General features: G+C 35.2%; 3 protein-coding genes and 1 long non-coding RNA gene across 4 annotated transcripts in view; 2 read left to right on the top strand and 2 right to left on the bottom strand.

The window, feature by feature from the left end:
• LOC123557455 (large neutral amino acids transporter small subunit 1-like) overlaps positions 1-5,987 on the top strand; it is a 13,234-nt gene extending 7,247 nt beyond the window's left edge. Inside the window, exons 5-10 of the mRNA XM_045348914.2 lie at positions 329-452; positions 2,586-2,689; positions 3,012-3,108; positions 3,833-3,982; positions 4,425-4,602; positions 4,977-5,987. Coding sequence (XP_045204849.2) covers positions 329-452; positions 2,586-2,689; positions 3,012-3,108; positions 3,833-3,982; positions 4,425-4,602; positions 4,977-5,047 — 724 coding nt within the window. The 3' untranslated portion in view covers positions 5,048-5,987. The remainder of the gene's footprint in view (positions 1-328; positions 453-2,585; positions 2,690-3,011; positions 3,109-3,832; positions 3,983-4,424; positions 4,603-4,976) is intronic.
• An 8,380-nt stretch (positions 5,988-14,367) lies between these two features.
• On the bottom strand, positions 14,368-36,495 carry LOC123559084 (uncharacterized). The gene is made up of 15 exons (XM_053544652.1): positions 36,478-36,495; positions 35,635-36,316; positions 34,801-34,884; positions 34,565-34,611; positions 33,814-33,917; positions 31,396-31,575; positions 30,615-30,652; positions 30,185-30,204; positions 29,335-29,447; positions 28,846-28,986; positions 25,800-25,846; positions 17,424-17,626; positions 16,170-16,299; positions 15,331-15,586; positions 14,368-15,137 (listed from the first exon to the last, which is right to left on the bottom strand). The coding sequence occupies exons 1-15, from the start codon at positions 36,493-36,495 to the stop codon at positions 14,939-14,941; spliced, it is 2,262 nt and encodes a 753-aa protein (XP_053400627.1). The 3' UTR covers positions 14,368-14,938.
• Positions 36,496-46,879: 10,384 nt separating this feature from the next.
• LOC123558473 (uncharacterized) lies at positions 46,880-141,562 on the bottom strand. The gene is made up of 46 exons (XM_053544651.1): positions 141,460-141,562; positions 136,479-136,635; positions 136,065-136,234; positions 135,144-135,288; positions 134,558-134,706; positions 132,143-132,293; positions 128,900-129,063; positions 127,444-127,603; positions 126,746-126,918; positions 125,816-125,866; positions 123,000-123,002; positions 122,598-122,648; positions 121,881-121,931; positions 121,517-121,567; positions 120,978-121,128; positions 106,866-107,032; positions 106,351-106,410; positions 104,804-104,957; positions 103,377-103,546; positions 102,827-102,943; positions 95,880-96,602; positions 94,473-94,604; positions 90,363-90,565; positions 89,073-89,196; positions 87,553-87,808; positions 87,259-87,360; positions 76,403-76,427; positions 74,975-75,107; positions 73,790-73,831; positions 73,273-73,404; positions 71,356-71,618; positions 71,040-71,124; positions 68,170-68,268; positions 64,924-65,077; positions 64,321-64,487; positions 60,151-60,213; positions 56,829-56,982; positions 56,294-56,460; positions 55,896-55,958; positions 54,419-54,569; positions 53,106-53,272; positions 51,924-52,064; positions 51,244-51,446; positions 49,214-49,349; positions 47,992-48,253; positions 46,880-47,548 (listed from the first exon to the last, which is right to left on the bottom strand). Exons 1-46 carry the CDS (start codon positions 141,521-141,523, stop codon positions 47,317-47,319), a joined length of 6,738 nt encoding a protein of 2,245 aa, XP_053400626.1. The 5' UTR covers positions 141,524-141,562; the 3' UTR covers positions 46,880-47,316.
• LOC128557103 (uncharacterized) lies at positions 98,292-99,904 on the top strand. The gene is made up of 3 exons (XR_008371034.1): positions 98,292-98,544; positions 98,856-99,029; positions 99,483-99,904. It is a non-coding gene; the product is annotated as an uncharacterized LOC128557103 (long non-coding RNA).
• Positions 141,563-144,179: the final 2,617 nt, after the last annotated feature.

Below are 144,179 nucleotides of genomic sequence, written 5' to 3'. Positions count from 1 at the left end.
ATATATATATATATATATAGACATGTTTTTATTTTTATTTTTTTTTGGTGTTCTACTTACTAAATGTCAGTTGTGTTGATGTTATAAATTGAATAAAAACCTGAATTCGAGTGATGAAGTAATGTTTATGCACCTCATACAATTGAAGTGCTAAAGTGTTTTATTCTAACGTGTAAAATGACAATGACTAGGAACGACCATGCGAGATTGAATTCTGTTTGTGTTTATAGAGAATTCAAGAGAAAAGTCCTCAACTTAACAAATTTGTAATTTGCATAATATATAAATTTCCTTTTATTAAAAAAATTTGTTTTTGTTTTTTTTTCAGAAATCTCCCGCGAGCTATTGTGATATCAATCACCATAGTAACGGTGGTATATCTCATAGCAAATATCGCATACTTCGCCGTCCTTACACCATCAGAGATGCTAGCTTCTTCTGCAGTAGCTGTGGTAAGTTGGCGTGTCCATTACTTACTTTTAAAGTATAAAGAAAGAAAAAGTGCTTATGATAAAAAAGAGGTCATTTATTTTTTGTTTACTGATTTAATTGTCAAGATAGCTGTAACAGACAAACTTCTTATCGATGTTATTTTGGAATGATGTATAGCATAGAAGCCTAAGGTCCAAAAGTAAATATCCTCGTGTAAATTATTAAATTATTTTAAAATAAAATATGTAATTGTAGAGAGAAACCACATACACATTTATCAAGCATAATCATATTTCGAGGACCTTCAACAGCCCCTTTAATCAGTTAACTTACTTCTTCTTTCTTGATTACGTCAAACCATAAGATTGTCTTTTGTTTTATTTATTTGTCAGATAATTTCTTTTGTAATATTTTGTCTATGAGGAAGGTATTTATTAAGATACCCTTTATGTTCGTCTTTGTATTGATCTGTTTTGTTAAATCAAATCCGGCTTCGTTCCCAGAAATATTGCAAATTATTTTGAACACATGGTTCAGTTTCATTTCACTGCTTAAATATAATTGTTGAAAAATGTTGCTGATATATGTATCATCTTCCTATTGAAAAGGGATTTTGTTTTTGCGCGTGGGGGTGGGGGGGGGGGGGGGGGGAGGATAACATCATACTTTATTAACCATGAAAGAAAGTGCTTTAATTTTGCATGAGAAATAAAACATTATACCTACTAAGAAATGGCTTCAAAACGTATCACGGTTAACAAGTCGGCAACACATTTGTGTCATACTTCAGACCATGCCAACGACGTTACAAAGTCCACCGGATATTTGAAGTCCTCTCGTTAGATATGCGCTATCACATGTGATGTAACCCTTACCAAGAAACTGGGATGCCTGCAACTGTACAGTAGTTGAATTTGCTGATTCTGTTCAGGTCAAAACTCCAGCAGCTGAAATTTGTTGATTGTGTTCTACTTCAGGTGTTACCTGGGTCAAAGACTTCCTTGGCTCTGAATAAAAATAAGCATATATTTATAAATATCCAATACTGTTGGCATGGTTAGATTTGTTTTTCAACAAAAGGCACATTAAAGGTCTATATTGCCCATTTATGATACTTTGTAAGTGATTCTACAGAAGACAAACATTCTCACAAGGTTTCATAAAGATCTGAAAAAAATGTTGTATTTGGAGTTTGTGACTCCAGATGCTCATGAAGACATTTTATATGCACTTGCCATTTCGAATAAATATATTGTTTCATGAACATTTATAGATCTGATATATAAAAAAAGATAAAAGCTTTTGAATGTAAGAAAATATAACTTTCTCTTTTTGTCTAGTGCAAAACTTTTAAGATGTTTGCTATTACTAGACTAAGTATTAAAGCATCAAATAGCAGCAGACAGTTGGGTTGTAACAGTCTTGAAACAGAGCATAGCAGGCATTTCTATTTGAATGACATGCTAATTATAATTTTCATGTTCTCTGTCATAAAATCATTTTATAACAATCTGCACTTGAATACAGACTGAGTAAATTTTAATTTATTTTTCAAAGCATGTGATCATTTTATTTGAGTATATTTAAGGAGGGAGACGAGTATCTATAATGCTAATGATTTAAGTGATAGCTATCTCGATAAGCATCAATTTATAATGTTGAGGAGAGTTTAAGAAAGCAAAATTTACGTTTATTGTTGTTTACAGTTTGAATCAAGTAGATTGTACAAGTAAGCACAACGCCAGTTGGCCTATACAGAAAAGTCTTATGAGAAAGATATGCCATCTAACAGGCAGTTAATTATACACATAAATTAAACTGCACAGTAAAAGGCCACGTGATATGATCACTTCAGTAGCCATATAAACAGTGATTTTAATTTGCATATAAAATCGTTAGCAAAAACTAGACAGTCACATGTTTGAAACTAACTCGAAGTCGCGGATTGAATGTTCAGCATTGTACTTACTCTCAACACATACCGACATCAAAAAAATTTCTCAACTTTTTGTAAGTCGGCATTGAAATCGATTTCTCCACGGCGGGGTGCAATTTATTTTGCAATATTTCAAGGGCATATCATTAATCGAACCAAGTTGTATGTATATGTAAAGTGCAAATATTAAACTTTGTGATAATGAAACATTTTTCAGACATTCTCTCAGCTAACAATACCCGCGGCATCCTGGATCACACCGATTCTTATCGCAATTTCTGTGATGGGAAGTATCAACGGAAACTCTCTATCCATGTCAAGGTTAGTACAATTTCTCTCACGAAATTGCATCATATTCCTCTATTTACTCCTATCATTGTTCATTTTGTGGGGTTAAGCGAAATATAGCAGTCCGGTTCTGAATTTATATTTGCTCCCACTTCTACCTTTTTTCAATGGAAATTCTAGCAACTTCTCGGCAAAGAAACTGAGACAGGACGAAACACACAGTTTGTCCTGGTATCAAACTCACTGCATATCATGCTTTACCTGGCTAGTTAACCAGACTAACTATTTGGTTGGAACTTACACGTTGATAACTGTATTCGTGTGAAACAGCAAACACCTTTCATATCTATTTCAGACTGTTTATGACAGGAGCCGAATACAAACATTTACCGAGTTTTATTTCAATGATCAACATTAAATATCTCACACCAGCTCCCTCACTACTGGTCATTGTAAGTGTAACTGGTTTTATCACTTTAAATAGAAAGGATTTTCACGTCTCGTACTTAAATGTCAGCAATATTAATCTTAACTGATAGTTTACTGTGCCAGTATCAGTGCTGTAGTGCTGTGTGATAAACAGCCGAAGAAGCTGGTAGAAAAAAGATGATGTGCGAAAAGTCTGTGTCTCTATCTTAATGCCCGATAAAGTTTGAAATGATTCGCAAAAGGCACAATTGATGTTTCACTATTTTAAAGATCGCCATTAAATCAAGTAGCTGTTCAAGAAATAATTATTATATCTCACTGAGTGATTTGTCGCTGAATAAATCATTGTTTGGAGTTAAAATGCGAAGGAATTATATCACGAGGGCGCAGCCCGAGTGATATAATAATACGCATCTGAATGACAAACAATGATTTTATTCAAGAGCAAATCACTAAATGAAATATATTATTTCGATTCTAACACGTTACCAGCGACTTTAAAGTACATCCTTGACGGCATTCAGTAAATATTTGCCTGTTTTCAATCGGTTTCTTTTCCAGTGCGCGGCTATGCCTTTTGACGCCATGCCATAATGATTGTGACGTCAGAACAGTAAATTGTTGTATAATAATTCACTGTTTTCAGCCTTCTTTGTTTAATAGGAAAATGAATCGGATCGTGTTAGAATAAGCATTTTTTTTTAAATGATGTTTGGAAAACCCATGTTCAGATTTACTTATTTGCAGATGGTGCTGACAGTAATAATGCAGAGTTTTGAGGAGATATTCTATCTCATAGAGTTAATGGGGTTCGGATTCTCAATGGTTCTCTGCTGTGTTTTCGCTGGTCAAATCTATCTCAGATACAAGGAACCAGACCTGCACAGACCCATTAAGGTACACTTTTCACTTGTTTGATAAAGTAGTTTATATCATTGATACGTATTTAATCATAGAGGCGTAGCACACTTTAAATGAACCATCAATGCAATATTTTAAGATAGGTTTAGATAAAGTGGGACAAATAGTGTATGAATTTAGGACAGAAACATGTAACAGCATAAACTGGACTATAATTAAACAACTGTAACAAATATGGGCCGTAGGTAGTTAAGTACACAAGTACAACTTTCACGGTAACATCCGAACGTGTTTTGCTTAAATTCAGCGCTTGCTAAAAGTACAAAAAAAGAAAGAAAAGAAAATGATGGTTATTGTCTTGCATTGACTTAAATTCAGGGGATATATCTAACCAATAGAGTATGCCCTCTTGCCGACACATTTTCGTTTGCATTATATTCTGATCTTATTTCGTACATTGAATGTTGTTTTTCTTCAGCTGCCAATAGGACTGCCTATCTTTCTGTTACTGGTCAGTGTAGTGATACTGGTGCTCACAGTGTACCAGAAGCCGAGCGAGAGTGGACTGGGGTTGTTGTTGATTGCCTTTGGTGCACCGTTATATTTCGTGTTTATCTGCTGGGGAAATAAACCAAAGCCAGTACAAAACTTGATTTGTAAGTAGGGCATGTCATATTATTTCTTGAAACACACGAGTGCATTTTTAACGACTGTTGACTACAGGGTTATAATTTGTTAAAAAAATTCTCATAAACGAATCGCATTTGGCTTAAAGTATTAATTACCTTAAACGTAGATCGGTAAGATTTCGATAATTGATACCATTAAATGTAAATGTGAAATTGTGTGAAAAAAAAAGAAATTAACAACAGGTAAACAAGAACAATGATATGAGAGAAGAACACGCGAATGTTTAGCTAGAATAAAATGCTGTTGAGTGTGAAAGTTTTTAGGCGATTCATGGTTATACTATCACCGAATGTATAAGATATACGATGTAAGACTAACATATCTGATTATTTGATTTCAGTGAGGTGTACATACCTGATACAAAAGGTGATGTATGCGTGTCCTTCTGAAGGAGACAAGAGAGCATTCTAACATGGCAGCTTGACGAAACGACAACTTTATTTTCCAATTCTGAGATTGCGTTGCATTTAAGTTATCAGCCCCTGGACAAGATATAGCTTGTTACATTGCAAACTATATGTATGTGAAATAGTACAAAGATATTTAAATAGTAAAAGCGTCTGTCACATTTGTGTTTAAATGGTTATTTTCTCTTCTACTGGCTTAAATGGCAGGTTTAACAGAGGGGCACAAAAGTACTAGTATTTTATCAGCACTTGTAGCGTCCATAACTCACAGTCAACATATTTTGTAAGATAACGGTGGCTTAGAAATGACGACATGGATCCTTGTATGTGTTTTATTCAGCGGCTCCAAATTGATTTCGAGTACATGTTATAGTGTTTAGAGGTCCATTGTGTCAAAGTCAGTGGACATATCAAGTAGATTCAGGGCCTTAAGACAGTTTTCGTCAGTAGACTGGAGGATATCATTCTGGACTTCCATTTGAAAAGAAAATCTATAATGTAGATTACAGACTTTTCCCGGTTCCATAAGGTGCCACACCAAACGGACATTAACGACCTTCTGCGAGACATTTGAAATAAATAGGGATTTGGACACGGGCCTGCAATATTTTGAGAGTTGTAGGATCTAAACCAGATTTTTAGTCTTATTTGAACTTTCTCGGCTAAGAGTATTTGGTACAGTTTTCTAGTTTACTCTGGCATTATTGATTTATTAAGATGTTTGTGGCACTCCAGATGTTTCTAAAGTCAGTCGATATCAGATAAAGTTCATTGCATTTGTTCGCTAGGTCTAACGTCTTCATTCGCTGCAAAACGCATTCGTCAAGAATCCGCAAGACAATTTGTTATTTTTCGGATAATATACTAGCAGCGATAAAATCTGCATGCAACAATAAATGCATATCTGTTAACCTGAACTAATACCAATAAACTCTTCAAAATTGTCTTGTTGATGATGTACATAGAAACATTTACCATTTTAGCATGATTTGATAAAGCGACTTCGTAAACGCTTATAAACGTTTTAAAATCTAATGAAAACAAAGAAAAATATCAAACAGGGAGTGCCACGCACCAAAAGCGCAGCCTCATCAAAACGAACCCCCCAGCACGCAAACGCGTGCACCACACACACACTCAATGCTTACACATCAGGACAAAACGAACAACACACACACACACACACACACACACACACACACACACACACAAAGCCAACACATAAGGACAAGACGAACAATAAGCATACACACACGCGCGCACACAAAGTCAACACACAAGGACAAAACGAACAAACAAAGGAACACAGTGGGGCACCGCCTTGGAACAATGTCTCACCTAAAACTTAATTCTTACTATTTATAATGGTAAAATTCCTAAAATATTGTCTTCGGTATAGCAAAACAAACGGCGTATGTTTGCTCAGGTGATAGTGGATATTGTCCACCATCTAGGTTAGCTACTTTCCCTAGGCTGACACCATCGTTTGCCTATTTGGTACATTTCTTCATGGTAAATGAGAAGTTGAGTCAATACTAATAGTAGGAGAAGCGTGGCACATAAATGAGCCGTGCCATGGGAAAACCAACATAGTGGCTTTCGACCAGCAAGGATCCAGACCAGCCTGCGCATTCGCGCAGTCTGGTCAGGATCCATGCTGTTCACTTTCAAAGCCTATTTCAATCAGAGAAACCGTAAGTGAACAGCATGGATCCTGACCAGACTGCGCGGATGCGCAGGCTGGTCTGGATCCATGCTGGTCACAAAGCCACTATGTTGGTTTTCTCATGGCACGGCTCAAATATAAGGGTATAACTGCTTAACTGTGGAAATATTCGGCTGGAGAATAACTTATTTTGTCGGTCACTTATCGCCAAAACAGTAACCCGAGTGCAGGATGTTCCCACCTTCAATTACAACCAGTGGTAGCATACCGTGTAACATATATTGTTTAATAAATACCTACGGTGGCATAGAGGTGACATCCGCAACACTTTATTTATATTGTGGCCACGAGTTATTAAATTTTGGCCACGAGTTATTAAATTGTTGCCACAACTTTGTAAATAGTGGCCACGAGATATTATATTGTGGTCACAACTCAGTATCTTGTGGCCACAACTTATTAAATTGTGACCACGAGTTATTATATTGTGGCCACAATTTATTAAGTTGCGGCCACAATATAATAACTCGTGGCCATGACTTAGATTAGCCAACCAAAACGACCGTTTTATCTTTGCCGCTGTATAGAAAGGGTAGGGACAGAGTGCGAAATTATGGTAGCTGATTTCTGTCATTTTGGCCCGCGACCCCGCCAAGCGAAAACACGAGAATTGACAAGTTTTAGTTTCAGTTTCAGTTTATTGGCAAATCGGCAAATACATTTGCCTTTGGCCATGTAACAAATATCAAAGTGAATATGGCCAAGACATACATAACATATATAACACAATCATAAATCATTAATGCGGCAACTCAAAATATATACAAATGCATATTAAGAAACAGTCAAATCTCTTAGGGTATCAGAACGCTTAACAAAAGCTTCTTTCAAATATTTAGAAACTCTCAACAAAACCTTCCTTATGTGTAGACACTAAATTAACAAACTTTTGCATATTTGGCCAGGACACTGGCCCAAGATACATACGACGCAAGTCAGAATACAATGTACAGCACATGAGAAAATGATACTCTGATTCGATATTATTTTGATTGCAACATTTACATAATCGATTTTCTCTACTGGTATTATTATATCTACCAGATTCAATTTCAAGTGTATGAGAACTTCACCTAAAGCATGTAAAGTGATTACGTAATGTATCATTTTTTAAAACATCTAGATAAGTTTCGTAACAAAATTCAGTTTTGTATTTCACATAATAGTCAAGTTTTGGCTTACTACTTATAGATACATGCCAGTTTCATATGTACTGATCTCGTAGACGTCTTTTTAGACTATTTGAAGTAATTAATATTTTCATCAAAATCAGTTAAAAGGTATGAATATCCTTAATTTTCTAACAAAGAGTTCATACAATATCCCCAACTTTTTCTATCCGTGTTGTTACATTGTTCAGTGTACATATTCTTGCCTACCTAGCGGGGAACGTATAGTTGTCCGAGCACGCGCCGGGGATAGATATTCCTGTCTTTCCCTAGGGAAAAACCTTGTCTAAAATAGCGTGCACTAAGGTGACGTCACATAGTACTGCCACTGTTGTGACGTCATAAACTTTATAAATAATGTCAGGAAATACCCAAATCTATTTGTCTCCACGATCTATTTTGAACGTGATAGGCAAGAAAAATGATCTAACATGTCTACCTGTGTAAGACTATAAGGATCTTACATGCCTGCCTGTGTAAGACGGGGTTTTCCCTACCCGAGGGACAGTGTGGAATGGAAAACCGAGCGTTAGCGAGGTTTTTTATCCATGCTGTCCCGAGGGTAGGGAAAACAGCTGTCTTAAACAGGCAGACATGTTAGATAATTTTTCTTGACTGTCATGTTCAAAATAGATCGTGGAGACAAATAGATTTGGGTATTTCCTGACATTATTTATAAAGTTTATGACGTCACAATGGTACCAGTACTATGTGACGTCACCTTAGTGCACGCTATTTTAGACAAGGTTTTTTCCCTAGGGAAGACAGGAATATCTATCCCCGGCGCGTGCTCGGATAAATGTATACTTTCCCCGCTAAGTAGGCAAGAAAGCTGTTTTCCCAACTCTCGGGACAGCATGAATAAAAAACCTCGTTAACGTTCGGTTTTCCATTCCACACTGTCCCTCGGGTAGGGAAAACCCCGTCTTACACAGGCAGGCATGTAAGATCCTTATAGTATTAATAGTTGTACCAGCATTCTTTTTTACTTTTAACCAGAATTTAATTGCTCTTTCCTAAGCTAAAACCGACAGTGGATATCTACCAAGTTCACCGTAAACTGCTTCGTTTGGTGTTTGTTTTCGTACTCCTAATATTTGCTTACAGAATCTAATATGTAATTTATTAGTCCAACTCATGGCGTAATTATCACTTTCATTTCATTTCAGTCTGATATTACGTCCAACTCAGCCGTGTCCGAACACAGGCGTAATCATTAGTGATTAAAATATGAACATGAATTATAAGCTTCATAGTATGAAAAACAAACGAAATATTTTAATTTGCTGTAGGTAATACATTTATCTCTTGAACAGAAATGTTATTTTACATATTCTGCATAAAAAGTATAGAAAACCAGCTATCAAATATACATGCATGAACGTACAGCATTTAGCACAGTGTGAAGTCGTACTCGATTTGTTCACCAAAGTTTATTCCGGGTGTTCGTGAAGGAACAAGCACATGAGAATATATGTGAACAGTTTTCTCCCAATATTTGTTTTGTCTTCGAATTTTGTAATTCATCTTTAGACCGAGGTAAATATACAAATAATATTGCCGCTAATACATTTAGAATTAGCCTAAGACGTTGAGCTAATCCGGTACCGGTACCTGACTATGCCGAGTGAAATGCGCCAATAGTGACGTAATAAAGCTGTGACGTCACCAATGGCGAAAAACAAATAAGTGGGTGACTTTCTTCAGGAACTACGAAGTGCTCAGGACATGACATATGGTGTATTTTACAAGACAAACACAAGAATAAATTTGCTATTTGAAATATTTTTCTTTTCGCCATTAAATCATCATTATGCTTGTAATCATGTCTGAAAGACTGAAGTACCTAAATTACGCCAAGTTTTAATATTGACTGCTTGTGACTCTGTGAACGGACCGTCAGGGGAGGTAACTAGAGTCACGGATTGGGACTAGTAATTTATCTACTTCCTTATAATTGTATGCCCCCCAAACTTCTGCTCCGTATGATATAATTGGTACAACCATACAGTCAAATAGGTACAATTTTGTTTAAATATCTAAAGGAACTCTATCGAACAACGCCAAAAGATTATGATACGCTTTTAAAGCTTGGTCTGACAATGCTGTTACGGTACTAGCCATGATACCAGTAGATCTATATGTAAATTTTACTCCTAAATATGTAATTTACATCTTTCTTGAAAATAGAGCTGAAAAAGATATGAAGTTTGATAAGAAATATTTCTTATAGGAATAAGGTCAGTAATTCGGTCGAGAATGTGATTCCGTGGTGTATCTTTTAGGAATAAGGTTAGAAATTCGGTCGAAAATGTGATTCCGTGGTGTAGTCGAAAGAAGTCCAAGTAAATAGATCCTAATTTTTGCGCAAATTCCTGCAGAGCGAGTGCTTTAATCACACATTTTCACTGCTAGAATACATTCTGGATGAAATGAGACGGTTTTCATGTTAATACACCTCATATGACAAGTTTGGAGATCGAAACCGAAAGTATGGGTTTATTGTGCGGACAAGAGCAAATATGCGCCATTTTTAGGGTAGCAGACCACAACTGACTGGCATTTTACTATTTTCTTTTCATTTTTTCGTTAATTTATGATAGAACTTTCATGAAAAATAGGTGTAGGAAAATGTGATGTTCTATAAAGGTACGTAAAGACGACCTAAATTTGTCGTTTTTATATGAAACAAAGAAGGATTTAAATTATTGACCCTCAACCTCAACCAACCGTGTGAGTGTTGCGCATGGAACTCTGAATTCCCCAAGCGTGGATGTAGGTCATTCGTTGTCATGATCTCGCTGAGGTATCGGAGACTAAAATTGTGCAAGTACTTACACTGAACAACATGTCACTGTTGACGGACGCATTGCTACATATATGCAAAAATCTATTCAGTGCTACAATTATTTAAGTTCGGGCACAACAAGCCCATATGCAAAGGATAGTGTATTTGTCTAAAATGCAACCAAAATGGCAACTAACAGGATTAAGACACCTACAGTCGTCCATTGTATTGTGTAAATTGAAGTAAGACGTCGAGAATCGAAAAGGAAGTTGGCCATGTCAAATTCACATAGGGCTTCCGATTCCCAGAAGCCATACATACCACCACCACTCCAGTCAACTTATTCGTCAATTACGAATTCTAACACAAGCAAACCAACACAGTATATTGATGCGTTTACTCAAACTGTTTCAAAGACTGCCCCCAACAAGCAAAATGAAGTCTAAGGTGTTAGCTAAACCAGCTGTACCAAAGTTGCTAATTGTAGTTACTGTTCAAAAAGCACCAGTATATCAAAGTCAGCGTCAATATCAGCATTATGTAGTTTACGTGGGATGAGTCAAACATTCAAACAAACAAAAATTGATTTGTAGACAGATGGGTTTGGAAAGGGGTCGGATGAAAAAGCTTTGATACACTTTGAAAATGGTAACATGAATGACATTGACGACTTGAATTTTATAGGTCGTCTTTCAATATTCATATTTTAGAATACGTGTTGGATCTACCTTTTCTGACCTTTTGTTGCAGTGAAATGTTTGTCACCAGAGATAGATTTTTCATTATAAGTCGATGACGTTTTGATATGTAACCATTCGCAAAATATGCGTACCATTGAACGTCATTTACAGCAAAGCTTAGCTCAAACTTGGGCCACGAGAAATGGTTTTAAAGTTCCTAAATAAAAGTTAGTATGTACACTTGTCATTTACGGAAAAATATTGCGACCATGAACATTTTCTAAACGGTACAAATTACATGTTGTTTACGGAGCAAGTCAAAAGTTTCTTGGAATTATATTTGATAAAAAAAACTTTCTTTCATAACACTCATAAAATATATATAACAGTCCTAAAATGCTGGAAATCTTTATATCTTTTACAGGTAATTTCAAGCGCCGATTCGGGAGCCGACCGTAAAGTTTAATTGAAATTCTACAGAGCTATGATTAGATACAAGCCCGGCCAAGAAAATCTTATTTACAAATAATATTACACACTTATTTCTTTTTGGTGCATTTAGAGCATTGCCTTCTGAAATTTTTGTATGTAGAGGCAAATGAAGCCTTCCTTTACATACGCAGAGAAGAGCCCACATTGCTATATGCATTGAGGATGTCAACGAATATTTCTAACCCTGTTCTATCCTAAATACTTCGGTGCTTATACGGGGGAAAAGAACGACACATCTCGAACCGTTTGGTTTCCGCATAAAACTTTGTAGCTAATTTCAAATTCGAAAACATAAAAGAAACTTCAATTCCAGATGTCGTACGCACGAGATAATTTAATCTTAAAGAAAATAGATGCATGTCTAAAACACACGACCGTATAAAAGAAAATTAAGTAAAACCATTTAAATTGTTAATTTTTCTTTCTTTCCATACAAATATCTATTATGACTCGCTATGTTTAATAGAAATATTAGTTTTTGTTTCTTGATAGTTTTAAGTTCAAAGGTTCCTCACCTCCATAGAATTTTGTGTGAATATGGGTTCACATTTGTTTGTTTGGTGTTCACTTTTGAGGGCGAACTTTTACAATGGTGTGTAGTCTTGAAGGTATAAATTCTCAAGTCTGCCTGTCTTTTAGAGTTCCCAATATTCATTCTCTGGCCTTTACCTACAGTTGTTCTTAACGATTCGAAAGAAATACATAAAAGAAGCTTCAAAGCATTTTATGTAAAAGTTGTCTACAATTTAATATTGCTCTTTTGTGTGTTAGAAACTGACTGATAGTTATAAAGGGAATGTTTTGTGATAAAAAGATGTTTCTTTAAAATTGAAGTTTGATCGTATTTCGAACATTAGAATATGAGTTTTAGTTTCTTAGATATCTTAAAAAAACGAAAAGTCAAGAAAACCGTCATGTCCTTGTCGGGAATCGAACCCAGGCCGCATTAGCAATAAAAGCTTTCATACCGTCTTAACCAATACACCACAGAGGAATTTGTACTTTACGAGCGTTACAAATTAACCTTTATAAATAAAGCAGTTTACTTCCGTTACCACGTTATAAACGCTTTTGAATGGAAAATTTGGTAAAACAATTAATTCTCATGTGTTTCCGTAACATAATCTGTCAGTAACTAAGTCAAAGACTTTTCAAGAAATATAGCAATAATTTCCCAATATCTAAAAATCTCTTTTTTGTTGTCAATCTGGAGGTCAGTGCCTTTAAGCATAAGATATATCGACATTCTCTGTCGATGTAAGACTTAAGAAGTATTTTCTCCAAATGATTTGCTTTCAGTGACGTGTACAAACATGATGCAAAAGGCGATATAAACGTGTCCTTCTGAAGGAGATAAAATAGCTTTCTAACAGGGCTGCTGGACGGAAAGACCACTACATTTGCAAACTTCGAGCATGCGTTGCATAAACTTATCAACCCCGAGATAATATACAATTTGTTAAGGTGCAAACTAAATGTGTATGAAACATTACAAAGCTGTTATAGTAAAAGTATTTGAGATCTCATTGTCATCTCATTTGTCTCTTATCTAGATTATTATATTTTGTTTTGCAGAAAAGTGATCACTATATTGCATAATATGTGATGGTTTTATAGCAATATACATTTTTTATCTCATATAAAGTGTACTGATGTAGACAAGAAATATATTCATAAAATACTATCGCATTAATTGGAAAGACCTAGGTAGTTTTTCAGGTACACTGTTTTACATTATCAAGGAAGGATACCATTAATTTTATTTGTTATTAAATAACATATTTATCGCCCCAATTTGAAAAACCTAGGTGCTTTTTAAGATATATACCGTTTTATAATACTAGGGATACCATATTTTTGTTATTGAATAAGTTATTTTGGGCAAGCCGAATTTTAAAGTAAACACTCATGTTTCATTAAATAAAGCAAAATAACTGCAGTGTAACCTCTCTTAAGTATTCTGCTTGGTTGCATTCTATGCATGGATCTTCTTTATGAGTTTTATTGTTATTGACCCTCTACACGTGTTGTGCCATGGGACCAGGATGATAACTGGAGAAGCTCTCGGCCAGTATCTTTCTCCCCAGTTATATATACCTCATATCGACCTCATTAGATGCAAAAGTTATATTATATCAAACAAAATGCATACAAAAAATATTCACTACTTTCTTTATAAACTTGCATGTTATTGAATTTTATCTGTTCATATAAATATTCTCTTTGAATTATATACATCCTATTTTTCTTCCGTAAAGCGCACAGCGGCAATGTTGTTATTGAGAAGTCTTTTACACTTTTCATTTTGTAAAGTTTCTATAGTACTTGCGAAAGTAATTTCGTTAATGTCTTTTATATCTACCTTTTAAGGTAAATTAAATGTACGAAGTTTTCTTTGTTTGATATACAAAAGAGAAAAGACTAAAACCATGTGAATCGAAAGGTCATTTAATAATAAATGACGGAACATATAAACATGATATCATACAACAATGTATAACAAAATATCAAAATTTGTATTAAACATACAACAAGAAATAAAATTGACAGTATATAAACTATATACTGTCTTAGTCATACTGTTGTAATATCAAGGTTGGGTCCTTAACAACTGGCCATAATTATGAAGGAATACATAAACATGACATCATACAACAATGTATAACTAAATTTCACAATTAATTGATATTAACAACACAAATGGTATTATTTTGTATACAAGTCTAAATACTAAATGACTAGCAGTATATTTGAAAATAACTTTACTGCAGAAATATGACATCAATAAGCTTAAGGGATGGGAGGATGGGCAATGAATTTTTTCCTTTGTGTTTTAGTCCAACAAGATGGCTGACGATTTATGCATAAATTATGATAATACTAATCGGACCTTATTGTGCTTACTTATACTTGTATGTAACATGATTCGCTCTCAGAATGGTTCGATCTATCATTCGCGTTATTATAATAAGGTTAATAAGTAAGGTTAAACGTATCCATAAATACATCTATTTGATAATAAATTAATTTTTATAGCCTCCTAATCATTATTCCGTCTTCGAACTGGATTGCATGTTTGAAGACACTGCGCCGCCATGTCTGATGTCCTACAAAATATGGCATCACAAAACACATACAGGCCTTTATTATGTCTGTCCATGTATTCAAAATAGACGAACACAAATCTTGTTTCGTGTGTCGTCTGAGCAATTATATGAGTTGAGGCATCCATTTCACATCTGCAAATATAAGGTTTACAATTTGTATTGAAAAATATTTACATCTTTCATAAATATCTCTAATAAAGGAGCAGTTATAAAACAACTTCATGATGCTTAAAAATGATAATGTATTTGTGTAGGTATATTTAGATTATATAAAAAATTAAGCAGCACCTTATTTGCTGGCAAAATTCTCATAAGCTTATTTTACCCATTCTTGATGAAATAGTACTTCAAATGGTCGGGCGCATCAACTTCCGGCTTGGTGTAACATGTGTTGACCTTCATAGTCGTGCTCCAGTCGGGTGTTGTAGAAAATACCTTTACATAGACACGAGACCCGATGGCAGCATATATTGGGCTATCTGGTATATCTTTCATAAAATTAGAGTCCGAGTATGTAGATATATTTACTGGGTACTGTTCACTGGGAAAGAACACATTGCTGCTATTGTCTGACATGGTATCTAGAAGCGAAAATGTAAAAAGTCCAATTTTTTATTATTATTATTATTATTATTGTTATTATTGTTCCACATTTATAAAAATGATGTTTTAGTTTACATTTTGTAGCTCTTGGGATCTGAAGCATGCTAGAAAGGTTTAGTTTACATCTTGTAACTCTTGGGGATTTAAATCAACACAGGCTTTGATAACTCTCCACTAATGGACACTGTTCGATAGCGGTAAGTTAGATATAACGACATTTATGCTTGTGCTTTGTAACTATGGTATAATGTTTAAAGCTGATGAAAATCTGTAAGTCTGTCGAAAATTACATAAAGACCATGTTACACTGGTCTGTACCTTTATCAAAGCCGACATAGCTGAGTGAAACCTTTTATATGCAGACTGCATTCTCTCATGAAGTATCAGTGTTCCAGCTAGTATTTGAAAAGGGCAGGGTGGTGGTAAAAAGGCACTTTCAGCCGCAATGCGGCGAGCAGGGGAGGGTGTGCGGGGGGGGGGGGGGGGGGGGGGTGTTTTTCCTGTCCTACTTAATGATATATAAAATCATCACTGAAACTTTGTACACACAATAAAACCTACTGATGATATTTTTACTGAAGCCACATTCAACAGGAAATGTCAAGCTGATGTTCCTTATGATGAAAGTATATACTGGATCATGCTCAGCGTAGATCAGTTCATTGATGTACTCATTATTTCCGTCTATTTGCTTTAAATATAAATTAGACGTTAATATAATGATAATGCTGGTAGTACCTGAAATCAGAAAACTGGCGGTGCGAAGAAATTGTGCTTTTTATGGTTTGACAACAACATAAAATCTATTTAATTATCCAGTTCATGCATTTTATGAATAAGTCTGGAGGACAGAACGCAAAAAATGTTCTTAAGAAGTTACGATGGTTTGTGTTCTACCTTCGAACTGTAGTATTGAATCAGCAGGTAGATATTTGACCAACGCTATATTGATTTAGGAACAAAATACTGTAGTTTTCTCTTAGTGCTGTACCGATTTTTTTCTATCACCGTAAACATGCGATTCAATGGGGGGGAGCCGAACTGTTAATTTCTAAAATGTTTTGTTATTGCTCACAAATTAACTTTAGCACACAAAGGCAGTATATCTATTTTTAAGTTCTATCAAAAATGCTATAGATAGTACTAAGTAGGTATACAAAAAGAAGTGTCTGGAGAAGGAGGTAGAACTACTTTTTGGTACTATGGAACAGCTTACTTATGAAATTTGGTGAACAAAGGCGAATACTCGACCCCAAAATGAAAAACGTTGTTTATTTCTATTACTAGTAATACATGCATTCAAATACAAATACAATACAAATGTATTAAACATGCGGTCCAAATTTCTATATATTTCTATATTCATTAATTCATGTTACATTTGACAGTTTATAATCCAACAAACACACAAACATATTGCAAACTTTGGTAGTCTTATTTTTTAACCATATTATACAAATATGCTGTATAAGACTTAATTTTGGCGGCATTTTATTATGGCTCTATTGGTTTTATAAAAACAACGTTTCAGCAGGGTTTTATGATAAGATAACAACTCTATGAGCAATAATGGAATCAGAAAACGGCAAAGATATGCGTAGCTGCACTTGATTACAATCACTGAATGTGTGAAATTAAAAATGGTTTGACGTTCAAAACTGCATCAATTTAAAATAGTGCAAATAAATTCATTTGGAAAAAACCCCGCCAACTTGCAATACCGCCAAAATTAAGTGTAATATATAGCATTCGTTTTCAATAGTTTTCAGATAATGAAACATAGCATTTAACAGCATTGATGTCAGAAAGACTTACCATATCGTGTGTTAAACACTCGTGTAAACCATATTTAAAGAGAAGATGCCTTTTTGTCTCTATACCAGTACATCTATTTTCTCCAAGGTAAATATTAGAAGTGATCAGGCCCGGATAGATTTGACGTAGGATATTCAGGTCAATCACAATATCCCAGGAATACTGGCTACAGCTTACTTTTATAGAATCATTAAGACTTTGACCTGAAATAAATGTACAATGTGGACTTCATGTGAAATATATTTTCATTATATATACTTAAAAAAATGCAAACTAGTTCCGTCCAGTGAATGACGTTACCATGGTAATGACTCAACGTAAACTCATTCCACCTGAAATTAGCTGATAAGTGTATTTATTCTATACCTATTTTATCTATCCAATCGCGGACGTTCATTTGCAACACGTGACCGTACAATATATTACGGTATTTGGATGCACGTGCGTACAAAAATCCTGTATTTTCTGTATTTGGACGCACGCGCGTACAAAAAATCCTGTATTTTCTGTATTTGGACGGTTCAACAGTCCCATGTTAAACATACGATAAAGCCCGAAACGCGTGAAAATGTTCCGAATGTAAATCGGATGAAATAGGCGCTCTATATGTACAGAGTTTGATTATGCGTCTTGAAATAAGGATTTAATTTGAGTTTTTTTTGTTTACAAAACACAAAAACGATTCAAGGGATAGCAGTTCTATCTGATTTAGATATTAAAACGCTCGTTAATAATTAAAAACTTTAAAAATACAGTAAAAAGGATAATCAGATGTTGGAATATTTGAAAAGTCGCTAAAAGAAACCGTTCCGGACGAAACCTAGAAATTGGTATCAGCCCTGACTGTCTGAATAGCTACCTCAGCAGTTTTTATTTAACGGTTAAGAAACAAAATGGAGAAGATTATGAATGACAGCGGACGGGCGGTCAGCACCCAAACTTGTCTGCTCTATAATTCAGTTTTCGTCGGATCCATGCCGTGAATTCCCAGTCCAATATTACCACTTTGTATTTTCGCAGTAGCGGACTGTGGCAAGTCTATATCTGCATGCAGTTCTCGTGTGGCTATCGGTGTGTAACATTATCGTGTTTGCATTAACCGTTAATTGTAGGCTATAGCATTTATTTTTATCCATCGGTATTCAAGAAATTAAAAGTGTTAAAGACCCACCAATACCTATTCCTCCACTTTTTCCTGTCACATGAACTTGGTGTAAATAATCGTGCATACTACTATATTAATTGAATAATATATTTAGACATTAAATACATTGTGTTAGCCCTATATCTGTAACTGTCGAATTGTAACTAGATACTTGTTATTTCTCATTTCTTCATATAAAAAATGTATAATTACCATCATGGAAATACAAAAGATTACAGTTATTTTGTGGTGTGTCTTAATGGTAACTTAACAATAGCCACTACTGACCTTGACATTTTATAGGGAAAATACAAGTATATACAACTCTCAAAATGTACTGGCTAAGTATTTAAAATTAAAGCTCAAATAAGAGCTGGCACTATTAGTGTAACGCCCCCGAAGTCACGAAGTGTGACCAAAAATGCTACAGTTGTCTGTGCAAAATATGCCAGCATAGTTTAGGTATGACTAATTTTCGACCAGATTAAACAAGTTCTCCGAAAGCAATCTTGACCTTGGAGCTAGGGTCTGGGTTTTGAGCATGACACACCAGCTCATCATAGGGAAGAATTGTGACAAGTAATTTCTGATGAATGGCAGAGTTATTGACCGCACAAGAAAGATACAATGTTAAGTCTAAGTGTGGCTTTGACCTTGAAGCTATGGGTCTTGGGCTTGTGTCTGACACGTCATTTTAATATAGGGAACGTTTATGCCATGTAATTTTAAAATCTATTAATCGATGTAAGAGTTATGGAACGGACAAGAAACACACCGTGTAAACTGTCAACCTCTAAATGTGACCTTGACCTTAGAGCTAGTGTTCTGTTTGTTATGCATGACACATTTTCTCGTTATGGGGAATATTTGTGCCAATTCTTTGATGAATGACATAGTAACGAACCTGACATGAAACAAACCCTATTAAACTTTGACTTGACTTCTAAGTGTAAACTTGATCTTGGAGCTAGTGGTCTGGTTCTTGAGCGTAACACATTGCCTCATTATGGTAAACATTTATGCCAAGTTGGTTCAAAATCCCTTCATTGATAACAGAGTTATATACCGGACACGAAAAAGATCCTATTAACCTATGACTTCTAAGTATGACCTTGAACTTAAAGCATGGGATCTGGGTCTTGCGCATGACACATTGTCTGATTATGGTTACCATTTATGCTATGGTATTTCAAAATCCCTTCATCGATGGCAGAAATATGGACCGGACACAAAAAAAGATCCTGTTAACATTTGAACTGTAAGTCTGACCTTGACCTTAGAGCTAGGGGTCTGAGTCTTGCCCATGACACATCATCTCATAAAGATAAACATTTATGCTAAGTAATTTCAAAACCTCTTGATAAATGACAAAGTTACAAACCGGACACGAAACAGACCCTATTAACATTTGACTTCTAAGTGTGACATTGACCTTGAAACTATGGGTCTGAGTATTACACACGAAACGTTGTCTCATTAGGTTAATGTTTATGCCAAACTATTTCAAAATTCCTTCATGGATGGCAGAGTTACAGCCCGAACAAGAATTTACAAAATTACAATCGGACGGACGGACAGACAAGGCGAATTTAATATGCCCACCTTCGAGGAATAAAAAAGAACATACTGTAGTGTAGATAAGAAGTTATTTGCTGAAACATCGTTAAAAGATGTAAGGATGTTTTTGATAAATAAAACTTAAAATTATCAACTGCTTTTGTAAAATTCTTGAAACAGATATATACTTATTAACTTAATAATAACGTAATATATTAACAAAATCTGAAAAGTGGATCCCTCGGAAGCACTAATGACAAGGCTAATTGTGAATATTGCAGACTCAATTTGACTGAGATCGCACTGTAGTTGGTTTATTTTGCACACTAGTCAGCAGTGTGTACATGTATCTAGATAATTTTCAATCATGCTTTGCACGGAATGTCACGGATCAGAGGGATAGAATCACTACAACCCGGCAAACTGTATGAAATCTAAAGTGGTAATATATTCATGGCATGTTCACCAAACTTGCTGACAATGTTTGTGGGCATTACATCTCAGCCAGTTTCGATAACCAGCCAAATTGTACCAGGCACTCTTTGATTATAGTCCTTGAATTACTCGAAAAACGGGGAATTTAGCCTTGTCCGCTCTTTTAAGTCGAACAGTTTTCATCCGATCTTCACCAAACTTGCTGACGATGTTTGTGGGCATAATATCTCAGCCAAGTATTATTACCACCCAAATCGCCAAATGGCTGTTGTAGGGAGGTTGCACCATATACTTTTTTTAATGATGATACGCAGAAAAAAGAACATTCAAAGAATTACGTATATTACGTATGAAGTGAAATAAATATAGAATAAAAAGGTTATTTAAGGTCTAACATTGTTTTGTATAATATATATTTGCACTCATACCAAGCTGGGAAAAACTAGAAAAGGCAGGAATACAATATTCAGTGAAACATTTTTGATTTAAACTATTATTATAGTAAGATAAAATAGATATAGAATAAAAAGGTTATTTAACATTGTACTGTACAATACGAGATATATTTGGACTCGTACCCAGCTGAGAAAACCATATTGAACTCGCCTAGCGGCTCGTCCAATATGGTTTTCTCAGCTGGGTACTCGTCCAAATATATCTCCGTATTGTACAGAACAATGTTAAATAACCTAATAGTCATTATCAGTAGCATAACCATAGTAATAATAATAATAATAATAACATTTTTTTCTGAAGCTGACATACTAAGTGTACAAATACAGATATTTGACAACTTATTTCCAGTATGGCCTTCAACTGATATACATTCACACATACACACAATCATACGGTCAATTTATAATTTAACATTTATACAAAAATACACATATCAGAATTACTTAAATTTTTTCGATAAACACGTCTCAAATTAAAGAAGTCTTAAATAAACGTAATATAACAATAACTATGTTTTAAAAGAATTACCATGCGTCACAAAGATTATACATGACAATTAAGATACATACAGAAAAGAAAGTCTGCCCTATAAGATAATAAATAGTACCAGATTTGAATAATAAGATAATATGAATATTATTATTATTGGAAACGAATACAGTAACATCAATTCAACAAAATTCTTGTAATTACAAGTAATTAATTGCTAAAAACTATTGTAACAAGAGAAAATTCTTTAATTCATGCTAGAAAGCAGTTATATTATTATTATTATTATTATGAAGTTTAATGTAAGAAGGAAGTGAATTCCATATGTGTGCAGCTTTGTAGCTAAATGTTTGTTTCAGGTAGTTCGTTTTAGGTTTAACAATAGAAAGATCCATGTTTTCGATTGAGCGCAGACTGTAATGATCATTATGAACAAAATGTAGTAAATCTGAAATGTATATAGGACATTCTCCTGTTTTACTTTTGTACACTAATAATGAAATATGTTATTTGCACCTGTTCTCAAAAGATAGAAGTTTTGAATTTCTTAATACTTCATCAAAGTTGCTACACTTTGATTTTGTAATTATTTTTATAGCGCGTCTCTGCAAAGATGTAATTTTATCAGTGTCCGATTTGTGACAAAGTCCCCAGACGCGTACGTACATGCTAGCAAACGGATGAGTGCAATATCTTTACCTATTCTTCGCTTTGTTGAACTAAAACCAATTTCTTTGATATAGTTCTTTTAATCCAGTTTTTTGTCTTAAAAAGGAGCTAGACCAAATGATACTGGTTTTTCGTACAAAATATTGACTTCAGTGTGATTTTTAGATCGTAGGGATGCTCTATATTAGTTGTAAAGGAGATGTCAGCTATAAATGAAACTAAAATCTGAATATAATCATTTTCTTATTTTGAAAATTACAAAACGTTTGGTTTAATAAAGCAATTTATTCCGCCATTATTATGTTAGGTCTAGTTAGAAGTTTTTCACAGCTACAGTTCTCAGAATCAGTATTCTCCTTATATACCTTGTCTTGTGTCCAAGTTAAGACCGACAGCTTGGTTCAAAATAAATATACTAGATGGCATGTGTAACAAGAGCTGTCCCAGGAAACAACGCGTTCGGCTATTCCGATGTTGGATAGTGAGAAAAAAACCAGAGCTATTTATGGAATGACATATGTCCGCACAATACTGCTTTATTTGAGGAGGCGCCATATAACCTATACTGTGTTGGTGCGCCGTAAAACCCAAAATTGTTTGAGGAATGGCTCGTGTTTCTAAATTGACTTTATTAAAAGAAAATTATATAAACGATAGGTTTGTGTGTGTGTTTGTGTCTGGTGTGTTTTAAACAAATTAAAATGAAATATAAAAATATTTTAAGACGGAGGATTTTGCCAAAGTTATGAACCTTGTGTCATGAAATGTGTGTAATTATTTCTACCAGGGTAGATTTCTAGGAAGCACAGAGCACTACAAAACATTTTTCCAGATGGTTATATATATACTGGCCATCTCCAGCATGTTTTCATTATTTGTCTCTTCAGAGAATTGATAGTACAAGAAATATGAATTTGAACATGCCCCATGCACAACTACTGTTGTTACTGATCACTTGTGTGAAGTTTCATTAAATTGTGTCAAGGGGATGAGGAGAAATGGTGCGCACAAGATTGTGTCTATGTATATAGTATAGTAACAAAAAACAAAGTCCCATAACTCTGCATTTTTTCTGAAAGAACCTAACATGCCCATGCACAACTACTGTTGTTATTGATCACTTGTGTGAAGTTTCATTAAATTGTGTCGATGAGGAGAGATGGTGCGCACAAGATTGTGCCTATGTATATAGTATAGTAACAAAAAACAAAGTCCCATAACTCTGCAATTTTGTTTTCTGAAAGAACCTAACATGCCCCATGCAAAAATACTGTTGTTACTGATCACTTGTGTGAAGTTTCATTAAATTGTGTCAAGGGGATGAGGAGAGACGGTGCGCACAAGATTGTGTCTACGGACAGACATACGGACAGACAGACAGACGAACGGACGGACAGACAGACAGACAGACAACCTGAAACCAGTATACCCCCCATTACAACTTTGTTGTAGGGGGTACAATTACATACATTATTAAAGGAGAGCAATTCCATTCTCAACACGAAACAAACTGTATTTATTTTGTTTCTTTGTTTGTTTGTTCGTTTCTGGTTCAACTCCATTTTTCAACAGTATTTAAGATTTTGTTATTTTATGTTACATGTGTGAAAAAGATGTGAATTCAAAGATTTTTTAAATGCGGACAGTGAGCTTGAATCTCAGGTTTGCTGGGAGGGCATTCCAAAGATTTTTAGCTGCATGCTTGAAACTTCTGCCACCATACTTTACTGTTCGACTCCTTAGAACAACCAGACACTGGGCCATTTGCCAACCTTAAGTCTCTACGAGGCTTGTACACGTCCAGCATATCGACAATGCACTTGGGAGATTCTTAGTGCATGGCTTTGTATATAAGTGTCAAGATTTTGAACTCATTTCGGTGCTGAACGGGAAGCCCATGCAACTCCTTCAAGATTGGTGTGATGTGATTGTATCGCGGAGTCTTGGATATGATGTGGACCGCTGTATTTTGTACACACAGAAGTTTTGCAATGAGACTTTGGAAATTCCATACAGCAGCGGGTTACAGTAGTCTACTTTCGATGTAACCAGAGAGTTCACAAGAGACTCGGTAGCATCAGCTGTGATGTACTGCCTAATGTGGCCTATTTGCCGAAGTTGTGCATAACTAGCTCAACAGAGAGAGTTAAAATGCTGAGTCATGACCATGTCTAAATCAATTCTAGCACCGAGATTCTTCACACAAATTGATGGTTTAATCCGAGAGTGCCCTACTTTCACGCAGATATCTTCGGGTATTTTTATATGATTGACTTCAGATTTGTCAGTATTGAGCTTCAGCATGTTCTGATGCATCCAAAAGACTATGTTTTTGAGACAGATCTCAATTCGAGATAGGGCTTCATGTTGGTAGGAAACATTTTTTGACTCACACGACAAATACAGTTGTTAGCCGTCAGCATAAAGGTGATGATTCAGTCCGTGGCTACTGAAGATTAAACCGACGGATTTTGTGTACATGATATAGTGCTTCGGTCCAAGGACAGATCCTTGTGGTACACTGTATTTCATGTTGACTGGAGTAGACAGTTCGCCATTTACTGATATTGTTTGGTAGCGCTCATTTAAATAAGAAGTCATCCACTCTAAAAAGACTTCTGGTTTTCCAATGATCCCGAAGTCCTTGTCTTTTAGCAACCTTTCATGATCGATAATATCAAACGCAGCTGATAAGTCAAGCATTATCAAAATTGTGATTTCGTTTTGATCCAGGGATTGAAGAATGTCTTTTTGAAATTTGAAGAAGGTTTACAACTATAAAAGTTCTATGTATTATTGCTACGCCACCGCCACGGCTGCCATTACAGCGGGGGACATGCCTGTTTGTAACCATCCGGAACAAGTTCACTTAAGGAGTATATAATGTGAAGACATACGCAGTTGCCCGTAGCCATATACGAAGCCCCGAAAGCCGCAAGGAAAATCGTCTAATTTATCACACGGCGCCTGGGTTATGCGAATTAGGTATTAACAATGTTATACTCCGCTGGACATTTACTTGAGACAAAATATCTTAGTTTAAAAGAGATTTTAGATGACTAAGATAATCAAACAGTAAAGACAAAAGTGTGAAGTGTGAAAAGCTGACAGTTCTTTTTATTGTATTTACATCACAGTATATCTACTCTTACCTTTCTTAGCATCACAATCATCTAATATAAACAAAAGTATCATCATGTGCATTAAAATATAAATATTTTATTGAACAAAGATATCAACTACACCCTTAACTGAATTCATAGTTCGGTTGAATTGCCTTTTCCAATTAAAAGAAAACAATACTTGAAGATACTTTACATGGAAATGATAAGATGTTTAATACAATGCTCATATTACGCCCATGTATAAACAGCTTCTAATATCATTGATACGCAAAAATGTTACTCAAGCCTTGTTACTACCATAGTTTACTGACCATTGAAGGCTGCAAAGAGACCGATTTAAATTCAGTTATTTAGCATACAGATAGCAAGTCTGAGTTTTACTTGAAACGTGAAGCTAATTATAACGTTACCATTTTACTTTTTCTTTTGCTATTATTGTTTTATTCAATTAAGTTTTAATTAGGATTAAAAGCAAGATCAAGAAGAAAAAAATATCTCTACCTTGGACATCCACGACCATACAGTGTTGCTGTGTAGACGACGTTGAACTGTAATCAAACAATACTAAAGTAAGTGTCTTGGTGGCGACTCGTAATTTAAAAATACAGTTGATTATTATGAATATTCAGAATAATAAATTGCCCGCCCTCTTAGCCAAATAAAGACAGCGCAGATCTATGGATCATGCAGTCGTGATTTCGATCCCAGCGCGAGGCGTGCGTTCTTCGTTACGGCATTGTGAAACATTCGAAATCCATATCTGACTCATGTGAGAAAACTGGCTGTAACATGCAGAGAACAGAATCCAGAAACACTGGTTAGGTTAACTGCCAGTCGTTACATAACTGAAATACTGTTGAACAACAGCGTTTAACCCAAAACAAACAAATAAACTAACAAACAAACAAACAATGAAAAACTCATTGAAAGCAGGAGTACATTGAAGGCAGTCAGAGCTAAACATCGCAAAACATACTACAAACAGAAAATTAAGAGGGAAAAATGCTGCAGACAAAATGGTCCAACTTAAAACATTTTATGTTTTAGTAACAGTTAGTATTAATCACAGATACACGTCAACATAAGACATTTAAAGATACAAATGAAGACCAAAGAAAACGGCCAGATGTATTTGCGGTGTACTTTAGAGGCAGAACAAAAGTGTTGTGCATTACAGTAACGTTACTTTATTGTATTTAAATGAATTTACCATACACATGCAAACTCAATATTCCGCGATGATATCACAAATAATACGCACGTCAGTTACAGGCGGAGAACAGGTTAGTATTGGAACGAATCTAGGAAAAGGGTTACTTAATGCGCAAGGAGTTGAACGCTTTATATAAAGTTTTGAAAAAGAAACTGATCCAAGAAGATTTTTATCATGTTTATATATTGATAAAATATGCATACTAAATGAGAGTTTAAAGTGGTTCTGTATACACGAAGCATGACTGCTGCTCACGAAGTTCAAACTCGTAAATACAGAGACTTGGTTGTCGGAAAAGAATATCGGCGAATATCCGTGTATAACTAAGTCGTTACACCATCAAAAGATAAGTTAAACGTAAATTGACGAATATTTGCAATGATAACGGTTTAACTTAATGCTTAGTACCAAAGTAGGTAAAGTGATAAAATAAAAATCACTAGATCGCATTTTCCCCAGAATAATAACTTCATTGACTCTGCCATAACAGAATAACTCGATATTGTCCAACTTTAAGGCAAAAATACTGCTATGATATACGTCTCGTATGGGGGAATAAAAATCATTTACATGTACAAAGCTTATTTAAAACCCAAAAGACTAGCCATCTTTAAAAGTTAGTCATGAGAATTTTACCCAGAGAAAATAACTGTTTGCCGAAATTCTCGAAAACTCCTATTTTATTTGCTGAACTGCTAAGTTAGCAGTCTATGACATTTTTATGGTTAATCTTTTAGCACTTATACTGGTATAGAATGGGAATGGTAGTAGGAGCCTTTTTAAATTGATTGATAATTCATAGCCAATAGTTTTTTTCCTAGTAGACGTCTTACTGATTAATTACTATGAGTATTGTGTACTGGAAGAAACCCGAACAACACCGATTCCAAAACAGTACCACGAATTTTCAACTCGATAGTAATTCTATACACAGTTTTATTCATTTTCTTTTTCACACGTTTAACCGTAATGCGACGCTGTCGGCGCCGCTTCGCGGCGACGGTAGCTCTGCTATTAAAAGCTTTTGTGTGCCTCTGGAACTGGAAGACAAATTTCTAATTTGTATCGGTGCCTGCGCCACATTTCAAGAGAAGTTAGTTCAGCCGGTAGAGATTTAGCTCCACAAGCCATGGACTGGTTGCAATTTTATTTTTCTCACTCTTTGATATAATTGATAGGTTGTTTGATTGCCGTTGCATAGTTATAATGTTGAAAAATACATAAATACCCAACACAGAAGAAATCGTGAATAAATGATTTTGTCTATTTTCTTAGACAATGTATAACTAATATTGACCCATATGTAATTGTTTACCATTTTCCTTTATAATACCTGTTATGTATTTAATATATTTGTATCGGGTGTAATACGAGAGTTGTCCCAGAAAATCGTAGACTTTTTTATTATTTCGAAAATAAGCGACGCATAAAACAATTTTTTAACTGATGATATTTTATTGTATAAAATCGAATATCTGTCATATTATTTGAGAACTTTTTTAAATAATGGACGGCAGACAGTGCCAGATGGCGCACGCTCAATTTTCCCACTTCATTTTAAATTAAACTAACTTACTCGTTATACACCTCACAAGATTAAAATTTATATTATCGTTAAGAGCAACGTGTTGTGTAATTATTTGCGTTTCAAGACTTTGACATCACTTATGTTGAAATTATGACGTAAATTTTAAAGTAATGGTCGCATGCCATTTCAGAAATGGTGACGTCAGATAAGTTTGCGGCGCAAAAAGTATTAAAGTTTTATGTTGCCCTCTCTTTGAATCACTCGCCTAACCTTCCTTAAAACGATTTTGTCACGTAAGAAAAGTGTCCTGCCAAACTTCCCGAATTTTCAAATCCTCGTTTTACTAGCGGAGGGGTCATACTGCGATCTACATATTTTTTTTTTTATAAATTTGCTGCGCCGCGAAATTATCTGACGTCGCAATTTCTGAAATGGTGTGCAATCATTACTTTCAAAATTACGTCACTGTTTTAATGTAAGTGATGTCAAAGACTTGAAATGCAAGATAATTACGCGCCACAAATTGCTGTTAACAACGGTGCAAATTTTAATCCTGTGAGACATATATCGGGTAAGTTACACGAATTTAAAAGGAAACCACTTCTTTTTGTAGTGGGAAAATTGAGCGTGCGCCGATTAGGCCTGATTAAAACTCAAATAATATGACAGAAATTTAACTTTAAATTCTATAGTCCTGTAGAGTATAAAATGAAATAACATCAGTTATAAAATAATTATTTTATGCGTCGCTTATTTTCGAAATAATAAAAAAGGCTACGATTTTCTGGGACAACCCTCGTACTTACGAGAAACACAGGTTCTGTTTTCCCGTTGAGTTCTTTGACGGTATATATACAACCTCATAATTGCAAAAAGATGAACTGGTTGAACTTGACTGCAACACCACAACGGGAGAACTAGTTGGTTCCACGCTCAAATTCGGATCACTGAAAATTAAAGCAACATATAGTTTCCATTGTTTCAGGTAACATAAACATTCTAAGTTGTTTAGCTTGAATGGTCATATCTAACATTTTATCTTTATTCCTGATGAAATTCAAAATGGAATTTCAAGGATGTGATAACGAACATTCCGTTTCAGTATCAATTCTCTAGGCGTTTGTCGGAATTTTGCATTTGGTATGACACGCACTTCTTTGATCTTTTGTGGGGTATAATTACAAGTTCATTCTTAGCTGGATGAATAAATAACTTGCTGAAAACATTTAAAATTCGGGATCTAAAACCACCAATGTTAAACATGTACGTGAAATTTCGTTTTTGTGAATTCTTACCAGGGTCCGGGCCGAGTTTTCTTGAGTTCAAGTTGGTAATGACATATCTGTTTATATGAACAATTCATTGTGGAATTTTCTGGCAAAGTTGGTGGGTAGTTGAAAATTCCGGGCTACAAAATTATAAATTAATTTATATATACAGAGCTGTCTTTGAATAATACAATGAGAGAATTTCAACATATATAACTTTACACTTTATAGCTATTACTATAGGTAAAATATCATGCTTATCTTTCATGATTAACACTGAAGTTGAAAGCAAACTGGCAGTCCTTATTTTTTAAGTATCTTCAGGAGAGTAAGACAATTTTGATCTTGCATGCATAAGGATCAAATTTCCATTCTATATTTTGTCTTTTGATTTGATTTAAGTAAATATTGCACCCAATTTACCCGCGCTTACAATAATAATTCAATGTGATGTTCATCGTTTTGCTCAATAACATTTTGTTTTGGATTTAACGTCGCACCGACACATGGCAGGTCATATGGCGATTTTCCAGCTTTAATGGTGGAGGAAGACCCCAGGTACCCCTCCGTGCATTTTTCTAATCACGAGCGGGCACCTGGGTAGACCCACCGACCTTCTGTAAGCCAACTGGATGGCTTCCTCACATGAAGAATTCAATTTCTCGAGTGAGGCTCGAACCCACATCGACGAGGGGCAAGTGATCTGAAGTCAGCGACCATAACCACTCGGCCACGGAGGCAACATGTAAATAATCTATATATTTGCATAAACTAGCATTTGTTTGCAACTCTTACAAAGTCTATGATGCTAATATGCCCCCATCAAATGAAAATATTTGTTAAATTTCTATAAACAGACGTAGTGTCAGTTACTTACTGGGGTTGTCTCATCCTGGACTGCAAAAACAATAGTATGATATTAAATTTAACTATTATACATGTATAATGTGAGTTGCTGAAAGGTACACAAATTAACCCTTAAAGTTATAACCCTGTTCAAAATTACCGTTAAAAGAAAGCAAATAACTTTGTAGATTTGTAGAAAACAGTCTAATGAACAAATGTATCCGGCTAATGTCTTCGTGAATGGACGTTTCTTGCGTTGCTGTAGAAAAATGACCTTCCTATTACATTTGATACGTAATCTTATCTGGCCACTATTATAACTTTAAGTGACACCATACTATATCTAATCACAATGCCATTTTGTATATAAATATGTAACGAAGTTCACATGTTTAACAAAATACTAAATAACACATAATCACGAATAAAAATATATATTAAGTTCAAGTACACCTAGCTACCTCCTTGAATTTTATAACACAACTCATCTGCATTGAGACTGAAATATAAAAATAAAGGAAATATCAAATAAAGTCCCATTTCGTTGCATTAAAGTTAACAGAAGTATACAAGCAGGTTACAAAATATGTGTATGCTATATAAAACGTCATAGTTCTTCTGCTCGAAATTATCGTGTATTTATGCAACGTAACCGCGTACTTAGCAAAGGCATTATTTTTGTTTTGTTTTTAACATCTAATATCATTTTTAACATGGACCTTCTTTGTGTTTCAGAACTGACTACTGAATACTTTTTAATAAGCAATTTTATAAAGTTATACTAACTATATTAGAAGTACATTGTGTTTAAAAGAAGTCTATCGACAAGACACGCTACTTTTTGTTGCTAAATGCGTATATAATCCCTAAACAGCAGATAAAGCTAATATATTTCTCTGATTCTTCACCATTGTGATTTTCGGTTACTGTCAGAACTATAACTGGATTTAAGCTGACACTTTGTTGATTTTTTTAAATATTCAAAACAATGCGATGTACGTGATACTTAGTTTATACTAATTTGCTTTAGCTCGACTGAGATGAAAGCTTCAAGCTTTTTGGAACCACTCTCGAGTCCGCTTCCTGGACAAACCAGGATGGTTACAAGACTTTTTTCTATGTGCATTTGATGAGTCATCCCCGAGGTTTGCAAGGTACAAATACTTTACAAAAGATAATATGCTGTTGCATGAAAGAATATTTTGAATGAATTTTATCAATAAATAATCCTTTAAAATATACCGTTGGTAGTCCTTTGTTTGTACACAGTATTCATACAACTTTATCTGAGGGGGTGACACTGTTATCCATGCTTCGTATGGACATCTTGTCCTGTTAGTACATGTTGAATCTTTAATCTTAACCTGGATGGGTGTAGTCACTCTCAGTTCGTGATCATAATCTCCATGTTCTACCATAGGACTGAAAAGGTAGAAGCATAGTGTTTTATATAATCGCGTGGGCAGATTTGTTTTGTTTAAAGTGCCATTAGTTTGCTCACTTTTACGGGTCTTTTACGGAATGAATCTACAGATCAAACGTTCATTTGCCCACTTCTGCGGTATAGTAAAAATATCGGTACATATTGATTTATTTAAAACTTTCTTGATTTTAGGTCTAAGCATCCTTAAGTTATCATTCGGAAACCGTTTTACTGTTCCGGGTCAGTGTGACCTTGACCTTTGACTTTCTGATCTCAAAATCAAAAAGGATCATTTGATGGTTATGACCTATTTTCCTATTAACTTTCATAAGGATAAAGCATTCTTTAGTTATTAACCGGAAACCCTTTAACTGTTTCTGGTCACTGTGACCTTGACCATAGACCTACTGGCCTCTAAATCAATAGGAATTATCTGCTGGTTATAATCAACCTTCCTTTAAACTTTCTTGATCCTAGACCTAAACGTTCTTGAGTTATTGTCCAGAAATTGTTTAACTGTTCCGGAACAGTGACCTTGACCTTTTACCTACTGACCTCAAAATCAGTAGGAGTCATCTGGTTATCATGATCAACCTCTCTATCAAGTTTCGTGATCCTAGGCCCAAGCGTTCTCCAGTTATCGTCCCGAAACGATTTAAATTTTCAGAGTTACAGAGACTTTGACCTTTGACCTACTGACCTCATAATCAATAAGGGTCATCTGATGGCCATGATTAACGTTATTAATAACTTTCTTGATCCAAGGCCCAAGCATCTTGATTTATCATCCGGAAACCGTATAAATGTTTCTGGTCACTGAGACCTTGACCTTTGACCTACTGGCCTCAAAATCAATAAGAGTCATTTGCTTTTTATGACCAATTTCCCTATCAACTTTCATAATTCTAGGACCAATCATTCTTGGGTTATCTTCCGAAAGCCGTTTAACTGTTACTGGTCACTGTGACATTGACCGTTGATTTACTGGCCTTAAAATAAACAGAAATGATATGCCAGTCATTATCAACCTCCTTTAAGCTTCTTGATCCTAGACCTAAACGTTTCGGATACCCTTTAACTGTTCTGTGCCACTGTGACCTTGACCCTTGACCTACTGACCTCATAATCAATAAGGGTCATCTGATGGTCATGATTAACATCACTAATTACTTTCATGATCCTAAGCCCAAGCATTCTTGAGTTATCATCCGGAAACCGTTTAAATGTTTCTGGTTACCGAGACCTTGGCCTTTAACCTACTGGTCTAAAAATCAAGGAGTCATTTGCTGGTTATGACCAATTTTCCTATCAACTTTCATGATTCTAGGACCATGCATTCTTGAGTTATCATCCGGAAACCGTTTCACTGTTCTTTGTCACTGTGACCTTGACCTTTGACCTACTGGTCTTAAAATTTACAGAAATTATCTGCTGGTCATTATCAACCTTCCTTTAAACTTTCTTGATCCTAGACCTAAGCGTTCTTGAGTTATCATCCGGAAACCGTTTCACTGTTCTGGGTCACTGTGACCTTGACCTTTGCTCTACAGATACCTCTCCTTCTTCGAAGGGGTCATAATAATTTATGATGACGAGGAACTTCTTACGTTCAAGTAATATCGTTATGAATAAAGTTCTGTTCTGTTCTTAATATTGTGGCGGTTTGGAAATAATTACTTTAGTTCTAATTAGCTTGGACAGTGTCCTCGGGATCAATGCATACTTTTTGTTATGCAGAGACAAATCAAGTCTGAAATTATTCTATTCCCTTGTGTTCGATGTGTGCAGATGTTTGGGTTTTTCATTTATTGCAACTAATTTTGATCAAAATATAAGATTATCCTTAAGCAAGTAAAAATATGAAAAATGAAACAATTAAACCGTAAAGCTTCAATGCCCTAAGAAGAAATTACTACATATCTATTTGGACACAAAGGGTGTCACAATAGTCGTGTTAAACGTTAAAGGATCTGTCCTTCAAATGAATTATTAAAAACACTAGTAACAATATACATGTAACGTATTTCTGTAGTTAAAATGGTAGACTACCGACTGATTATCTGCATTTTATACAGTGATAAAATACAGTGATCATAATAGCACTTTTGTATCATAGAAAGAAATAGAATAAGAATTGTTTTCATTACAATGTTGCCGAATAAGATGAACAGGTATTTTAAAGATAGGTGGTAATGGTCCTACTGTTCGGTAAAACAAGTTCAGCGAAAATATATTACCCTTGGTCGGGTTTTCCATCCACTGGAAGGATGATAGTACAAGATTTGTTGATCTTGCATCGAATTATCTGTGGGATGATGAACTCTGTAAACGCAGGTGGGGACTGAAATCGCGAAATAAATATCTAAGTTAACGTTATATAAGTGTACTAACCACGATATCGTTCTACTCACTTAAACGTTACAATTTAATCAGTGACAGGATTGTTAAAGGCACTGACATAAAACGCTGAAGAATGAAATAGACTAATGCTCTTACTACGGTGCCCCTAAAGTGACATGTTACACACTTTTTTTCCAATTAGGTAATGTGAGACTTTTTTTATTTCGTTTAAACGAAATAAGTTATTTCGTTTAAACGAAATGATTTCGTCCAAACGAAATAATGATTTCGTTTAAACGAAATAACTTATTTCGTTTAAACGAAATCATTTCGTTTAAACGAAATAAGTTATTTCGTTTAAACGAAATCATTTTGTTTAAACGAAATCATTTCGTTTAAACGAAATCATTTCGTTTAAACGAAATAAGTTATTTCGTTTAAACGAAATAAGTTATTTCGTTTAAACGAAATGATTATTTCGTTTAAACGAAATGATTTCGTTTAAACGAAATAAGTTATTTCGTTTAAACGAAATGATTATTTCGTTTTAACGAAATGATTTCGTTTAAACGAAATAAAAAAAGTCTCATATTACCTAATTGGAAAAAAATGTGTGTAACATGTCACTTTAGGGGCACCGTATCTTACCTGCTCAGTCGCTGTTTTAATTCCAGTATGCGTCCTCGATCCACCTCCTTAAAATGAAAGGAATGTGTTTACTGTTTCATGTTCATATAATTAATATGTTACATGCAACGTTTACAGTAATCATTAAGACGTGAAGTTTTACCTTTATACATAGTAAATAACTTTTTAACAATATGATAAGTGAAGAAGTTGTTTTTACTGTGATAATAAACGTTTGTGTTAGAACAATACTCAACTATTATCGCATTTCTTTCCCGACCAACCTTCAGAGCATATGCAAAGATTTGAGTGACATTTCCCATGATCACAATGGCATGACGCTGAAAAAAAATCAAATACAGTAATAAGACAGATAAATTAAAATAATCAGAAGGTTCTAAGTGGTTTATGCTGTTCATATTGAAAACTCTACTCCTAAGAAGCAGTTCTATTTTTCTAAGAAAACATGTTTTTATGAAAGAAAGAATTTCTACTCGTCAAAGTTGTTGATGGTGAGTGTCGTAGATTTAGCTGTCGTTGACTTTGTTGTTGGTGCTGTAGGTTATCTAGGAAAGCAACCGAAAAACTGTTGACTAACAGTCTATACAATTTGCTCATATTCTTTAATCACTCGATTTTCGGAGAATGCATGAATGCCAAGTCTTGAACAAAATTTTAATTCCATCTCTCAATATCAACCACTTTATAGTTCGATATGAAACTAACTCTTTGTCAAAAAATACTTAAATGTGACGTATAACTCTTTATGATTTTTTTTCGCATCTTTTTGCATTCAGATTTGTAAACCTATACATTTTGTGAGTAAAACTTTTGGGTACAGGAGACTTCATTCTGGCTGCAATCCTTGTTGTAAATGATAAATGAAATGACATTTTATTTCTTTTAGTGACTTTTATCGTTTTGTAATCTGTTACATCTTTTGAGATTTCAAGGACCAGTCCAAAATTCAATGCTTCTATACTTCATAAATATAATGAAAAAGATACAATCCTAAAAAGATTTTAGTGAATAAAATTTCACTAAACATTATGTACACCTTAAGCTCGTCTTCAGTAAATCGTAAAACTTACAAACACATAATCTGTTGTCCGTTCCTTGGTAACCTGGATTACACCGACATTCACCGGCGGCAATGTCCCAAGTTCCATCACTCATACATCTGTATACTGGTCTCTCAAATATTGATGAGTTTGGAACACACTGTCCTTCTACTTCTACACTGGACGAAATATCTTTTCCAGCAGGGGTTGCAGGATATAGTGCATAATGATGCGTTATTTCGGGGCATATTTTGTAATACACCTTTACTGAAACGAGTGACACACAAGATCCAAGGTCTTGAAATGCAAAATAAATTCCCTGTAGTCCTCGTTTTAGGGATATAAAACGTGTTTCCGTATTAAGAAGAACGTCTGAAGCACTCTCGCCTAAGCAGGTAGCAGCTACTTTATCTACTAAATTGTACGAGATATCGTCCCATGACGGCATGTCTTTACTTGCTATATCCCTATCCGTTTGGTATGAATATAAATTAAACGATTCTCGACAATGACTGGATTTACCTGGGGCTGAGACACGTGCACATTTTCTCATTGTGAATTTAGTTTCTATATAAAGACTTTTTGAACCCTGCACATTTATAAATGGTGTTCTGAGCCAGTTGTTTACGTTGTCACTTCTTATATAACACGATGTGTACACTTCCAAAGGCGAATTTGAAACTTCAATGACATATGTAGATACTTCGTTCCACTGTTCAAAAAGAAAAATACGTTTTAGAATAAACAAATTGATATTTGAATCATGAGTGCCTAGCACGTGTTATTAAATTATTTTTATTTTGGGTTTAAACCAATTCCAACATTTTCCGTCATTTAACATTTTGAAGGTATTATTACTAACACTTAACAAACACCTTCGTCATTTAACATTTTGAAGGTATTATTACTAACACAGTAATCATTAAGACGTGAAGTTTTAACAAACACCTTAGATGAGAAAAAAATTTGGTCTAGTACACGTGTATTGACAGTATATATTTCTGTCTTTCTATATTCGGTTAGGGTGGTTTAAGATTATTTGAGGTACTGAGGCTGGCTGAATCCAAGAGGCTTCTGTACATTCCTACGTAATTTTTTACTATATTACACGTATTTTTTATCTGAAGAACTGTGAGCGGCTTTCAAGTTTAAAAATGATATCAGTTAGATAAAACCATAAAACGCAAAATCAAAAATGGCATAAGTTAAACAAAATGATAAAAAAGAATAAATGCTATAAAGTCTTTCTTGTGTTCTGGCTTGCACTGAGACACACCGGCTGCGTTTGGTGTGGTACATATTTCTAGAGTGTCGTATTATAACGTCACGTGAAAGTGTTATTAATTGTAATCTCCCAATGCTACTGCACGTGAAGATTATCTTCTCCTCAGGAGCGGTACCCGAAACGCGATTACGCATAAAGCGCACTAGTTGAAAGTGGATCCTCTGATCTGTTATATAGTCCCTCAACAACTTGGTGTAGCAAATGAAATACATTTCTCAAAGGCAACTAGATATAGATTTGATCCAAACCTAATTTAGTTAATCGTAACTGAAACAGATAGCGTGTCGTCCAAGTGTAAAGGAGTTGAACACTAAACATGTGTATCTCAAAAGTAAGAAAAATATTAACATGGAATTCAAAAGAAAAAACTGTATATTGCAGATGGATGGGGTATTTTTAGTATAATTAATATTTGCTCGAAATTCATATACAGTCAGGGTAATTCTTTATAAACTTTGATAGTTCTTGAACTGAATTATAATGTAATACATACACATGGTTATAGTGGTTATAGAAATGGCACTAATATTTCGTTTTAGATAAATCTGCAATTCTTTGTAAAATCAAAATCTGAAGGAAGTCACCTTATTTTCAGGGTTTAGCTTGGATTTCTTTTGAGTACCTTTTCCCTGTAAGGTATTATCTAGAGTATAAAACAGTGAAAAAACTTATGATGGTATTAGTTTGAGGTTTTGACATTATTTCTAGCGGTATACATGGAAATGAACAAATGTAAGATTGTTTTCATGACATGTTATAGCTTTTTTCTAAAGTAACAACGAAATTTCATCTTTCTTTACTTATTACAGACAAAGTCTATTCGACCAACGTATTCTATACTTACAATGACGTAAACGTCACATAAGGTCGTGATCTGGACAAAACATTGGTACCATTTTAATGGTAAATTCTCTTTATTTTTTTAAAGATACATACGTGTTCCTCTGAAAATCACAGGGATAGAGCTGAAATGGGCACGGCTAAAGATCTTAAATTGAGAGGTTTCCTGATGGATTTCGAAATGGCGGCGAATTATTTGAAAGACATATACTCTACCTACAGCTTCTTATTACCTAAAGAAATATTGTAAAGGTTTTTATCACTTCGAGGTATGGAAAATATATAATTTCAAACAACACAATAATTTAACTTAATATGTATATACATAGATGTTGACATTTTATTTGAATATCACTAAAGACTATTTTCTATTGTTTCGAAGTGAAACAGCAAGTGTATGACCGGCGTGGGGAAATCGTTGTAAAAGTCAATGACCAGTATCATAACATTATTCAAGAGAGGCGAAAGAGGCCAATATCTGAGCTCATCAAAGCTAGAGAAGATGTGCAGGAAGCTGTACCTCGATATGATAAATTTTATATTGACGGTAAACGGTTCCACTTTGCAGCAGGACATAAAAGCGACCATGAGAAGGGACAGCGAGACTTTATCTCAGTTCATATTATTAGTACTTACCTTCTGAAAATCTTTTTTCAGATCTGTTGAATGCTTCCTGACTTACTCAACCGACTAGTTTATAGTAACAGCTGAGCATTCCTTCATTATGACACGCTGTGTTTATTAAGGTCGTCGTCTGTCCAGACAAGACTTTGCCTAGTTAATTAAGGTGACTTACCCCCGAGTTTGCGTATGTCTTGTTTATCACTGTTGTTGTCCAATTTAATTTTTCAACGATTCTTGTTGTGTCTAATAACATTACCTCTGTCAAATCAAAATAATATTTACTATTTTATGAAATGTTTGGTTTCAAATGTGCATTCGTTTGTTTGGTGATTTTATGCAAATGGAAGCGGTTATAATACACCTACCAAAATTTGAGCATTTTGGTGGGGTTCTGATCTAACTACATGTACGGGTGAAAGTGTCAACAGTTTTGCGAAGCTGATTTATTAGTAAAAAAACACAATGTAACTAAGCGTCATAGAACTATATACGCTATCAAAATCTTTGAAAATCTGATATACTAAAACATGTCAAAGTTATCAAGTTAATGGATTGTACAAGAAATAAAGACCAGCCTGATAAAGTGGTGTTCAAAAAAATACTCTGGTATGATTTTGCGTGTGCAAGTTAGTGTTAACGTGAACTGTGACAATAAATATATTTTTACGTCAAATAATTTGTATTTCAATCATGTTTCATTTTCAAGTGTATATGTACTGTTTAAATATATGCTATCACTCAAGTACACATTATCAGCAAGACAAACTCTTTTTTTTTCATGTTACACGTATGTGAAAAATCAAAATACATACTACATATGTCGTTCATAAGAGATGTTCGTAGCAAATCGTTAACTTACCCTTTCCACATGAAGGAAGGATAAACATGTGTAAGATTCCAACAATAACGCAGATCAAACAGAATTGTCGCATTTTTAAAGATTTCTATATTCATGTATCTATGACTTTTGTCAGTGATGTGTATTCAACTTTATTTTGCTTAATCAAATTCAGTTACTATCTTATCTTTATGATCTCGATCAGTTCAACTGTACAAACATAATTTATCATGTAACTTCGTATTAATCAGGACCGTTTAGTACATATTACCTTTTATCATAAATATGTAATAGTTATTGTTCGAGGAAAAGGTCTGCATTGTGTTTATAGACCTGTGAGGGATTTGTGAACCGAGCGAGCGTAGCGACTTACCTACATGCTTCTTTGTTTAACATAATCCAGATTGGTTTCGGATTTGAAGAACGTTTATAACATGTATGTATGATTAAAAACAAATAGTAAGAAGAAGGAACAAGACAATATGTGCTACAATTTATCGGATACTATTAATATAACAAAAGGCCCAACTTTCTACGCACATGTTAATATATTTGTCAACAACTAGGACATGACATTTTGTTTTTTCATGAAAAATCCGTGCTCATTTTAAATGATTATAGTCTCTTTCTGAGATCATCAAAGAGTGTCTAGTCAATTAAGGGGACGCATACTTTTAAATTAGAAAAAAGTGGGTGGGGTATGATAAAATTTACCTGCAAAAAAGTACAAGGTTTTGGTACATGAAATGGATACTGTTTCAACTGTTATAAGTACACAAAGGATTGCTCACTAAAATAAAAATGAGAAAACTGAAACAAGAAAGTTATTGTTGAATTACATAAGACTTCTTGTGTACATTCAAAGTCAACAATTAAGACTTTTTGGTGCGAAAATAATAGTGCTTCACCTTGTCCAAACATTTATCAATGTCCTACAGATTCTAATTTAAAGAAAGAATGTGAAATATGGTCACTGTCTTGCTTTTCATTTCGCATATGTAAGCTAAAACACATTATTTAGTTTGTTTACAAAGTAGTGCATAAGAAAAGATACGGTGGTCAAGGAATGCCACATTCCAAAACTAAAAGAGTACATTCCCCTTAATACATTAAACATTTATCGTTACAGAAGTCTAGTGGCTTACAATAAGGGCCTAGAAATGTTGCCATTATTAATTTTTAACTTGGTATTCATGAACTACAATGCACTTAAATATCAAAACACATTCAACAAACTTTTGAAAATGTATTGTCTTAAAAATCCCTAAAATAAGGTATGAAATTTGGTTGAGAGGTCCAATCAATGTGTATGAATACAGGCTGATTCGGACCATGGCTGATGCGGCCCGGCTGATTCGGCCCATATTTCTTTGGCTTATTCGGCCCAAATTGTTTAAGTTTTCCTTACAATGATATTATGTGTAAATAAACCTTTTTCTTTTCTTCGCTTAACAATCTAGTGAGTTGTGATCCAAGATAAAAAAAAATCGAAATATGCTCATTATCTACTCTTATTTTTAAAATACGTGGTCCGAATCAGCCAAAATATATGCACAATTATGTACTATTATTTCAAAGTATGTGGTCCGAATCAGCCAGATTATTTGGTCCGAATCAGCCAAATATTTGGTCCGAATCAGCCTGGTCCGAATCAGCCATGGTCCGAATCAGCCTGTTTCCATGTGTATATGTGCAAAAGTAACATTCTAATCTTGTTCACAAAAGTTACTAATACATAGCAGGCATGTCAATGATCAAACCTGGACGAATATACAGTTATCCTCACTTTAATGTCATTTATAATTTGTCCTTGAATTCTCCACCATACTTTTCATAATTCTGTTTGCACGAGTTGCACGAGAATGCTGTCATTCACGTAAAAAAATGGGGTCAAATAAGTTGTAAATGCAATATCATCTAAACGTAATTAATGGATTATGCAGTTCAAGATAAACTTTATCTCATAACGCAACGAACATGTATAATGTTGTAACAACAACTTTACTTACACTGATTTAAGTAGCAGTCGGTTTATAAGTGACTATTGATTCATTTTATGTTTTGTTATTGTTGTCAAAAAGTATAACGGAAGTGCCTCACAACTGAAGCGGAAACCAGTTTGATGCGCAAAGTAGTCCAATGTAAGTAATATTTTTTGACAAATGTCCACAGAAATTAATAATTTTCTAATATTAAAGACGAATATCTGAATAGGATTCATTATTTGATAAGAAATTATAATCATCGACATGTTTTTTTTAAAAATCGTACACGTGCTGACACCTAAGTTGTCTCCCGTTGTTTATTAGAGTTACCTTTCGTCCGGCGCAGTAATACATTTGCAGTGAATCGCCGAGAAGTCGTGGGAAAAATTAAAAACCATGTAAATAAACTAAAATTAACCACCTTTTCAAGATGAATTTCAAGTGATCGCCATTATGCATTTAACCCGCCTGACCTGTGTAGCATCTTAGATATCTGTTCTAAGGTATTCATTGTGTAGAATGTCATGTTATGCCCTTGCAATGCTAATCCCACTCTGACTTTTTTTGTTTACATTTTTATCAATGAGAAATATGGCGTCCATCCCGAGCTGAAATGACATGGCGTTAAATTGTTACATGTTTAAGCAAACCTGGTGTGTTAGAAAGAAAATCTCATCCCTTCAACATTATTTGGAACACTGTTATTGTAAAAAACCTGTTTTTTCCTTTAGGTATACAAAAGCTTAATATTTTGTGTTGAATGTACTTTCACAAAGACCTCTGTTTTCCTATTACATTCATAGTACCACATCCTTACCCACAAAATACTGAATATTACAGGTGTCCATCAGTATTATATCAGTTTAGGAATATGTTTTTTATTTTCCCACCATCGATTTCTTGAATATGCACCCCTTCCGCATTTCTGTATGAACTGTGAATGTAGCAATATGCGTCCCCTTAATCAAAATTTGATGCAAATGGTATTTTATACGTTTTATAATGCCCCTAAGATGGGCATTTTAAAATCGCACTGCTCATCCGTCTGTGCGTGCGTGCGTTCGTCCGTGCATGTGTGCGTCCGGTAAATTCTTGTCCGGGATGCAAGACTTCCATCCATAAAGGGATTTTGAAATAACTTGGCATAAATGTTTACCATGAGACGACGTGTCATGCGCAAGACTCATACCCCTAGCTCCAAGGTCAAGGTCACACTTGGTGGTCAAAGGTTAACATGGTCTATTTCGTGTCCAGTGCATAACTCCGCCATCCATGAAGGGATTTTGAACCAACTTAGCATAAATGTTTACCATTATGAGACAATGTGTCATGGTCAAGACCCAGATCTCTAGCTCCCAAGGTCAAAATCACACTTATGTCAATGTTTAACAGGGTATGTTTCGTGTCCGGTTCATAATGGCTATTCCTCATATTGAGACGACGTGTCATGAGCAAGACCAAGACCCTTAGCTCCAAGGTCAAGGTCACACTTATAGGTCAAAGGTTAACATGATTTGTTTCTTGTCCGGTCCATAACTTTGCCATTGATGGAGGGTTTTTGAATTTACTCGGCATAAATTTTTACTATAATGAGACGAGGTGTCATACGCGAGACCCAGACCCCTAGCTCCAAGGTCAAATCACACTTAGAAGTCCAAGGTATTTCTTGTCTGGTCCATAACTCTGCCATTTATTAAGAGATTTGAAAATAATTTGACACAAATCTTAACCATATTGAGAAGATGTGTCACGTTTATCACCGAGGCCTGATAGTCAAGGTCAAGGTCAAGGTCACAAAATGATATGTATTTTTTTTTGCGCATACAACTGTGGCATTCTTGGGCCTATTTCGGGGCATTTGTCACCAGTAGTGACAGCTCTTGTTTTTCATAATTATTATAAGAAACTTTATTTTGTTTTTTAATTTGCTACTTAAAAATACATTGCCATATAAAAAGTATGGATATAGATTTATCATTACATTATCACAAGAAATGCTATCATAATATACCGTGATCAGGCACACGCCAAAAAGACACAACGAAATGTGCTAAAAAAAAACTGCGTTCACACCATCGAGGAGGTATTGAAACCTTCAGTCTTCTTGACAATGAAAGTAATGAGTACAGCTAAATAAGTGGTTTGTAGTTCGAGGCCTCTGTTTTAATTGACATGGCAACGATTTGAATAAACATTATGCAGTTTAAAGTCGTTAAAGTCGAAGAAGTTGTCAGATACTTGTGGATGTAAATACAAGTATAGAATCCAGGAAACGGATAGTTTTATACGAATGAAAGAATTTCAGGTCGACAAAACTTTGTACAGTGCAAAATATCTTATAATATTTAAAGGCATAAAATGTCAAATGTTAATTTGATGTGAATAAACGACATTCAGCAAAAAATTCAGAAAACAAGAAATGTACTTTGACCAGTTTCACTTCAATTACCAATATCTAAAACTGCCTTTAAATATGTTTAAACTGCCAATCTTATTTCAGACACGGAATGTATCACGACCATTTAACTGGGATATTTTCTAAATTTATTGTCCATGTTAATTGTACAGAAAACCGTCAAAATTTTCAGTAGTTTCATGAAGCATTCTCCTCCTAGGCGGAAGAGTATGCCCGTATTAACTTTCAGACAAATATCAAGACTTGTTTAGAATTGAATGTTAAAACTTTACAGTAAAGCCTACAGGCGCGGAGTATTTGTGATGACATTTTTTTTGTGAGTGCAGTGCAGTGTATGTCGTAAATGACGATTTTTTCCTTTCCATTTGTAAAATTCAAATTTCTACTTTTTATTATTAGTGTCTGGCCCTAATACTGCATCAGATTGAGCAACAAGAACGAGGAAATAAGTTTCACAAGAAAACAGAATCAGGAAAGAAATCAAAGAGCAGAAAAGAAAGCACTTTGTGTCGGACATCACAAGTTTGAAACTCGCACTGTAATTCCTTAAAGGTAAAGGCTCTGTCATGTTAATGTAGGCATGGCTATGCCCATTCCTCTTTCGGTAATCAACACCAAACTTATTACACGGTATGTACGTTTGGAATAAACAGTGTCTTATATTTTTAGTTTTATTCTTTGATTTTTTTAAAGTTAAGTATTTATGTGTTTAATGGTTGATCTGCATACTTATTGTCAAACTGTTTACAAATGCCACCTAACAGTAAGGATCAAACTGGCCTTTGAAGAAATATATACAAATATTATACGAAATGCCGTCATATCTATTAAGATGCATGCCACAATCGAATCTGTATATTAAACAATACAGTTCAAGGGTTTACATTCTGTTACGAAGAACAAATTCGATTGTATATTACTCATACGAAATACAAGCTGCCCACGAAAAATCCCCTTCCTAATTTTAACTCGGACCGGACGAAACGTGTATAACATATTGAAATGCACAGAATATTCCTTAACATACTGAAAAACGGAACCAAAGCAAGCAAGCTAAAATATAAAACATTACTTTATGACTATCGTTTTTCTCTAACTATTTCGTATGACTGACATGCCTAACTTTGCAAAATATGGGAGCGATAAGACATGTATTTTATTTTTACACTTTATATACCAAAGTGTTTGTGTTTAATCCGAACTAACACTGCTCATCATAAACAAATGCATAGTATACGGTAGGTAAGGTGCGGGGTACAGTGACGTACAGGTAATACTGGTACGCTCTACACCTGTCACTGACCATTTGATATAACTAAGGTCCCGAAGATAGGTCTGCACTGTGCACTGTGAACTGTATTTTCATTTCCTAAGTAGTTCATATCTTCAGTTATTTCAAAGAATCTCTGTTATCTTTTGATTGTTTGTATTCAACATTTTATACTTCTAAAGAATCCTTATGGATTTTTTTACACAACAACATTATCGATTAGTCACATCATAGTCATATGTGTTGTTTTTACATAAAAGACGTATTAGAATCGATAATATGTAGCAGAAGAATGTTTTGTATATTTAAACTCCTCAGTTTGGAATGCCACGTAGAACAGTCCATATGACCATAAAGGAAGGAAGGGACTTTTGCCTTGAGTATTTTTACTGCAGTTATAGTCCTTTGAAAGCTTTGCTATACAGAGAGAGAAATCTTGTGTGTCAAACTCCCCAAACACTAGTGATGGGCAAATCGGTTAGATTTGCCAACCGATTAATCGGTATAATCGGACAAGCCAACCGATTCGATTAATCGGATATAATCGGATAATCGGTTACTCTAGTTGCATATCTATAAGTTCACCTCACAGTGTATGTTTTTATGTCATTTCTTAAGAAATGAACTTCACAGACATCAAATATCCTATTTCTGTTGTATCCCTTCATAAACACAAGTAAGTTAACAGCATAAAAGTAAAATATTTGTGAAGATAGTAAACTTCAAATAAGGTACTCGTCTTAATTTCATCAGGGACTTATCCAGTGATATTGTGTTATTAAATTATTTGGAGCAAAAAAAAAAGTATGAATGGTTTATTAATTCTTAGCTAACAACTGGAAGGATTTTAGTCCTACAAAATAAAAAATTGAAAATACCATTGCTAATATGCTTGCCTAAGTCTTACGGCATGCTATGCATACTGCCATTACTAACTGCCATACTAATGTCAAGAGTTTAGGTTGAAGGTTTTCCCAGCTTAATTTTGTGTAAGCCATATATCTTCCAAAATCTGGGTGATCACAGAAGACCTCAGTTTCTGTCGAGATTTTGGAGGAAGCCATTTTTATGTAGAGTAGTTTCCCTTGGCGTAATTACCCCAAAGAACCGTAAATACCAGAAAGAAAAAGGTCAGAAAGAACTAAATTATCCGTTTAGGATGCCAAGTAATTAATCGGTCAGGGAAAAGTAAAGTCGGCGATCGCGCTCATGAATGCAACGCCGACGATTATTCGATTGTCGCCGATTGTCGGCCCATCACTACCAAACACTATTGAAAGAATATGATTGAAAGTTAAACGGATGAATGACCTTGGTGTGAAGATGGCCATATATAACGGACTTTTTTTCTTTCGCTGTATTTTTTAGAATAATTGCCCTTTCTTAATATCACAAAATAGGCCAAATTGAAGAAATTTGGTGTGTTTAACTTACACTCTACACTTTTGAAGGAATGGATTTAGAGTTGCTCAGATGCACAACCTTATCTGTACACATTTAGTTGAACAGCATTCATGTGAAGACGGTCTGTACTAAAACCGTTGCTATTTAGAGAATGGCGTAGTATATGGGGGCATCCGTGTCGTATGGACTCAATTCTAGTGTGTTCTTGAACTCCGTGTTGTAATATGTTCTGGTCCCTTATGACGATGCACAACATAATAGAATTCCGCTTAAGCCTGTACTAGTGGTCATGAGGGGCATTGCACATTTCATTACCTCTCACGAACAAACTTTTGAACATTACATTACTTGTCAATCAAACCGAGTCTACTATTGTATTATTTGGTTGCGTTGTATGCTACCAAAGGATCTTTTTCTAGTTTTAAATATATATGATCTTGTTTGCCTCTTGTTATCAAACACTATTATGAGTTTAACAAAGTTCCTGTAAGCTTTGACTCAATCTTAATCCAGTACACAGCTGGAAAGCGGCCAGAATGGAAGAATTCAATTGCTGTGAAAAATTCGGTCTATAAAGCACATCTATTAAAATAAAACATTACTAAACAAGACGTTTCAAGATATTAAGATTTTATTTACGTGTAAATCAAGACTGAAATAAATGATATTAATGACTGGAGTACTTCAGTTCTGTTTTGAAACTGTACAGGCTAATTATGTGCCTTCAGGGGTTTATCAAAATATAAAGGTGAACATCCTTTACTGATAATTGATAATTTCAACTTTGTCATTTAGCAGTATATAAAATTTTTATGTTAAACGAAGAAGACTACAAATTATAAATAATCTGAAATTCTTTTTAAAATCTAGTGACGTTCATGGTTTCTTACTACACAAACCTTATATAAATGTAATAAAAAGAAAATCACTCAAGAAAATATTACGTCAGCTAAACTTATTACGTTCCTACACTGAATTAAAAATAATCATATTAATAAGTGTATATTCCTAAAAAACTAAATAAAATCACATCATCAAATCAGTTATTCTTCATTCAGATTGTTTTTCGTCTGTCTGGATTTTCTCTACAGCAACTTTCCGCCTTATCACCGGGTTACACGTTTGACGACACTGTGATGACCAGTCGTTAGAATGACAGAAGATTGTGTCACAGAATACGTAGATACCCTCGTGGTTACTGGTGTACTCAAAGTCGTCGAACATAAACCTTGTCTCATGAGTAGACTGAGATATTATATGTGTATTTGTGTCCACCTCGCATCTACAGACGTAAAATTTAGAATATGTACAGTTCATTTTAATAACGTGTATATAAATCTACAATATAAATGAAACAGAGACATTCGTAAGGGTACATAACGAATAAGTACTAATCGAAGTACCGTTTAATATTTTTTTTCAATTATCTTTCCAGAAAAGACAATATAAGTTAAGTTTAAAACCATTTCCCAATAAAAGAATGGAAAACATATAATAAATGAGGTCCACAAAAGGTGTGTAGATTGAATTATGACAACAAGAACTATAGCATAGCGTTATATCTAGTCAGCGAAGTTTTAAAATATGTGTAACATTTGAATGTCATTTTCTATTTTATATAAAATCTTTATTCTATAGTATTAATTGTGGGAAATACCAACTCTTCATTTGAAAACCAAGTCCCATGCCCTATAATTTATTATTTGAAAGTCATGTTTTCCTTACCCATTCTTTATGAGATAGTACTTCATATGATCTGGTGCATTGAATGTTGGTTTTGTGTAGCACGTGTGTACCCGCATTCTGGAGTTCCAATCTGACGTAGTGGTAAACACTTTGACATATACATGCGAGCCTACATCAACATGTAATGGATTTGCTGGCACTTCTTTCATGAAGTTTGGATCTAGATAATAGGAGATGTTGACCGGGTACTGTAGGCTTGAGACACTTGGAGAAGGAGTACTGGGATTGTTGTTAATGCCACCTGAAAGAAAAGACTTTTTATCAAAAGATTGAACAGAACGACTATGTCTGAAATATACTGATGATGTATCAATGCTTTAAGACTGATCTTGTACCATTTAGCGATTGCTCGTCTGTTTGACTTTGAGAGTCACCAGAGAGAGAGAGAGAGAGAGAGAGAGAGAGAGAGAAAATCAAGGTGTGCATGAATATGTCACCATATCCGATGGTAAAACTTTAAACGCATCAGAAAGCCAGACTTCTCTTGAACACACAAGACTGCGTCGTCTTCGTTTGTTCTAATACGAAATTTCTTTTCCGTTCATACTGGTCTACGGTCCCAATACGCCTCACCTATTAACTTGGACGGGGCGAAGGTTGCTTTCGTGTCATTTAACTATTCTTGCAAGTAAAAACAATGCGCTAATTTTGAAACTTCGCTTAATTTAAATGTACTAGTACCCAGCCAATCACAGTTAACGTCTTCATACAGTCAAGCTGTAATGTCGGATCTTGAATTGGATAATACCTTTAAAAGTATAATAATGCTTTTAGAATCATCAAAATTAATAAGTATTCATTGATTTTAGGATGTCAGAAGTGGATATCAGAATGTGGTGGATCCAGAATTTTGGTTGGGATCGCATTTTCTGTATGGGGAATAAGTGTACCTCAAATAATACAATCTGACCTATATTCAGACACAAATATTGAACACAATGTCTCTTGTAAATTTAAAGAAGAAAAAACAATTTTTGTTTTATAGTACGACAGTGTTTGCCTGATGGCTCCGCTTAAGCAGTTAATATGCTACAAAAATAATGTCGGCTAAGGAAAAAAACAGAATAATTCAGGTCTCAATTTGGGTTAATCCTTAATGTATGCCAACAGAAATTTAGGTTGGTGTGGGGTGGGGTGGATGGGGGTGCATGTGCGATTTTGTTCACTTTAGGATCCGCGTTTGATTGGTTGATATACGTACCATAACCCGATCCGTCACTGTTGACGTCACATTCCACTCCAACTGTCCAGTTGTAATGTCGGATTATAAAGGTATACACGGGATCGTGTTCTGCGTATATCAACTCATTGTTGTACACGTGGGCACCGTGCTGAACCTATTTGCAATACAAATGCGCATGTATGATTATATCGATCCGGTAAAAAGAAGATGTACCGACAAAAAGAGTACTATAACTGGCATGGTCCGAATTGAAGTTAATAAATATCTTTTATTATCACTAGTGCCCTTTACACAAAACTTACCTAAACATGCACTGTCAGTTAGTTGTTGCTTCATTTTATGTTGAAAAATCAAAGATGAAATTTCGAAGAAAAAAAAAAAACAAAAACAAACAACATAGTCTGCGTTCATTCTACTGTTCGGAAATAAAATTGCATTATCTGGGCAAAATATGGTATCTTCTTATCAATACTGCATTATTTTACAAAAGTGGCCTGTCTTCCCTTTGATTAAATTTGAAATTTTAACGAACAGGTAAGCTGTCTGGGATCCTGTGGTAGATTTAACATAGTGTCAGTTCATCAGTATTGAATATCGATGCAGCAACTTATACTCTCTAATGTAACTAGAAATAATTACGAAGTGTAAATTCAAGCAGTGCTAATGGATTTAGACTTGTACAAGACAGCATTTAACAGTAAGGTTATACTAGAAGGTGGTTGACAGATGTCACTTTCGTATAAAACAGACAATTTAACCAGTGATTTGAAAGACACGATTGATAAGTACAACTATTTTAAATGATGCAGCGATAACTTTACATACAGAATCATATTTCGAATGAGCTAACAAATTGTTTTTATTCAGAAGCTCAACGTATTTTAAAACATTTCAATTCTAAAAATTATATGATGACAAATCTTTCTGTCTAGCATTCTTAAATGAAATTTTACACTGAACTGAATTGTGAAGTACATCCCCGAAAAGATTTTGAGAACAGTGCTGGCAAGTCCGCAAACTCCTGTACCTATTTCAAAATGTATCATGTTCTATATAAAGATAGTGATTTGTACATAAATACTTGCAAAGGAATAAATAAAACCTTGAGGAAAAATAGTTAAATATATGTTAAAACTGAAATTACTATAAACGGGCATATACCCTGGTTTAAACCGAATTAGGCTGGAACTGATCTTTTAATTCCAAATCTTCATTATTAAGATACACTTGCTGTTCCAATTTTTATGCAACCAATATTCAGAGAGACCTTTAACATTTAACGGCTTTTGTACATTGCCAACCTGCGTGTAATCTGTGAAAATTACAATAATAGGTAACATATATACATGCAGTATGTTCTTCCTTTTCGAATCTATAACTTTACATGTGTAGTATACTGTTCTACTGAATATGTAATAACCCTGTGTCATATCAAGCTCTACATACAACATACAATTTCAAATACTTTGCTTTCAGTCAGCATAACAGCTGAAACTTTCTAACAATAATTGTATTCACTTTCCACCAAACTTCAGATAACCGGAAACCCATGATCTGAACATCATTAATTGGGAGAAGTTCTTAATTAAAGAGAGCACTGTCTTCCTGAAGGGTCAGCCAGTTTTTGCTAATAGTAATAAAACTTCCATTATAAGATAACTGCACCCCAATATCACAACCTGAAGATCTTTATTCTTATAAAATGAAAAAATGTCGTTTTGATATCTGGGAAAATACAACTTTGTTTTTTGGCAGCATTTACTTGCAATACCTTAATATTGTAACATTGTACACAAAGCCAGTTATAACGCTTTTAGTTTCTGCTAAAATTCTAGCAATGTAGTCAATATAACTACAACACTCACTCATTGTGCTGTTTAACAATATAATTCTTTACTACACAAAGAAATTTGTATTCGCCTCATGTCAACATGCCTGTTGTATAACTCACGCGCGTTCGCGCACAGACTGACACACACACACGTATAAAAATGAAATTAAAAACAAATATTATATATCGTATATGTATATGATTTAGCTCAGCTTACTGTGTCGCTTGTAAGACACTCGTCGAGTCCTTGTTGAAATGTGAGATGTCCATGTTTCTCTAAGCCAGTACATTTGTTTTCTCCAAGGTAAATATCGGATGCCTTAGCATTAGGATAGATCTGTCGCAGTCGGTTCATGTCAACCACAATGTTCCATGTATACTCGTTGCAGTTAACAACAATCGCATTTTGGAGACTGTACCCTGAAATAATTTTACATGAAGCACATGTTCATTATTTGGCAATGTTTGGTAAGTAGTTTATGCGTGTTGCTGACACAACTTAAAAGCGAGACATTGGAAACATAGCTGTTGCAGACCTTAACATTGCTAAAAACATTTCATATCGTTACGGTAACAAAGCAATATAATAATTGGTTTTTGTTTCGATTATATGAAAAAAATATTTACTGTATACTTTAAAAAAATAACAATGAGTTAAATCTTTAGAAGGTAGCCAATCCTTTCATGACAACTACCTATGATTGCACAAATGCAAAAGTCCTGTAAGCAGATGGTCATTTCAGCCAATGAACACGCAGAAAAAGGAAACATAAAGGTTACTTGAAAGGCGGGAAATTCATTCAACAATACTCTGCTGAATGCGAGTTGGTAAATATCGGTAATTATATACATGTCATGTGATTAATGATACGATTCTCAGAAAACAAGAAAACAGACCATAAGTAGTATAATGTGTCCACCAAGGGTTGTAAGTTGACGTTCTCCACCAGGGAAAAGATGTACTGTAAGTTGTGTAATATCTTGTTGTCAACCACCAGGGGTAGGTAGTGTATGACGTTGTTTCTTCGTAATTGTATGCTGTAAATGTCATTGAAATATAAATTATATGAACAAAAGAAAACCAAACTAGTCCAAAGTTCTAATAAATTTTTGTTACAGGGGTTTCTGTGGGTCAGTTTAGCTTCTTTTACGGCATATAAACCGTTGATTTACTGTCGCAGAGCTTAATGACGTCATAACAATCGTAGTACATAAAGCTTCAAGTTTGTAAAGGCAGTTTAACCTGTTAAAGTTAGAATAGACATGTGAAACTAACATATAAACCACCAATATTGTTGTCCCCTGTAACACACATAGAAGATATCAAATTTACGTGTTTCACTGAGTGTAAGATCGAAAAATAAAATCACCAAGTGCACGCAAAACAAACAGACTATCAACTGGAAAAAAGCAATATTTAATATTATCAGAAGTATCAACCGAAATTTGTACACATGTACTTGATTTTTGTTCAGCCATTGTGTTATCAACAGATATAATTCACTATAGCGTTTATTCTAACACAATATGATTCATTTCCTGTTTAACAAAGTGGAATGAAACTATGTTATCGTGCAACGTATTCACTGCATAGTCATAACGACCATATGGAAAAGAAATCCAAAGCATTCAGGCAAATATTTGGAGTATAACTTAAAGGATACAGATAATAATCCTTGATAACGTGTTAGAATCGAAATAATATATCTCAAACAGTGATTTGCTCTTGAATAAAATCATTGTCGTTCAGATTCGTCATCGTGATCCATCCATCCATCCATCCACCGACCGTCCGTCCGTCCGTCCGTCCGTCATTTATCTATCTATCTATCTATCCGTCCGTCCGTCCGTCTATCTATCTATCTATCTATCTATCTATCTTCTGCCTGGTGTGTTCAGCCACAATCAGACTTAAGGTATTAAGAGGTCTGGTTATTGAGTGAGGCCTTCACAGGCCCGAATATGTTTAATATATTTCATTGAAATAGCATATCAAAAGACAATCCACCCAACATAGCCAAGTCAAATAGGGAAGCATGTATATGTACACAAATTGTTAATAGTAATTCATTAGATTACCAGAGCAATCTACGCCAGCATCCTCACTATGTCCGCAATCATGATGGTACCAAGTCTGCGAGGGACATTGCTTAATTTCTGTTTCATACCCATAGCACTGAAGATCATCCACAATAATAGAACCACTCCCGCTGCCAAAATGCGCGCTCGAGTACGCAACACCATAGCTGTTAAAATATCAATCAGATACAGAATAAAATGATTATCAAAGCAGCTTAACCAGACTTTGGATGTACTTTTTTCCATCAATAATAAAATAAGTAAGCGAAGTGGATGTGCATTGTTACGGCCAAAAGGTATTAAACGTTTACTTCACTAATCAATTAAAACTATATAGAATTAATTACAAGCATTTCTAGTATTTCACTTCCTGCAATACTACCTTTATATGTAATACATGTATAACTGGGCTTGTTTCTGTTCATTCATATTATTCAAGTTTTTTTCGAATCCCTCATAGTATAAGAGAAGTAGTCTTGACAAACGATAAACAAAAATGACGTTTTAAAGGGCCGTTACTCCACAGAAATAATTCGAGTGGGACGTGCTAACGATATGCACAACTAAAGATTAATACCATTGGCAATAACTCCCGTAAAGTTTAATGAAAATCTCGATAAGATTTTTTGAGATCAACTGTAGACAAGAATCTCTACATAAACATTATGAATAATAATCGACTGAGGGCAATAATTCCGTAAAAATAAACCAGGTAGGACGTGCCTAACAAATGCATAACAAAGCCTTATAGAAACCACTCAACATAGATAGCACAGTATATTGAAAGACACTGTATTCGATTGAACAGCATGGTATTCCTAGCGGATAACTTCTATGTTACATTACTTTTACTGGTTTTACAAAACTTAGCAAAAAGGGAAATTATATATTTCATACCTGTAGTGACACATGCCACTATACATGTTTACTGAAATGGTGGACTCGAGTACTGTTTAAAGGCATTCAAATTTTCAGACATTATTTCCCATGATGACAAACAATATATATATTTTTAAGTTTACGGCAGAAGTGTTATAAATTCAACTGGGATTGTATTTTTATCTGCCTTATTAGCAGAACTACCAATTGTTTTACAAATTTAACTACAAAATGTAAATATGGAAAGTGAATGAGAAATAGATCAATGGCTGTGAGGTACTCACTATTCTTGAATTTGTTTCAGTTTGGGCATCTATCAAATTTTCGCGAGTCTGAAATATGACAAATCTTACATAGATTTCATGTACTATGTTTTCCCTTACTAATACAACAGTTGCCACTCATTTAAGTTTCAAATAATGTACCGGCCTTACTCTTCTCCGTAGTAGTATCCCAACATCCTACAAATAACCTTGACATCATTGTGGTCAAAGTTGTCATCACATATTGTTCCCCACTGTCCTCTGCTAAAAACCTCAACCCGACCGGAACTAGCTGTACCACCAACTAGTCGTATTCTGCCTTCTATTTTTGAAAAGAAAGATAACAAGTATTTCAAAGTCAAATGTAGTCTATTTTAAAGTTCCGAACCTAGTATTGAAATGTTCTCTTCTGCATGTATGGTAACGGGTAATGTAATATTTATATTTTGCTCGTAATTCATAACCAAAGGATCTGGGACTTGTATTTTTGAGGATAGGGGTTAATGACTTGACTTTAACAATAAACAGTCTACTCATCAAGCTCAGTTGAAAGAAGTATTCGAAAAATTCTGTCATCTATCCGGTAATGCCTTGGTCACAAAACCGTACAATGTCCGTACGGTTTTAAAAAATCGTACGAGTCCACCAATTTTAGAATCCTTACGGACTCTGTACAATCATAGCATCTGGTCACAGTACCTACGGGTTCCGTACGATCTTAAAAGGATGGAATTGTAGGACATCCGTACGGACATCGCCTACTAGTCGTGCGAAGCTCGCAGGGAGTCCGGCCGTACCTCGTAGAGTGCTCGCGAGTTTGTACGGTGCTCGCACGGCACAGTGTCCGTTGTCCTTGCGGCAGGAATAAATCAGTACGGACATCGCAGACAAGTCGTACGGAACTCGCAAGGAGCCCGGCCGTAACTCGTGTGGTGTCCGTACGATGTCTGTACGGTGTACCTACGACAAGAAAAAACTAGTTTTGCGACGTCTGAGTAAAATGTCCTTTTGTAGCCACTCAGCTGATCGTAACGCACTGCAAGCCTTGTGCGAACATCGCACGTTCTCCGTACGGTGTCCTTAATATCGTACGGACATCGTAAATTGATCGTGCGAGTCCCTACGATACTCGTGCGAGCATCAGCAAGTCCCTCAGTTTTTCATACCCGTGCGATAACCGTACGGGTTTCCGGGACCGTGCGACTCCCGTATGGGGCTCTTGCGAGCTGCTCCCTACTTCGAAAACCTCTACGAGCTAGTAAAGAACTCGGGAGCACGGTGAAACAAACTCGGCGTACGATTGAACGATGTCCGTGCGGACGCCGTACGAGTTTGCCAAAATAGACTTAAAACCTACTCGTACGGAACTCTTAGCGTTCTTGTGACCAGGGTATAACACTGCTTCTGTGGGTTGTACATCAATGTATCTTTCATGTATCTTTCATCACTTTAAAGATAATACGATATTAAAGAATTCTGTATCACAACTATATAATATTTTTTATTAAGTTGAAAACTATTCCTAACATGGAGGAAAAATAGTAAATACTGTATGATTACAATTATAAATGTTTAAGAGAACGATGAATATTATCAAAAGTATTTATTGTACTTGAGCAATTGGCAGAAATTAAGTAAATCAGATTACCTTCGGATGGAGATGTTTGATGAAACCACCAAGGAATATCTGTTGTCAATTCATAAGCTGTTGCTAAAGTAATGGAATTTCATTAATACACACATAAAGGTAAAAGCTTCTTTTACTCTGACTACATAATTATTTGTTTTCGAAAAACAGGGATCTTATAATAACTGCGCTATGCGGTTAAAGCTACAAATGCTTAGATACTTCAGTTATACATTAATTTTATCAATTAACTATATAACAGTCATATGAATCTTAAACATGAAGAGTTATAACACAGTTCTAGTGGAAAAGCCGATACCTGCCGTGTCAAATTTAATTTTTCACGATCATGAACGGCATTTTGAATTATAATGTCTAGTGAGACCTAATACAATGTTTTCAATAACAGACTTGCATACCGTAGCAGTCGATACCAGCGTCCTCTGAGTGTCCGCAGTCATTATTTCCCCAACCATTTGACCTGCAGTAATTGATGTCACTTTCGTAGCCATAGCACTGCAAATCATCCAGAAAGATAGGACCTGATCCGGACCCAAAATAAGCACTATGGTACGCACGACCGTAGCTGAAATATAAGGCATGAAATAGTTTACACTAATCAATATAACGCTAATAACCGGGAAACACTGCTTTTTCCTAGGACCAAAGATAGTTTCAATGACAGAGAGTCATTTAAAAACATTTTAGCCTACGATATCAATCATGAAAGTATATATATTTATGTAGAAACGAATAACATGCTTTCAGATTTCAAACACACCATAAAGTACGTTAAGATATGAGTATTTAAAGGCTAATTGATCTTTTAAGGTCATGACCTTCTAGAGCAGTTTCACTTAAATTGATACATAATTGGTATACTCATTAAGAGATTGGATAAGGACCGCAAGAACAAAAGAGAGCAGTAGCTAATATACTGATAATTGTACTTACCTTTCACCCTTGAAAAGACCAAGCATTTTGCAAATGACTTTGACATCATTGTGGTCAAAAGAGTCATCACAAACTGTTCCCCACACCCCGTTACGCTGTACCTCGATACGCCCGGAATGGTAGTTCGGACCATTTACCAAACGTACAGATATACCTAGCCATTATAAATTACATTTAAAGTTTAAGAGAGACGGCTATTAACTTGATACATTGTCAACAGAACGAATTTACAATAAGATCCTTTTGAAACACAAAACGCATCCAAATGAATATACCTGATTTGTAATTTAAAAATCGTTTTTGTTATCACGTAAACTTTGCTGGCAGGAACAGGTAAAAAGTATCATGAAAAATGCCAATTTCCCAACTCGTGTGCCTACTTTCTGGAAATGTGACGCTTCTAATGATCGAACGCGTGTAATAAGCCACGAATATTACATAAACTTGAATAAATGTTGGTTTTGGGGAAAGAATTGGAAAAAAATATTGGAACTGCTCCCCCGGAGTAGATTATAAGGTCAAATAGTTCATTTTCAATCGCAAATAGTTTAACAATGTCATTTTCTATTTCTTTAACTTGATTAATTTATTGATTTACACATTTATTTATTTACTCACGCTTGCGATACGTAGATCTGCACTCTCCATAATAATGCTGTTACGTACACGCGCGTCCTTAGAATAAACAGTTCAGCATATTATTGCTGTTGCGTACAGGCACGACATAACAATCTGACAATTTATCAAATCTTAATCCTTGCATCAACAAATACTCCGACAGAAAAGTGTCTAGAAATGTAGAGAAACACTTCACGGGCAGCACTCCGTAAACGTGAACTATTAGATTTGTGTAAATGCAGTCGTCTACGTCTAGCCAGTGTTAGTCCAGAATTGCAAACGTTGCCCGTTTATTTGTCTGCTTATTATGCACCCCCCCAACCCTCGCCCCCCTTCGAAAAAGGAGGGGTATATTATTTTGCAGATGTCGGTCGGCCGGTCAGTCTGTATATAGACCAATCCGTTTCCAGATGATAACTCAAGAACGCTTAGGCCTATAGGATCATGAACGTTGATAGGATGTTTGGTAATATCCAGCAGGTGGCCCCTTTTGATTTTGTTTGTTTTGTTTGTTTTGGGTTTAACGCCGTTTTTCAACAGTATTTCAGTCATGTAACTTCAGGCAGTAAACCTAACCAGTATTCCTGGATTCTGTACCAATACAAACCTGTCCTCCGCATGTAACTGCCAACTTCCACACATGAATTATCAGAGGTGGAAGACGAATGATTTCAAACACAATGTCTTTTATCGAATCGTCATGGAGAACATACGCCCCGCCCGGGGATCGAACTCGCGATCCCGCGATCCGTAGACCAACGCTCTCCCTACTGAGCTTAACGGGCGGGCTCCTATTGATTTTGAAATCAGTAGGTCGAAGGTCAGTTAAGCAGACATTTAGCTGGAACAGTTAAACAGTTTCCGGATGATAACTCAAGAACGTTTGGGTCAAGGATCATGAAAGTGATAGGGAGGTTGTTGGTGATGACCAGCAAATGACTCCTATTGATTTTGAGGGCAGTGGGTTAAAGGTCAATGTCACAATTACCTGGAAAAGTTAAACAGTTTCCGGATGATACAAATGTAACTCGAGAATGCTTAGGCCTAGGACCATGAAAGTTGATAAGAAGGTTGGTCATGACCTGCAGATGACCCCTATTGATTTTAAGGTCATTATAACAAAGGTCAAGGTCACAGTTACCTGGAACAGTTAAACGGTTTCCGGATGATAACTCAAGAACGCTTGAGCCTAGGACCATGAAAGTTCATAAGGAGGTTGGTCATGACCAGCAGTCGATCTCTATTGATTTTGAGGTGAGTAGATCAAAAGTCAGGGTTACAGTGACCAGGAACAGTTAAACGGTTTCCGGATGAGATTTCAAAAACGCTTGGGTAGGGGATCATGAAAGTTGATAGAGAGGTTGATCATGATCAGCAGATGACCGCTATTGGTTTTGAGTCAGTAGGGCAAAGGTAAAGGTCACATTGACCTTACATCGATAAACAGTTTCTGGAAGATGACTTGAAAATGCTTTGGCCTAGGCTCTAGAAACTTGTAAGAAGGGTTGGTCATGACCAGCTGATGACCCTTATTGATTCTGAGGTAAGTAGGCCAAAGGCCAATGTCGTATTGACTTGGAACAGTTAAACCGTTTCCTGACAATAACTTGAACCCTTTGGCCGAAGATCACGAAACTTAATAGGAAGATCATGACCAGCAGATGACCCCTATTGATTTTGAGGTCAGTAGGTCAAAGGTCAAGGTTATATTGACCTAGAACAGTAGAATTTTTGTGTACAATGACCAAATAATTTATGTTCCTTGCGAAATTTCTGAATGCGTCAAAGGGGGGCATTTCGTGTTCTACGAGCTCTTTTCTCATAATCACGCAAGTAATATACAAAATGGTCCGGTTTAAATGGGCAATATATTTTACTTTTGCGTATTTTGTTGGAAAATAAAACATTTTTTTTAGTTCAGACGCTTAGTAATCGAAGGCACGCAAATTTGTGATATAAAAGACGGACACAAGAAACTACGGCCGCCCTAGAAAGCATGAATATATAATAAATGTTTGCAAGGAAATGACGTAAGCATCATCAGATAATATTGACGTTCCTGCGCATTACATGAACATTCAATAACAATGTTTAAGATAAAGGTGTTTTGATTTTGCTTTCTTTCTAACGTTGGAATCGAACATTTGCAACAGAAATGCTATTCGACGCATATATGCATTGGCCGTTTTAGTGGTAGATCTAGTAACGTTGCCTTAGAAACGGTGAATACACAATGTTCATGATTTCCCTTGTAATGTAAGTATTCGCTTTCAATATTGTTTGTTTATCATACTGTTAAATTTAAGCAAAGTGGGACCAGAAATAGAGATATAAGAACACCTTTCCGTGTATTTTTGAATACCCCTCGATTGCTGCTTGACGATGTTTTCGCAGCCGTTCAGTAAATAATTAAAACAATACCTGAAAAAAGCGAAATTCGACAATGCTTCAACATTCACTGTGGGAGTATTTTGGTAATTCTCACAAGTTTTGAAAAAATACTTGCAACTCTTTAGAGACATGTATTTAAAAACTTTAATTATGAAAAAAGAAGAAAAGGAATCAACAGTAAACATGAATTTACAAAATGCAATAAACCCTTTTCGGATAAAATCTTTCGGGAAAATCATTATACCAAATGTTTACAGTATTAAGCGCAAGACTCAATATATAAACATTCAGAAGTGCTTCTCCAAGTACTCACTTGATTCTGTACTTTGATGTATCCACCAGGGATAGGCAGTCGTCTGCTCCAATCCGTAGTACCCTTTAACAAGAATACGGTATTAAATATTCTTATTGTAAAATTCCTTTGCCTAATTTACCTCTCGCACAAGAAACAGTATTAGAAGTAACTAATAATCTGTCAATAAATATATGGTCAATACTTGAAAAGTTTTCATACAGAAGATTTTAATAATTTCTGCCGGATTTTTTTAACAATTATTTTTGTCTTGATGAAATACAAAGAGATCACAGCACAGCTGCATAATTGATTAAATACATTTCTTTGAAAAGATATTTATTACTGACTGTTAATTATACATCATGTAAAACACCTAACGCAATGTTCCTATCTCCTCTCAAAATGTACTAATTTTAATGTCTCTCACGCCGATCCGCGTTTTCGAATAATCCCCGGGTAATGATTTAAATAACACCTGCGCAGAGTTGTCTTTTGCGCGTCGCACACAATGGATGGTATTTCAAAAACATTCAGAGGATTGCATATAGACTTTTCATCATCAGCGTTGTTAGACGCTTATAAAATTCGTTGATATGCAAGCAGTCGTTTGTTGCAGAATAAACTTTCCAAGCGACACTCGGTAGTTAAAGCATTGCAAAAGTTCCTTCTAGGGCACATCTATATAAATATATAATGATCATCTTGTAAAATTTCGGTTGCAATGTCTGTTTTAAATATTAGTCATCAATGTGTGGAACCCCAGGATTGGACGCAAGGACAGACCAAATTTAATACCGAGTGGTTGGGGCACAAAAAGTAAAGTCCAGGATATGCAGGACACAAAGTATGAAGACATTTTAATGACTGCAATAGGTATGTCTGTAAGGCAAAATAAGTTTTGCTCTGATTTCAAGGTACTGTAGATAACAAGATGGCCATGTGAAGTAGAGGTATAATACGGCACTTCTACTCCTTTGCCTATTAGCTAGTTTTTATGGAGACGTGGTAGAGAGTCGTTTAGAGGACTCAAGGTCTCGAGCTCAAATTTAGGTCGGGCAAAAGAGATTTTTGGAATTTGTTTCTTATCATGCGAAAAGAGTACAAGTGGTCTATTGCTGTAGCTTCAAAAAACGAATGTAGAGCAGAAGGTTATTGTCAGAATAATTTGTATATTTAATGTATTGATAACGTAACACATAAGCACAGATAGTGTTTGACTCCCTTTTCAGGTTGTCATTGCTATAATGTTTGTTGAATTGCTGTAATTAAAAGAATTTGGGTTATTTGTGGCTGATTTGGGTTCATTATATGGATAGCTGGGTCCCAGCTTCGCACATTATGTCATATACAAAAGTTAAAGGGAACCAGATATTTGATAGAGCAAGTACTCGTTGTAAAACGTTATGTTTAAATTTGGACCAATCAGAAACAAGTTCTAAAAATAGCACGTCTGCTGGGGTATAAATAGGTATATGGATGACAGAGAGCTCATTCGGTATCCAGCGGTTGAAGAAGGCACATCGAGGATTCAACTAATAATTTATCCAAGTACCTTGATAAGGAAGTTATTGCAACTACACTGTCAGGGCGGATAAATTATTAAAAGGAAAAAAATAGAAGTACGTAGACTAAAGAAGAGTAGCAGAATTTCGATAAGGTTCCGAGCTATAGGGCCAGCGCATAGGAGTTTAACCTTAAGGGTAGTTGAATGCTATAGACGATAGCATATATAGGCTGAGCATCGGGAAGCTGAGACAGAGACCCTGAGTTTGGTAATCTACTGAGATAGTAGGAGAGTTCCAGCTTATATACGGTTCAGCATTATTGGCGAAGTACAGCCAAGGCATCGGGGATAATACCTATATGGTAGTTGAATACTACATATGATAGCAAATAGGCGCTGAGCATCCAGGAGTCAGGGCAATCATATAGAGTTAAGAGGACAGAGGCCGAGCATCTATGCGATAGGACTCGTATGTTGTTGATTCAAAGACATTGTCTGACGGGAACTTCAACAAAAAGACCAGTCAAGTATAGAGTCTCTAGCGTCTAGCTTATAATAAGAAATCATTTACGAATCATGGGTACACGAATCATTTAGGCAAGGTAGCCAGAGGAAAATTCTATATATGAGATATTTGGTCTCACCAGCTATACGTTTTTAACAAAGGACAATCTATTTCGTTTGTCAGCTAGTCTAAGACATAGTCACCTTAGGGATAGGACCCATTTCATTGTTCAAGATACTAAAGGCGTAGGCACTTCCCTGGGTCTTATAACCAGTATCCTGACAGTTATGGTAAAGGTCAGTGAATATCAGACTCACTTAAAGAACCGTCCTACTAAGTTTGAGAGTCGTAGACCCAAGCTATGCAGAGTTATAAGGTTTTCGGTACTAAAGGTCAAGGTGACCTTGGCCTTTGCCCGCAGGGTGATCTACTGGTCAGGAGCAGCCTCTCTATTAAGTTTAAGGTCTTAGCCCCAAGCATTGCTGAGTTACCAAATATTTTGGTACTAAAGGTCATGGTGATCTTGACCATGACCTTTGCCCACAGGGTCATCTACTGGTCTACTGGTCAGGACCAACATCCCTATTAAGTTTGAGGGTACTAGTCATAAGCATTGCAGAGTTATAAAGGTTGTTTTGGTACTAAAGGTTACAGTGACTTTGACCTTTGATTTCAAGGTTATCTACACTTCAGGTGCAACCTCCCTATTAGTTGGAGAGACCCCAGCATTGAGTTATAAGGGCTACTTGCTCCAAGTGACCCCCGGGCGGTGCCTCTTTTCATCCCAGAGGCATAATTTGACCATGAGGCAATGCTACATACCAAATATCAAAGGCCTAGGACTTGCGGTTTCAGGCAAGAAGCTTTTGAAAGTTTATTACCTCAAATATTTTGACGTCACAGCAACAAGGTGACGTCGTACACAGCGTTTATGTAAGACCAAAACCCAGGAAAAAAGGCATATCGTTGCAAATGTTTAGACCTTTGAGTAATGAAATAATTGCTGCCTTTAAAGTTTAGTCTATAACAGGAAATAAATATATTATTAGTTCAGAAATATATGTTGGGATTAACATTTTCTGATTTATACTGCGTACTTAGCATTGGTAAATACTACACCATGACTTTGTAGAATGGTATAAGACATGCAACCAGGAAAATTAATGTTGTTCTAATGTTTCTTCTGTCTTTTACGTCTTCTCAAATAGTAAGGCAGTGGAAGAATATAAACTTGGAAAGTTATAAACATTTTTTTTTCTTAAACTAAATTGAACTCTAGAAATTAATGTATTTAAAAGGAAAGTAGATAAGTAAATAACCCCGCACGTCATAAACACTAAAATGGCTATTTTCTTAAGTTTTAAACTACTAATATTTTTTTTCAATATTAGTTTGACTTTAAGAACTCTTTCAGCATTATAAATGATTTGATGATGGATTTAATGTTTTATTTACGATTATCCAGTTTAATACATTAACCTTTAGCCTGCTGGCGGTAAGTGACCAATTCAGACCAAGATCAGCCAGCATGGTCTGCACTGTTTGCTACTAGTATTAAATTAGTAAATTTTAACTGAACACCACTTTAAATAGTAAGTGGTACGGCCCAAATTGATGGACCAGTCCATTTTAGAAATTTAGCAGACTAAAGGTTAAACAGATGCAAAGTGTGAATTTTCTTGAGTATAATGTTAACAATTCTTTTTGTATGTTTGTCCAATTTGTCAGAAACAAATCTTATCACGTTTGTTCAGAACAGTAACTCTTTCATTTCTGTTTTTAAAATGTAAACGATGTGTTTCAGGACAGCAATATTATTCCGTATCTTATACATGTGTATTCTATTTGTACATTCGACATTACAAATAACTTTCTCGATTTCACTTCCATATTTAATTTCTGAGTTTTATAACAGACTAATTTTATTTTCCGTAATGTAACGTTATATATACCTGGTATATGGAAACTTCCCCTTGTTGGAATCTTAGAAAGATCATGAATCATCAACAAAAGAATGTTCCAACAAACCAGCTCATTCAAGGAATAAATATATATAGAAGATGTAAAGAAGTTGTCATTCTATTACTTCGTTAGTGTGTGCAAACGGAAGGACAAGAAATGTTCAGGTCCACTTATCACTTAATAAAAATAGATCGAATAAATCCAATTAACTGCTTACCTCTGCAATCAACTCCGACATCTTCGCTATGACCACAGTTGTTGTTGTACCAACCATTAGATATACATGAGCTGATATCTGTTTCATAGCCGTTACAATTGAGATTGTCCAGTAATATCGGACCGCTGCCCGCTCCGTAATAAGCATTAGAATGTACTATACCATATCTTCCAGAAATTGAAAATGAATGAAAAATTGATTGATAACCAATAAATAATACCACGTTATTGATAATATGGATTTAGTGTATGTATAAACGTATGCAATGACAATGCATGGTGTTTTTGGTCAACTGTCATTTCAACCTTGTACTTATTACTTTAAAATAAAGATGAAGACAAAAAAAATCCATCATGCATGAGCTACTATAGAAGTTTTCGTTCTAAATAGGGGCTGTTATAAAAGTTAAATAATCGTGGTGTTAATTTTATACAGGTATACATTACACCTTTAAAACTTATTAGATATCATAATAATATTTTTTTCGTGGCAATACATATACCGTGAAATAGTGATAAAAAATTTTCTAATCTATTTTAGGTGATGCATGTGATTAATCAATATAATAGAAGGCCTACGTGCTTTAATTATTTACACGTGTACCTGCTGCCCTGGTAGAGACCCAGCATTCTACACACCACCATAGCGTCATTATGGTCGAATTCATCATCACAAATTGTACCCCATTTTCCATTGTGATAAACCTCAACACGACCAGAGTAATAATTATGCCCATTCGCAAGACGAACACGCGAACCTAGAAATATATAGAAATATAAACCACATAGTTGAATTACACAAAGGGTATCAGGAAAATAAGAGAACTGTTGCTTCAAGACTGTCCTTGTTTGAAAACATGCTTGTCTAGTCAGGTAATGTAATAATAAAATTCACTAACTGTGTTTTACATAAAAATCTCATGTTTTCAAGTTTTTTTTGTTGTTTTTTTTTCCGGCCGGTATTGAATTTACATTGACTTCCAGTAAATATCTGGGATGAAGGTCATTTAACAGCTGATTAAAACAGTATGTTTTTATTGATGGATGACAAATTCTACAGGGTTTCGAATGGAATAGATGATATTTTCTTGATGGGTTGTGCAGGTGTTCTGAGCTGTATTGTTAGACAGTATAATCTGTTGTAAGACTCCTGTGGAAATCGCTTACGTAATAAACCTGAATCCTCTCGGTTGTGCAACTGCGGCAGAGTTCGACTACAAACCTTCTGATTCGGAGTGATCACCCCCCAGTCAACTCGTCTCCATTTTGGTCATTTGGTATTCCTTGACGATTTCAAATTGGTCATTTCGTCCCACATTTTTTGGCCCCTCCTTTTTAGACTTATTCTTTGTCAAAGTTTCGTACATTATGATTAAAATAATTATATGTGTTCTGTAAAATATGTTCTATATAAAAACATCAAATTTTTATTTTAAGAACTACATTTTGTTTAGCTTTATAAAGTGCATGGACGTTTCGTAGCTTAAAGTGTGCATTGGCTAATGCGGCCGTGTACCTTTTTTAAAGATACTGTTAACGTTTAAGTGCATGTTGAACACAATTCAGTTGTAACTAAGACACACGGTCATAGAGGACAACTCTTATTTAAATTTAAAACAGTGAAAGAATTCACAATTGAAATAAAATATTACTATTTATTCAACTTGTCGTTTTCGGTTAGAGCTAAGCATATGAAAGCCATACTGTACTATTTATTCATTATACATTATTGAATCACTGTTGTTCAGCTTAATGTAATATACTTGCATGGCGGTACAAAACGTTTACACAAAGGAAAAAAAATCAAAGATGATTACATTCTTGGTTACCAAGTCGACTTTTGCAGTGAATGTATATAAACGCGTATGTATTGTATTTCCGTTCTCAGAAACTGGTTCGTATTTCCAACGTTTCCGTGCACGTGTTGGAACGGTTCCTTTTTATACGTTAAAATGTTTTATTTTTGCTTTGGCAGACCAAACTTTCATAGTTTCAATTTGACGTATTCTCACTCTTTATAGAAAAAGGCTTTAAATGTTATGATTTGCACAGATATGCATGCAACAAACGAATTATTAATAGCTCTGTTGTGTTCAATCTTCATGTATGTAATTTTTGTCTGCTTACTATAATTATCATGCAGTCGTTTGTGTTGATAAGCTCAGCCGCTGTGTACGTGTACATATTTACGTGTTCCTTTATTTTTTAGCTCACCTGTCACAAAGTGACAAGGTGAGCTTTTGTGATCGCGCAGCGTCCGTCGTCCGTTCGTCCGTCCGTGCGTCAGTCCGTCCGTCCGTCCTATAAACTTTTGCTTGTGACCACTCTAGAGGTCACATTTTTCATTGGGTCTTTATGAAAATTAGTCAGAATGTTCATCTTGATGATATCTAGGTCAAGCTCGAAACTGGATCACGTGCGATCAAAAACTAGATCAATAGGTCTAAAAATAGAAAAACCTTGTGACCTCTCTAGAGGCCACATTTTTCATAAGATCTTCATGAAAATTAGTCAGAATGTTCATCTTGATGATATCTAGGTCAAATTCAAAACTGGGTCACGTGCCTTCAAAAACTAGGTCAGTAGGTCAAATAATAGAAAAACCTTGTGACCTCTCTGGAGGCCACATTTTTCATAAGATCTTCATGAAAATTGGTCAGAATGTTCATCTTGATGATATCTAGGTCAAATTTAAAACTGGGTCACGTGCCTTTAAAAACTAGGTCAGTAGGTCTAAAAATAGAAAAACCTTGTGACCTCTCTAGAGGCCATACTTTTGAATGGATTTTCATGAAAATTGGTCAGAATGTTCACCTTGATGATATCTAGGTCAGATTTGAAACTGGATCACGTGCCATCAATAACTAGGTCAGTAGGTCAAATAATAAAAAACCTTGTGACCTCTCTAGAGGCCATATTTTTCAATGGATCTTCATAAAAATTGGTCAGAATTTTTATCTTGATGATATCTAGGTCAGGTTCAAAACTGGGTCACATGAGCTCAAAAACTAGGTCACTATGTCAAATAATAGAAAAAACAACGTCATACTCACTTCGAAACTGGGTCATGTGGGAACAGGTGAGCGATTCAGGACCATCATGGTCCTCTTGTTTTATTAAATTATGATGTTTAGTAAATTTGATTAGGTATATCGTAAGGCAGGCCATTGTTACGTGATTTAAGCTTAAAACAGTCCATGCCGACAAAAACTAAAATTTAAAATTACCGACTGGATCAGAAGAGACCGGTCAACAGAAGTTAACGGTCCTAGTTTTGTTACATGATTTTAAAGCTTTATTTATTACAGTAACATTTTTATTATTACATATAATATTACAGTAATTTACACGCGGCATTTTCAAAGGATTATGATTTGACTAGGGAACCGTGTTGCAATTTTTTTATTTGAAACAGCGGCTTCATAATTAGCATTCAGGTAGGACCCTAAAGGGATTTGTTAATTTAAAGTTAGGTATCTTTTAAATTAAAAAATATATCAAAGAAACTTGGCACGGTTCCATTGAAGATAAATCGTCAAAATAATTCAAAATATAAAAAATGAGACGTTTTTAAATGCAATTTTGAAATTTACCTCTCTTTTTAAATAATTGACGATTTTGTAAAATTTTAAACCTGATAACTTTAGATAAGATAAATTTTCAGATGTCATGAAACTGTGTATATTTTCGAATGTGACGAAATGTGGATGCAGGCTCGTCTCCAAAGTTGCAAACAGTACAGTTATAAAGATATCGGGAAATGGTATAACATAGAACCGTTCGCCCAATGTAGATATGTAGTAGTAATGTTACTTGTTGCTTATAATTTCTCTTAACCAAACTTTGTTACCATGCATGTAATCGGTTGTATGATGGTTCCATGGATCATAGGTCGTTTGTTCTCTAGACCAAGGATCAGATGTGTAATATTCTGGAATATCCCATTGTCCTAGAGATACAGAAATAAATAATGTAAAACTGTTATTTTTTCACAACACAAGCAAGCCATGTAGCTGAAAAAAATCTGTTAGAATGTACAAAAGTACATGAGTAAATACCTACAGACTTGCGAACAACTGAATACAGCTTCTGCGGACACTATTTCCCCTTCTAAATTTGATCATGTTCTTCGTTTTATCAAACATTATATTACTTCGAATTATAAATATGGATAACTATAAAATATATTTATTTGAAATCAAGGCCTTTATTAAACAAAATCAGAGGTAACTGATACATATCTGGGAGTACAGGGAGCGTAGGTTTTCCTATATGTGTAAGCAACTAATACTAAGACTATAAATGTACCTACAAGACATTGATGCACTTGTTTGGGTGTTTAGTTGTCCAGGGCGCGAGGATTGTCCTATATTCGTAAGCAACTTATACTAAAACCAGAAATGTGTCTACAAGACACGTATGCCCTCGTCTAGGTGTTTGGATGTACAGGGTGCGTGGATTGTCCTATATTCGTAAGCAACTAATACTTAAACCAGAAATATGTCTACAAGACACGGATGCCCTCGTCTTGGTGTTTGTGTGTCCAGGGCGCGTGGACTGTCCTATATTCGTAGGCAACTAATTCTAAAACCAGAAATGTGTCTACAAGACACGGATGCCCTCGTCTTGGTGTTTGGGTGTCCAGGGTGCGTGGATTATCCTATATTCGTAAGCAACTAATACTAAAACCAGAAGTGTGTCTACAAGACACGGATGCCCTCGTCTAGGTGTTTGGATTACAGGGTGCGTGGATTGTCCTATATTCGTAAGCAACTAATACTAAAACTAGAAATGTGTCTACAAGACATGGATGCCCTCGTCTGGGTGTTCAGTTGTCGAGAGTGCGGGGATTATCCTATATTCGTAAGCAACTAATACTAAAACTAGAAATGTGTCTACAAGACATGGATGCCCTCGTCTGGGTTTTCAGTTGTCCAGAGTGCGGGGATTATCCTATATTCGTAAGCAACTAATACTAAAACTAGAAATGTGTCTACAAGACACGGATGCCCTCGTCTGTGTGTCTGGGTGTCCAGGGTGCGGGGATTGTCATATATTCGTAAGCAGCTAATACTAAAACCAAAAATGTGTCTACAAGACACGGATGCCCTCGTATTGGTGTTCGGGTGTCCAGCGTGCGTGGATTGTCCTATATTCGTAAGCAACTAATACAAAAACTAGAAATTTGTCTACAAGACATGGATGCCCTCGTCTGGGTGTTCAGTTGTCCAGAGTGCGTGGATTGTCCTATATTCATAAGCAACTAATACTAAAACCAGAAGTGTGTCTACAAGACACGGCTGCCCTCGTCTTGGTGTTTGTGTGTCCGGGGTGCGAGGATTGTCCTATATTCGTAAGCAACTAATACTAAAACTAGAAATGTGTCTACAAGACACGAATGCCCTCGTTTTGTGATATTTAGGACACAGAAGTGTGAGTTCTATGAGTAATTTCACTTTGGCAATCGAACATGTAGACTTTACCTATGTGATGGCTTTAAAAGGAAAACATGATCGTCAGTATCTATTTCATCTTTAAAGTGGTTAATTGTTACCTAGTTTTGTTTAAGTTTGTACCAAGCTATATTAACATTTAAAAAAAAAAGAAACAAATATTACAGATTGGACAGGAAAAATAAAATAAACTATATGACCTGTAAGTGTAACCTTGACCTTTGAGTGAGGAATCTAGGTTTTATACGTGATGCATCTGGTAGTGGTGAATGTTTATGCCAACTAATATGAATATTCATCAAATCACACAAAAGTTATAAAAGTAAAGCAATTGAACTCTAACGGTGATCTTGGCATTTTGGCTAGAGGTCAAAATCTTGCACATAACAAGTCATATTATGGTTGGGTTTAACGTCGCACCGACACATTTTAGGTCATATGGCGACTTTCCAGCTTTGATGGTGGAGGAAGACCCCAGGTGCCCCTCCGTGCATTATTTCATCACGAGCGGGCACCCGGGTAGAACCACCGACCTTCCGTAAGCCAGCTGGATGGCTTCCTCACATGAAGAATTCAATGCCCCGAGTGAGGCTCGAACCCACATCGATGAGGGGCAAGTGATTTGAAGTCAGCGACCTTAACCACTCGGCCACGGAGGTCCCTTAACTGAACCTTGACTTGAAAGGTAGGGGTATGGGTCTTGAAGGCGACATCAATTTGAATACCCATACATGCCAAGTTATAGGGCGGATAAGAATGACCTTAAATCTTTGACCTCTAAGTGTGACCTTGACCTGTGAGTTAGAGGTCTGAATTTTGCAGGCGGTACGTCGTCTTGTTATGATGGATATTTGTGCCAAGGCATTTCAAAATCCGAAAGAAACAACAATGTTATCGGCCGGACATGATTTTGTAAACACACAAACATACACACGCACGGAGACACACACGCACGTATTAAAAGTGTAATTCTACCGATATATGTAAAATCATATCCGGTTTAAAACAGCCGGAATGAGAACTAGTACTAAATTTGACTATAATTATGTTCAATTTTGTTAATATAGACAAGTGTGTATTACAAAATTTAATATATCACACTTGATCTATGATAGTAAAGATAGTTAAGCGAAAAAAATTACGAATATAGATGGTAATGGTGAAGAAGTGACTATACAGTAACGCCAGACAAGAGAGTATAATTTTGGTCATGGAGGGTAAAGATTGCAAGCACATTGCATTTTAGTTATTGTCAAAATAATCCGACCTGTACATTCGCCATCTGTTAATTCCGTGTCATCAATCGCTATATCTCCATGGAAATCTTGTCCCACAACTCCTTCAATGATCAGCTGGTATCATGAAAGAAAAACATCGCATAGTTTAAATATAATTACAAAACTGTATGCGTTCAAGCAACCTGCTTCTCGTCACGTAACACTTGATAGCTACAATTTTCAATGCATACTGTTTAGTGTCATGCTTTAATTTATTGACCAAATGTATTAAAATATGATATTTTAAGATATTACTGCGTTTTTATCAGACAGCAACAAATAAAATAAACAATCTTAAAATTGTACCTGAATTTGACCACTTCCAGTAATATTTACTAAAGCGTGGTGCCATGCAGGTCCCCGATTACCATCAAGTGTCCATACAGTGGTACGTTGACTGTTGTGCATTTTGTAAACATTAAGACGTCCTATGGTGCTACCGTACATGTTATACCAAAAGGAAAAACATTTGGTTTCCCAGTAGTTGATATGCAAGTACGGTCCCACAAGATCGGCGTAGTCTGATGAATGTCTGGGATTGGAGGTTTCTATGTATGCATACCGGCCATCTGTAATATTCAATGTTAATATCAAGCAATTTCAGTTTTGCATTGTTATTTGATATTTTTTAAAACATGTTTGATTTGTAACAGTTTGAGACATATGCTCAGTGTGTTTTATAAGACTAAAAATATTGGCTGTTATTTGGCAGGGGCGGAGAGGGGAAGGGGACTTGACCTCCAAGAGTTTGTGCGCTACAGGCAACGTGACACAAATTTGTACTCATTTTATTCTTATCCCAAATTGTTTGCAATTTACAACTGACATTCGTGCGCACCCACTTCCCAGCATATGAATCGCTTTTATTATTGCACAGATAATCCACACTATCTAAATGTCTGTTTAAGATAATCAAAATGTCTGTTTAAGATAAATCCCATCCTTTCAATTAATCTCAGTTTCGCATATTTTCTCAAACTATTTCTTGAAAATTGTCAGAACAGCTGATAGGAACTTGTTTGTACTCAATCATTAACAAATAAGCCAAAAGTATCGTTATAATTTACAAAGACGCGTACATCGACATCGTACGTACGTACGTTCAGTCTTACTTGGTTATTACGTGAACATGTTGAATAATATTTCTGTCTAAGATGTGAAAACTATTGAAATGTATGATTTGTTTTTGTAACACAAAATGGCGTCATTTAACAATCTAACAGAAGTGACTTTTCCGTATTGGCCCTCTCATTTAAACCAATCAAAATGCTTGAATTCTGTATTGGCCCTGGTTTTCTCATATTGACTCATTTATGCTTTGTATTAGCTCTACCTGTGTCATATGATGTGCGCAATCGATCTAATACAGTGTGAAATATTGTAAAGTTGAATAATAATAAATGGACAAATGCATTTTGATGAAACAGTATCACTATATGGTACAAACGTTTTCTTCTTATTTCAAAGCAATATTTGTAGGGAATAGGAAATATTTTACTAAAATAAATTTGCTTTAGACATTTCACTACTTGTCACGAGCAGTTTAATATATCGATTAGATTCTTTTATTAAGTATCTTTTTCCAAATATATCCCGTTGCAGTTTGTTTTAGCTCAAATAAATGCAATAAAGTTCATAAAATCATTATCTGTGACAATAATTCATCCATTTAGACAGTTGTATGACTGGCAGTAAAGGTTGCCGACGTCAGCATGATAAACAATAAATATTTAAAAAAAGGATTCATTATATAAATTTCCGGTCAATAGTTTTAGCTTTATGACCGGTTTATATCTAACACATGTTTACTGGGCTAAAAATAAAATAATTGAAAATAAATCTAAGAAAAATAATTTTCTAATATCATATAATATTAAAAGCACTTATATAATAATTATTGACTGGTTTACCGGCTAATAGTCAAAACTCTTGCCCGATGTCTAAAGTGTTTTATTTCATAAAATTACAATGAAGTTTGATTATAAAATTCCTCCAACTTGCATTTTAGTCCAGTAAAATTTAGTATTGAATATAAACCGGTTATACAGCACAAACTATAGACCGACAATTTATATAACGAACGAGTCAGGAACATTTCGAGTATTTAGCCATTCAGTAAATGTATAGTATATTATATTTAATGTTAAAAAAGACCAAAAGCTAATGTCAAATATTTTGTCAGCAAATACAAAACGTTTGAATGCTATAATGTTAAATTCTTACAGTATGTTGTATGGTCACCAGATGGTCCTGTTTCAAGTGATTGTGTGCTCCCAGATAGGACTGTCCAGTCAAATACATCATTATATCCCTGTTGCCACTCGCAGAGACCGTGGGTAAATGTACAGTTATAGCCTGTTAAATTTCAGAAATTACACCTGTTTATGACGTTTTGAAAGAAGTTTTAAAACACTTGTGTTACTCTAGATCTGCTAGATATTTATTTGTTTTTTTTTTCTCCCAAAAATATTGCCCTCTGTATTAAATATATATGAATGTACTCCTTTGAAAATTCGTGTTCTCTGTAACACGCCAGTTTTAGTAAAATGTGGATCTCATTAAGAAACCAAACCAGCATCCCTATAGACTTCTAACGTAGACCTAAATAAAAAAACCCAACAATTTATGATGATTACTATGAATGTATCAAGTTCAAATAACTTCGTTCCGTGGGCGACTAGGTTAAGTGTGGCCGACAAGTGGACGTATTTGGTTTGAAATTACCAATATCTAGTTTTACCTGATGGAAACGACGACGTAAAGGTACCGTAGGACTCCGTTGCTGAAAAAAAACAAACTTATTTTACAAAATCTTGATAGAAATCAAGTGATATTACGGTCAATGTAATGAATACTATGGTAACAAGAAAACATTAATTCATTAGATAACATTACTTACTGCTTCACCAATATGAACATACTAGCCTTGAAGTTAATAATATCCTTCAGGTACTTGCGCTTCCAGTGCCTTTTCCTAGACTACATTGTCGTATATCCGACATAATAATGTGATTAGAAGAAGACATGCTAAAACTGATAGACCAAATAATAGTAACTGTAAATGTCGACAGAAGTCAAATTCGGCCTAATTCTTCATGGATCGTTTTATTTGTTTTGTTGATTTGTATATAACTGTGCTTTATCCTTTTTCCCTAAAAAACATTTTCTAGGATTAAAACATCCCTTTCTTACGGCGTTTTCTAACTACATAAATCCATGCTCTATTTTATTCCAGCAAGTATCAACAAAATCTATCAAATTTTAAAAGCCAGAGTTAGGTTAAATGTATACGTATATTTACACAAATTTACTTGCGATAAGCTTCCAGCAGCAGTAATAAAGCCAAAAACATATAATCGATTTTAGAAATTTGTTAACTTATCTTAATCTTAAGATTAGATAGAAACTACATTTAAAGAAAAAAGCCTGTCCTGAACATTTCAAGTGGTACTTGTTCAGGTTTGGTGACCTTTTCTGTTGAAAAACTAATGATACTAGTGATTGAATTTGCTTAAAATGCACAGAAGACTAAACAATTCATTGTAAGTTTATAAATTTGCTTACTTGCTTCAAACTTAAAATTAAAAAGAAACATCATTTAAAGAAATTGTCTGTCCTCAACATATTGAATAATCAAACACGTTTTAAATTGCAAATAACATTCGCTTACTTTGTTTGGTTTACATGTAAGATCAAGCATCTTTCACACGTTAGAACCAGATCATACATACTCACTAGGCCCAAGTCGTGAAAATATTGCAACTGGTGGTAACGCATATAAAGATATTTCGATCTTACACTGAAACAAACAAATAGTCTCTGTATATGTACCACCTTCTGGAATGATATACATACAAACCAAAGAAAGCTGTGACTCGATGGTAAATCATCATTAAATTGATGAATAACATGTAAAAACACTTACTATATCTCGATTCTGCGCAGCCAAGCCAACTTCCTATAACGAGTAGATATAACACCCGACCTGACATTGTGATTGTAAGACGATAAATGATTGTCAACAACAAATCTTCAGCCAGATAAAACACTATATCTAACATTCACAATCATCAGATTATACATATATACATACATATCTATATGACGTACGTCGCTTTGGTGACGATGTTGCATATCTATAGCTCGTGTGAAAAATACACTGAAAATTTTAAAAAAGGGGACAACAAACACAGCCCGAGCCACACATTTCAAAGTTGGCCTACAGAAACTGTAGTGAAAAGAGATATGGTAGTCTGGATCCATCAACAAGAATATTTTAATTATATGAAATATATTTAAAATGAGGATGGGGTAAAAAGGGAGAATGGTAAGTAAAAAGGGAAGAAGCATAAAAAGTTGGGGGCAGATAAAACGGAGATGGTGTGAAGGGACGTAACACCACAAACATACAAGACAATATGCATAACACATAAAACAAAACGGACCAATGCAAGTTGTTAATAGGGTCACAACCATGGAACAGTCGGTAACCTATTTATTTATTTAAAGAAAACTGGGGGTTTAAACGTGTTTAGGTCATGTCAACCTTACCATTGTCCTATTTTCAACTAGTAAGACAAAAAACAAGAAAAACAATAACAACGATAACAATACAACAACACTAAAATTTATTTAGCAAAAATCGGCAATAATTTGCCTTTGGCTAATGAACAGAAACAAATTTTATGTCTTATTTACAATGTACACACGTATGAAGATATTTAACAATATATTTAGATAATACATGTACATGTACTATCAAATATTGTGTAAATATAATAAATCCCCGCTGAGATAAGCTCAAACATTTGCGACGAAATACAAGACTGTCAAGTTAAACATATAAATAGGGTCAATCTGAGGTATCAGCAAACCGGAGTATTCTATAAGTTGTCTGAAGTCAGAGCATTAAAAACCTAAATTTTTGAGGTACAAATAGGCAATTTGCAGGACACTCCCTCCGTCCGTTTTTTTAGGGTTTTTAGGGTTTGAACATTTTCATGCATATTCAAGGCCTTCTAAAACAACCATGTCCTGGGCATGTTGTAGTTAGTCCTATATCATATTCAAGATACGCATTACAATAGTATAATCTTGGGGTAACTTGGGTCAGTTTGAAGTCTTGATGGTGAGTTCTTGACATGTAAAACAGTGTACAAGCTATAAGAAGAGCGTACATCTATGGATCGCGGGATCGTTGGATCCCCAGGCAAGTCGGATTTCTCCGTGGCGATTTTATAAAAGGCATTTTATTTGAAAACTTTGATTGATTCATGATTCAATGCTGGGAACAGGTAATTTTTGACACCGAATCCAGGAACACTGGTTAGGTTAACTTCCCGTCGTTATATACCTGAAATACTGTTGAACCGCTCAACCTAAAACCAAAAAAAACAAAATAACTAAGAGTGAAACGTGGTTGCCTCGCCGAGGTCGTATCTCGTATCTTGGATGGCGTGCGTCATGCTAAAGCTGAATGCAGAATGATGTTTACATCAAAATATAACTTTAAGACATATTGCTGAAGGTCATTTTTCTGGATTAAAGCATTGTACTCTCTTGCGTGTTATAACTTAAGGACGCATACACAATAGTAACTACTTCAGGTGTGTTGTGAAGAACAACTTCATGTATAAGATTGATATGATAAAGTAAAAATCATTTTATCAGTTTTAAAAATAGGTACTTAGTCAGAATACATGTGAATTTATTTTAACTTTAAGATATAGAGATATGACGGATTCAGTCACTGATACGATATAAACGGTATCTTCGTATCACATAATATCGATGACCTATGTATATTTACAAAATGAAACATTATTATATGCATGCCTGCCGCCTCCAATGAAAGTCATATGTACTTCATGATACCACACCTAGCTTAATAAATGTTTATATTTAATGATTAAACACTTTTTGAAGAAGCATGTAACGAATAAAAAAAAAAACAAACAAACAAACGATTTTTAAAATCAGCCTGAGTTCTTTGACATTACTTCATGTGGTTAATACAAAATACAATGTATATGCAGTTGCAGTCTTATGACTTTTGGCTCCAAAAACAAAGCGTCTGTATTCTAACATTTTCATATTATAGTACACTAAAATAAAACATTGGTAAACCTAACTTATATCTTCTGCGAACATCGTTTTGCTGTTATATCCATCATCTATAAGGTTATATTGTTTCATAGAACTCTTTTGAAAACCAAAACCCGTCGTGAATTTAATAAATTGGAGAAGATTAGACACTTTTGAACAAAATCCTGGTCGTTAAATTTATATTGCCATTTTATAAACACATTTTTGTGTAGATACACACGGTGTATTTCGTATGATATGAAAGAAAGCACGAGCCCAATGTCACCGTCTATCGCCGGCATCATGTATTGTCCATTATACATGGATATAATCGCATTATGGAGCCTCACGTCATCGTCTATCACTGGTATCATATCTCGTCCTAACCACGTGTATGGAGCCTCACGTCAACGTCTATCGCTGGTATCGTATCTCGTCCTCATCACGTGTATAACCCTCACGTCAACGTCTATCGCCGGTATCGTATCTCGTCCTCATCACGTGTATAACCCTCACGTCAACGTCTATCGCTGGTATCGTATCTCGTCCTCACCACATATATAGAGCTTCACGTCAACGTCTATCGCCGGTATCGTATCTCATCCTCATCACGTGTATGGAGCCTCACGTCAACTTCTATCGCCGGTATCGTATCTCGTCCTCACCACGTGTATGGAGCCTCACGTCAACGTCTATCACCGATATCACTTTACTACCTGGATTTAATCGCAGTATCGGGCCTCACGTCACCGTCTATCGCGGGCATCATATCTTGTCCTGACTACATGGGTATACCGTCTATCGCCTGCATCTTATCTTGTGCTTACTATACTGGTATTATTGCAATAAGGAGCCTCACGTCTCCGTCTGTCGCCGGCATCATTTCATGTTCTGATAACATGGATAAAATCGCTATGTGGAGCCTAACATCACCGTCTATCACTGTCTATACTACATGGATATAATCGCAAAATAGATCATCACGTCACCGTCCTTCGACGGCATCACATATTGTTATTACTACATGGATATGATCAGAGTATTGAGCCTCACGTCACCGTCTATCGCTGGCATGATATCTTGTCCTGACTACACGGATAGATATTGGCAGTATGGAGCCTCACGTCACCGTCTATCGCTGTAGTCAAGAAGAAGGAGACCGTCTATCGCTGGCATCTTGTCTGTCCTTTCTACATGGATTTAATCGCAGTATCGGGCCTCACGTCACTGTCTATCGCAGGCATCTTATCTTGTTCTTACTACATGGAGTCTCACTTTACTATTTTTCGCTTGCATCATAGCTTGTTCTTACGACAGGATATAATCGTGGTACAGAAACTATCGTTACCATCTATCGACGTCATCATATCTAGTCCTTACCTCGAAGATGGATAAAATCATTGTACATAAATCATGACTTGGTCTGTATGGAGCCTCACGTCACCATCTATAGACGGTGACGTGAAACTCCATATCAAGATCACATTCTTTTAGTAAGGACAAGATATGATGCCACGATTACATCAAGACATGATGCCAACAATAGAAGGTAACGTGAGGCTTCATACTGCAATTGTATGCTTGTAGTAAGAACTAGATAAGATGCCGGCAATAGACGGTGACGTGAGGCTCCATACTGCAATTATATTCATTTAGTAAGGACAAGATAAAATGCCCTGCGAAAGACGGTGACGTGAGGCTCCAAACTGCGAGCATATCCATGTAGTTAGGACAAAATATGATGCTGGCGATAGCCGATTTCATCTTGTCTTTACTACATGGATGTAATCGTGGTATGGAGTCTAACGTTACCGTCTGTAACTGCATTATATCTTGTTTTTATTAAATTGAATATATTCGTTGTATGGACCTTTACGTCACCATCTATAGTCGTTATCATATCTTATCCTAACTACATGGATATAATCACGGTATGGACTCTCATGTCACCGTCTATCGCCGGCCCCTGTTTTCTCCTTACTAGACGGATGGTATCATGACATGGAGCCTCTTATACTTATTTCGAGATATCTTGTAGGAGGCTTTTGTTGATGAAGTATCATCGTTTATCAAAATGTTAAGAGTATATTTCATGTAACATATTTTCACCACTGAATCATTATGTACAATATATGATGCGACATCCGTTATCTTATCTCCCAGTACTTGGTCGTTTATCAGTAAGTGTGCCTGGGAGTGACACAACAGGTGAAATAGTGGACCCGGTGAACCTAATGTCAGTGGCATAAATGTGGTTCAGTTTTTTGGCGACAATATACTACAAGTATTATAACAATTAAAACTTGTGCAAGTTACTAAAATTAGAAACACTATCCTGTTTTCAGCTAAATATTGAAATACGAGGGACGAGACATATGATTTTAGAACAAATCTATAAATAGTATGCTAAATTATTGAATACATGCCGACGTCATTATTTTATAATGTGGTCGGAAGGACACCGATAAGAACTTGTTAGATTTTTACAGATACAGCATTATATCATCATGTATAATTAATATTATATAATGCACTAGGTCATTATGTTTTGGATATGTTAGTGACACTAGATTTCCAAAGGATTAATCATTCTCCTTACAATACGGACCTCCTTCCTACAGACATTGCTAAATTTTCAGGACTGAACCTCAGCCTTACTGTCCGAACAATAAGGCTGAGGTGTGACACGGAATAATATTATGATATAGAGGATATATGTGGACAAGCATTTAGTCACACTGAGAATATTTTGCAAAAATTGTAACTCGCTATTTTGACATTTGAAATGCCTATTGCGTGTCTCATTGATATGCTATGTAACGCAATTATATCATATTTTTAATTAATCACCATAAATTGTATTATTACCCGTGGCTCCCGGAAAATAATGCATGTATGTGAAATATGTATCGACCTTACACTGACATGAATCCATTTTTTCTTTAGTTTTACATAAATTGCAGCTAAACAACACAACAAATGAAACAGTCTAAAGTGCTTACACTGTTCCATATACGACCAATGTTCGTGTCAACGAAAATACGCAGACCTCTATAGTCTCTAATTTAATGAAATGTGAAATTGTAACAGTTATATGCCGGTTGGTTAGGGCCTCTGTGTTCAAGGGTAAGGGTAGTTCTCGCGCAGTTCGATAAAGAGGGCGTACATCTATGGATGGCAGGATCGTTGGATCCTCAAGCGAGGCGTATGTTCTCCGTGCCGATTCTATAAAAGACATTATATCTGAAATCATTTGTCCCCCAACTCTGAATGATTCATGATTCAATACTGGGAACAGGTAAGTTCTAGTACTGAATCCAGGAACACTGGTTAGGTTAACTTCCCGTCGTTACATAACTGACATACTGTTGAAAAACGGCGTTAGATCTAAAACCAAACAAAATAACTAGGAGTGAAACGTTGCACCGTATTGAGGGTTGCCACGCCGAGGTCGTACCTTCAATGGCGTGCGTCATGCTAAAGCTGAATACAGACAAGATTACATCAAAATATAACTGAAGGTCGGTAACAGTATTTTTAATTATTGAGTTGTGAGTGAGGAACTAGACTCTACAACAGAAGAAAACTGGACAGAACACCATATAATAGATACCATCACATCTCAAGCAATATTAAAATATTTGGTGGCCAGTGGTGTCAAAAGCTGCGGAAAGGTCAATAACATAGGTAAAAAGATCCTTTTGAAATTCAGAGTGTAACACGAGGACCGCAATACAGTTTTGTTCTTTCAAAAGAGCCTACTTGACTGAGTGAGCTTTTCTGTATGCAGACTCCTGCCTTTCGTAAAGATTGTTTCATCAAGGTGCAGCGATGGACATCAAGCCCATTCTCAAAGACCTTTGATTTGACAAGAGTTTGTAGATATTTAGATTTTAGGGTTCATGATCAGGTTACTTTATAATGGCCTTCTCAACTCAAACTATTTTGGTACATACCTCTACCTACTAGCAATAGTTTCACCAGACATTTCTTTAACAATCATGTCGGTATCTGATTTAGTTCACTGGATTTGGACATTTTGGTAAATCTTTCTTCCCAAGTGATTATCATTCCATATTTTTTAATTGTATTGAAAGAAATATTGCTGACATTATGTGTAAGGTCCTTGGGTGTTTCAGAAGAACAGGCAACATCGCTACTCTCTCCTAACAGATGTTTTGATATCTCAGACAAACTCTCCAGGCAACGGCCACATGATTTAACCCACTGATGAGTGTCGTATGTACAAATTACACTTATCAAAGTCGATGAGTTGTCTCAAAAACATCATTTTTATCAGTTTATAGTAATACACACTTAACAGCCAGCCAAACCAACCTGAAACCTTGACACAATGTAGTTTTCTGGTACATATACAATGTTTTTGTAATACATACATCTCTGATAATGAATTTATGTTGGCATTGATGCATAAAATTGCCTCGCTGACACCGTTTATATGTTATTTTCTTTTCCAAATTTAGTGTCACCGGCAGCCCATATCAAATCATAAAATATGTCATCCCGATTAGCCAAATGAGTAAGGCTAGACACAGTGGGGCTCTTTTCTCAACTCCGAGGAAGTGAAACAATAAAGGATGACATGTCGTAATTTTGCAAAATTTTACAAATGTCTAACCAGACACTTTAATTTCATCAAAAGTTCATGTCAGTGTTTTTACCATGCAACCCTTTTGTTTCCTTAATAAGAGAGAAAAGTTACAACGTAAATAAAGAAAATTATTCGCGGCAGCATTATTCCGACCGTATGCAAGAAATATGTTTTACTGTAGGAAGATATTCAATTTGTAAAATACTTAATTCGCCATATTTTAGTTTTATAGAGGTACATGTTACACTAAAAAATGTTTAATTAATACTTAAAAACTAAATAATAATTGTGTCAGAAATAGCGTGGCGGTCTATGAATGCAATTTTTTAAAAAAAAAATAATTTTATTCACATCAGAATCAGGATACAACTAAACAATATTTTCTGGATTAAAGCATTGTACTCTTTTGTACCATTTTTGCACCATTTCTGTCATAAATAAACACATGAATAATGGGCACATACACAATAGTACTGTAACTACTTCAGGTCTTTTGTGAAAAACAACTTCACGTAAAAGATTGATGTGATAAAGTAAGACAAAGTAAGAAATACATGTATATTTATTTCAACTTTTAAGATATAGAGATATGACGGAATCAATTATTGATACGATATAAACTTCTTATTACAAAATATCGATGACCTACGTATAATTACAAAAATGAAACATTATACGCACGCCTGTCGCCTTCCATAACAGTCATAGGTACTTCTTACTACCACAGTATTTTCTAGCTTAATAAATGCACGATTTAATGTTTTTATCAAATGATTCAACGCATTTTAAGAACAATGCACAGTTACCATTTAATTAATGAATTTCATATATTCGCTGTTTAACGAATTAAAAAAAAAAAACGATTTTTTAAATCAGCTCGAGTTTTTTGGCACTACTTCGTGTGGTTAATACACAATATATGCAGTTACAGTCTTGTGACTATTTTGCTCCCAAAACCATCGTATGTACTTTAACATTTTCAGATTATGGTACACATGAAATAACTCAATGGTCAACCTTACTATTATTTTCTATAAGGTTATATTATGACAATGAAAAGGATCGTTGTATAGAACTCTTTTGAAGGCCAAAACCAATTGTGAATTTTAATAAATTTGAGAAGATGAGACATCAAGTTTATATTGCCATTTTATAAACACAGATCTTTGTAGATACACACATGTATTTCGTATGATATGAAAGAAAACACGAGCCCAGTTCCATCGTCTATCGCCGGTATCATGTCTTGTTCACCATTTATTGCTGTCATCTTATCTTGCCCTGACTACATGGATATAATCGCAGTCTGAAGCCTCGTGTCACAGTCTTCCGCCGGCATCATATCTTGTTGTGTATGGAGCCTCACGTCATCGTCTATCGCTGACATCATATCTTGTCCTAACTACATGGATTATGTATGTATTATGTATATATTAATTATGTACACATCCCTGCAAACATCTATACACTGATGTTAGGTTACAATTTGGGGCTTCCTTTCATAGAAAATGTGTTTTTAATCGATATTTATCTTTGTTTTGTGTGATTGTGAAGTGTATCTATGCAGTCATTTACGTGAGAAATAAAGCATTTTGTCCTTGAAATTTAGATACACATGCATTGTAAGGTAGTTTAAGTAACTTAATCTTCAGATTTAAACTCATGAAATTACAAAAGGCTGTCAGGAATGTGAACAATATTAAGTGGTTGAAAACCAAAATTGTTAAGGAAACAAATACTTAATGCTATTCAAAACTCTTCTGACCGACACTTCTGAGTTGCTGAAAACATTTTGCATTAGACTTTAAAAAGATGCTTTGGAGGCAATTAATGCAACCAGGTAAATAAATAGCAGATTCAGTTGGATCAAGTCTGTTCATGGGAGGTAATGACATGTGAAACACACCTTACACCCCCAAGTACCGGCTAAAACGGAATTCTGTTTTAGTAAATATGATCCAAAAGGACTAGAAAATCTAACCACACTGAATCCGAGTACGTAGAGACATTTTACAACCATCACATGGCACATAAAAACTATTTTTATGATAGTAAATAATTTTTAAGACGATCCTTAGGAAGCATAAGAACACAACCAAGCAAAATAATAGCTGACTAGACTTGATTGTGTCTGTTCATTAGATGTAGTGAAATGTGAAACTGCCCTCATGCCCCTAGCACAAGCATAAACAGTGTTCCGTTACTGTAAAATTGAATGGATTAGTAAAATCTGAATCTAAAATCATGATGAAATGTCTGAAAAATATGAACTGCACACAATTTGAGGCAGCAGTGGTCAGACCTGGGGTAATTAAAAATGTAATTGTAATTAATTGCAATTAAATTACATTTCCCAAGTAATTGAATGTAATTTGTAATTGTGTCATTTATCAATTACATGTAATTGTAATTTAATTAATTACAGAACAGTTCTAGGGTGTAATTGACAATTACATTTTAATTATTTTCCAATTACATGGCACATGCTAATCCAGTTTGTTGAACAAATAGTATATATAATTTGTTCAACAAACTGGATTATTATTTTATGTTTATTACCAGTGACACTTCACTTTAACATGCTAATATGCATTTCATAGCTGTGAAAAATAACAAAAGAATATTATGGTAGGTGTTAACCCCTTGGACATAGCTCCATTGTTCTGATATTTGTTTCATTAGAACCAACTGGTAATCTTTGATGATGTTTGTCACTATGTTTTTGGAGAAAATGATCAAATTAGGATTTGAAATTGTTATTTGCATAATTATTATTTAGATTTTTATCGGAGCTAAAATTGAAATGCTTAGCATTTAGTTTAATCATTTTTTATCTGTGATAAAATTTGTTGTATTAAATGATATAAACAACATAGCATTTCACAGTTCTAACAAGATAAAAAAAATTAATTATTATTGTAGGCATTATGACTATTCTACAGTTTTAGTGACATAGTTATTCTAGGATGACTCATGAATGTTTTACAACTTATTTTCGATGTGGTCCTTTGGATAACTTGTAGTGTCAAGGATAAAAACTTAAAATATATGTTTAAAATGTAAATGATTAAATACTGAACTAGACTAGTTAAATTTGAAACATATTGCAGAACCATGATCCTATAAACTTCAGAGAAATTCAGACCTCAGAGAAATACCTAACTTTACATGCATCTTCTCTAACCGAATTCTGCTAGACGATGTATTAACTATAAATTAGGGCTGACTTGTAGCTCCTTTTGCAATAATATTAAAGACAGAGTAATATTCTCCCGCAAACACAGATTTTACTTTGAGCTTAAATTCAATTTTGAAATAACTGAAATCAGTTTACATGTGGATTATCATGTTTGTGCAGTACAAAGTAAAGAACTTTGCTACAGTGTTCGTGTAAGAAGCACCACATTTGGTATTGTAATTGAACGTAATTAATTACAATTTCCAATGTAATTGTAATTTAATTAATTACATTGCTAAATTTCATGTAATGGTAATTGTAATTTAATTGGACATTTCTCAATGTAATTGTAATTTAATTAATTACATTTTAAAGTAATTGACCCCAGGTCTGGCAGTGGTACAAGAATAACATTATGTACGTCTTGATTACGATATGACTTACGATATTGTCACTTTACTGTTACCTGATGTAGCATATTTGCTCTCTTGTTGGTTAGCTGTTATGAATTATGTGATGATTTAAAACATTGTTTATAAAATGGAAAGCAACTGACAAAAAAGATCATAGGCTCTCCAAAATTCACATTATTCGTTATGAATGATATTTGATTACACTCTGATTCTGAAGCAATTTATATCATGCTCTCAAGTCTCTTGCTTTAGTTTGGATTTTTGACAAAGACAGGTCATACCTTTATCATAGCCTTTATACCTAATTCAATTGATATTCAAACTTTATTTGTTATGACTGATGCATAGTTTCTCTTAGTGTTTCTCTTAATGTTCCAGCATATCCAGGAATATTCCACCACATAGTACAATTTAGTCCTTGTCTGTACAGTTTGAAATATTAAAGAAATATTTTGTACATTCTGTCAATGTTTCAAAATGACTACAGTACTTTTTTTTATTTCACATCTGTCAAGTTTAACATATTTGTTATTTCTGAAAGATAACAGATTTGTGAATCTGGTAAAGAAATCGAAATCGAAATCAAGAATAAACTCATGTCAGAGTAGGGAATCGAACCCGGGTCCCATTGGCAATAAAAGCTTCATACCGTTTTAACCAGTACACCACAGAGGAATTCGTTTTATTACCGTTAAACATTAAACTTGATAAATAAGACAGTTTACTTCCGATACCACATTATAAATGCTTTTGAATGAAAAATTTGCTAAAACAATTAATTTTCATGCCTTTTAAAGAAATATAGCGGTTATTTCCTGATATCTAACAGGGCAGATGGACGCAAAAACAACTTTTCAAACTTCGAGCATGCGTTGCGTAAACTTATCAACCACGAGACAATATACCATTTGTTATAGTGCAAATTAAATGTGTATGAAACATTACACCGGTGTTTACATATTAAAAGTGTCTGAGATATTATTGTCATCTTATTTGCCGTTCATTTAGATTATATATTATTTTTTTGTTTTGCAGAGCAGTAACCACCATATTGCATTATATGTGACAATATATATTTTCTTTATATATGGACAAAGTGTACTAAAGTAGACAAGTAACATCTTCATAAAATTAGAAAGACCTTGATGTTTTTTCAGGTACACTGCATATTTTATCATGTTATCTTTTCAGGTTTCATTAACAGTACCAAGGATATCATTTATTTGTTATTAAGTAACTTATTGGAAAGACCTAGGTGAAAGCCCGAGGTGATTTTTAAGGGAAACTGTTTTACAGTACCAGGGATACCATTCATTTGTTATTGAATAAGATATTTTGGGCATGCCGAATTTAAAGTAAACACTTCTCATGTTTCATTAAATAAAGCAAAACAATTACTGTGCTCTTAAGAACAACAACAGATGGATAACGTTGTATAACAGAATTCCGCTGAAGCCGGCGTCGGGGTGTGTGTCTCATTCCTTACAGAGACTTTTAGCTCCACTATTCGGAGAATAGGAGTGCTATTCTACTCGCCCCGGCGTCGGATTCGGCGTGTCGCTTTCTTGGTTAAAGTTTCTAAGGTGTTATACTTAGGTTATTTTCAAGGTTAAAATATTCGGCAACCTTTGTTTTTCTGTCATATCTTTGTTACTATTGCTTATATCTTACTGTAACTAAACATAAACATTGTCCAGCATACAAACAAAATATATGCAGGTGAGAAGTCTTTTATCATTTATATTTTCCTATAGATAATTGCTCTATATGAAATGGTTTCTGTTGCACTTGTCATATTAATTTTGTATGTTGTTTTTATAGTCTCCTAATTATTATTCTTTCCTTGAAGGGGATTGCATGTCTGTAGACACTGTTCCGACATGTCTGATGTCCTACAAAAGATGGCATCACAAAACACATACAGGCCTTTATTATGTCTGTCCATGTATTCAAAATAGACGAACACAAATCTTGTTTCGTGTGTCGTTTCAGCAATTATATGAGTTGAGGCATCCATTTCACATCTGCAAATATAAGGTTTACAATTTGTATTGAAAGAAAATGCATCTTTCATGAATATCTCTAATAAAGAAGCTGTTACAAAAGAACTTCATGATGCTTAAACATGTAAATGTATTCGTGTAAGTGTATTTAGATGATACAAAAAGTTAAGCAGCAACATAATTGCTGGCAACATTCTCATAAGCTTATTTTACCCATTCTTGATGAAATAGTACTTCAAATGGTCGGACGCATCAACTTCCGGCTTGGTGTAACATGTGTTGACCTTCATAGTCGTGCTCCAGTCGGGTGTTATAGAAAATACCTTTACATAGACACTAGACCCGATGGCAGCATATATTGGGCTCCCTGTTATATCCTTCATAAAATTAGAGTCCGAGTATGTAGATATATTTACTGGGTACAGTTCACTGGGAAAGGACACATTGCTGCTATTGTACGAAATGGTATCTAGAAGCAAAGATGTAAAAAGTCCAGTTTTATTATTATTATTATTATCATTATTATTATTATTAGTGTTATTATTATTATCATTATTATTACTATTATTGTTATTGTTATTATTGTACCACATTTTTAAAAGTGATGTTTTAGTTTACATTTTGTAGCCTTTGGGATCTGAAGCAAAATGTTTTAAATCAACACAGATGTCGATAACTCTCCACTAATGGACACTGTTCGATAGCGGTAAGTTAGATATAACGACATTTATGCTTGTGCTTTGTGTCTATGGTATAATGTTTAAAACTGATGAAACTGTGTTTTGTCTGTCGAAAATTACATAAAGACCATGTTACACTGGTCTGTACTTTTATCAAAGCCAACATAGTTGAGTGAAACCTTTTATATGCAGACTGCATTCCCTCATGAAGTATTTTTCAGTTAGATACCTCTCCTCTAGACGCACACCTACCACCATCTAATGAAACGGAGAGAGGACACGGGGCTTTACTTTTTGAGAATATTCGATTTAAGGTCAGGTATCTTGAGTAGAGGCTTTATCCTTACATCCTTGAACTCCGTTGACACATATCCTAACTGGATGTATTTATAATGTTTGTGACCAATGGTATAAGTTCATCAAACCTTCTTCAAGAGCTATCCAGGTACCAGACCAAGTTCACAGAATCTGTTTAGAGATTTTTGTATGATTTGTTTTACCTCTTTTTTGTTGCTGAGGCCAAACAAACAAGGCAGTTGAACATGTCCTGGTTTTTTTTTTTGCAATCCAAGTCTATTGGATCTAAGTCGTTTTTATCAGTTAATTTCAGGCCTTATGTTTTCAATAAAATGTCACTCAGACTGCGTGCAAGTTCTTTAGAAGGATTACTCAATAGACGGGCAATATCACTGCTGTCTCCTAACAGATGTTTGGTTATTTTGGACGGCAACGCTACAACGCTTCCCTAACTTAATCAGATAATTTAGCTAGTATAACAGTTATTATATCAAACTGAAATAACAATGTGTGAATTTAGTCTAAGATATATCAGAAATATGTAAAAGAGATGTAAAAGTAAGTAACTGCTGTTCAAATATAACTACATACTACATATTTGAACCTCATTGCAGCTTGTGAAGTTTAAGGACGCCGCAACTTTCAAGCATCATGAATTAAGAAATGTTTGAAGAACTTTAACCTTTAACCTGAACTGGTAGTAATTGAAGGTATATAAAATCGTTACTGAAACTGTGTACACACAATAAAACCTACCGATGATATTTTTACCACATTCAACAGGAAATGTCCAGCTGATGTTTCTTATGATGAAAGTATATACTGGATCATGCTCAGCGTAGATCAGTTCATTGATGTACTCATTATTTCCGTCTGTCTGCTTTAATAATAAATTAGACGTTACGTTAACATAATAATAATGCTGGTAGTACCTGAAATTAGAAAACTGGCGGTGCGGAGAAATTGTGCTTTTTATGGTTTGACAACAACATAAAATCTATTTAATTATCCAGTTCATGCATTTTATGAATTAGTCTGGAGGTTAGAACGCAAAAAAAATGTTCTGAAGAAGTTACGATGGTTTGTTTTCTACCCTCGAATTGTAGTATTGAATCGGCAGGTAAGTAAATGTATTTGACCAACGCTATATTGATTAAGGTACAAAATACTGTAGCTTCCTTTTGGTACTCTACCGTCTTTTTCTATCACAGTAAACATGCGATTCAGCCGAATTGTCAATTTCTGTAATGTTTTGTTATTGCTCACAAATTAATTTTTAGCACACAAAGGCAGTATAACTATTATTAAGTTCTATAAAAAATTCTATAGATAATAGCTGGTAGTATAGACACTGAATCTATAACGTTGTTAAGTATGACTGAGTAGATATACGAAAAGAAGTGTTTGACGAAGTGTTTGACGAAGGAGGTAGAACTACTTTTTGGTACTATGGAACAGCTTACTTTTGAAATTTGGTGCACAAAGGCGAATACTCGACCCCAAAATCAAATACACTGTTTATTTCTATTACTAGTAATACATGCATTCAAATACAAATACAATACAAATATATTAAACATGCGGTCCAAATTTCTATATATTACTTTGTTCATGTTACATTTGACAGTAAAAAATCCAACAAACACACAAACATACTGCAAACTTTAGTTGTCTGATTTTTTAACCATATTATACAAATATACTGTATAAGACTTGGCGGCATTTTATTATGCCTCTCTTGGCTTTATAAAAACATCGTTTCAGCAGGGTTTTATGATAAGATAACAACTCTATGAGCAATAATGGAATCAGAAAACGGCAAAGATATGCGTAGCTGCACTTGATTACAATCATTGAATGTGTGAAATTAAAAATGGATTGACATTCCAAACTCCACCAATTTAAAAGAGTGCAATTAAATTCATTTGGAAAAAACACCGCCAACTTGTAGTACCGCCAAAATTAAGTGTAATATAGCAGTCGTTTTCAATAGTTTTCAGATAATGAAACATAGCACATAACACCACTGATGTCAGAAAGACTTACCATATCGTGTGTTAAACACTCGTGTAAACCATATTTAAAGAGAAGATGCCTACTAGTCTCTATACCAGTACATCTATTTTCTCCAAGGTAAATATTAGAGGTGATCAGGCTCGGATAGGTTTGACGTAGGATATTCAGGTCAATCACAATGTCCCAGGAATACTGGCTACAGCTTACTTTTATAGAATCATTAAGACTTTGACCTGAAATAAATGTACAGGGTGGACTTCATGTGAAATATATTTTCATTATACATATTTATATAAAAAAAATGCAAACTAGTTTCGTCCAGTGAATGACGTTACTATGGTAATACGCAACGTAAACTAATTCCACCTAAGATTGGCTGATCAGTGTATGACGTTATCAATTACATTACCATAGTAACGGCAAACACTGATGAGCTGTCCATAGGCGAAGCTATTTTGAATTATTTTTGTAATTAAATCTCGTTGAAAAGGTATATGAAATTATTTTATTTATTTAATTCATAGATATATATGAAATAATATTTTATCTATAAGCTAGATCTTTACAACTTTGATACTAACAACGTGCACTCTATACTATTTATTTTGTAATTATTGAAACAGGCATCGACTCCAACACATTCTAGCTACTAGTCATTAGCATAGTCGATATTGTATAGCCAGTTGACCACTCAAGACCGTATGTACCAGACGCGTAGCTCAACTTGTAACTCCTGCCAACCTCTCCCTGAACTCCGCAAACCGACATAAATCAACGTGAAAAATAAGCGCACCAAACTTCTGAATAACAAGAGCTGTTAGAGGACTGCAACGCCTAACTTTTCAAAAACAAAAGTTATACAAAAACTAAACTCGAAAACAGGTCATAACTTTGTGAGAAAGCAAGCTTACAATACAGTGCACAATGTTTCATTACAGTGCAGAAGTTTGTGAAATTTCAATTCATTCCAACAAGTGGTTACTGAGAAACCAGCTTACATGCAACGACGTAACCTTACTTTGCTAAGTAAAAAATGGGGCATATCTTTGTGAAAAGCAAATTAGAGTTATGTAGTCTGTATATTGCAAGTCAGATCTCTACGATTAAATAGTGTGTGAAGAATTAACCCATTCCAACTGGTGGATACTGATATATCAGCTCTCATGTTACCTTTGCATTGCATGTTATATGATCATAAGGAACAAGCATATAAGTTATAATCCATTTCATAAGAGGCTACCGAGATACCAGCTTACAGGCAACAATTCACCAAACGGGAAGCGGACACCGACGCGTACGTACATGATATTAAACGGATATGTGCAATAACTTTACCTTTTTTCGATTTGTCGAGCTAAGACTAAATTTTTTGATACAGCTCTTTTAATCCAGTTTTTTTGTCTTAAAATGGAGTTAGACCAAAAGATACTGTTTTTTTTCCTACAAAATATTGAATTCATTGTGATGTTTTTAGATCGCAGGGATATTAGTTGTCATGGAGATTTCAAGTATCAATGAAACTTACCAAAATCTGATTTAGAAAATTAGAAAACGTTTGGTTTAATATTTAGCAATTTATACCGCCATTATTATGTTGGGTCTAGCTAGAGTTTTATAGCTACAGTTCTCAGAATCAGTATTTTCCTTATATACCTTGTCTTGTGTGCAAGTTAAGACCGACAGCTTGGTTATAAATAAATAGCTAGATAGCATGTGTAACATGAGCCATGTGTCATGTAATGTGTGTGATTATGTCGACCAATTATTTCAAGTCTGAATCAGTTTCATTGATTAAAAACAGATCTAAAGTGAAAATGCATTCAATGTTTAACCGGGACTCTGGACGCCTATGCTATGATGAGTAGGATATAGTTCTCTATATACTTCGTACAGTTGAGTTGAAGTGTTATCTTACAGCGCGACCGAGCAAAATTATGTACTTCACATAAACATCCTCTGTCGAAGCAATGTTGTATGCTGTTAATGAAAATGAAAACAAAGTCAAAATGGTAGGCGGAAATACAAACAATCTTTCATCAACATGATATATTTAAATACTACTAAATTTGTTTGTAGCTACTTAATATCTCAGACGAAATAAAGACAGGCGTCACTACGTGGTTACATTACTTGATGTCAAGTTTCGAAAAATGGAACATCAGAAAATTTGTAGGAGATGCAGGTAATAAAGCAATTATGACATGTTATGTTTCTATGTCTTATCTGTCTACGGAAAAGATGGCGAACAGAAGAAAGTAAACATTCCATGTATATAGACATCATGTATATGGACATCAAATTTCATCAAGCGGTAATGCCTAGTCCACAGTTGGCCTACGATGCGTCTGCAGAGCCCGTAGACTGCCCGTATCCTCCTTTCCGTGCGGCCTTTGTGCAGAGGCAGGAGGCGGCAGTGCGATTTTTGTACGGATTCACGGGCTTCGTACGATTTTTTTTTTTGCGAAAAATTATACAAATTTGAAAAAAATCGTAAGCCTGTAGCCCGTAGACATGTCGCAGGTGACATTGCACAATCCTCGCATGGGCATCGTCAGGGGGCCGCACGCTGGTTTTCCGCGGACACTCTAGCAACGAAATTCTTCACACAAATGGATGGTTTAATCCGAGAGGGTTCTACTTTCACGCAGATATATCTTCGGGTATTTTTGTGTGATTTGTGTGAAACAAAATGACCTCAGTTTTGTCAGCATGTTCTGATGCATCCAAGAGACTATGTCTTTGAGACAGATCTCAATTCGAGGTAGGGCTTCATGTTGGTAGGAAACATATTTTGACTCACAAGACAAGTACAGTTGCGAGTCATCAGCATAAAAGTGATGATTTAGTCCATGGCTTCTGCAGATTGAACCGACGGGTTTTGTGTACACGATATAGTTTTTAAGTCCTAGGACAGATCCTTGTGGTACACTGTATTTCATGTGAGCTGGAGTATACAGTTCGCCATTTGCTGATATTGTTTGGTAGCGGCAATTCAAATAAAAAGTCATCCACTCTTATGGTTTTCAAATGATCCCGAAGTCCCTTTCCAAGCGTTTTAGCAACGGTTCATCGTCGATAGTATCAAACGCAGCTGATAAGTCAAAATTACCAAAATTGCGATTTAGTTTTGATGCAGGGATTGAAGAATGTCATTTGAACTTTGAGAAGTGATGTTTTCTGTTTGCAGACTTGTGCTGTTCATGTAGGCTCTTCGAAGTCAGCGAAGTCAGGTGGCACTCAATGCGTTTTTCTACTACTATTTCCAGCACTTTGGAGAAAAAGGGTAGATTTTATACAGGCCTGTAGTTCTTTGTTCTTTGGAATCAATGTCTGTTTTTTTCAAAAGATGTCTAACACGAAACTTTTTGAATCAAGTCTTTTCGAACATAAAGCTTGAAGGAGCTCGTCAAGGCATGTCTTTAAGAGCCAAGTTGGTATTGGGTCTAATTCACACGACTTACATCGAGATGCCTGAATAATATTCTTCACTTCTTCTGGTGTAGCTGGAGTAAAACTGTATAGGCAGTCCTCCTTGGTGATTGTGTTTCAGTGTATCTGAAATGTCAGATACGTAACAGGATGCTATATCTGACCTTATTTTGTCTATTTTGGTTTTGAAAAATGTCACTAAAGTACTGTGTGAGTTGTTTTGAAGATGCAGCTTTTGGCAAATTTATGACATTTGTAGCTCCTAACAGATGCTTTGTGATTTTGAATAGACTCTTTGATTCTTTTTGGCATGATTCTATCTTATCCCAGTAGAAATGTATTTTTGCCTTTTTTAAATAACCTATTTACTGTTGCACACTGTTCTCTGTACAGCTGGTGGTCTATTGTCAGCCATTTCTGCTCCAACTTGCGCCTTAAATGTTTAGCATCATGAAGTTCTTGTATATACCACGGACAAGTTGGTCTCTGAAGGATGGTTTTGTGCGCAATGGTGCACGTTTATCAATAATTGAATGAATCAACATCAGTTGCCCTAAGTTTTCGAATGGAAACATCTTTTCTCACTGTTGAGGTCTGGCAGCCTTGGCTTTGAAAATCACTGAAAAATGATCGCGAGAGATCTTACCGCTGTTGTCAAACAAACCTGGATCAGTGACTTCAATGACTGACACGATGTCAAAGTTATCTCACCTGACGCTTGTGCTGTTGTTCTGTAATAATATCTTGTTGTATTCAGTCGCCATGGTGTTGTTGTGCTTACCGGTGTTGTTGTGCTTACCGACGTTGTTGTGTATATAGTTGTGTTTACTGGTGTTGATGTGTCTATAATGATTACGATATACATACTTTATTAACTAGCCTTTAAAACTGATTAAAGTTATAGCAGTGAGAGTTAGATCTTTCGTATACAATATCTGTTATTACATAAAATAATCATTGGTTGTCTTCTCTATCTACGGTAATATTTGGAAATTAAAATTTCAAATGAACCCCTGTGAAATGCACGCTAATGTGTGTGCAACAGCTAAATGTTTAACTTGTACTACAAAAAGCGCTAAAGGTTAACCTCAGTTTAAATGACTAGAATAAAATATATTATTGATTTTTTTATCTGATGCAAAAAGTATAAATATGTATGGTATGAACAAAAAATAAATTAAAATTCAAATTAATCTACTTAGTATAAGTGTGATTGTAGGTCGTTCACCTGAGACTGATACAAAGCTAAATTAAACAATTTTGGTAGTAGATTATGTAAGCATTGCAGCGAAATTACCTGAGGCTTATTAAGCCTAATACAGAGAAAACTAATCCGGCCTCTGGTGTTTATGTTTTTAATTAAGGAATTTAGTAGACGGTCATCTAAAGACCGAATGATAATATTTTGAATCTGAACCAGCAGCTTCCTGGAAGAAGACATTTTTTATAGTTTTCCATATAACCATATAAAGAAAAAGCATAATTTAAAAATTCTCTCCTTTGCTACTGCTGGCCTTATTTCAACGTTCACAGAAATATTTCTAAGGTGATCTTCACTAGCCCTTACCCAGCTGAATTTCTAAAATAGACTAGTCCATCATTCAATTTGGTAATACCGTTTATTACTCGATGGGGCGTTCACTAAACACTAAAAATTTCCTGACTAGCGAACAGTGCAGACCATGTGCACGGATGTGCAGACTGATCGTGGTCTGTACTGGACGCAAAGGTAGAAACACTTGCCGCCAGCAGGCTTAAAGTTTTAAGAAACACTGCTACCGTTTCTGGTAGCTATCGTTTCCGGGAACTTATTTTGAAATTAGATTGTAAGATTTTTTTCTCCAAAATGCCCAACAAGAGCACGTGTACTCACAAGAGGTACTAGTATTAAAACTTAGATACCTGGTATAATATATATATATATATATATATATACATTTTGAATCAGGTCAGAAGGCACATTTTGTTCGTCTTTGAACGTGTTCCCGGAATAAATAAACCTTACTAACGTCTTCTTATGTTGGATCACAATTGAGTCAACGTTTCTGAATTACTATATACCAGTATACATTTTGCATCTTTACTATTTTTATGTTTTGTAGTTCTACTGTTTCTCACCTGGCGCTTGTGCTGTTGTTTTGTTATAATATCGTGTTGTGTTCAGCCACAACGGTGTTGTTGTGCCCACCGGTGTTGTTGTAGTTACCGGTGTTGTTGTGGTTACCGGTGTTGTTGCGGTTACCGGTGTTGTTGTAGTTACCGGTGTTGTTGTAGTTACCGGTGTTGTTGTAGTTACCGGTGTTGTTGTGGTTACCGGTGTTGTTGTAGTTACCGGTGTTGTTGTAGTTACCGGTGTTGTTGCGGTTACCGGTGTTGTTGTAGTTACCGGTGTTGTTGTAGTTACCGGTGTTGTTGTAGTTACCGGTGTTGTTGCGGTTACCGGTGTTGTTGCGGTTACCGGTGTTGTTGTAGTTACCGGTGTTGTTGCGGTTACCGGTGTTGTTGTAGTTACCGGTGTTGTTGTAGTTACCGGTGTTGTTGCGGTTACCGGTGTTGTTGCGGTTACCGGTGTTGTTGTAGTTACCGGTGTTGCGGTTACCGGTGTTGTTGTAGTTACCGGTGTTGTTGTAGTTACCGGTGTTGTTGTAGTTACCGGTGTTGTTGTGGTTACCGGTGTTGTTGTAGTTACCGGTGTTGTTGTAGTTACCGGTGTTGTTGCGGTTACCGGTGTTGTTGTAGTTACCGGTGTTGTTGTAGTTACCGGTGTTGTTGTAGTTACCGGTGTTGTTGTAGTTACCGGTGTTGTTGTGCGTGTAGTTTTGTTTACCGGTGTTGTTGTATCTATAATGATAAAGTTATACAGACTTCATTAAATAGCCTTTAAAACTGGTTAAAGTTATAGCAGTGACAGTTAGATGTTTGTATACAATATTTGTTATTATATAAAATAAACATAGGTACGGTAACATTATTTAAATATTCTCACCTTTGATAGCTACCGTTTCTGTGAACTTCCCATACGAAAAAGAAATTTAATAAAAGGTCAATAAAAGGCAAACAAAGGGCTAGCAAAAGGTACTTCTATCTTTTGTTAAAACCTTTTATAAGCCTTTCATTTAACAAAATACTAACAAAAGACTATTAAGGATTTTGTGAGTAATACATTTTGTTTACCTTTTGTTTCAGATACTGCCTTTTATTAATGTTTCATTACACTTATAATTTGAAATTTGCCTTTTATTAGCATTGGATTGGACTTATATTCTTAAATGTTGCCTTTTATTAATGTTTCATTACACTTATAATTTGAAATTTACCTTTTATTAGCATTGGATTGGACTTATATTCTTAAATGTTGCCATTTGTTTGTATTTCATTCCACTTAGAATCAACACTTACATATTTTGTTTGTATTTCATTACACTTGCTTTCAAAAACAAGAAGTTCTGTTCATATTTCAATACATTTGTAAGTTTGGACGACTTGTTTCACAAAATCTAGCATAAACAAATTAGTTGCATATTTCATTGATATTGGCTAAATACTGCTGCTGCTGTTTTGAATTTAGAGCTACATCTACCATTCACTGTGTTCTTCATATACATAATTACACTTCTGACGAGTGCAAAGGTTTGTCAGTAAGTAAATGGCTACTGAGCACTTGCAAATGCATATATTCTTTATCATACATAATTTCTAAATTAAGTCTGCCCTAAATTTTCACAATTATGGGCATTTTGAATACAGTCAAAACCTTTGTTAAAAGGCCACCTGCAAACAAAGACCACTATTACAAAACCTGTCCGAAAAGACCATCATTTTTTTCTCCGGCCAGACTATTATCAATAAATTATTTAATCAGTTTTAAGAGAGACAATCTGTAAACAGAGACCACTTAAAATAATAATTAAAACTTCTCCTGCAAAAACAATTCCAATGTTTTTCTCATTCCATAGAATTCCTTAGATTTTTTAAGATAATGCAAAGTTTTCCTAGTAAGATTTTTTTATTTAAATTGCAGCAAAGATTACATTGAAAATCTTAAGACTTGTTTGGATTATACTAGGTATCCAAATTAATTGAAATGAAACAAGGAACCTAACTAATTAAAATTTATGTCAATGTTTTCATTTTGTATATTAAAATGATGTTTATTTATAATTAATGTAACAAGATATATCATTAAAAATAGGTCCTATTTATAAATTATATAAGCTATTTATTTTTTGGTTATTGAACACCTCAAACAACAGCACCAGATAATAGGCATTAAAAGTCATTTCATAAGTACAAGAAATTGTAAATGATATTATGCTATTAATATAATGTTACATCCTCATAAATGAATTAGTCTATTCTTTTGATGACTGGCAATGATTAATTATCCTGCTTTTACAGTCACTTGATATACTGCTGTTCAATGTATACAGATGTGTTAACACACAGAGATACAGCTTATCTGATCAGATAAGGACCAATGAAAATACATGCTTCTGAACAGCTTTACACCTGTACACCAAAAAATAATCCCAATCTTTCTGCTTGTTTTTTTTTCTCCGAGATCTTTGCAAATGCTGTGAGCAAATAAATGGTCAAATTTTCCCATGAACTGTATACTTATATATTTTAAGAACATAGATATTCCCTTCAGTAACTATATTGTACCAAAGAAAATGGCTCATGAATACAAAAATTTGAATGTAAACAGGAAGTTCGTTGTTCATGTTGTTGGAGGCAAATGGAGCTAACTTGAAACTCTAAAATGCTTTTAGAGAGATATCAGGTAAGAGTTTTCAAGAGTTTTCAAACTTTCTAAGTGTAAAATTTAAGTTTTACAACTATATGTCACAGATCTTGAATAAATAGACTGAAGCAGGAACTTTATTCATCTCAGTAGATTGAACTTTTACAGGTACAGGTAACTTTTTCAGGTATATGTGAATGATAGATAACTTATAATGCTTCTAAGAAAACAGTTAAATATTCAATACTTAATTGATGCAGTTGTCAATTATTAATTTTTTTCATAAGTACAAATATGTTAGTAAAATCACTCTGAACCTCTGACTTACAACAGCCTCTAAACATTTTCAGATGAAAGAATGTGCATATATCTAGTTATTAGAGGTATGCCTATTATGTATGAATTGATGTAGTTGGAGAAATCAGATCGCTTCAGTGCATGACTATGCTACAGGATGATACAAGATCACAGACAGAAATTCGATCAAGGATCAAACATAAATTACATAATACTTCCACTAAATTGTAAGTTAAATTTGCAAACAGTCTTATACTATATACAATTACTATAAAAGGTTGATAAATTATTTATGTTATTGGGGTTAGTTAGCCTCACACTGAATTTAAAGGTTGATCATAATACACCAATATTTTGTCAGTTCTAAATTCTAAAATTTCTTTTTTAAGATTGTCTGTTAAAAAACAAAACAACAACAAAACTTAAATTATTGTATGGTCAAGCAGATGAGGGACAGTACCAACAGGTGGTGCTCTCAATATTTTCATTTCAGTGTCCAATAAATAAATAAATAAATGGTTTTGATACATGTAGAATGTTTAAACATGTTAAAACTGGCTTTAGAGTTGTAATTTCACATACTACTGTACTAAGTTAGGAATATTGTATTGCCTAAAATTATATTTTAATCGCAATTACTAATATAATTCATTTCTTTAATTATGTTATATCATTTTCAGAAATGGTTGGAATGAAGTTCCTGACCCTGGTGATGGTTTTGGAAAAGCTAAGAGACATTCTGATGCCACCTTATATTGAGACTACAATACTCCAAAATAATTTTGTTGTATTCATAATTTTCTATCAAATAATCTTTTAGTTTAATTTTCAAGTTTAAGCTAAGTGAATTTTTATCATTCTTAACCACAAGTGTAAAAGCTGCTGGCAGATGTGTTATTCCCCTTTGAATTTTATTCTTTTTGTGTTCTTTGAAACCCAGATCTGTCTCAATATTAGATTAAAATAATTTTGTAATGATATTGTTTCTTCTTTTTTTTGTTTTGTGTCAATATCAGCAATGTTATCCAATGGTTTTCCATCAAACCTTTCCAAACTTTTGCAAAGAATTCTTCTAAAAATTCCTTCAACTTTAATGCGATGATTTCCAATTTTCAAAGAGTTCCATGGACTTTCAATTGCATTTTCACAAGGCTGCTCCCATGGGTATGTGAGTTTAAATTTAAATTAATTTCAGACTTTTTTTCATGCTGTTTTTCCAAACTTTTCCATGGAACATGTACAGACGGGTGTTTCTGTGACATAAACACTTTCTAGTTTTAGTGTATGTTTGGGACCATACAAGATATCTGGACATTTTTTTTTAAATTCAAAATCAAGCATTTATTTAATTCGGCAAAACAAACATTTTGGTTATCTTACAGTATTTATTCATTGCAGTGAAATTGATAATTGCATGCACTGAAATAACTTTTTTACATTATTCTTTTGATCATAAATATATGTATATAAATGTATATATTGATTTGTCAGTAGTGTTTGATTAATGTGTTCTTAGCCTTACGAAAACTTAAATAAAAGGCAATTGATGATATAACTTTTATTCATGTTTTGTTTCTTTGAAACAAAATATTAATAAAAGGTCTCTCTGCCTTTTATTCATATTTTGTTTCCTATATTTTATTTGCAATTTGTTTCTCATGTAATGAATGTGAATGCCTTTTGTTAGTATTTTGTTACTACCTTTTATTCATGTTTTATTTGCCTTTTGTTATCTCATTTGCATATCATTTGCTAGGCTAATAAAAGGTCTTCAAAACATAACATTTTATTTGCCTTTTGTTTCAGCCTTTTGTTACCCATTTTTTTTTCTTATGGGTTATTTTGAAATTAGACTGGAAGATTTGTTCTACTGGTTGTCATAGCAATAAATATCCTGCGTGGATGATCTAAAGCTGGGGGAATAAAAAAATGGGACCACTACTGGAGCATTTGTTGAAACTGACTTTGTTTAGAAGATGTTATCAAAAGTTTTTATATGGCGGCTTTTATTATGCTTTTAACTTTATATAAAAAATAAATCAAACATTAGTTTGATATATTAAAAACAGAGTGGTACTTATACAAGCTTTTCTTGCCTGCCCTGTGCAGACGTGCTTAAAACTGTAATATTTACTGTTAGGATTTAACCCGGGGTATTTGATTTGTTTGTTTGTTTGTTTTAGGTTTAACGCCGTTTTTCAAAAGTATTTCAGTAACGGCGGACAGTTAAGCTAACCAGTGTTCCTGGATTATTCTGTACCCCGGGGAATTTGATGCCCGCTTCTTCAGTTATGTCTTTACAATAAAGCCTTGATTTTCTATGCAGTCTTGTGCGATTTAATGTTACTTTAGCAGACGGGCCTCAAATTGTCAACGTCTTTAATAAAGGTTTACTGTTTTGTCATTTTATGACAGGTCACGTGGTTTCGTGTTTAGACCTAAGCCAAGTAATTTTGTGATTTTGCTTCGGTGTCTCGCACTATCGATCCGACAATATACGAGTGATGGTCAGTGAAACCTAATTATTAAGAGATATATATCAAAAGCATCTTTGCAAGACATGTAACTATCAAAAATCTAACATCTTTTAAGGTACACTTTCCTCATGGTAAAAACAATAAAGTATGGTTAATAACAAGACCATTGGAACCCTGCTAGTATTAGCAAAATATCATTCTCAAAAATCCAAGATCTGTTATTATACAGTTTCCTAGAGGCAAAAACAATAAAACACCATGACTAATAACAAGACCATTGGAATCATATTGACAAAGCATCACTCTCAAAATCCAAGATCTCTTAATATACAGTGTCCTAGTCACTGTGGCAAAATCAATAAATGCTAGTAGGGAAGTGCCTGAAATAGTAACTTGTTATGATATTATTTAACAAACAGAAAACACCTGGAGCAAACACCTACAACAAAAAAGAATAATGTTAGCTGTAGGCTCTCTTCATGTGTCACTTTCCTACAAAATAACAAAAAAAATGTTAGCTAGCTCTGGAGGCAAGTGTTGCAAAGCCTTTCAGTCTTCAAGCAAAATCAGTGTTTAAAGAAAAATGGGGGATTTAAACAAATTAAATGCATGTTACAGTATTACATCATTAAACTTTGTTTTTAATTACTTAAATTTAATGCTGCCATAGCCACAAAAGTTTAAAATGATTAACTTCTTCGAGCTTTGATATCATTTTTCCCTGACTTTTCCCTGACTTTCCAGGATTTTCATTTTTCACTGACCAAATTTAAAAATTCCCTGACAAGTCCCTGACCTTGAAAAAGAAACCAATTTCCCTGACTTTTCAAGACTGCTGGCAACCCTGAAAAAGAAATCGCTTGTTTGTGAACCAAACAATATTTTACATACTTGTATGAAAATATGAACCTGCAATCCCGGTGAATCCCACATTTCGACTAACTGGCACAGACATAACATATGATTTTTACTGGCTTTCTCGCGCGTTTTTTCATAGAAGATAAGACGAGTTTCCATTGGGCGAAGGAGATATGCTGAATTTGTATAATCAGTGAAAACAAACGGCGGTACCGAAAGTAGTATTTTCAATGCTGATCACGAAGTTGCAAAGTATGTCATATCGGTATACTTTTACTTTAATTCGGACCTTTAACAATGTATAGAACAACTATGATATTAACAGAATGACAAGAAACTAGCTTATTCTACCTTTATAACAAACAATCTGGCAGCGGCATTAAGACCCGTTAAATAGATTGTGGATAACAGACGACGGACGGGCGACAGACATCCGACAATCCAAAAAGCTCAACAAGAGCACATGTACTCACAAGGAGGTACTAGTATTAAAACTTATATACTTTGTACAATGTACATACATTTTAAACCAGGCCAGAAGGCACATTTTGTTCGCCTTTGAACGTGTCAAATAAACCTTACTAAAGTCTTCTTATGTTTGGTCACAACTGATTCAACGTTTTGGAATTACTATATATACATTTTACATTTTAACTATTTTTATGTTTTGTAGTTTTACTGTTTTTTACCTGGCGATTGTGCTGTTGTTATGTTATAATATCGTGTTGTATTCAGCAATAACGGTGTTGTTGTGGTTACCAGTGTTGTTGTGGTTACCGGTGTTGTTGTGCTTGTTGTTGTTGTGTCTATAATGGTTAAGATATACAGACTTTATTAACTAGCCTTTAAAACTGGTAAAAGTTATGGCAGTGACAGTTAGATTTTTTGTATACAATATCTGTTATTATATAAAATAATCATTGGTTGTCTTCTCTATCTACGGTAATATTTGGAAATTAAAATTTCAAATGAATCCCTGTAAAAATCACGCTAATGTGCAACAGTTAATGTTTAACTTGTACCTCAAAAAGCGCAGAAGATTAACCTTATATATTATTATTTGAGTTGTATATACTTTTTACTTTTAGTTTGAAAAAACAATCTATTTTGCGCCATGTTGACTGATGGTAAGAAGTAATATCTGGTGTTATATAAATACAATGTATTAACAGGTATGTAAATGACAAAGATAGTTTGAAAAACACTGTTTATATTGATGTACGAAAATAATAAACATACAGTACAAACAATCCACCCCGACATCTTCACTATGTCCGCAGTTAGTACTGTACCAAGGTCTTGAATAGCACTGAGATAGACCCCATTCATGGCCTCTACAGCGGATGTCATCTATGATAACAGGCCCAGTTCCACGTCCGAAATGTGCCAAGGGGTATACCTTTATATACCTAAATTGAACAATAAGTAATTAAAGCTTTTGTTTTGTTCTTAAATAACAATAGTGCCATTCATAGTGACCTTATAGCCGCAGTCTGCATTGTAGCGGCTGTTGTTACATTGCAATTATTCGAACGGCCATGAATCACATTATCAGGTTCGTAATATTTTATCAGAAATGTCATTTTGAATCCTTCATCTTTTACAGGCTTGAGATAAAGCAATGGTGTCGCTAGTTATCCTGCCAGTTTTATCAGAACAAGGTGCGACGTATTTGAGACTGTGTTTGTGTAACCGCTTGTGAAGTTGAATAGAATTGGGAAAATGTTTGTTCTGGCTTTGATTTAATATGTTTCGGCAGAATATCTTATTGCTAATCTAAAAAGATAAAACATGAAAATAAAACAGTCAGCTCGCAACTGTTCTTAAATATATTAAATTGAATCTAGTTTGAGAGAAATACAAATTTTATTTTCTTAACATAGATTCATGGTATACATGTATACAAAACAAATATATGATCCTTTTCTTATACATTTAATATTAAGGCTGTTATAGAAAGACCCATGCAAAATAATTCAATTTATCAGATGTATATATTTATGTATGGCCATTTTTGTAAACTGATAATAAAATTATTTGGTTACGATGTCTTTAGATAATTGCTTTGACATAATCACTCCTTGTGCTGAGCTAATGATTTATGTGAATATCGTTGATATGATGAGCAATATGATTTCATCAACACAAATAAGGAAAGAGATGTTCTAAATTTTGCACACTTGCACACTGCTTATTTAAAAATAAAATATGCCAAGACCTAAGAGAGAGAGAGAGAGAGAGAGAGGGGGGGGGGATGGGAGGGGAAGAGAGAGAGAGAGAGAGAGAGAGAGAACTGCAATCCTATTTTTCTAAGTATTTTAGAAAATAATCAAAATATGTAATGCTGTAAAAACAGAAATTTTCTCGAGGGTTTAATTTTTGCTATATTGGCGAGGCACTACATCTCGTGAAAATTTATCCTCGCGTAAATATTCACCTTTAGTATAATTCAAAAAAAAGCAGTGATCATTTTTACATTTTCGGGAATATCAAGCCTCGCGAACATACTCAAAATTTCTAATTCGCGAATTTTTGACCCAGAGAAAATAGCTGCTTTTACAGTAGACATTTATTAATAAACTAAAATGATAACCGCGAGAGCCTGAAAACTCATAAAAATGTATAAGCAGATCAATGCATAAAAAAATGATTCAAAGTTTCCTCACATTTTATAATGGTACACGCCAAGAACTCTACATACAACTTTTGCAGCGTCTTTATCGAAATTGTCATCGCATACGGTACCCCATTCTCCTTGAAAGAACACTTCAACTCGCCCAGAATATTGGCCATTTCCATTTACTAGACGAATTGCTCCTTCTGAAAATGAGCCGCGCCATGAGAAAACCAACATAGCGCCTTTGCGACCAGCATGGGTCCAGACCAACCTGCGCATCGGCTAACGGTTCGCTAACGGTTTTTCTAATCACAATAGGCTTTGAAAGCGAACAGCATGGATCCCGACCAGACTGCGCGGAGGCGCAGGCTGGTCTGGATCCATGCTGGTCGCAAACGCACTATGCTAGTTTTCTCATGGCACGGCTCAAATCCTGTTGTTTTTTATTTAGATCTGAATACACAGTCATGATAAGGCACTTCAATTGTTTCCTGATTGAACTGCTATTAAGGTATTGGACCCCGTAATAGTAATGTTTAAAAAATAGCATTTGCTTGGTATATTCTTAAAGCTGACCATGTTTCGCACTGTGTTGCAAATTTTGTTTGTAAACTTTGTATAATTTATAGTATTTCATCAAGCTCAAGTTGAGACAAATTTCAATGTGATTGCCACTATCTAAAACGTTTGCAGGGAATTCATTACAGCATTCATTTTGATAAAAGAAAGATCAAACTATTGTTAAACAATTATAAAACACAAAATAAAACTGTAAACATCATTTATTTCTAGGATGCCTCAAGTAAACAGATTTAATGAGACAGAATTCTAACTCCAACATTGAAAAATTAAGGTCGAATCCTGTGGGTCTGTTTTGAATTTTGCTCACTTCATTCAAAAATAACCTTGGGGCAGAAGTAAAACCTACATGCATTTCTTCCGCAATATGTAATCTAAAGAATGAAGGCAAAATAGAGAACTTTTACCGCATGTAACTCAGTTTTTTTAGAGATGTCTAACTCTACCCCTCCTGATTCAGAGGTAAATTCACTTTGAAGAGCAAGAAATCGCTTATAAAATGAAAATTTTCAACTTTTGTGCAATACATCCATAATCAGTCTTGAAAGAAGTAAAAACTTACTAGAAAAAAAGAAATTATGGGGAAAACAATTTTGGTCCCAGTGGGGCTTGAACCTACGCCCCCCTGAAAATTGCAGTCAATGCAGGTTTATGGTAGGAATGGAATACTCTTCAAAAAGGAGGTACTCTATTAAGGGTCCAATACCTTAACTTGGAATACACAGTCATGATAAGGCACTTCAACTGTTTCCTGATTGAACTGCTATTAACTTAGAATACAAAATATTGATGCACGTTCCTATTAACCGGACCATTTATTTAACAGACATCGAGTTTATCCAACACATTGGTTTCATGCACATTGTTTAAAGGAAAGTTGATCATAATACTGTGAAAAAAGTTTAATATTTGTGTTTTAGCAGTAGGCCTAATTCAAATTTTCTGGTTCAGTCTATTAATGCTATTGAATCAAAACTTAATATCAAAAGAATAATATAAATGCAAAAGGTATTGTACCATACTCCCCACTGCTGATCACTCCGTAAGCTTGTGTTGTGTACTGGTCATATCTGTATGCTAAAATGTAGATATTTTAATTCTATAATCTATAGAGTTAAATGACATATACAAATAGGTAAAAATATAAACATTTGTCAATGAAAACTTTATATGACTTCAAGTTTATTTCCGTCTAATAGAAATGAATCGAAAAAATTCGTTACTAAATAGCAAGAGCATAATTTTAGATAATTAAGACTGAAAACTCGTTTGGAACGATGAATGTTTTGACGGATGGAACATTGAAACGCCATCATTACGTCATTGCTGATAACAATCTTCCGTATCTGACGGAAGTTGAATTCAGGGTTTCTTATTCGTTAGTAGTATACATGCTGTATGTCAGGGTATATGATAATGTTTTTAATATTCATGGAAGTTTTGAATTCGCGATTCGATTTGACCGCAAACATTAGTGAAAATAAAACCATCTCGAGTATGAAACAATTTCCTGAGTTAATCATTATACGTACCATAACAGTCTACACCTACATCTCTGCTATGGTCACATCCGTTTGATAGCCAGGTTTTAGATCTACAGTCAGACAGATGACGTTCATACCCATTACATTGAAGGTCTTCGATAACCACATTCCCTTCTCCTTCACCAAAATATGCTCCATAATAAGCAACTCCATAGCTGCAAATAGTTTTCTTGAAGTTAATATAAAAGTAGAAAAAAGAAATGTAATCATTGAGTTTTATACGGAATCCTGTTTGGACCATGTCGCATGTCGTCCGTCGCGCTTTGAGGTCGATGCAAGACAATGCGACACGACATCGCAATAATGCGACACGACATCGCGACAATGCGACACGACAATGCGACACGACATCGTGACAAATCGACACGACACTCGACAATAATATCGTAGTGTCGTGTCACATTGTCGCCTTTCAAAATCGCGATATTTCGCATTGTCGCGTCGCACTGTCGTGTCGCATTGTCGTGTTGCATTGTCGTGTGTTGTGTCGCATTGTCGCGATGTTGTGTCGCACTGTCGTGCGTCGCGGTCTGACTTCTTTGCTGCTCGCGATGCGCGACAAAGCGACACGACACGCGACAACGCGACGCGATGCTCGACAATGCGAAGCGATATTTCGCATTGTCGTCTTGAAATGTCATGCGTCGTGACGTACTGTACTTGAATCGCAATACACAACAATTCCAAACGACACAGGACAACGCGACAACGCGAAGCGACATTTTAATAATGTCGTGTCGCATTGTCGCGATGTCGTGTCGCATTGTCGTGCTTCGACCTCATTTCGCGACATGCGACATTTTAGTGATAAATACAGGTGGATAAACTTTTCTAAAAAATTTATTTTACATCAACTAAGGCTCTGAAGTAACACGTTTTGGTGTATATCAATTATTTCTATGGATATAAATAGTTTTATGTAAGTTTTGTCCGTCTGTACGATCTGTATGCTATAGAGACCGTATAACGCTAATTTTGGTCGCATTTTTTCGAAAAAAATCATCGATGTCATTTTGTTATAAAAAGTGTTAGAAGTTAGATATCAAACTGAAATTTCTTTTAATTAGTACACGGCTACTAAACCCTAGCGCCACCACCAAAAAGTAGTGATAAGGAAAAGAGCTTATGAATGTCCGTTGGGCAGCTATCACCGGTTTCAAAATGTAAACAGGTGAGTACAATTTAAATTTTACGTTACATTTTCGATGGTATAACTTATTTTAAAAATCGGAGAATGTAGTGACGCGTAAGAACATTTTTACTGTAGGGTGACCGTTATTTCGTTAAGACATAATGTAAATTGTGATGCCAAGAGCTTTTCTCTTGATTCCGACGTTTGTAAATTTTGACATCTGTATGCATTCCAACTTAATTTCGTTGCATAGACACACTATATGAACATTATCGCGCATGTAAATGGTCTAAATGTGTATGATACTCACACAGACATACATTAGTATTAATAAAATTTCCCGTAAAAAACACACCAGCACTTTTAAAACTGGTGGCGCTTTGGCACTAGTGGTGGCGCTGTACAGCAGTTATAGCGCTGTGACGGACGTTGGCGTTAGAACGTCTGACTGCAAATAAGTAGTTTAATTCATGAGAAATAAGGTATGATTACAGGGATTGTCATTTACCTTTTTGAATTTAATGTCTAAAAGTTATTTTAGACTTAAGAGAAGCATATGTGTGAATAACTATTGGATGACTAATGCTTAAATCACATTATAAAACTTTTATATATTCAAGTATCATGCAGACACAGTTTATACGTTGCAGATGGGAAGTCTCAAGGGGAAAAGTAGACCTCTCCTAACAATATTGTCTACACGAATATTGAAACAATTTTCGTCCCCCATGGATTATTTATTAAATTATTATATGAAATATTAGTCGTACAATAAGGAAACTATGCTTATAAAGTATTTCTTTTAGGTAATTACTGCAAATAAAAACTTGTTTCGATAGAAAATGACAAAATCTGAGAGTTTGTGACAAAAGAAAAAACCCATAAAAACAACAACATCTGTTCGTCCGTCTGAACGGAATTTAGGATAAAAGCTGTATTTCCGTACGGAAAAAATCCTTGTTTTTCATTAACTTCAAACAGTTGTAGAATGTTCCAAAAAGATATTTTTATGAAATAACTTTTATAAATTAAATCTAAACATTGTCTAAACAGATATGTAATTTGTGTAGTTTTACCGGTGGACCGTCTCAAAATATACCATTTTTTTTCGTGAAAATATGCATACTTCTTTATATATTAAATAGAGGGTTGGGCCTTGTCAGAGGAGTCCTGTCTTCATAAACTGATGTCCGATTTTAATAAATGATACCTTGTTGCAAAGGACAAGCCAAAAGCTAGAGAAAACAGTCAAGTCGGGTTTGAACCCGGTCGGCTAGGGCTCAAGTACATAGGTCAAAGTCCAGTCAAGGCAGTCCTGCAAACTCAAGCACTATCTTCACTGAGTCCAACGACACCATTGGTGCAATTCTCACGGCTCCCCGGGTCGGGCCAGCTTAGTCTTGGCCAGCGCTCTACCGCATAAAACAAGTTTGGTTATTTTCTGATACCTGTCCTGAACTCTGATGGCATCATATGGACTTGTAATAGCTTAAGTGTAAAACTAAGACATTTACAAACATATTCATATACGGTATAGGTAGGTACCTGGGGTGTAGATACTAGAACAAGGGTCAAAATCTAAAATAGTGTCATTATCAACAGAAATTCTGTTTTAATTACAATAACGTACCTCTATGTATTACCTCCCATGACACCTATGGCTCACCCAGGTGTTTGAACATGATCTTAATATGTAGGCAGGACCCGTACCTAGCCGACCATGTATACAAGAAGCCGTTTCGAACCCTACCTTGTAGCCGTATATGACCTGCCCTGACCTCTAGGGCTACTCCAGGTACTTTAACATGATCTCAATCAACGGACTCCTACCTATCCGAAAACGTATGATAAAAGTATATTACTTTGGAAAAGGGGCTCGAACCCGATCAAAAAAGACCAAATGGTGACCTTACATGTCCCGCCCTGACCCCTTAGGCTATCCAAGGTACTTGAACATGGTCTCAATTGATAGCCAGGACCCATACCTACACGACCATGTATGATACGGATATATATTTTAGTCATAGAGGCTTGAACTTTGTCGAGAACCTCTCAGACATAGTCAAAATAGTCATTGTATCTAAGTTCGAACACTACCCGGTGACCTTGTACGACCTGTCCTGACCCCTCAGGCTATCCTAGGTAACTAAATTGGGTGACCTTATTTGACCTGCCGTGACCCTTACTGGTAGATAAGATATTTGAACTTGGTCTCAATCAGTAGCCAGGACACACAGTTATATGATCATGTATGATATAGGTATATTTCTTTGGCATAGGGGCTCGGTCCCGGTCGAAAACCTCTTAGACATGGTCAAATACGAAGTTAGAAAGATTAAATGGTGTCCTTTTACGACCTGCCCCGACCCTTAAGGCTACGCGAGGTATTCAAACATGGCATCAATCGTTAGCTCGGACCCGTACCTACAAATCCATGTATAATACGGGTATATGTTTTGGTGATATAGGCTCGACCTTTATCGAAAACTTTTCCGACGTTGTCAAAATAAGTAGATTTTCAAAGTTCGAACACTACCTAGTAACCTTCTACGACCTGCCTTGACCCATCGGGCTGTACTAGGTACCTGAACAGGGTCACAATTTCTAGCCAGGACCACTTCTATACATGGTCGACTAGGTACGGGGCTGCAGATTAAGACCATGTTTGAACAACCGGATGAGCCATAGGTGTCAGGGGAGGTAAAATATGGAGGTACGTTATTGTAATTTAAAGTGAATTTCAGTTGATAATGACACTATATGTTAGATTTTGACCCTTTTTTGAGTCTCTGCACCCCAGGTACCTACCTATACCATATATGATGTCTAAGTTTTACATTTAAGCTTGACCCCTAGCCGACCGGGTTTGAATCCGACTTGTCCTTTGCAACAAGGTGTCATTTATTAAAATCGGACATCAGGTTATGAAGACAGGACTCCTCTGACAATGCCCACCCCTCTATTTAATATTAACATATGAAGAAGTATGCATATTTTCACGGAAAATGGTACATTTTGAGACGGCCCCCGACGAAACTGTTTGCGGTAAGTAATATACTGTTACACATCTGTTTAGACAATGTTTTAATGTTTAGATTAATTGATAAAAGTAATTTCATAAAAATATCTTGTGTTTGGAACATTCTACACTTATTTGAAGTAAATGAAAAATGAAAAACACGGACTTTTTCCGTACCGAAATACTAGTAGCGGCAACTAAACCTTAGCGCCATCACCAAAAAGTGGTGATAAGGGACAGCTATCGACATTTCCGTGGTACAGCTATCACCGTTTTCAAAATGTAAACAGGCGGGTAAAATTTGTATTTTACATTACATTTTCGATAAATTATTTCAAAACCTGGAGAATGTAGTGCCGCGTAAGAACATTATTACTGCAGGTTGACTGTAATTTCGTTAAGATATTATGTAAATTGTGATGCCAAGAGCTTTTCTCCTGATTCCGACTTTTGTAAATTTTGACGTTCTGTATGCATTCCAGCTAAATTTCGATGCATAGACACACTATATGAACATTATACCGCTTGCAAATGGTCTAAATGTGTATGATATTCATAGAGACATACATTAGTATATATAAAATGTCCTGTCTAATGTCTTAAAGTTATTTCGAAGCATGTGTGTGAATAATGATTGAAAGAATGTATTTTTAATCAAAATTATAAAACTTTTATATATTCAAGTATCATGAAGACACTGTTTAGCCGTTGCAAATGGGAAGTCTCGAGCGAAAGGGAAAAAGTAGATCTCTCCTAAAAACTTAAAAGAAGAACAATATCTTGCCAAGCTGTTTTTGTCCGAAGTGATTAATTCAAATGAACACAGTTATCTCACTGAAGGCAAGTTTTACAACAAGAACACATACCGTCTAAAATACCGTCACTCAAAAACTTTGAAAAAGGGCTCAATTTGTTCACCAATCAAAAAAAAGGTCAAAAACCTGAAATCACATTCTAAATAAAAAAAGTCAGTCGCTTTCAAATCAAGAAACACTTTAAGATATGAAAGAACAATGAATATGGAGAGGTACTTGAAAATATTAGCGAAACTGAGGAATGTGACACTTAATTGTATAATATGGTGCACGTGAAGACTCTGTCATTAATAAGGCAGGTAAGTCGCTTGATTCCTTTCTTTTTAAGGGGACGCATATTGCTACATTCACAGTTCATACAGAAATGAGGAAGGGGTGCATATTCAAGTAATCGATAGTGGGAAGATAAAAAAACATATTCCTAAACTGATATAATACTGATAGACACCTGTAATATTCAGTACTTTGTGGATAAGTATGTGGTTCTATGAATGTAACAGGAAAACAGAGGTCTTTGTGAAAGTACATTCAACACAAAATATTAAGCTTTTGTATAAGGAAAAAACAGGGTTTTTTTTCAATACCAGTGTTACAAATAATGTTGAAGGATGAAATTTTCTTTCTAACACACCAGGTTTGCTTAAACATGTAAAAATTTAACGCCACGTCATTTCAGCTCGAGATGGACGCCATATTTCTCATTGATAAAAAATGTAAACAAAAAAATCATAGTGGGATTAGCATTGCAAGGGCATAACACGATATTATGCACAATGAATACCTTAGAACAGATATCTAAGATGCTACACAGGTCAGGTGGGTTAAATGCATAACGTCGATCACTTGAAATTGATCTTGTAAAGGTGGTTAATTTTAGTGTATTTACATGTTTTTTAATTTTCCCACGACTTCTCGGCGTCCACTACAAAAAGTATTACTGCGCCAGACGAAAGGTAATTCTAATAAACAACGGGAGACAACTTAGGTGTCAGCACGTGTATGATTTTTAAAAAAAAACATGTCGATGATTATAATTTCTTATCAAGTAACGAATCCTATTCAGAGATTCGTCTTTAATATCAGAAAATTATTAATTTCTATGGACATTTATCAAAAAATATTACTTACAGTGGACTACTTTGCGCATCAAACTGGTTTCCGCTTCAGTTGTGAGGCACTTCCGTTATACGTTTTGACAACAATAACAGAACACAAAATGAATCAATAAAGTCACTTATAAACCGACTGCTACTTAGATCAGTTTAAGTATAGTTGTTGTTGCAACATTATACTTGTTCATTACGTTATGGGATAAAGTTTTTCTTGAACTGCATAATCCATTAATATTAATTACGTTTACACGATATTGCATTTTACAACTTATCTGACCCAGTTTTTTACGTGAATGGCAGCATTCTCGTGCAACTCGTGCAAACAGAGTTATGAAAAGTATGGTGGAGAATTCAAGGACAAATTATAAATAAATGACTTTAAAGTGAGGATAACTGTATATTCGTCCAGTTTTGATCATTGACATTCCTGCTGTGTATTAGTAAGTTTTGTGAACAAGATTAGAATGTTACTTTTGCACATTGATTGGACCTCTCAACCAAATTTCATACCTTATTTTAGGGATTTTTAAGACAATACATTTTCAAAAGTTTGTTCAATGTGTTTTGATATTTAAGTGCATTGTAGTTCATGAATAACTAGTTGAAAATTAATAATGGAAACATTTCTAGGCCCTTATTGTAAGCCACCCGACTTCTGTAACGATAAATGTTTAATGTATTAAGGGGAATATACTCTTTTAGTTTTGGAATGTGGCATTCCTTGACCACCATATCTTTTCTTATGCACTACTTTGTAAACAAACTAAATAATGTGTTTTAGCTTACATATGCAACATGAAAAGCAAGACAGTGATCTTATTTCACTTTTTTTCTTTAAATTAGAATCTGTAGGAGATTGATAAATGTTTGGACAAGGTAAAGCACTATTATTTTCGCACAAAAAATATTAATTGTTGACTTTGAATGTACACAATGAGTCTTATGTAATTCAACAATAACTTTCTTGTTTCAGTTTTTTTCATTTTTATTTTAGTGAGCAATCCTTTGTGTACTTATAACAGTTGAAACAGTATCCATTTCATGTACCAAAACTTTGTACTTTTTTGCAGGTAAATTTTATCATACCCACCCACTTTTTTCTAATTTCAAAGTATGCGTCCCCTTAACTAAGGAAAAACCATTTCAGAAGTATTAATAGATATTCTGAAAACATTTTAAAAAATGTGAAAATTGAGTTTCTGTCATTTCACGAAAACTCCATGCTGATTTCACATGTATGTTGTTTCTAGATGTAATAAAATGATTCAATGCGTATGTAGTTAAGCAGGTTAGATATGTATAACGATACATTCTCGGGGGGAAATGGCCATATGATATATTATGTGGCGGACACTTTTATTTCGGAAATGCTTAGCTACGAAATGTATTTTTCTGTGTGTTTAAGAGGGCCATCATGGCCCTATACATCCCTCATCAGAGTTGATATAGCCTGCTGACCTAGTTTTTGACCCCACATGACCAAGAGTTGAACTTGACCTAAAGATCATCAAGACAAACATTCTGACTAAATTTCATAAATAAAATCTGAAAAGTAGATCCCTCGGAAGCACCGAAAACTAGGCAAACAGTGAAAATTGCAGACTCGGTTTGATTGAGTCTGTTCATGAGCAGTAATGGAAAATGCAACACTGCCCACGCCCCCTAGCACCGGCTTAAGCAGTATTCAATCTTCAAATCTAAATGAGTTGAAATCAATGATCCCGAAGGACCAGAACATATAACAACACTGAGATGAAGTCGGGGCGACTTTTTACGGCCGCCACACAGCACTTAACACCCGCTGTTGTGAAGTAAATAAAATCTGAAAAGTAGATCCCTCGGAAGCACCGAAAACAAGGCAAACAGTGAAAATTTCGGACTCGGTTTGATTGAGTCTGTTCATGAGCAGTAATGGAAAATGCAACACTGCCCACGCCCCCTAGCACCGGCTTAAGCAGTATTCAATCTTCAAATCTAAATGAGTACAAATCAATGATCCCGAAGGACCAGAACATATAACAACACTGAGATGAAGTCGGGGCGACTTTTTACGGCCGCCACACAGCACTTAACACCCGCTGTTGTGAAGTAAATAAAATCTGATAAGTAGATCCCTCGGACCGGAAAAAAGGCAAACAGTGAAAATTGCAGACTCGGTTTGATTGAGTCTGTTCATGAGCAGTAATGGAAAATGCAACACTGCCCACGCCCCCTAGCACCGGCTTAAGCAGTATTCAATCTTCAAATCTAAATGAGTTGAAATCAATGATCCCGAAGGACCAGGAAATATAAGAACACAGAGATGAAGTCGGGGCGACTTTTTACGGCCGCCACACAGCACTTAACACCCGCTGTTGTGAAGTAAATAAAATCTGAAAAGTAGATCCAAGATTTGGTTACAACTGTGGCCTCTAGAGTGTTCACAAGATTTTCCTTTGATTTGACCAGTGACCTAGTTTTTGATCCCACATGACCCAGATTCGAACTTGACCTATAGATTATCAAAACAAACATTCTGACTAATTCTCATGAGTTTCAAACGTAAATTGTGGTCTCTAGAGTGTTGAAAAGATTTTTCTTTGATCTGGCCTAGTGACCTAGTTTTTGACTCCAAAAGACTGATTTAGACAAACATTCTGACCCAGTTTCTTAAAGATTGAGTCACAAATATAGCCTCTAAAGTATTCACAAGCTTTTCCTTTGATTTGACTAGGTGACCTAGTTTTTGACCCCACATGACCCAGATTCAAACTTGACCTAGAAATCACCAAGCCAAACTTTCTGAATAAGGTTCATTAATATTGGGTTACAACTGTGTCCTCTAGAGTGTTCACAAGTTTTTCCACTGATCTGACCTACTGACCTAGTTTTTGACCCAACATGACCAAGTTTCAAACCTGTCCTAGAGATAATCAATACTAACATACTGATCATGTTTCATAAAGATTGGGTCACAAATGTGGTCTCTAGATTGTTCACAAGCTATTTCTTTGATCTGATGTACTGACCTAGTTTTTTGACCCCACATGTCCCAGTTTCAAACTTAAGCTAGAGATCATCAAAAAAAAAATGTTCCAACCAAGTTTCATAAAGATTAGGTCACAAATGTGGTCTCTAGAGTGTTCACAAGCTTTTCCTTTGATCTGACTTACTGACCTAGTTTTTGATCCCACATAACCCAGTTTAAAATTTGGCTTAGAGATTATCAAGACAAATGTTCTGACCAAGTTTCATAAAGATTGGGTCACAGATGTGGTCTCTAGAGTGTTCACAAGCATTTCCTTTGATCTAACCTACTGACCTAGTTTATGATTCAACATGACCCAGTTTCAAACTTGACTAGAGGTCATCAAGACTAATATTCTGACCAAGTTTCATAAATGTTTGGTCACAAATGTGGCCTCTAGAGTGTTCACAAGGCAAATGTTGACGGACGACGCACGACTGACGACGGACGACGGACGCCGGCGGACGCCGGACAATGACCGGTCACAATAGCTCTGGTGAGCTAAAAAAGCACGCATTTCCTGGAAAGTTAACAAATTATCGGGATAGCTACATTCTTTTCGGAATAACAACGAGTATAAAACATCACTATACATTTCATCGGTGTAACACTTCGGTAACGGTGTTTGGGATACATCCATTAGCATATGAAGGCCTAGGCTGTAACTTGTGGAGAGCCGGGATTATCTATAAAACTCCAAGTCACACGTGCGACCATATAAATATATTCATTTCAAAGCGATCAACTTAAACATTGATATATTTGCATGGCCGGCTCCTGCTGAGAGTCCGGGGTTTACTTTCCTGTAATGAGTTTAACTAAACTATAATTGAGAAATAACAAATATATCAGTTAATAAAATATGGGCAGGAGTTCGGCTGCTTAGTAATTAAATCACGACTGCTCATATTTTATTAACTGATAAAATTATTGGAACATATTTATCATTTCGATTCTAACCACGCAAATTCTTCGCATTTTACATCACTACATTTAGTTCGATACGTCATTCGGCTGGCCATATGCTATTATAAAAACCTCCCCACGATTGGAAAACGTTGCGTAACGGAATTTTTCGATATTAAGTAAATTCTAATTAAAGTATTAATCTCAGTGTTGTTATATTTTCTGGTCTTTCGGGATCATTGATTTCAACTCATTTAGATTTGAAGATTGAATACTGCTCAAGCCGGTGCTAGGGGGCGTAGGCAGTGTTGCATTTTCCATTACTGCTCATAACCAGACTCAATCAAACCGAGTCTGCAATTTTCACTGTTTGCCTTGTTCTCGGTGCTTCCGAGGGATCTACTTTCCAGATTTTATTAAATTGTAACTGATGTGAAAATGTTATTTTCAATATCTTAGGTAAGAAAACACATTATTCAAAGTTTATCTACAGTGTGCAGTTTCTAAAAATAGTACGTCACCTATGATGAACTGCAAAATACACACTAGGGGCATCTTCGGGCGGAAGTTCTTGATAACTCGAGTGTCGGTGCGAGATATTGGAAAACCGTGTCCTTAATTTGAGCTGCACAAACGCCAAGAACGTGCAATCAAGAACATTCAAGATGGCTGCGCCCATCATTTTGCCACAAGAAACAATAACAATACATCAAATTCTACAGGATATCTGTGACACTGAAACTGCGGACTGCCCCGTTGATTCATTGTTGCTAACTTGTATTTTGACTTCTGTAAACAAAGAAGGAAGGACAAAAGTGCAGAACTTTTTTTCGCCGCCATTTTGTTGAGTGTTCTCGAACCGTGTTCCTGGTGCTCCCCGTAAAAGGTGGTGTAAAATTTTGACCCGCGAACAGTGTTCTCGGATCATGTTCTTGGTGTTCGAGCGTGATTCTTTACTACCGGAACAGGCGCCAAAACGCCACGAACATGTTCTCGTGTCAAGAACAACCCGCCCGAAGACGCCCCAAAAGATTGCGGCATATAAACATGTTACCACTTGCAGTTACTCCAAGCAAAAGAAATGGTTGCAAACTTGCAAAACGGCGGATATTTGCTTAAATTATCGCACTGTTGCTTGTTGTTTTTTTTTTTTTTCATCAGGAAAGTAGGTTCCTATGGTATTTTGAACTCTACGTCAGTTCTATGTCTACGTCACACTCGGTATTAAGTTTCAGCGCCGTTGATTTCGAATTGTCAAAGTTTTTGAAGGTTGGTCATGTGCATATTTTGATATTTGAACGGGCTCGTTTCTGGCCGATTTTTTAAATTATTATGATCAAATCATCCCTCTTCTGGGACTCATAAACAAGACAAAACAACTAATTGTGAACAATTTCATAAAAGTTTGTTTCTAAATGTTTAATAGATGATTTTATACACAAATAAATCTTGTTCAAGCTCTTTTTTGTTGCAAACTTGCACTCAAGCAATTTCGGACAAAAACCTTTACTTTCAGAACATGTCGATTGTTTTTCATATACAAAATTTGTTCTGATTGGGGTTATACATTTTGTGTAGCACCACGCGGCCCTTTGATGTTTTGAAATAAAAATTCGTTTTGATAAAAACCTTGACATATTTTCATGAAAATTAGTACATTGTAGAGTGTAATGTGCGACTAACGATGCCCGCTTTTTAATTTCGTCTTTTGACAGTGCCTGTGAGATGCATGCTCCTTAACCTCAAATCCCCTTTCTAAATTATGTTTAGATCTACCCATTGTTTTCTCGTTTAAGGCAAACCCATTTTTGAACCAGGGACCATACGCCATGGTCTTACATGGAATTACACGTTACTGTATCATTGAAGGTTCTATGTGCACCGCCGTATGAACACATCTGCGGATGTCTCTAAATTGTGTTGTTTTTTTTTGTATTTGTAGCATGTGTAAATGTTGCGTTCTGCTCAATCCGGGGCTAAAGGGTGTGGACGGTAGCATGCATTTCCACTATCGTCCATGAACAGGCTCAATCAAACCGAGCCTGTAACATATTCGTTTTTGTCGCGTTGAGCGACCTGTGGAGTTTCCACTTTTTCTATTACAATTACATGTACTGACTTTATTAAACTCATATCTCATTTAATAATAATTTGAAAAAAATTTTAATGTCCTTCATATTTCAGGTTGAAGACGAGTTTCCATCATGCCAAGGTATACAAATGTTCTTACATTTAGCAAACAAAAAGTAAAACAAAGTGCAAAAACGGCGCAATCAAGAGGTGACAGATATTTTTAAAGAGATAACCTATTTCCTCTTAAGTTTCATAAAGTGCAGATTTTCGTCAGGAAAGCCATGAGTTTTTCGTTATTAAAAACTCCAAAACGAAAATGTTTTACAACTGGACTACCCAGAACTTAAGTGCTATTAATAAGAGGAATCAGTGAAAACTACAAAAGAATGTTAGATTTTGGGTGCGAAAGTCATTCAAATAAGATCGAAGAGCAATTGATAGTGTATCTTCAGCAAGCAATCTTACATAAGCCACGCCTGAATCTGACAAATTGTCCTCCCAATAATCCCTGGCCTGTACAAAAGAAGTCTTTAGTTTCTTCAGAATAAATCATTGCAGAAATCGTTTTGCAATCGTACAACGGTAAGGTATCATTCGCCTCTTAGACGGAAATCTGCAGTTTACGAATGAGTGGAAATAGTGCATCTCTTTTTAAAAATATACATGTCCGGGACCTTTTGTGCCGTTTATTGCACTCTCTTACATTTCGTTTCATAAATATAAGGACATTTTATAGCTTGGCAGAAACGCCTTAAATATGGAAATACATTGAAATTGTTTTCAAAAAAATATTTAATGAGATCGTTTAATACTTCAGTAAAGCCAGTGCATTCAATTATAAGTCGGGCAATACTTCCTACAACGTTTCATGAAAATATGACAAGGCTTTTATCAAACAAACTGTTATTTTAAAACATCAAAGGGCCGCGTGATGCTGCACAAAGTGTACAACCCTGATCAGAACAAATTATGTACATGCTCGGAGAGTCTGACACTATTTTGCAAGTAAAAGTTTGCGTCCGAAATTGCTTGAAGTACAAGTTTGCAACAAAAGAGCTTGAACAAGATTTATTTGAGTATAAAATCTTTTGTGAAACATGTAGAACAATTTGTAAAACATGTAGAACCAAACTTATCCCCGGGCGGGGCGTATGTTCTCCGTGACGATTTGATAAAAGACATTGTGTCTGATATCATTCGTTCTCCACCTCTGATAATTCATGTGGGAAAGTTGGCAGTTACTTGCGGAGAACAGGTTTGTGCTGGTACAGAATCCAGGAACACTGGTTAGGTTAACTGCCCGCCGTTACATGACTGAAATACTGTTGAAAAACGGCGTTAAACCCAAAACAAAACAAAAAAGAACCAAACTTCTATGAAATTCTTCACAATGAGCTGTTTTGTTACGTTAAAGAGCCCCCAAAACAGGCTAATTTGATCATAATTATTTAAATAAAAGACGTCGCCATTCAAATATCAAGATATATACAAGACCATTTTATACCTTAATAACTTCGACAATTCGAAATCAACGACGCTGAAACACAAGACCGAGTGTGACGTAGTCACAGAACTGATGCATGCACATATCCGTAGAGTTCGAAATACAACAGAAACTCACTTAACTGATAAAAAACAAGCGACAGTGCGATAATTTTATCAAATATCCGCCATTTTGCAACCATTTCGCTCGCTTGAAGTAAGTGTGCCTGCCCCTTGATTAGACAAATGTCAGTTTTACGGCCGAATATATCACAGGCGTGTTACATATTCGATCTGTGACATATACGGTTCAACATATCATCCCATTCTTATTTATCGTACTCTTATTTATCTGTATTCGTGTGAAATTGGTGTGAAACACGGGCAGCACGCCCGTGTTTCACACCAATCGCTCGCTCATCCCTCACGTCAATACAACATGATAAAACCAGCCAAGGTAGTACCAGCAAACATTCTCATTTATCATTTTAGCTATATCTAGGCACGTAGAATTTTCATGAAGTGTTCATGAACTGATTCTAAGGTTTTCTTACCTACTTCCCTGATACAAGCCAAGGCTACGGCAAATGACCTGTACATCGTTGTGATCAAAACTTGAGTCACAAATTGTTCCCCACTGTCCATGATAATATACCTCTACACGCCCGGAAGTACCGTTCCCGTTAACCAGTCTCAGATTCGATTCTTAAGTAAAATATGATAAAAGTGTTAATGACTGCAAAAGAAAGTATATACCAAAACGTAGCATATTTTTTTCTCAAAATTAGCCAGACTTATTACTCCGACAAACAAAATGTTGTTAATGATTTACTTAAATTGGGCAGAAAACTAGATTCTACTTGATTATTTTATGAATGTATTTTTTCTAAAGTATCTACTAATAAGGATTAAATCCGATGAAAAAATATCATAAATCTTTTAGGGTGGAGCATTTGTGACGTTCAAATCCATTTCTCCAACCTCAAACCCTCAACCATACAGGCAAATACCAAAGAAAATTAATGTCATATCAAATATTACAATGAAATTGCACTTTTTTTATTTGTCAAAGGAATTTAGGAACAATCGTTACCAGTTTGGGTGGTCGGTTTAGACTCGTAATACGAATGTGTGACGTTACCATCTGAAAATAAACCAATTTCTTTGTAGAATATCTATTACAGCGGCGATATCGCCTTCAAGTAGTGAATCATGAACTGAGGTTGGATTTATTATTTTATAAATGTTTTTTTTTTATGAAGTATCTACTAATATAGATCAAATCCTATGAAAAAGTATCATAAATCTTTTAAGGTCGAGCTTTTGTGATGTTCAAATCCATTTCTCAACCCTCAACCATACTAGCAAATACTAAAGAACGTAAATGATATATTAAATATTACAATGAAATTGCACTGTATTTTTATTCGTCAAGGGAATTTAGGAACAATCGTTACCAGTTTGGGTGGTCGGTTTAGACTCATAATACGAATGTGTGACGTTACCATCTGAAAATAAACCAATGCGTTGTAGAATATATATTACAGTGGCGATATCGCCTTCAAGTAATGAATCATGAACTGAAGTTGGATTTATCATTTTATAAATGTGTTTTCCTAAAGTATCTACTAATAGGGATCAAATCCTATGAAAAAATATCATAAATCTTTTAAGGTCGAGCTTTTGTGATGTTCAAATCCATTTCTCCACCCTCAACCATACAGGCAATTACCAAAGAACGTTAATGATATATTAAATATTACAATGAAATTGCACTGAATTTTTATTTGTCAAGGGAATTTAGGAACAATCGTTACCAGTTTGGGTGGTCAGTTTAGACTCATAATACGAATGTGTGAAGTTACCATTTGAAAATAAACCAATGTCTTGTAGAGTATCTATCACAGCGCCGATATCACCTTTTAGTGAATCATGAATTGAGGTTGGATTTATTATTTTATAAATGTGTTTTTTTCTAAAGTATCTACTAATAAGGATTAAATCCGATGAAAAAATATTATAATTTTTAAGGGTTAGCTTTTCTGATGTTCAAATCCATTTCTCCACCCTCATCCATACAGGCAAATACCAAAGAACGTTAATGATATATTAAATATTACAATGAAATTGCACTGAATTTTTATTTGTCAAGGGAATTTAGGAACAATCGTTACCAGTTTGGGTGGTCGGTTTAGACTCATAATACGAATGTGTGACGTTACCATCTGAAAATAAACCAATGCCTTGTAGAATATCTATTACAGCTGCAATATTGCCTTTTCGTGAATTATGAACTGAGGTTGGATTTATTATTTTATCTGTTTTTTCTAAAGTATCTACTAATAAGGATTAAATCCGATGAAAAAGTATCATAAATCTTTTAAGGTGGAGCTTTTGTGATGTTTAAATCCATTTCTCCACCCTCATCCATACAGGCAAATACCAAAGAACTTTAATGTCATATCAAATATTACAATGAAATTGCACTGAATTTTTATTCGTCAAGGGAATTTAGGAACAATCGTTACCAGTTTGGGTGGTCGGTTTAGACTCATAATACGAATGTGTGACGTTACCATCTGAAAATAAACCAATGCGTTGTAGAATATCTATAACAGTGGCGATATCGCCTTTTAGTAGTGAATCATGAATTGAGGTTGGATTTCTATTTATTTATAAATGTGTTTTCCTAAAGTATCTACTAATATAGATCAAATCCGATGAAAACATATCATTAATCTTTCAAGGTGGAGCTTTTGTGATGTTCAAATCCGTATCTCCACCCTCGACCATACTAGCAAATACCAAAGAAATTTAATGTCATATCAAATATTGCAATGAAATTGCGCTGTGTCTTAATTTGTCAAAAGAATTTAGCAACAATCGTTACCAGTTTGGGTGGTCGCTTTAGACCCATAATACGAATGTGTGACGTTACCATCTGAAAAAAGAAAACATTGCCTTGTAGCATATCAATTACTGCGGCGATATCGCCTTTTAGTGAATCATGAATTGAGATTGGATTTATTATTTCATAAATGTGTTTTTCTAAAGTATCTACTAATAAGGATTAAATCCGATGAAAAAGTAACATAAATCTTTTAAGGTGGGGCTTTTGTGATGTTCAAATCAATTTCTTCACTCTCAACCATACAGGCAAATACCAAAGACATTTAATGTCATATCAAATGTTACAATGAAATTACACTGTATTTTAATTTGTCAACGGAATTTAGGAACAATAGTTACCAGTTTGGGTGGTCGGTTTAGACTTATAAAACGCTTGTGTGACGTTGCCATCTGAAAATAAACCAATGCCTTGTAGAATATCTATTACAGCGGCGATATCGCATTTTAGTGAATCATAAATTGAGGTTTGATTTATTATTTTATAAATGTGTTTTCTAAAGTATCTGATAATAAGGATTAAATCCGATGAAAAAATATCATAAATCTTTTAAGGTGGCGCTTTTGTGATGTTCAAATGTATTTCTCCACCCTCGACCATACAGGCAAATACCAAAGAAATTTAATGACATATCAAATATTACAATGAAATTGCGCTTTTCTTTATTTGTCAAAGGAATTTAGGAACAATCGTTACCAGTTTGGGTGGTCGGTTTAGACTCATAATACGAATGTGTGACGTTACCATCTGAAAATAAACCAATGCCTTGTAGAATATCTATAACAGTGGCGATATCGCCTTTTAGTAGTGAATCATGAATTGAGGTTGGATTTATATTTTTTTATAAATGTGTTTTCCTAAAGTATCTACTAATATAGATCAAATCCGATGAAAACATATCATTAATCTTTTAAGGTGGAGCTTTTGTGATGTTCAAATCCATTTCTCCACCCTCGACCATACAGGCACATACCAAAGAAATTTAATGTCGTATCAAATATTGCAATGAAATAGCGCTTTTCTTTATTTGTCAAAGGAATTTAGGAACAATCGTTACCAGTTTGGGTGGTCGGTTTAGACCATAATAGAATGTGTGACGTTACCATCTGAAAATAAACAATGCTTGTAGAATATCTATAACAGTGGCGATATCGCCTTTAGTAGTGAATCATGAATTGAGTTGGATTTATATTTTTTTTATAAATGTGTTTTCCTAAAGTATCTACTAATATAGATCAAATCCGATGAAAACATATCATTAATCTTTTAAGGTGGAGCTTTTGTGATGTTCAAATCCATTTCTCTACCCTCGACCATACAGGCAAATACCAAAGAAATTTAATGTCATATCAAATATTGCAATGAAATTGCGCTGTGTCTTAATTTGTCAAAAGAATTTAGCAACAATCGTTACCAGTTTGGGTGGTCGCTTTAGACCCATAATACGAATGTGTGACGTTACCATCTGAAAAAAAAAAACATTGCCTTGTAGCATATCAATTACTGCGGCGATATCGCCTTTTAGTGAATCATGAATTGAGATTGGATTTATTATTTCATAAATGTGTTTTTCTAAAGTATCTACTAATAAGGATTAAATCCGATGAAAAAGTATCATAAATCTTTTAAGGTGAGACTTTTGTGATGTTCAAATCCATTTCTTCACTCTCAACCATACAGGCAAATACCAAAGACATTTAATGTCATATCAAATGTTACAATGAAATTACACTGTATTTTATTTTGTCAACGGAATTTAGGAACAATAGTTACCAGTTTGGGTGGTCGGTTTAGACTTATAAAACGCCTGTGTGGCGTTGCCATCTGAAAATAAACCAATGCCTTGTAGAATATCTATTACAGCGGCGATATCGCATTTTGGTGAAACATAAATTGAGGTTTGATTTATAATTTTATAAATGAGTTTTCTAAAGTATCTGATAATAAGGATTAAATCCGATGAAAAAATATCATAAATCTTTTAAGGTGGAGCTTTTGTGATGTTCAAATCTATTTCTCCACCCTCGATTATACAGGCAAATACCAAAGAAATTTAATGACATATCAAATATTACAATGAAATTGCACTTTTTTTATTTGTCAAAGGAATTTAGGAACAATCGTTACCAGTTTGGGTGGTCGGTTTAGACTCATAATACGAATGTGTGACGTTACCATCTGAAAATAAACCAATGCCTTGTAGAATATCTATTACAGCGGCGATATCGCCTTTTAGTGAATCATGAATTGAGGTTGGACTTATTATTTTATAAATGTGTTTTCTAAAGTATCTACTAATAAGGATTAAATCCGATGAAAAGGTATCATAAGTGGAGCTTTTGTGATGTTCAAATCCATTTCTCCACCATTTCTCTACCCTCAGCCATACAGGCAAATACCAAAGAAATTCAATGCCATATCAAATATAAGAATGAAATTGCACTGTATTTTTATCTGTCAGCGGAATTTAGGGACAATCGTTACCAGTTTGGGTGGTCGGTTTAGACTCATAATACGAATGTGTGACGTTACCATCTGAAAATAAACCAATGCCTTGTAGAATATCTATTACAGCTGCGATATCGCCTTTTAGCGAATCATGAAATGAGGTTGGATTTATTATTTAACTCACTCATAATATGGCATCAAACAAACAAATTAACTGAAAACTGAAAACGTGTGCCAGCTAGTGCATAAATTACAGTAATACAGTAATATATGTAGGGAACAGTAGAAATAGTGAGATAAATATTAATGTATTCTAAGAACTTACATTGACATTATTCCGTGGCACCTTGACTTCTCATGTCAAAATGCACATACTCAGTGAAATGAAATCAAAAGCACTTTAAGACAGTTCGGCAATGAGATAATTCAAGTTCATTATGATCATAAGTATCTGGGGCGATGACTCCTCAGCGCACTTTTCCCGGCCGCATGCCGGTATTGATTTCACCTTTACTTCCTTTAAATATCTGGGGTGAAGGTCATTAACAGCTGAATATTTAAAAACGTACATTTTGATCGGTGGATGAAAAATTCCACAGGTTTTCGAATGAAATAGATAATATTTTCTAAAGGTGTGTGAAGGTGCTCTGAGCTGTACTGTTTTCGGCCCCTCCATTTTAGTCTTAATTTTGTCAAAGTTTCCTAGATTATGATTAATATAATTATGATGTAAAATATGTGTTCTGTAAAATATGTTTGACATAATTATAAAGCATGAAAATTTTACTTTGAAATTCAAAACTACATTTTGTTTTGTTTTTATAAATACCCAATCGTATGTAAAAGTACAGAGTACATGCACGTTTCGTAGCTTAAAGAGTGCATTGACTAATGCGTCCGTGTTTCTTTTTTACTTCATGTTAAACAACTGAGGATAGTGCAACAACTACAAATCAAACATATTACTGTAATCACTGTAACATTCTACGCCAACATCGTCCGTGTGACTGCAGTTGTGGTACCTTGTAGAAGTCGGGCACTCAGATAAATAATATTCGTAACCTCGGCAATGTAGATCGTCGACCATTATATCCCCATGTCCACCTGGATACTGCCCACTTACCACACGTGGATATCCGCTAATAATAGTGGAAAGATTGGCATTCATCAACAAAAACAAGGTTGTCGGTTGCTGTCGGTGGAAATAATGGATGCTGGCTTTGAAAAAATAAATACAAGAAGGAAGAGTATTCAGGAGGTACTTAAAGTAGATTTACAATTCTTGTGTTACGCTCTTCCTCTCATTGATACTTATCAGTGTGACAATTTATTTAGTAGTTTAACAAGTAAACACTTAAGTACAAAAAGAGATACGATATTCGAGATAGAGTAGTAGTTATTGTGCTTTGTACTTTCTCTCTGTATTAACTTGCATAAAATTGTTAAAATATGTATATACGGAAACATAGTTAAATTACAATTAAAAAAAAAGTTGATATTTTTACCTGTTATTACCATCTATGTATATTCCAGATTTCATTGAAGTCTTTTCATTGCCAGTTGAGTTATGCTTCAAAATGTATGAAATAGACTTACATAGGTGTTGAAACTATATTGTATTCGTATCAAATTTCATGAAAGACTCTGCATGTGGTAATATATACCTATTGGGTCCTAGCATTCTACAGATGACACGGGCGTCGGCAGATCCAAAATTGTGGTCACAAACTGTTTCCCAAGTATCATTCACGTTAGAATAAACTTCAAGTCGACCGGCTTGGTTTGAGTAAGAACTGCTCTGAGAGTCCATTAATCTTACAGTGTCTGAAGTAAGACAAATCAGACTATATCAAATGTAAGCCCATCAGAAAGAAAAAACTACATTTAAAAAACGCAGCCGACCATACGTACAGTACTTCACACAGAAATAGGAGAGATCGCCGTGACGTCACGTAATATGAAATAAGGCAATGCCTCAATCGGGAATCGATCCGACTTCAACTCATTCAATAACATTTTAAAAGAACTGTCTAGTGACAGCACGGAAGGACACATTTTTTAAATTCGATATTAAATACATGTATCTCATTCGGTATATCGCATGTTACCGTAGAGAGATCAATCCCGATGGATTATGGATTTTCAAAATTTAAAATTTAAATATCCCTTTTTAATGAATAACCGTTTAAATGACATTTACTTTTAATAGGGGCGTAGTGATGATCAAAAACTCTGTAAGTTAAGCGTTCATAATTAATCCATTTTATTTCGAAATAATAATTAAAATTAATTAATAAATTGCTTGTTTTATAAGCTTTCCATTGATCAAAAATTATTTATATAATTTGTGTTTTAAGAAAGTTTTTACAAAAAACATGGACGTTTGGATCAATGTCCTATTAGTTCTAAAAATAGAAAATGCTACGGATTTGTATACAAACACGATGTATACACGATTCTAAACAAGTGAACCGCAGGGCAGTGCCAGGACATGATTTGAAAACAAACTGTATGTATTAGAACCACTAGATGATGCTTCATAGCTTTTGGTCTTGCGGCTTTGAACTAAAGATTTTGCTTCTGGCTAAGTTCAGTGAAATTGCATTAGGCGGTGCATGAGAAGAATTTGTTTGAAGCAAATTGTGAGGACGGACAGGCGGAACGGACGGGACAGACATCCAGCGATCCTGAATGCTTACCATGAGCATTACGTGGTATGGAGAGCTAAATCATAAAAGAGGAGGAAACAGACACAAACCCAATACTGGTTTAAAAAAAAATCAAAAATGAATTTGACTGACAGACTAGCTCATAGACTATGATATTACTGAATCAGTTCTCTAAGAAAATCTGTAAAATAGACTAGTATTTGCCACAATTACATAACATGAAAGTCTGAAATTTTGTGACAAATTCTTTATTATCAGTGTAGTGGCTAGTTTGTTTGAGTGCTTACTCTCGGACATCTTAAAACAATGTTGCGATAGAGGAAAACCTTAGACTGACCAAGAAAGGAAGGGAAAATCTTACTTTTCATTATGGCAAGAAAACGTACATCTACTCCAAAAAATGCTTTCCTGTTTGAAATACATGGTTGTGAAAGCGTTTATGATAACTTACTGCAGTCTAAATTCACCACATACGACTGAGAACATCTGGAATATCCCCAGGTATCGGACAAGCATTGTGACAAGTCGTCCTCGCTCCCTGTACACTTTAAGCGATTTACGTTATAAAAGTAGTTGCCATGCGAGTGATACATTTTAGTAATGGTACCAGGGCGGCTGAAATATGATTAAACATGTCATATATATTGCTTTTACAGTTCTGAGGCATCACTGTAACGCCCGTAACGAAAACTAGTCTAAAACCTGTGGAATCAGCAAGACGATCCCCTACTTATCTTTTTTTACAATTCAAAACAGAGACTAGATGTATATTTAAGAAATAATTTATAGCAAAGGAGTGTTTTATCACTATTTATGCACGATTGGCAATTATACGTCGGGCGTAATAATTTCACGAGAACGCAGCCCGAGTGAAATTATTTGTACGACGTATTACCGTTCAAGTGTGTTTATAGTGTTAAAGAGAATTCCTATAGTTTTTTTCCTTTCATAGAATTTTTTTAAATTCACATATATGATAGGAAAATTTGTGCTGAAAACAATGAACAAATAAAAACAATGGGTCACCAGGCTTCTTTTTGTGAAAAATTGTTTTGAACACACCCACTGTTGCTGAAACTGCCAGCGATTTTTCAACATTTTCATAATTTTCTGCTTTTTTATAAATACCAACCAAAATATACATCAAGACAGCACAAATGTCAATAAGGTTTTATTTCCTTTTACAGATTTTATGATATATTTATTTAATATCATAGTCATATTTGTAATACTCTATCCTTACAATAATGGGTACAAAGGAAAAAAAATTGTTTCATATTCACTTTTGTGAACTTTTTTCAATGAAAAATACCCATAGTGAAGAATATTTTTTTAAATTTTGAAAAAACTCTTTCATAGATTTTTTTCCTGTTGTTCTTGTGTATAGAGAATTGTATTGTGAGCATAAAAATGGCTAAAAATGGGTCACCAGGCTAAATTGTATGTTAAAACCGCTAGAATACAACACCTGTTCGGACGGAAAATGGCGCGAACCTGGCCACATTGATTACATGTATGTCTGCTAGAAGTTAAAAAAAGTTTTAAAAATTCTTAATACTTTCTACAATTGAATACTAAATAATCTGAAAGGTGATATTGTTTTATCAGTACTAAGTCAATTATCTTACATTATATGAACAACACGGTCTTTGTACTAAAATGCGATGTGAAAACACAACCACAAAAATAGCAAGATACCTGTCAGGCATAATACTTGTCAATACAACATAAACCAGTATCAACATTTGATTACTGATAAAAACTTATCAAAAATGTTATTTTATTCAAGATTCCTCATATTTAAGATTGTCTGTCACATGTTTCAACAAATGTTGACTTTATTTCAGTTTTCCATAGAAAGTGTCGGCTGCGCAGAAAGATGCGCATAAAAAACTATAGGAATTATCTTTAAAACACGGCTTTGCCACGAGGGACATCCAGTAAGTTCTGACAATAGTCCCATATCTTTTTCATCATATATCGCAAAGTAATAAAACGTTGCACGCATGGCCATTAACTATTACGCTATTATTTGACGCCGTATACGTTCATGTGCGTTATATGACGTCATCACGCTGTGACGTCATTTAGACGTCGCTTTAGCGTCATGGCCGCGGTAAGTCAAGCTGAACAGAGTGCGTACATAAAAACTGAATTTTTGAGAGGGAAAACAGGAAAGGAAATCAACGAAAATTTATCAGAAGCTTGTGTTGGATCTGCAGTGTCATTTAATACAGTTTATAGGTGGATAAGACGTTTTGCCGAAGGGAATTTTGACATTTCCGATGACCCCCGCAGCGGACGACCGATCGAGGCTACAGACAAGTTTCATGTTGAAAAAGTAAAGATACTTTTGGATGAAGATAGACGTTATACATGTGAGGAGTTAGCTGAGGGTGTTGGAATTGCTCATGGATCAGTTCATACGATATTAACGAGGCATTTGAAAATGCGGCGGGGTGGGTCTTTCAACACTTGAATCGGGACCAAATGACGAACAGGGTAGGAGCTGCAGATAAACACTTAAAGCGGTATGAAGATGAAGGTGATAGGTTCCTAAATCTTATTGTTGCAATAGATGAGACGTGGTTACGAAGATATAAACCTGAATTGAAATCGCAATCTTCCGAATGGCACACTCCTGGGTCACCAAGGCCTGCAAAATTCCGACGAAAACAGGGAAATCTGAAACAGCTGGCAATTATGGCATATGATAATATGATATTGGCCATGGACTATGTTCCCCTTGGACAGACAGTTAACGGAGCGTATTATGCAAACTTTTTGCATGAGAAATTGAGGCCAGCTATACATAAAAAGTGACCCGCACTCTTAAATGTGGGAGTAGTGTTGATTCATAACAACGCGACGCCGCATAAATCACACCCGGCGGCGTCACTAATTATGGAATATAAATGGGAAATATTATCGCATCCGTCATAGTCTCCAGACTTGTGACTATGACATGTTCCCCAAATTAAAAATGCTGCTACGGGAAGTTCGTTTCGATGATCTAAAAGTCTTGAAAGTTGCCGTGGCCAAGAAACTGCGAAGCATCTCCGATGGTTGCCTAGCAACGGGAATCGCGGATCTTCCGAATAGATGGAATGCGGTAATCCAAAGCAGGGATCCATACTTTGAAGGAATATAGTAGGCTACAGGTATGACACTATTTGACCATTATCAGAACTAATTTGATGACCCTCGTATAAATTATTTCGATTCTAATATGTTCTTAATCTAAACAGTAGATAAAATATAGTAACGTTCTTTCTTGGTCGCAACAAAAACATTGACGTCATCGCACGTTTATGTGACGTCATTCTAGCGTAAGCGCGTTTTAACAGAGACAAGCAAATTAGAATCTGCAGTAAACATTTGTTTGCGTGAGTGTGGAGTTTTAGAAATACAATAAACCGTTTATCCAATAGCTATTAATTATATTTGCCGAAGTCATAATTTCTATGTTTGGAGGATAATAGATAAATTTTTGATATTATAACACCAGAAGTATTTTGTTGGAAAATGGATATTTAAATTCTATGTAAACTGGAAAACACTTTCCGAAAACTATCCGAAGTTGCATCTGGAGCATAAAATTTGCTATACTACATAATGGTTTATCTTCACAGCCACCTTTCTTAATAACGTTTATTACGTCTGTCAGTATACTTCAGTATAACGATTTACTTACACAGCAGTACCATTGTTCAACATGTTGCAGGCAACACGTGCTTCGTTGGGACCAAATCCATCAGGGCAAACATCCATCCATCTTCCTTTATACTCGACCTGTAGTTGCCCGTGCAACTCATTTGGTCCGTTGGCAAGACGAACGGCTGTATCTGGACGAATTTGTAAAAAAAGAGAACAGGTTTTAATCATGCTTCAATTTTCTCATTTTATAACAGATCATTCGAGTACTAGTTCTAGTACACTGTTGCCAGTTTCGTATTTTACACCGATTTCTTTGTTGATAATCTGGTTTAATCAAGGTTAGGTACTCGTCGCGCAAATCTTTTACACTGATTTACTGATTTTACATATTGCTTGCTTTGTTACGATGTGTTTCAGTAATTAAGGCAATCAGCTCATCGTACACTATGCTTTTTTCTTACACCAAACATACAAATTTCGAAGAAATGACCATTTTTGCCACTTTTAAGTATTTAGTTTCCTTCTGTTTAGCACGTAGATCTATACATGTAGAGGAGAAAACAGTTCAAACTCATGTTTGAACGCCAGTTCTAAGATACAATAAAAAAAACTTTGAAATGATCGTCTTTGGTGGTTCTGGGAGTGTGCATACAATGTGCCCCGATGCGGACAAATGTCCGTAAGAAATGGTGAAGTATAAGTTACATTTTTACTGTAATTCTTGATGTAAAAGTGATCATGTCTGAGTGTGGCATAAATGCAATGCGATGACATGAACGTTTTTCATAATATATCTAAGAATCGACTTTGAAACAAAATGTCAAACGCACATGTTGAACAGCCGTTGAATACATAAACGGCGATATTGGTAATTTCTTCCCCATTTTTAGGGGGTGTGGGGGTGGGGGGGGGGGGGGGTGTGTTAAATCTCATTGTGCAGAGGTAATCCCGAACCGTTGCGTAATTCAGAACGCACATTGCGAGCTATAGTGCGTGTAAACGAGATCCAAGCAGCAGAAGCAGCAGCAGCAATAGCAACAGCAGCAGAACTTTACGTACGTACCTACCCTTGTTCAATCTATCTTTGAATTATTAACAGAAGAAGATCGTTCAAACATTTTATCATGTAGCCAGCTACTATACAAATTGTGACACGGACGCCAGTCTGAGCGTTGGTAACGGTTTTAGCTCTCCTGAGACAAAGGTTCATGGTGAGCTTTTGTGACCACTCAATGTCCGTCGTCCTTAGGTGGCCCCCTTTCAAAATCGTTCAAAGAATTGAATTCCACACAGACCTCTGCTTACCATGGCAACAAGAAGGAAAACCTTAAAAACTCTTCTTTCCCAAAACCGCTAGGTGTAGCGCCTACATATTTGGCATGTGACATCACCTAATGGTCCTCTACGAAGATTGTCCAAATTATGACCCTGGGGTCCCAAGTTTTAAATAGATCTATATAGGAAAAACTTTAAAAATCTTCTTGTCTGAAAGTTCAAGATCTAGGCCTTTAATATTGGTATGTAGCATTACCGTGTGGTCCTCTACTAAGATGTTTTTCTACCAAATTATTATCCTGGGGTGAAAAGAGGCCCCGCCCAAGGGGTCCCAAGTTTTACATAGACTTATATAGGAAAAATATCTACTTGTCTGAAACTGTAAGGGCTAGGATTTTTATATTTCGTATGTTGCATTGCCTAGTAGTCATCTACCAAGATTAATGAAATTGTGCCCCTGAGATGAAAAGAGGATTTTTTGTCTGAAAGTTCAAGGCCTCGGCCTAAGATATTAGGTAGTATTGCCAAGTAGGGGTCACTTGACTGTTGACCTATTGACCTGCATTCTTGCTGTTTTTTAAGATACAGCCTAGAAATTTGGAAGACATATTACACCTCGATCTTAAACTAAATTTCAGTGACCGTGAATATGACCTATTGACCTACTTTCTTGATATTTTAGCATCCGTTTGACATTTGAAACATGTAGCTCATATTACTCAGGTGAGCGATCCAGGATCATTATGACCCTCTTGTTTCATTTGCGATTAGAAAGTTAACGTTTTAATTAAAAATAAGATATATCTAATTTTGTGATTTGTCGTTGACTAAAATTACTGTTTGGAGTTCAGATACGAAAGAATTATATAACGAGGGCGCAGCCCGAATAATACAATATTATACATCTGAACGACAGTGATTTTATGCAAGAGAAAATAACTGTTGAGATATATAATTTCGATATGTCTTCTTCCTTAACGGCACACACCTTTGTTTGGTTTACCTTTCCTACGCGCTGCTATGACGTTTGACGGTATGACGTAATACTTGTGACGTACATATAGTGATACTTTGTTAAACGGCTCGTGTTAGAACCTGTTTCAAGCAGTACCTGTTTCAAGCAGCCGTTTATTGTAATTAAAGGCTTTAAAACACCATTAATTTTGGAATGATTTACCTCCGCAATCGACCTGCACGTCCTGGTTGTGACCACAAAACCCGTCATAAATGTTGCATTGACCGATGTCTTCCTCCCGTCCATTACAGTCCAGGAGATAGGCATGATTATAACTATTCCCATAACCATACCACTCATATGAAACATTTCTACAAAGCTTGTAAAAGTTAATTGCAAAGAAAACACAAATTTAAATACACTGTACTACCTAACCTAAGATTATAACAGTTTTTGATCTGTAAGCCATTCAATAAATGTATATCAAAATGATATGTCGCCGCGGAATGTTTGAGATACCAACATGCAAAGGAGGCATTCCGTTTGAAAACTAGGAGATAAAAATTCCAGATTTCCAGATTTGTAGTTTTATTTGTTACTTAGACCGCGACTTTTAAAAGGAAAAAAAAAACAAACAGTACTTCAGGATGAGATGTACATGTCTTACATGTAGTTACAGTAATTGTGCTCTACAAAAAAAAATCAAACAGTTTTACTTTGGGTTTTCCATCGACCTTATTTCTGTTTTCTTTTTCCATTCAAAAATATCTGATTATTTTTATAAAACGACACTACAATATTCTTTTACCTGGAATTCAATCCCATTGATCTACAAGTGACTTCTGCTTCGTCAATACCGAAGTTACTATTGCAAACAGTTCTCCATACACCATTATGCAATATTTCAACACGTCCCATTCCATAACTACCGTTTAGAGGGCGAATTTGTATGTCTTAAAATTAAAAAAGTAGAACAAGTAGACAATAAGTAAGCTGGTTGGATATAATTTTGTGTTTCCAATCATTTCCATATTTCTATCCTGATATAGCTAAAGAACAAAATTTAGTGAAACAGCACTCGCTACTGGGTCATACCCTCTTGTCAATGCAGTTAACACCGGTTTACGAAGAGTATCATAACATTTTGTTAAATACCCAAAATCGGATATTTCATGTGCATTTTATAATTATAGGTTACTAACTTTGTATGTGCATATATGAACGAGTTCTGCAGCGGTGATATTGTGCGACTTTAGGAGCGCAATATTATCCGCGAAAGAACGAGTGCATACATCCACATACAAAGCTGATAACCTTTTTATTACATACCCACTATCAAATAATTAATTCATGTCTAAATTATCGTTCTTTAACGAAAGACAGTAAAAATACGAAAACGTAATAAACAAATCAAACTGACGCGCACTGATATTTTCCGCGAAAATGACGTCGACTTGTTGTCGCAACGTGCGCGTGGACGCCATGGACGTCACGTGATTTTTTCTATTACAACGTTAAGAAAACATTCCACGTCCGATATGAAAGCGTAACGTTCCACGTCAATATGGAAAAATATTGCAAGATCGCGGTCCATTGAAATTCACTGGAAAATAATTTTAGGTATGTAATAATCTAAAATATTGTCAAGATCATTCAATAATATTAAAAATGACTTCTCTCTTACCCACCCATCCCCCACCCACCACACCAACACCAAAAAAGTACTTACTGCAGTCAAGACCGACATCGCTTTCATTCGAATAGCAATGCTGGCTGTTTTTCCATTCGTCTGACTTGCAGAAGAATATGTCATCCTCTGTACCAGTGCATTCGAGGTTTGTTATCATCATAGGTCCAGGGCTTCGTCCATAATGATAACCATGATGTACTGTTGCATTGCTGAATAAGTTTTAAAAGGAAACGTGCTCTACTACATTGATATGGTAACCGCAGCTGTGTCTGTGAAAATTATTTCTTTATTATCCTTATTTTAAGTAGCTAAATTAGCAAAAACAACGAAACAGAATTTATAAATTACTTTAATGTGTAAAGGGAAATAAGGTTTTACTTATATATAATATTAGAAATATTACGTACATAAGTAGCAATGTTCTATAAACATGCAAAAGAAATTAGTACTTACATAAGTCCAATGGTTGTGTTCCTTAACATTCTGCAGACAACATCTGCATCTTCTTGGTCAAAATTTGTACCACACACACTTCCCCATTCACCTTTATAGTACACCTCTAGCCTGCCCGCATACCGATTTGGGCCGTCTACTAGCCTCACTGGAGTAACTTAATATATGTAAATAGACATAGAAGAGATTTATATGCAACAGTCCACAAATTGCTGCATTTGTATGTGTGCCGGTCAATCGGGTTTAAACATCTCTAGATTGTATTATAGCATTCAGTTCCTACTTTATTTCAGCAGACAACATCTGCATCTTCTTGGTCAAAATTTGTACCACACACTCTTCCACATTCACCTTTATAGTACACCTCTATACTGCCCGCATACCGATTTGGGCCGTCTACTAGCCTCACTGGAGTAACTTAATATATATAAATAGACATAGAAGAGATTTATATGCAACAGTCCACAAATTGCTGCATCTGTATGTGTGCCGGTCAACCGGGTTTAAACATCTCTAAATTGCAGTATAGCATTCAGTTCCTACTTCATATATTTAATGCGAAGAATTAAATCATGAGACATGATTTTCAGTACTTCACAGTTAAAAACATATATAGCCTGTTAGTATAGTATGTCTTCTCACCAAAAACAAAACGAAATATTGAGATATTATGTTTCATTATATTTTCTCATTAAATAAAAGTAAAACCTGGAAACATAATGAATGTGATGTAGATCTTTTAGCAATACTATAAGCAATAAAACTAAGCCAAGAATATAATTGCCACATCCTTATATAACTCATTTTACCATAATTTATCAACAACATGGAACAGTATTTTGGACTACTTCACATGTAACACTGGGTAGTCTTTTCTTTCCTATTAGTGTGATCTGTCCTTGAAAGACCTTTGAAAGCGTAATTTTCATTTTAATTTACCAGTAACCAAAATGCGTGAAAAATACTAGTGTTAGCTTGATAAAACCAGTTTTCAAAGTGTACATGTCCACTTTCGATTTGAACCAGTCCTATTTCCCAACTTGTGAAGCTCTCAAATTGAAAATTTGATTTTCAAGTTGTAATGTTATAAAGAGCTTTTTCTACTTACCACCAATAAATACTATTTGGATTAATTTCATGTCTTTGGGTTCAATCTCGCATCAACTATGGTCAAACCGGAAGTCACGTAGACGTTCAGTAACCTTCATTCCTCAGTTTTAATTTTATGTTCTAAATAACCCAATTTAGAAAACTGAGGGGAGGTTGGGTGGGTAACTATGGTGGTAAGTAGAAAAACTCTTTATAAAATTACAACTTGAAAATTTTATTTTTTCAATTTTATTTCATTCGTTATTCCACTTACCACCAATAAATACTCAAAAAATGTTTCGTCACTCTGTTTATTGCTTCCATCCCCAGGAAGTTTATATGCCAAGTTTTCTCTACTGACGTCCAAACACTTTGGTGAATCTTATTTTTCAAATGACCCCCGTAACCGTGTTTCGACGCATCGGTCGTGAGTACCAAAGAATTTAACCATTTCTGAATTGATTTCATCTTGTTTATGTTTGCTTCCTGTGACCACCACTCTAAATGAGTCACTAGGTGTTGAGTAAAAGGAATTACTGTTTCTAGGAAATTTGCACTTGGTCTCCAAAAATGAAGCAGATGTAATTTTATCGGCCTCATAAACAGACAGGCATTTGGCGTAAGCTCGATGCAGAATGTCATCAACCCTAATAAATGAAAGAAATCTCTGGCTGTTGAAGGCCCCTGTTTCAGTTTGTAAATTGCTATTCTGATCTTGGTCAAACGATCTGGAGATGTAAACACTAGACTCATACTGTATTTGAACAACACCTTTATGTAGGTTACTGTTTGAGATGGAACTGAACAGGACTTTTTCAAATTTATCATAAATCCCAGTTCCAGTAGGAGACTGAACACTGTCTGTTTTCAGTAGTTCTTGGCAGTATGCATTCAAGCCTAGCCAATCGTCTAGATAAGCAGCTAGTCTGATATTTTGCATCCTCAGATACGCTGCTACCACACTGCAAAGTTCGTGAAGACTCGGGGAGCACAAGTGGGTCCGAAACATAAAGTTTTGAATTGTTAAATTTTGCCCTCTATACAAAAACGAAGATATTTCCGGAAATGAGGATGTACTGGAATGTGCAGGTAGGCATCTGCCATGTCTAAAACAAAAGCCCAATTTCCTGGTTGAACAAAATTCATGAGCTTTGATAAAGTGTCGATCTTCAAATGAAGTTTCCTCAAATACCGATTTTAAAGAGGTTTTAAGTTTATGAAGATCTCCCGTTTTTTCTTTTGGAACCAGGAAAAGCGTACTGTAAAAACCTGCTCTTGCATGATGTTTGGGAACCATTTCTATTGCATTTTTGCTTAACAAACTTTAAGCTTTTGTTTTAAAAGATGCATGTTTTCTCGATTTAATTTTGTTTCTTTTATTCCCAGCTATTGTGGTTTTTGAACAAAATCCAACTTCAGACCGTTTTGAATTGTGTCTAACACCCACTGGTCGTCCGTTATTTTTCCCAAGTCTGTATGAAAAAGTTTAATCTCGCTCCTACTGGTATCTGAGGAAACTTTGCAGCTACCTTTGTCAAAAACGCTTATAAGTCTGCAACTTAAAAAAGTACTTACCGCTTTAGAAGCTGTAGCAGTCTTGAATTCGTTTTGCTGTTTATAAGGAGTGTACGACTGTGTAGCAGCTGACCTACTTCTGTAGTCATCAAGGCTTGGTCTCTTAGCAACACTGACTGTTGAAGGTTTGCGTTTTTTGTAAGAATTCTGAGATAAAACCTCGGCAGGATGTTTATTCACTTTACTTTTTTCCTCGAGTTTTTTTTTTATCAAACTCGGCTCCTAAAACCCCTTCTGCTGTTAATGGCAGAGACATAACCGCGTGAGAATACTTTTTATAGTCACTCAATACGGTTTCAATCAAGGCAACATTTCTTCTGGCAAAATGATGGAAAGCCCCAGCCCGTGCGACCTGGTCCAAAGTTTTTGTGGACATTGCAAAAATGTCGCGCACTGTCTGAACTGCCCGATCAATATTCGGCTCACTTGACTGTAAGTATCTAGCAAAGTACCTAGTGCCTGCTGAATATAACAAGTAGAGATAAGGCCCATGTGAGACGCCAACTGGCCATAAAACAAGATTTTTTACAAAACTTTTCATGTTTTAACCTGAAATTAGGATAGTGTCCCAATTTGATACACACAGTGCACAGTCTTGCAAACATTTTTCTTGACTGAAACACATGGTTTTATTACATAGGTATTTTTCATTAATCAGTCTCAAAGTTCAACGAAGGAATGCACCAAAAGAAACACTTCGATCATATCTATTTATCAATAAGGTTTCTACAGTCTCATCTATGCCTGGATTTCTTCATAATCCTCATGTACAGAAAAAAAAACGTTTCTGTAATTGTCCTGTACGATGATACTCTTTCAGTGTGCGCTGACCGCCAAGAGTCACTAAGTATGTCAACCTGATTCTTTTCCTGGTATAAACCGATACTAGATTTGGACTTACCTGTCACAGCATCACTACCCAATTTGTCATGCAATATGTTAGAATGCAAGTAAGAATAATTTTTCTGGCCCTAAGAGGCCCCATTCTTACAGTCATCTTTCCCTTCCGGTAAAGATAAATATTTCACAAACCTCTGTAACACAGTTTTTCTTCCTCACCCTCCATGTCTTGGGTGTCCGAAGAAACAGAATGAGTAGACAAAAAACCGCACTGGCATTTTTCAGAACTGTCCACACATATAGACAACTCATTATCTCTAGAATGTGAGAATCTACTTTCATTTAACTACTCAGACCTGCCGAACAGCTCTTGGCGAGCGTCATTTCGCCTACAAGCTGCGACGAACGCCTTGTTTTGGCAAACTTTTATTTCTCAGCCGAGAAAAGTGAAAACAACATGTCCATTTTCGATTCCAAACTCGAAAAAAGTTGTTCTTGGTTAGTTAAACAATATGATAAATCCGTAATGTCATCTTTCTTTGTCTTGCTTGACGAACGTTTTTTTCGCCGACGCCGACGATTTATTGTCATCTTCCTTATCTCTATCGGAAGAGGAACGTTCCATATCACAATGCATTGATGCCTCAGCCATCCAACCGATGTTTTGAGGATATAAAATGCGACTGAGCCCTTTGCGCATAAAATTAAAACTGAGGAATCAAGGTTACTGAGCGTCTATGTGACTTCTGGTTTGATCATAGTTGATAGACGCTCATTGAAATTTAAGCGAGTTTGAACCAAAAGACATGAAATTAATCCAAATAGTATTTATTGGTGGTAAGTAGAAAAACGAATGAAATAAAATCAAATAATGCTTTCGCTCTGCAAATCGTTCTTCATACTATAAATTCTAATATGCTTTTCTCTGTTAAAACACTCTTTAGCTAGAATGACGTCACGTTAACGTGCTGTGACGTCAATGTTTTTGTTGCGACCAAGAAAGAGCGCTTTTATATTTTATATACTGTTTAAGATTAAGGGCATATTGGAATCGAAATAATTTATAGGAAAACCGTGTTTTAACACTATTAATACACTCGGGCAGTAGCCCAACGTATAACCGCCCATCGTGCATAAATAGTGTTAAAGCACTCTTTTGCTATAAATTATTTCTTAAGTATAATAATTTTTGAATGGAACTACATTGCTCTTTTGTTTTCTTGGAATAAAGTCCAATTTGTTGGAGAAAGTAAATCATCAATTCATCCTCTATCTTTGTTTACATTTCTCGTACAGTTCCGGTCATTTGCACCGCTTCATAGGTATTACTGGCTCTTTTTTCAAATCACCTCCAAAAAGAGAGAAAGTCAGTGTTTACTGGCCGTGTGATTATACTATGAGCGATGGTAGGATATAAACAAAACGAAACGGTAGTCCACACAAATGTGATAATAAAATGGAAAAATAAATCATTTACCTGCAGCACTGTGAGATATGTAAAACAAAATAATAAGACACACAAAGTTGAGTGAAAGATTCATCTTTTTACAATTCAGTACTATTCACTAAATGAATTGCACACTCCCACTGCTTACATAGCTTATCATAGTTTGATAGATAGAGGTTATAATATTGATACGAGGATAACAACTTGATAAAAACATCATCTTAAGTCTAATTATCTAATGTTAAAACACGGTTGTGACATAATTCTTTGTTAGTTCTGTCCATTATATAGGTTACTGTACCGATACTGCTCTTTTACTATACATGTCCATTATTAACCTGTAACTAATGGATACTGTAGTAACAACCTTGAAATCCGGCTAACGGTTTCTGAAAAGAAGATTTATGAATATTTTCCTTTTGGTTACCATGGCAATCACAGTTCTGAATCGATTTTAATTCTTTGGGCACTTTTGAAAGGGGCAACACAAGGATCATTTCTAAGAAGTTTGCTGTTAATCTGCCTGGTGGGTTTGAAGAAGGAGATTTTTTAAAATAAGCCCCGCCCCCGGCGGCCATGATTTTTTATCGAAATAGAACGGCTTGAGCAAGTTTTGTACAGGGTCACAAAGAAATCATTTATACAAAATAGTTTTGAAATCCAGCTAATAGTTTCTGAGTGAAATGCGGCTAACAGTTTCTGAGAAGAAGATTTTTGAAGATTTTCCTTTCGGTTGCTATGGCCAACACAGTTCTGAATGGATTTTATTTCTTTAGGCAATTTTGAAAGGGCGCCACTCAAGAAACAGTCCTGTGAAGTTTGGTGTAAACTTAACTAGTAGTTTTAAAGAAGATGTTTTTAGAAAATGTTGACGGACGGACGACAGACGACGGACACCAAGCGGTCACAAAAGCTCAGCTTGAGCCATTGGCTCAGGTGAGCTAAAAAGAGTTCATTCTTGTATAATATAACATTTAAATGTCACTATTTTCATATAAATACAGCTGATCAAGGTGTATGCGACAGTTACTACCAGTAATTAAGTATGCAAATATAAATGCGCTCTATCTATAAACGTCTAAGACAGGCTTTATCTAAAGATTAAGTCACGTGGTAGACACCATAGATAGCCAAGCACTTGCAAGGAATTTTCCTCCAATGAATTTGCACAAAATTGAAATTATTAGGATTAAAGGGAATCACATGAACACATGATGAATAACACACTCAAATTATACAGAACATCATGACCAACTGTTTAGATAAGAGACGAGTCAAAGAGTACAGCACATTGCGTACAAACCCAGCGAACTTAATCCGATACTTAAGGAAATGTCTGAACGATTTTTACCAACATTTTGAAAAATAAAACCTTAAGAAGATGCTATGGAATGAAGCATATTATCAGGCTAGATTTTATTGAGTCATTTTATGAGAATTTGTGAAACATGCAATGTCTCTCAAGCACAAAGTACTGGCTTAAATGGAACTCAGTTGTGCAAAAAGAATGCACTCCATGATCCTAATGGACTAGAAAATGTAACAACACTGAGTCAAAGTATGGAAACACTGCTTTTTGGCCGCCACAGAACACGTAAACATTGCTGTTGTGATGGTAAATAATTTCGAAGCATAGAGTGCAACCAAGCAAAAAAGTAGTAGACTCGGTTTGACTGATTCTGTTCCTTGGAGGTAATGAAACGTGTAACCCCAACCCCCCCCCCCCCCCCCCCCCCCCCACCCCCACTCCACCACCACCACGACCTTTATAACATGCTTGGAAATATTGGATTACCGAAACATTGCCCGGAACCGAATAATTTCAAAAGCTATCGGCCAATCTGCATACAGAAATATCACTCAGTCATATCAGTTGGCTTGAATAAAGGTCAAGAATGCGTCATCCATTTTTATACAAACTGTGTTAGAGTCATGATTGTATTTATTTATATATCTGCAGCTTTCAGTACCATTGATCAGAGGATCTTCATGGCCGTGTGGTTAAGGTTACTAATTTCAAATGACTAGCCCTAACCGATGTCGTTTTGAAACTCCGCTTGGGTTATTGGGGGTGCATAAAGTTTTCTCTTCGGTCACCAGCCCTTCCATTTGTAACCTTTTTGTCCGGAGCTCAGTAGAAAATGTACTAATTTAAAAGCTACCCTCACGATACGTGTTAAATAATACATTACATTTTCAGACTAAAGGGCGGCGAAATCGCTAAGGAATTACAAACATAGAACACAACGAAGACATTCGTCTTTTTTCTTCAGAAGTTTTAATACAGCGTATGCGATTAAAATTTATTTAAACGAATTAATAATATTTATAAATGTAAACGTAAACAAAAATTGAAAAATTAGATCTAACAACTTCGTAAAAGATTCATGTTCGTTAAAATTTAGCTGAAAGTTTAGGTTTGTAAAAGTTCAGCAACCGGTTCACAAACCGATCAATAAAATAATTCCATTTAAATCAAACAGTTTTCAACTGAAATACGTTATGATCAGTAATTTTAATAATTATAGAAAAATCTTGTATATTATTGTTTTAATCTTGTAAAATATTGAAAAGTAACAATGACTCTCTCTCTCTCTCTCTCTCTCTCTCTCTCTCTCTCATTCTTCGAGATCTACATAGATTTTTATCATTATTGCAGAAAATATTAAGGGTATGAAATAATTACGGTTATTACTCAGGAATAACCAGGTTTATTTTAGCGATGGATAGTTGTCTTGATTAGTAATTAA

Source organism: Mercenaria mercenaria, chromosome 5 (genome assembly GCF_021730395.1).
Source record: "Mercenaria mercenaria strain notata chromosome 5, MADL_Memer_1, whole genome shotgun sequence".
In the NCBI taxonomy this organism is placed as follows: Eukaryota; Metazoa; Mollusca; class Bivalvia; order Venerida; family Veneridae; genus Mercenaria; species Mercenaria mercenaria.
Note: the sequence above shows the minus strand (reverse complement) of the source record. Positions and strands in the feature narration are given on the sequence as shown.

Excerpts from the sequence above, each read along its gene's own strand:
- LOC123559084 (XM_053544652.1), bottom strand. Across the intron at positions 30,205-30,614 it reads GTGTTATAAAATTCAAGGAG|TCCAGGATGAGACAACCCCA; the intron begins GTAGCTAGGTGT and ends TTGTTTTTGCAG. Across the intron at positions 28,987-29,334 it reads AAAACTCGGCCCGGACCCTG|TGATCCGAATTTGAGCGTGG; the intron begins GTAAGAATTCAC and ends TTTAATTTTCAG.
- LOC123558473 (XM_053544651.1), bottom strand. The coding sequence starts at position 141,523 with ATGAATCTTTCACTCAACTTTGTGTGTCTTATTATTTTGTTTTACATA. Across the intron at positions 134,707-135,143 it reads TCAATGGGATTGAATTCCAG|AAATGTTTCATATGAGTGGT; the intron begins GTAAAAGAATAT and ends CAAGCTTTGTAG. Across the intron at positions 48,254-49,213 it reads CAGTGACGGATCGGGTTATG|GTGGCATTAACAACAATCCC; the intron begins GTACGTATATCA and ends CTTTTCTTTCAG.